The following is a 144,179-nucleotide window of genomic DNA, read 5'->3' as shown; positions in this document are numbered from 1 at the left end:
GCAATGTATTGCCATGCGCATCTGTCTGTATGGGTTTGTCTTCGTTGGCTTGGAAGTAAAAGCCGGTTTGGACGTTGGGTTCGTCTCAAGATAAAATATCGAGGCAGAGATGAGGTGGAATGGGTGGAAGATGGAGTTTATCGGATTGATATTAGAGTGAATGTTGGTCCTTGCTAAATGAAATCGCGCTTGGGCGCACATCTCCTAGCTCAGCAACAATCTGCACGTGAATGTCTCCACGTATCAAACTAGTCGAGGATGCGTGTCTCGGTGGATCAGACTCGTGGGGGAAAAGGATAACCCAATTATAAGGACAGTCTGGATCCCGACAGATGTGGTGTGCTAGGTGGATGGCTAAAAAAAACGGGTGGTGGAGGGGTTAAAGTAGGGGTCGGGGGAACCTTTTTTAGTATAAGCAATTCTTATTTTCTAATGTTATTTTCGAAAGAGTCATTCTCAAGATTTAAAAGTAAAAATTTATGAAAATGAATTTTTTTTGGGGTCATTTCACCACTTTTTAATCACAATAAGTCTCTGATTTCTTATTATGCTGTTGCTAATCAATTTCTATTAATAAGATGAGTCATGATAAACTACATTTTGATTAAAGTGGTGTTCTCTTACTATTGATTTCCATATTTTACCTCACAGGTTAGTGGAGAGCCATATAGATGCATGGAAAGAGCCATATATGGCTCTTGAGCCGTATATTCCCTACCCTCATGGGTTAAAGTCATTTCTAATGGGACGATAAAGCGAGCAGGTGAATGCCAGATGAATGTAATGCACGTTTCGCAAAGGAAGGGCCATAAAGAGACGGTTTAAAATTGTGAAGAAATGTCAAATGTGTAAAAAATGATGGACTTTATTCTGATGGGAGGAATTTGAGTGCACACTTCAATTGGCGTTCCTTTTTTTTGTGGAAGGAAGAAGGGTGGAGTAAAGAGAGGGAAACATAGCCCTGAACCTGACACTTTGGAGGATGCGGTTGCATAGCAACTGCTGAGTGCCTAAAAAGCAAAAAAAAAAAAAAAAGACAGGCTATTTGGCTTGTTAAATATTCCCTGTCTGCCAAAACATCACTAAAATCCAAATGTGTTGCCATAGATGTTTAAAAAAACTGAATTGCTGTGCTAACAGGCAGCACCCATCTCGTTTATTTAAAAGTCTATCATTTTCAATATCAAAAAACAAAAATACATCTTGGGTAGATATTCTATTCTGCAGCATCTTCACCCCTTCTTGTCTACATCTTGTCATGTATTTCATTGTCCACGTGAAGGGCACATATTGCATTCGCACATGATCTAATAAACCCTGGTACAATGGGGAATTAGCATTTGAAATGCCAGTGGTGTTTTCACAAGCTCCGACACGGGCCCCGGATCAAAGTTGAGCCATTTTGTCATATTACAGATAAACACAAAGCAATTTCCCTTTGAATTGATTAGCATTTCAGACAGGAACCATCATTCCGTGGACATATGTATACGTCTCGCCGTGTGTTGTGTAGGATTGGCAATTTGAATAAAGCAATAAGCTGCACCAGGCAGTTGTTGCTTACTTGTAAAGTCAAGCAAGACGGCCCCTGGGGACAAAAGAGGATTCCCTTTTTATTCAACGTGCCTAAAAATCAACAAACACGCACTCATCGGCCACTAGATTAAGTATAGCGGCATTTCTTGGAGGCGGAGCCTCGTGCTAGGCATTGAATTAGTTTTCTGACACTATTCTGAAAGACAATAACTTTAAGTGTTTGGCATTTTTTTTACAGAAACGGGTAGAAATTAGCATAGGCAATGGACACTGAAATGCAAGAGTAACTGCTGTTGAAACATTGGCTGAATTTATGCTTCTTGTGCAGGCCGCATTCAATTATATTTGTTGTTATGGTGGGCCATAGTTGGGATATTCCTGGTCTTAGGTTAGGTTAGAACAGGGGCAGGAACCTATGGCTTCGGAGCTATATGTGGCTCTTTCTATGGGTGCATATGACTCTCCACTAACTTGTGAGGTAAAATATGGAAACTATGGCACTAATTCTACCACCTATCCAATCATAATTCGTTATTTTATTTCTATTCTGCATGTATCCCTAATATGGCTTTATTAGAAACAGCATAACAATGTTGTCAAAAGAAATCAGAGGTGTTTTTGTACTTTAAAAGTGGTGAAATGACCCAAAAAATCACACAATTCCTTGTAATTTTTACCTTTCAATTCTGAGAACAGCTCTCAAGAATTAATATTAGAAAATATGAATTGTTTGTGGCTCTCTCTGTCAAAAAGGTTCCCAATTCCTGGGTTAGAACTCTGTGTTGCAGTAGTAAGACACATACAAGACACAGAAGACATTGTAGACCTAGTTTAAAAAAACTGGAGCCAAAATACAATAAAAAAAAGACAGAAAAGCAGCAAAAACTTTTTTGCCAACATTTTTTTTAATATGAGAAGATCGCTGGAATCCCCATTTCTATTCTACCCGGAGACCCAAAGGCAGTTGTAATTTGCCAGTCAACAGATAAGTGGATTTAAAAATAGACTTGGTGGGAATTCATGCAGTTAGCAATAAAGGCCCGACTAATTAACTGGCTGGCTTTTCTATGGCTGCCATCAGTGGTGTGTGCTCAACGGATGCTAAAAAAACAAGGTTGGCTTCAGTGTCGGAAGCCGGCGACACATTAAATTTGGCACCAAATTAGCTACAAATAGGCCACCATCGGCGTCTATTGTTTACCAACATTGCCCGGAAACTCCCACCTAGTAAGAGTTTAGCTTTGAGTGTGCCTAATGTTTTGGACGTCGGGTGTCTCTAACTTGCCATTGAATAATACATCAAAAAAGTCCTTTCTCTGTTACTTTGCCATAATCCAGTTTGCATTTGATATAAGCCTTGAAAATCAAAGCTGGGAGCTTCTACTGGCTTTTGCCAACTTTGCAGCCTCCTTTTTTCAGGCGCCGTTGCTACTTATTAATCTTTATTTTGCACATGAATGGGATGCCGTCGCTGCGGGACATATTGTAAGTGACTGCTGTTGATCTCGCCGACATTCTTTCTACTATGAATAATAAATCGGAAAGCTGACCACAGATAATCTAGTCTTTCACTTTGGACGTATAGCAAGTGCTGTCTTGATAGAATGCTAACAAGCTGTGTGTTTTTTCCTTTTTTTTTCAAACTCCCTCCTGTTCTTGGTGTTATTTTGTGCAAAGCCGCGGAATGATCCTTTTTCTTTTTGCACTCATACATTTATTAATAGTTTCTTTCAAAACATCTCCTCTGGATAAGATGGATAACTCAGTCCTTTTATCGCTCTCTCGCTCTCTCACTCCGGCACCCCCACGCCCACACACACATATACACACACACACACACACGCACGCACACACACATTGACAGTGATGTGCTGTGAAATTGGATGGGAGGGCTGCAGTGTAGTTTTGTTGCCTTTCTACACGTAAATGTGGGTCACAGAATAGATTATATATCCCCCCCCTCCATCCACACACACACACACACACACATACATATACTGTGTCACTTTGACACGTTTGCCGTATCTACAAGAAATCCCACGGCACAACATTGCACACGTGAAAAGTTACACACTATTTGATAGTTAAGAAATAATTATGGATGATGGTAGTGTATTTTTTTTAATCCTCTAAAGCATAAATTGCCTGTAAGATGAATGGATATACAGTATTTCCTTTTTTTTCTATTAGTTCAGTGGAACCCAAATGATTTGGTATTAAATAATTTGACAGTTTTTTTTTTCATTAAATACTTGAAGGGCATTTTTTTTATCTTTTATAAAAGAACACAACATTTCAATATATTGAGCAGGGCTTTGTAGTGTGGCAGGTCTGGGATGTGGGGGCCATATCTAAAGCATCCTATAGAAAAATAAAGCCAGACGTTGGCAAAGGCGCTCCACTGTGAAGACGTTTGTTGCATATGTGTGTGTGTTTGTGTGTGTGTGTGTGTATCTGCGGGTGTATTTGAAGTCAATGACAGCTTTTAGGGATTTAGAGAAGGCTCTATTCACACTCCCACATGAAGATGAGTCTTGTGTGTGAAGGTGACAAAGACGAAGAGAGTTCAATTTGCTGCTAATGTTAGAAAAACTGTTTGTTTGCAAAAATGGACGGTGTGTGATGAACACACCAATTGGAGATGGTAAATGATTGTATTCATAAATGGTTGTGGTTGATTTTTATCCGATGCATATGTGATAGTCTTTCCTATGTGTCAGTTGGAAATGTGGTTTTAATTTAGTGTTTTTTGATGATTTGGACTCGGTGTGGAGGAATATAGTTGGGTTCATTGGACTGGCTAATGACAATGGCTGGAAAAGTGGAATAACAGCAAAATTGAGGTTATTGAAAATCCCATGAAGGCCTTTTCAACTTGGAGATTGTTTTTTCTTACCTGAAAATGATCTCCACAATCATTTGTTCTTAATTGTTGGACTTTTGCTTGTTCTTCAAGTCATCTGTCAGCCTGAAATTCAATATTAAAATGCTTTGTAATGGAGGTCGGCTCAAGGTAGCAGCATAAGCTCCGACTTCCCCTTCCCAAGCCACTTCATCCAGCTCCTAAATCCGAATGTTTTCCCAAGCCGGCTAGGAGACAGTCTCTCCAGGCTTCTTCCCAATGGGAAGTACCCGGGACACCTCGCCATTGAGGCGTCCTGGGGGCATCCTAATCAGATGCCCGAACCGCCTCGTCTGGCTCTGCTCCGGATGGCCTGTAAACTCATTCAAATCAATTGGATTCAACCTTTCGATTTAGATTTGAGCACTTGGATTTGCGGTCTTAATCCAAGACGATATGCCCATATTCCATACAACCCCTTTACCACAGATTACAGATGTACCTAAAGGTTTCTATTCTTCTTTCCTTCCACCAGACTGACAAGCATTTAAGGGCTTGTATAAGAACAGCTGCTTTAAATAGATGACAAAGCTCCTTTCTTCGCTTTGATATCATTTTTCCTTGTCTGCGTACACCATTCATAGCCATCCACCAATGGTTGTTGGGAGATCATTTCATGTCAAAGCCACTGAAATAATCTCTGGTTTATTGAAAATGAGCCTCAAATGGTGTTACTTGCAATACCGTCTGAATGGCTGCAATATTTTGACAGTGGCGTACGGCACGGAGGCCAGTAGAGGCTGCCAATCCGCTTAAAAATGTTCTACAATTCGTGTCAGCGAGGATGTTCGACAGCTCCCGTGTGCGATAGGGCTTTCTGGAGGAGTCGCGCTTCGTTCCGGCGTTCCGTTATTTCCGTGCTGGCGAGGAGGAGGAGGAGGCCGCTTTGTCTTACGCGGCGTTGACAGACAGGCCGTCCTCCCTTTCCCCATACATCACCTTGGCGAGCATCGGGGGGATTAGAGTCCGCTTTCACAGGTAGAAGGAGCAATATCAATGGGGTCCCGTGGAAGATTTGCAGCGCACTGGCGCATAAAGCCGGGCGGCTGAGGCGTTTACGGCCAGGCCCCTTTGCCAGTTAAACGCTTCAACATCAATCGATTGGCTGGGGAACACGAGGAGCCTTTTAAAAGATTCACCTTCGCCTCCCACCGAGAGGCGGGATGAATTCTCATCTTTGCAGGCTTTCTTCGTGGGGGTGGGGGGTTTGGCGGAAAGGTGAACAAGAGATAGGATAAGGGAGGGAATGGGAAGGGGGCGGAGTTGGGGGTAGGTGAAGAAATATCCAAAATACATATATATCTTTTTATCCACTTACCGTATTTTCACGACTATAATGCGCACTAAAAAGTCTTAAATTTTCTCCAGAATAGACAGTGCGCCTTATAATCCAGTGTGCCTTATATATGGAAAAACTGTCATTCATTGAGGGTGCGCCTTACAATGCAATGCGCCTTATAGTCGTGAAAATACGGTACTTTAGCGATACAAAAAAAATAAAGGTCAGTAAACGGCATCCATGTTTATTAGCGTCCGAGAAGTGCCGATGCCGAGAAAGCCTTATCGCTGTTTTGGTTTATTCCTGCTGATATCAGCCGCCCCCCTCCCTCAAAACTCCCCCATCCTACCTCCCAAACCTAGCACGCAAACACACCTACGGGCACAAACATTGTTATCTGGGCTATCTGGTGTTTAGCCAACTCACAGCTAATCCGGTGTGAACCCGGGCTCGGCCTTGTGCTCAGCACTTTGCAATCGCACGCGGGTGTCGACAGATACGGAAGGAGTCGCCTAGTTTTGGCCCCCCGAGCGGGGGGAACATCACGCTCCAGTAATGTGATGCTGGGACAACAACAATAACAGCGTGTTACACTTGTACGCCGTTAACGTGAGGGTGTGTCTTGGTGCCAATGCGGGGGGGACTTGTTGAAAAAGGGAGGAGCTTTACGTAAGGTGGCGAGTAGTGATGTCATAGGTAACGTCACCTGTATGGAAAAGATCGGCTTTTTAAAATGGATTGACCAATTAGATAAATAGAAATAATTTAATATAAATTAGAATTATCTTGCGGTATATTGCATATGCAGTATGTTACTATGTATTTGCACTAGTGAAAAAATATTCAGAAAAGTACAGAAAACTTCAATTTTGGATTGGATTGGATAACTTTATTTATCTTTATTTATTTGTTGTCACAGTAGCAAGAGGGTGAGAATACAGACACAGAAAAAGACATTTTCGACATAAATAGATAGTTAATAAGTAAGTTAGTAAATAAATACATGATAAATATATAAATAATATATCAGATTGTGTTATTTTATTGAGTAGATTGGTTAGAATCAAATATTTTGTGGTGTATATTTAATAATGGCTGTATCCTGCATTGCCTGATTTTAGTTTGGTTTTTCAATTTGTACTTTAGAATCAATAACTTTCTTTCTCACCTGCAATGACTCCACACAAAGTGACATAATACATAAAGTCATAACAAATAAGCCACTTTTATATCACGACTTAAGTTACCTGAGGTGATTGTTCGATTTCAATTAAGAGAATTGCTGAATTGTTACTTCTTCTTGAAGGTGGTTTTGCATCATTTACCACATGATTTGCATCGTTTTATCCCCCCCCCCTCCCCCACTCAAATAGGGTTCTTTCCTTACGGCGCTTTTACACAATTGTTGTCTCAAGTGCCGAAATGGTTGCATTTCAAAGGATGCGTGACTCATTAGTGTGCAGGGCATATCTGACCTGTTGATACGTTCCCCCCGCGTACGTTGTGCATTTTCCCCCCCTCTCCGTCTCGGCCTTTTCTCGGGAGAGCCGCTTGGCTAAGACTCCTTGGGCTCAAAAAAAAAAGCAACACGGCCTGGAGACGGCATTAAAAGAGAAGAAAAAGAAATTGTGAAGCGGCAGTTGAACACACAGACAGACTTTTTGGTATATGTGCGGGTGAGGAACACAAACAGCCCTTATTTCTGTCTTCCCTCTGATCCTCCCTCTTCCCCCGTCTCTTCTTCAAAATCCCCCCGAGGCTTTAGAAACATTATGAAATCTTTATTTTTTTTTTTGTATTTGCTTTTTATGTACGGTCAGCTCGCGCCAGCTTGGACCGCTTCAATGTTAATATGCGCTTATTTTAATGAGACGATTGTCCTTAAAATGGTTCACGTTGGGCTGCCGGCCAAGTCGGTGTTTTTTTTTGTGCGACATGCTACTGACTCAGTGTTGTATAACAAACAAATCGGGAGAATCTCTAGAGAAAGGCTCACGTAACTATTTGGATGGAACGGAAACCATGTTGTTTAAGACCGCTTGTATAAAGATATGGATGTCTTGGCACCGGCAGTTTATGGAATTTATCTTGGTTATATTGTGTGTAGTAAACATTATTTGTTTTATTTTTGTAAGGCCTATTTGCCCTGAATAATGAAACTTCAACACAGAGATGTTGCAAGCAAGCACTGAAGAAATATACTTTTCATTATTTATAAGTATGATGTAGTATCTGGTCAATTTTATCCACAGCAAGGCCTTTTTTGCTATCTTTTCATCGTCAGACTTGTCTGATTCCGTCATTTGCGTGTACCAAATTATATTCATGAAAGACAGTTTAATATCTAAGAAAGATAGTTTAATATCTAAGAGAGAGAGTTTAATTTCCAAGTACTGTTAAATATCTAAGTACTGTTTAATATCTAAGGACTGTTTAATATCTAAGAGAGAGAGTTTAATTTCCAAGTACTGTTTAATATCTAAGTACAGTTTAATATCTAAGGACTGTTTAATATCTAAGTACTATTGAATATCTAAGTGCTGTTTTATATCTAAGTACTGTTTAATATCCAAGTACTATTTAATATCTAATTACTGTTTAATATATAAATACTGTTTAATATCTAAGTAGTGTCTAATATCCAAGTAGTATTTAATATCTAAGTACTGTTTAATATCTAAGTACTGTTTAATATCTAAGTACTGTTTAATATCCAAGTACTGTTTAATATCTAAGTACTGTTTATTATCCAAGTACTATTTAATATCCAAGTACTGTTTATTATACAAGTACTGCTTAATATCTAAGTACATTTGACCGGCGACCAAACATCCGGTCACGCAACACATTTGATTTATTTTCCCTCTCATAGATGAGGAATCTCGTGACTAAAAAAAAAATACAGTAGTCATAGTGTTATGATACAATTTGAAATAAGCAAGAGACCTCTCTAAGAAAGACCCCCGCCACCCCCCTGGAGCCCTCCCCGTCCTTGTCAGGGCAGCGGCGCCGCTACATTGCAGCCTCAAGATGTGCCCGACACTCAGACGCTAATCAATGCAATGCACCCTGGGCAATGCTATGGAATGACCTGTGCGTGGCAGCGCTGTCACATCGGCATACACACCCGCGCACACACACACCTCCTTAGACAACTGAATGATTACGCATCATAACACTGCTGAAATGCCCCTTGGGTTGACACTAGCTGTCCACTCCAATCAGGTTCTCCTCCCCTTTGCCGGCCTAGTCGTGTGTGTTTGTCTGCTCCCAATTGTTTACATGTTCTGGGTTCATCTAGCTATTGCGCTTATCCCGTAACCCTCGTAGCGACGTCATTTGTCACTACTTGTAACATGTTAACTGGAGACAAAAAGCTGAAGGCAAAGGGAATGGACAAAAAAGTGTGCCATGTTGTTTTGGTATTTATTTTTTGTGTCTATACAAAAAGATCTCACGTAGGCAGAATCGGGATGAAAATATTTTTTATTGTCGGGAACACAGTGAAGCCATAACAATGGTAATAACAAGCATGTGATATTGAGATACACACGATTGGCGTGTTATGGTTGCGTGTAATAAGGACGTATTTCTAAATTCTCACAGGCGTACATTCTTTTCTTCTGTGAAGAAACATTGGTGCTACTTATTACGAAGCGGAGGTATGTGGATTGTAGTATCATGTCTCTATTGCGCTGCCCCCAGTGGCCAAGTCATGCATCCTCGAGGGAGCAGTACGATGACCCATTGAAACGAAGCAAATAATCTGTTTTTTTTTTGCAAAATCAATCGAAAAATCAGCAGTTTTTATCCATTTTGAACAAAAAGGATTCCATATTGACATACTGGAGTACAGTGCCCACCCCAGATGAATGTTTTTGATCTCCAGGCCTCCCAGTTTCGTTGCCCACACTCCAAACAAACCCCACCAAAGCACTACTTTGTATAAAACTCTAGAAGTGTCTAAACTCCATGATGCAGTGCGGTTCCAAAGGCAAATAAAGCCTCAGCTAACACCCTCAAATATCAAAACAAACTCTTATTCTGAAAATCCCACATAGAAGATCAAGCTGGTCCCCATCCAACAGTATCCCTGAAGGCCCCAGTCGGACTGAAAGGCTTCATCCGAGATCTGTGCAACAAACCACACTTTTTGTTTGGGATGGCAGACGCCCGGCATGAAAGAGTCTGGGGGTTTAAGGCAACTACTAGTTTGAGCGTCATTGGAGAAGGACTTCAAGACAAAAGACCTGGAACGTACCCTGTCGTTACAGCCCGGGCCATTTTCTATCGGGGAGGATAGCATGCGGATGCGTCTTAGTCTAAGACTTGCCAGATGGGAGTCCACAGACACGGTCAAAGTCCGCTACATTCTATTTTGGGAGATGGGGAAGGAAAATGGCCTGACTTGGCAACTATACATGCAAGTATGTATGTATATTGCAAGTAGTGAACATCTAGGGATGTAGAGGGTCTGGCAAGGGTTTAGTGCGGTGACCCACTTTTCTTTTGCATCTGGTCTCGATTACTCCCCTCCCAAGCCAACGTATACATTGTCGTCTCTATCTGTCTCTATCGGGGCCGGCTTTGAAATTTGGCTGCGCCACTTAAGGGTTTCCTTCATAATCAAGCAGCAGGAAACAAGTCTCCGTCATCTGTCTGTATACTTTAGTATCCGGACGACAGCTCTGAATGCCGAAGCCGTCTTTTGGAAAAGGCGGCTTGGGCTTCCTCTGGATGGTTTACGTTAAGCGCGCCGTCAAGCGAGAGCTTAGCGGATCCTGTCACAAAAGAGAATGCGCCATTGTTTGCTTTTGAGTCCATTTCACTTGGAGAATCAAAGTTGGACCCGTCTCCATCCCATAACATGTCCGTATTGAGAATAGGGCGACTTTCAGTGATCAAAAACGGCATTGAGTACGATGAAGTGTTATTTTAAAGTTGTCAAGAGGGGGGAAATGCGGGCGATTAGAGGATTACAAAGATAAATGTAAGCGTATTAATCTACATTTTGCTACACAATCGATTCTTTGGCATTTCTTTGGGCGGCCATGTTTTTCCAATTCCTAACAGGACTGTTGTATGTAGCCAGAAACGGGTTGAATACTCGCCAAAAACAAGCCAGACCATTCTTATTTTGGAATAACATACCTTAAGTAACTGATCAGTAAATCTGGAATAATCTCTTTTTAACCAGTACATTAGAATTAAGTACAGAACATTTTTTAGAGTGTCGCATTCTTTACAGACTGAGAAAACAGGAACAGCTTGCCACAAAGGTTTAGCAATTTACCTCAGGTTATTATGGCCAATTACATTTGGAAGGCAGTAGCAAATAAGCTTTTTACTCCATTAGAAGATGTCATCGGTGTGTGACAGATGCTTTTTGAAGGTCTTGCCATGTGACGGACTGCTAAAGGTATGGAGGATTTTGTTTTATCAGCAGTGATCTGTTCCATCTCAGCAAAACACTGACTCTAATATGTCTGCAGCCTCAACACGGGGGTCCGTCCTCTGCCAATGAACCGCAAGGTCTGGCAGCTCGTAATAAATCAAGAAGGCTTTGGAGGAGAAAACTAAATTAACCCTTTGAGGCCTTGGCCGTGGTCTATATCTTTTTTTCTCAATTCCTGTGTGAGTCTCTAACCCTACCGAGATAAAAACCGACCAGTAGATTTGACTGAAACCTTCTAATACGCTTTGTTTTCCCTCTTTTTTTTCTCCGTCTCCCACCCTGGGGCTGACTGACGATCACCTCTAGATAAAGAAGGTATTGTTAGTGTGACTGAGCTACGTTCCATTAGAGACTAACTTCCACCGCCACAAGGAATCCCAATGGGAACCCGCACTCCCGTTAGTCTGATCTATCTGCCACGCTATTGGAATTGATCCTCGTTTAGTGTGGTCGGGAAGTAATGATCACACGTAGAGGCTAGACACACTACCGGAATGTGAACGTGGCGATGCTAGACACGGAACCGTGTCCTCGTGGCGGACGCCGGGACAGACTGTTCTCTTTCTGCCGCGGTACCGACGGAAGGAAGCCCTCGGCTAACCTCGTTCCCCTCCATTTTTTCTAACGGAGACAGATAAGTAGGCATACTGCAGACGACTAATCCTCCGACGGCGAGAGACTATTCGGGTGATGGTGGGGAACTGTCAAGTGGGAGGGGGAGGGAAAGGAAGTCGAGTGAGGTGAGGATTGAGAGGGATGAAGTCGGCGAGGAAAAGTGGGATTTTTAAGAGTAGGATTTTTGGGAATGGTTGCTGTTGTCTTGCAGTTAATTTGATGACTCTACTGCAAATGTGTGCATCCTCTCTCTCTCTCTCTCTCTCTCTCTCTCTCCCTCTCTTTTTCTATCGCTCGCTCGCCACCATCCCTCACCCTCTTTCCACTCTCTGCTCGTCTGGCGGAGGCTGATGTAGGTCATTGCGTCTGGAGCCCGTCTGGAGCTGCAGAAGGATCTCCGAGCTCCACGGCTCAGCCTCATTCACCCCCGCTAGCGGCCGTGGAGGATGACTTTTTTGCTCCCTCCCTGGGCTACGTGAGGACAGAAGCGCCGTCCCACTGACCCGACTTGCCTGGAGGATGCTATGCTTGGGAAAAAAGGGGAGGAGAAAGGGCGAGTTGGGGGTGTCGCTTGATCTTGGGCTTGGCTGTATCTTCCATAAGTTGATGGCGTTTGTCTGTTAAATTGAAAAGTAAGGAAGGAAGGACGAGAGGGAGATGGCGGCGTGATAATCGATGCAGTCTGATATGCAGCGACAACATAATGTTGTTGTTTTTTTTTTTGGGGGGGGGGGGTTGTCATGCAGTCACCCCCTTCCCCACACCTCATTTCATTCCATCAGCATCTTTCACCTCTCAGTGCCTAACTTCTTCCCAATTCCGTCTTTTTCCCAGACTCCGATTCATCCGCGGAAATCAAACCCAAACCAGCAAATCCCGCATTTTCGTCCATCCTAAAACCTTAGAAAACCAAATGACAACCCGTCATTTTTCGATATATATCCGTTCTTGTGCCTCTTCCTTTTTTTCCCCAATCCGGAGCTTTGCTTTCCCAGGTTAATGTATCCGTCCTGCGTCCGTCGATGGTGCATGGTGATTTACCCCTTTGATGGAAATGAGCGTGGCGCCGTCAAAATCAGAAAGGAAAAATGAAAAAAGTGATGTTGACGGACGACTCGTGCACCCATCAAAATTGCCGTCTTGGTCCGTCCTCCCAGTCCAGGCACCATCCAGTCTTGTGGCTTTTTTTTATATACACAATCCAAGAAAGATTGTTGTTTGAGAGTATGGCAAAGTGCTGCGAGACCGCCGAAGTCGACGGTTGAGTGTCAGTTGGAGTGTGCGTGTGTGTGTGCCCTCCTCATTTGACTGTGCTGCATGTCTGAATTGTGGAGCGGTAGACTGGTACTTTTCTGGCTCTGTCTCGCCCAGCGAATTCCGATTTTTTTGGGCGGAAGTGCGTATTGGGCAAGTTTTGGGGTGTGACCATGACTTTTTGGGGCGACTTGGACTTTTTGGAGGGGCAAAAAAAGCATTTTAAAGAAGAACTAAGGCCACAGTTCTACATTTATTAAAAGACTGTAGTGTATATACTCCTAGAAATCATTGTGTTCGCTTGCCAGTTTGTGACAATTTCAATATGAATACTCCAGTGTAGTTCACATCTTTCCCTGTAGTACCCACAAATTCAGATCAGGTTGGTATAGATTAGAAAATGAACGTGTACATATAACCACTACAACTACCAATTAATAAAAGTCTAGAAGTCATCTTTTGTGGAGTTTGTATGTTCTCCCAATGTTTGTATTGGTTTTCGTGGTAAGCCCAAGGCGCCATATTTGGAGGTACATCAAGATCGGACGTTTGGTCACCGGTCTTTTGGTCGCTGGTCTTTTGGTCACTGGTCAAATGTACTTAGATATTAAACAGTGCTTAGATATTAAACAGTACTTAGATATTAAATTATCTCTCTTAGATATTAAACTCTCTCTCATGAATATAATTTTGAGAGCTGGTTTCAACAGTAAACTCCCTGTCACCATTTGACCGGCCACCAAAAGACCGGCGACCAAAAGACTGGCGACCAAACGTCCAAGCACCCCATTAAAACCATCACAAATAATAGTACAAAAGCAAAACCTGTTCTCAATGACCATGCTCTAACTACATTAGATTACATTCCACTGCCACCACACCGGGATGATAAGAATACAAAGTGCAGTAGAGAGTATCAGCTTTATGTACATTACAGCCTAATGTTTAAAAAAGGAGAATAAAATGTTGGCATTATGTAAGACATGACAGCATTAGGTGGGTGCAGTGGAGCCATCCATGGCCACCTGCAATGTCTGACACATCCACACAAAACACTCCGGGGACAAAATGACCCAAGGATGAGTCAGAAAATACAAAATGTACGCAAATGTCTGCTTGCTCCTCACTTTGGTCGTGTGCAGGGTGCCGGGGAAGAGGCACTGTTTTCGAAAACTTCCAATCCTTGGAAAAGCTCCAATTCAGTTGGAAGTGGACGCAGATGCGTACACACACACGCCAGCGTGCGTTTACACTCGGAGGCGTGCGTACAAAAGCCCCATTGTGTTTGACCCCAGATGACGAGCGGGAGGGTCAAACTGGCGCGTCATTCCGAGGCCGTTGAAAAGGCCGGCGAGACCGACGTAATGAATGCCTTCGTTTGACTTCGCCGGGAGAAAAGCGCACTTTAGCCTGGCTTTGCCTTGTCTTTTAGGGCCAATCTGCGACAGGCTTTGGCATCGTAAATCTGCCGAGTTACCACACAATTACGCTGTCGCATGCCTGCATATGGCTCAAGGTCCATATGCTAAAATATATATGGCGTCTACTTCCATTTTATCACTCAAGTTCTAAAGCTTGTAAGTTTCTACTATGCAGTAGCGTATATTTACATATCATTACATTTGACTTCATCAATAGTGTTGCATATAGCATGTAAATATCTAAACTTACCCGCTATTTTTGCCATAAAATCAGACTTAATGTGCAGAACTAATATACTGAAGGCAGTTCTATTCTTTCAAATGCATTAAGACTATAATTAACATCCATACAGACGCAATATCATAAAACAATTATAGTACATAGACCTTTAGTTCTAATGAACAAGCTCCTAAGAAGACTATTCAATATGACCAGACCAACATACATATGCAGTTATGTAATACATCTGTTGTTCTCATATGCCCTCAAAAATATTAGCCTTGGGCAACATTGTAAGGAAAAGTGTTGATTTTTATCATTGTATGTATTTGCTATTGTACTTGTAGTCAGTAGTGAGGTCAAAGGGCATCTTAGCATTCAAAATAAACAACTCTATATCATCCGGTTCAACATAACAGTTTTATCTAGTCAACTATTCCTAAAAACATATCTTTTTGCAAGTCTTTATCTTCTTTGCTTTGCCGGAAATGAAAAAGACTATACAGAAACCATAATGTATTATACCAGGGGAAGGGAACATATGGTTCATGAGCCATATATGGCTCTTTACATGGGTGCTCATTGATACTGATTGATTAGCAACAGCATAACAATATTGTCAAAATAAGACTTTTTATACTTTGAAAGTGGTGAAATTACAAAAAAATCACATATTTTTACTTTTCAATTCTTTTCAACTCTCAAGAAATAACCTTATAAAATGTGAATTGTTTATGACTCTTTTTGTCAAATATTTCCTGACCCCCTGTATTATACAAACATAAAATATTTCTAGCCCCCCATCATCAACTCCCCCCAAAATATATTTTACTAGAACCGCCCCTGGTGCGTCTCAAACCCTCCTAAAAAGTCCAATATCTTTTTTTTTAATAGACAGTCAAAATGACTTGCTGCTGATAAGTCACTGTTAAACATAACATTCCTCGCCAAGAAAGGAACAAAGCATTCATTCAACATTCTCATACCTTAAATGTCATCTTTAATACCGTTAAAACTACTTTTTTTTTGGAATGACAAGGCACAAGACTGTTTATTTGTATCCGCACTACAACACTTATTCCAAAGTCATTGTTGAATTCTCCTTCTCCCGCCGCACTCTCTCATCATGACACCATCCCCGCAGGCGTCAACAGAGCCCAGACAAAGTGCCGGCGTATTTGGGGTAAACACACGGATCCCGAGGCTCCAAAGATGGCGTACCGATAGCCGCATCCCGTCACCCAAACGGGACATCCGGCATTGGCGGAGGAGAAACCAACCGACGGCTGTGACTCACACACGGCAAGATAAGATGACAGGTAAAGTCACTCTACCTGTTGAACCACAATTGCGGCCTATTTTTCGGCCTTGAGTAGTACTGACAAATATGGTGGCAGGTGTGTGTTATGTTGTGTTTGGCTGGTTCAGGATAAACGTTGGAAAATGATGTCATTGTTATTCAAATCCACAAGCTTAGCATCAACGGTTGGGGAGGAGGTTAAAGGTCACAAGGAAATAAGAAGTAATGCTTGATTGGGATAATAAATATAAATGAAAATGATAGAAATACAGTTAAAGTACTAGATAATATTCACATAATGTTATTTGATTAAGATATTCTGTTTGTATTCTTACATTATTTGAAGTTTTATGTGCCAGCATAACTAAGACCCAAGTTGAATTGAGTTGAATGATGATATTGTTATTATATGGCTATTTTTGTCTTAAGGGAGCTCCTCAATTCACTTGAATTGTTGTCATAATGCCACGGATTGGCCTGATTTTAAAGTATGTGTTTTTTATTGATGAATTGAGGTGAAAAGAATACGTATGCTTAGATTTTCCTTGGGGATTGCATACGGTGTCTTAGTGGTTTTCAGGAATGCTTCGCAGTTGTGTGTTTCCAGGTTTGAATCCTTGCCCGGATTTTTTCTTATTCCATTTTACTCCAACATCCCAAAAAACTGTTGATTTGATGAGAATCCTCATTCTTCTCTTTATGTGACTCCCTCCCATCATCATTGTGGCGACCGCCCCCGTCTAACATATTCGTTAGTCAAGTAAAAGTCTTTTATTTTGACATAAATCATGGCTGTCTTGTGAGCTGTGTTCACAAGTGCATTGAAATCCCAAGTCCATGTCAAGAAAGCCTGCACATCCCATTTGTCAGTCAACAATCATGACATCATCTCTCTTTAATGACAGACAGTTTTGTGTGTGTATATATTTAGAACTACTGTACACATACACACTCCATCATCTCCTTTTGGCTCTAGCCTGACATCTAGCGACTGCAGTTGTAATGAGTTTTGAACAGAATGGAAGCGAGCAGCAGTGACCAATCATTTAGTATTTCATGATCTGCCAAGGCTTCTATTTCATTGCAAAAAAACATTTTTCCCATTTTAAATAACATACCAGAACTGATGATTTATTTACATTAAAAGATGAGGCTTTATATGTGAATTTGACCACTTCATCACCTTATTTAAACAGCCTAAAATGTCCAATAAATCCGCAAAGTTGCTCTCCCAACTAGACTCTGACAGGAATGAGGTCAGACACGCTGATCCTCATAGCACATTATTATTATTATTGCCCGTGTTTCTCTTTTTTTTCCATCTTTCGAGCCTATGAAAAAGCGAGGGGCGTGGCACGAGTGAATAATCGGGGATGGCTACAGACTACGATTGGCTGCCGATCTATGCCGAGAGGCTATAAAACCGAGTGGTTCTCGTTGTGGTGTTTACAGTAACGTGAACCGAACGCGCAGGCGATCAGGGGGGGACTATGAGAAAGTGCAGCCGCTCCATTCAGCCACATGGTTCCGCGTCCACAGCACCCCCGAGCTGCGCTGCTGACGTCCACCTGAAGGACTTGCACCGGTCCCGTCCACATCGACGCTTTCTGAGTCCTGTGGACCGAGTTTTCAGCCGTACAGGCAGTTGAAAAGTTGACGTTCTCACTCGGATTCTAGGCTTTTTCTTTTGCGTCTTTTTCTTCTAACTTGAGTGAGCGCAAAAGAGGTCTGAAAGACAAGAAGCGCTTGGGAACTTTTTTTTTTGTTTTTGTTTTGACGCTCCAAGTTGATGAGCGCGTCCGATAAGAAGAAGTAAGGAGGAGTATTTTGACTTTTTTTGACGTGCACTTGGAAGGATGGTTCAAGAGCAACAACAGCACATGAGCGCAAACGCTCTTTCTCCAGCCGGAGACTCGACTGACTCCGGGGAGATGGACTCGGAGATGGATGCGTCCCCTACCCCGCCTCCGGGACGCAACGACCTCGCCTGGTGCAAGACCCCCACGGGTCACATCAAGAGACCCATGAATGCCTTCATGGTGTGGTCTCAGATCGAGAGGAGGAAGATTATGGAGCAATCCCCTGACATGCACAATGCCGAGATCTCCAAACGTCTGGGCAAGCGGTGGAAGCTCCTCAAGGACGCCGACAAGATCCCCTTCATCCGGGAGGCTGAACGGCTGAGGCTCAAACACATGGCCGACTACCCCGACTACAAGTACCGACCTAGGAAGAAGGTCAAATCGGGTGGGGGTGGCGGCAACGGGTCGGGCAAACCGCCGGCGGAGCGCGGCGAGAAGAGCTCAGAGCGCAGCGGCAAGGCCAAGAGGAGCCCCGCGGCCAAAGCAGCGAGCCGGACGCATAGACCAACCGGCAAATCCACCAGCTCCCCGGGTCTGGAGGTGGCGTCTCCAAGTGGCGAACACCAGACCCTCTTCAAATCCAGGTCATTGTCTGGGGCCAGGCAGATCCCGGAGAAGCGTAGCGCCGAAGCCAGGCGCAGCTTCGCCTCGGCGGGGGCGGGGAGCTTAGAGAGCGGTCGTCCCTCAGTGGGAGTCCCGGCTAGTCCAACCCTGAGCAGCTCGGCCGAATCCAGCGACCCGCTGAGTCTGTACGAGGAGCCCAGTCCCGGAGCCGGCGAGTCACCCCCCACCGCGCGCCTCAGGTACTCGGGCGCCTCCTCCCCGACGCCGTCTGCCTCCCAGTCGTCCTCCGTCTCCTCCTCCTCTTCGTCCTCCTCCTCTTCTTCGTCGGATGAGGAGTTTGAAGACGAGCGCCTGGACTTGAACCCCAGCCCCGGCTACGAGAGCATGTCCCTTGGCGGGATGGGCTTCTCCGACGCCGAGTTGGACCGGGACTTGGACTGGAGCTTCGGGGAGTGCGGTGCCGGCTCCCACTTTGACTTCCCCGACTACTGCACTCGTGAGGTGAGCGAGATGATCTCAGGAGACTGGCTGGAGTCCACCATCTCCAACCTGGTGTTCACCTACTGAAACTGACCGCCCAAGAACCGCGACGAGCGCTCTCCCGGGTCCTGAACTCTTCGACCCCTTCTGAGAAAAAAAAGCTCTCTCTCCCCATGCCTGCCTCCCTCCCTTCCTCCTTCCGTCCCTCCCTCCCGGAGACATTTTCACGGAACAGAGCGGGAAGAGGAGACGGCGCCGCGCCTACTCGCTGAGGGGGGGTGGTTTTGGCTGGGGTGAAGGGGGGTCTCCATGCCTCCTTTTGCATTCGGACAACTAGAGGAGGAGTGAATGTAAGAAGAAAGAAGTGAAAGTGACTTCTAAAGTAATCCCTCACTAGGATGAAGACTGACATTAAACTGAACATTGGTGTTATTTAGGAAGGGGGTTTAAGGGTGGGGGGCTGACTTGAGGTGCCCCACCCCCTGCTCCCTTCTCCAATTAGTTTCAGTATCAACACGCATGCTCTCCTATAAACCAGGAGGATTTAGCTGTTGTCAAATGTTCATTGCTGCGTAATGACGCAACTTGCGAGCCCTTCAGACGGACACAATTCACGATCACCAGCTTCTCTTTGAACGGCAGGACTCCAGACTTCAGAAAACCTTGTTTTCCAGCTTTTTATTTCGTTTTTTTTAACACTCAGTGCACAATTCAGGACCAAGATCCTTTCCCCCCACCCTTCTTTAGCCAATCCCAGTCTGCACCTAGCAAAACCCAACTTTCTAGTTCCTCCATGTCCCGAAAACTTTTTTATATCGTTGTATTTATACCGGCCAAAATTTTTTGATACATAAAAAAAAAAAAAGTATTGTTCTCGTCCAGGTCTCGTTTGTGTGCGTGCGTTTGTGTGCACACTTTGTCTGTATCCAGCGCGGAAGGGCTAGAAAGTGTCTCTTATTTAAAAAGTGTCTCTGAACTCTCTCACTTTTTGAGTGCGTCATGATTTTTTTACCTGTATTTTTGTACAAAATCTATCAAAAGGTCGAAAGAGGGGGGTTTTAGGGGGAGGGGTTAAACACCCTGGATCGACATTTTTTTGGTGTTTAGGTGTGCGGAGGAGAAAAAAAGGGGGAGGGGCTCGGTTTGGCACAATCTGACCTCACACCGTGTTTACAGTATTTTACCCACATGCTTCTTAATGGCAAAGTGACTCCAGTTTCACCAGCCTAGTAAACAAAAAAAGCACCATTGAGGCTTCCAGTCTCTAGTGGTGAGATAAACGTCTTATTCCAGTACACGTAATGGTAGAGTCGCTCGTCAGATTGAAAGATCCCAGAGTGTCACTGTTTTTTAGATAGAGCTAATACCTCTGTGTGCTTTTTTTCTTCTCGTTCTTCTCGTTCTTCTGCTCTTACGTTCCGAGATAAGTTTTATTTGAACCACTGGATGGAATTTCACTCTTGTTCCACTTTGCCTAGACTTTGGAAAAAGGATGAGGAGGTTTTATAAAGTGCTTCATCTTATTTTTTTTTCTTTCTCTCGCGCAAGCAAAACGCATCCAAGATAGTATTTAACCATTCTGTACCTGTTGGTTGGCTACCGTATAGCAAAAGGCTAATTGTTTTTTCCTATATTATGGCATGGCAAATAGCATTTGTATTTCAGATTCAGGTATATGTAGCTATAGCTGTTGTGTTTAAGATTTTTAAAAGAATAATAATGCGAAGATATTTATGTAAACTGACTGTACTATAAACAAAGATTGTGTGTTTTTATGTATGATGATCAACGACAGGCACTAAGACAGCCATCTTGGAAAAAAGTTGAAGATGATTGTGGTCCAGGAGTTTCTCTTTTAAAAAATGTGTTGGGATTTTTCTTTTTTTTTATAATTTTGGGTTATTTTTCTCAGTTTTTTTGGTTTATTTTGCTACTTTTTTAGTTTTCATTTGTGCAATACGCTGTGTATGACCATGTTTTGTCTCATCATGCCAATATTGTTTTGTTGTTTAGGACGAAAAAATTGAAAAAACAGCCAATGTTTGGGGTCAATCACTGCCTCTCAGACCTCTGTACAGATTGTTGTTTTTTATTTGTATTTCTTTGCCTCCGCGAAGGAAATAAAATCAGCTGGAACTGAAAAAAAGGCCACTCACAACATCTTTCCTCCTACATTCTAGCTTAATTTCTCCACCGCCTTGACCGAAACCCCCTCTTATCAGACTCCGAATCAATAGCCTATCCCACCAATCGATGTGAGCGGTCTCATTCACCCTCTCCCGTCTCGTACTACAACGTGGCTGCCATGGCAACGCCGAGGCTGCAATCCTCTTGGGACCGGCACGCCACAGCCAGTGTGTGTGTGTAATAAGGGATGCAGACAAATCCGTCGTTTGGGGGGGTTGGGGGCAGACATTTTCTACCAGGCATGACTGGAATAAAGCAGGCGTATGAGGTGAGGCTGTTTGTCTGTCCTCAACCGCTCGTGCCGGAGTGTGCTTCCCAATCCAATTAATTCCTTCTGGATGCATTCATTTGTCTGCAAAGCAATGGTAGAATGAGAGAAAGAGACCCCCGAGGTGTACTATTTAGTGTGTATCAATTTACGCCCCGTTCCACAGGAGACAATGGTAATTATTTCCATATCTCTCGAGGTGTCGGGTAGGCGAGTCGGGACGTCTCGGGGTTGGGCTAATCAGGGAGATTAGAAGGCAATGGCACGGTCAATGTGGCTGAGATGGCGTCCCTCAGATGTCTTGGGTAAACTCTACATTGGGTGGGACGTCGCTGGTCAAGTGTGTTTGACGTGTAGCTTGAGATGATGAGAGTTGTGTCGAGGGCCCTCGTTGTAGGGGACGCATGAGTGGGTACCACCGGACTGCCTTTAAAGAGACGATGAGCCGCTGTGCTTGACTTTCGCTTGTGTGTTTGTATCTGTAAGGCGACCCACTGAATGTAAACAAACTGGTCACACTTATTTCTGAGCTTATTGGACAGCTTCAAGATAGAAAATGCAGTTTTTTAATGCGCAGTGGTGATCGGACGTTTGGTCGCCGGTCAAATGTACTTCGATATTAAACAGTATTTAGATATTAAACAGTACTTAGATATTACACACTACTTAGATAATAAACAGTGCTTAGATATTAAACAGTACTTAGATATTAAACAGTACTTAGATATTAAACTATCTCTCTTAGATATTAAACTCTCTCATAGATATTAAACTCTCTCTCATGAATATAATTTTGAGAGCTGGCTTCAACAGTAAACTCACCATTTGACCAGCGACCAAAAGACCGGCGACCAAACGTCCAGTCACGTACGCAGCCAGTTAAATTGAAATAAGTGCCAAAATTACATTTACAAAGAAAGCAAGTGCATGTTTACTATTGCAATTGTTTTCCCAAAAGGACACTTTGAGAGACTTCTTCAAAATAAAACAAAACATTAGACCAGAGTAAGTCAGGCATTCTTTTTTTTGCTTACAATAAGTGCATGCGTTTACATGGAAAAAAATGTCCGATGGCAAGTGAGTTCGATGTTGACGGTTGGATTTTAAGCATACTTCATGCCTACTGAGTTTAAGCTATTTTTTTTCTAAATTATGAGAGCAAGTCGTGTTCATAGACGATTCCTGCCTTCACAAAACTACTGTTTTTAAGTGTATTTTTACCAATCAGGGTTTTCTTCACAACGTTTTCCATTATAACATCTCTTTAAAAAAAACACTTTCTGAGAAAATATCAAGGTAAACTGCTTCTAAAACATTCCCTACTATTCAGAAAACTGACAATTGTACCTGCACTATAGTATTTTTTTTAACTAGACCAAGGTAAACTTTACATCAGGAAAAAATGTCATTTATTCTCTTCCCTTTCTATTTTGCAACGGAAGTCATATTCTTAACTGCTTACACATTTTTTACTCTCTCCTCTCTTGTCATATTTCAAGAGTTTTTATTCAGCTATTTCCGAGTAAAAGCTTTTCCCTTTTTTCGACCTATAAATGGAAAGTAAGTGGAAAAAAATCTGCAAGCAGAAGCTGGCCTGATAAAATCTTACAACATAATGTAGCTTCTTACAATGTAAGCACTATGTTTCTTACACTTAAATATATAACCTACATGCACCCTTCTATATAATATGAGATAAACATGAAGAGGGGGTCACTTTTCAACCCCGTAGCGATATTACAGGACCGAAATATTGGCGGGTTAGGATATAAAAATATCATAAAGTCAATATAAACAGCCTTTAAACACCTTAAAGGCGGTCAGAGTCACTATTAGAGCTTTATAGCTATTTTTCTCCTCATAAAAACGTGCAAGACATACACAAAATGTTGAGATGCTAAAGTTTGCGGGGCGTCGACTGGATTTACACAAAATGTCATTGTAGTAAATAGAAAAAGAGAAGATAAGAGCAGGAGTTAAAATAGAATAGGGATGCATAAATAGCACTTACAAAGACGCCGTTGTGCTTCTCCCGCCCGCCGTGTATTTCTATGTTTATGTCTGAAACGCTTTGGGCGCTGGGGGGGATAAAAACAGCATCGTAAACAGCTCATATTTTCAGATGCAAGAATTTTTTGGACTAGAACGCCATGATTCTTCAAATTCCGAAATGTCCTTGTAATCAACGCTGTCGCAAAGTGCTGATTAGACTCTGTTTACTTTGCGTGTCTGATAGGAAAAGGCCCAGGCGGGGGCGGGGCCAGATAAACAACATGGTACAATCCAATAGCGGACAGTTAGAGTGGGGTTAAATGGTGTCTGGGAGTTGGCGGGGGCCCGTGTTTGACCCCTTAGGGCTCTTGGATTGGTTTTACTAGGGCAGTGCCCCCATTAGATTCCACCTAAAGGCTTGCAATCATTCTTTGCGGCATCAAACTGAGTTACAACGTTATGCCTAAGAGAGGAAATTGTCTTACAAATCGCTATCTGCTCTGAAATCGTACTTTTTTTGCAAGTAGAATATTTTCCGTAGCCATTGCATTGTGGGAAATGTAGCTTTGGTTGGTTAATGTGAATTTGGGTTCAATGTGAGGACCAATGAATGAAAGTACTTGATATTTAGTCAGAAACCAGTATAATGCTAGAAAATACACATGCCGATATGATGATGATTTTGTTACCTTATTGAATACGGTTTGGACATGCGTTGATTGGTCAACCAAAAAGATACGTTGTGTTTTGATCCATACTAAAGTAAGCCAACTATGTACTTTTCCCTAAAGAATCAGCCCTTAGTCTCTAAATACCTTAAACTAACGTACTTAAGTATCAATGCAAAGATCATATTTTCAGTTTTTTATCGTTCAAAAAGGCCTTTCTTTTATTTAAATGACGCAAACATAAATTGGGAGTCACGCACGGCTGTAAATAGCACAGATGGAGGTCATTAAGCCCACGTAAAAGATCGGGACCGGGCCTCCTACATTCCGACATTGGTGTCATTTCGACATAGTACACTCCGTACGGGGCACGAGAATCACATTGGTGAGTCATAACGTTCGTTCGCTTTTGTGTCGTACGTCTGAAGAGCTCCAAACAAGTTGTGAGAACAGAGCGACTCGGATCCGAGGCTGTCGAGACAGTTTTTTTTTTTGCCGATCGGTTGTGTAAGCTCAAGAAAGAGTCTAAAAATAGCTCGCTTCCAACAATCCTAGCACAAATGATTCTTCAAGTTGAGAAGAGTTGAAAGAAAGAGCCGAGTGGGTCAGGCAGTCGTAGACGACGACCCACATCCATCCTGCAGTGCTAAAATTAAAATGTAGCAGCGTTGCTGTGACACAACCTAAATTACATCATCTCCACGGACAGTTGTCATCATCTAAACGCCGGTTTTCCACATGGCGGAATAAAATGTGATCCTCATTAGAAGTGTATGTGCTTTAAACCCAAGCAGGTGTAAATGCTACCATTTTTTTTGTTATGTCACATTGTCAGAGAAGCCAAACATTTGCATGTGGCTTGGAATCCATCATGTTTAAGTCTCCTGTAGCTTGGCATGTTCTCAGTCTGTTTCAAGTTCATCAACATCTGTTGTATAAATTGACACCGCATTTTTTAGCGCTCACCGTTCCCAGGTGAATAAGCGAGTAAATGGAGTGACAGCCTGACCGCCTTTAGCGCCCTTGCGTCGACGGTGGTTTGGACTCTGATGGATCCCATTTGGAGATAGTGAACCTCATGGAATTTTCATCAACTGAAGGATATTCATTAGCTAGTCATGGATGGAGAACTTGGTGGACCTTCAGGGGGATCTTAAACAACTTTATCCATCTTTTAATACTCAGTATCACTTTTCAGTTATAGAAATGATCCAATAATATGGCAGGATACACTAAAATAACTGGGATAGTACCACTTATCAGTTGAAGTTCAGAATCTATCTGATAAGGTGACTAAAAAAACAAGAAACTGAAAAAAAATACACAATCTAATCAACAATATGTTACTTGCTGTATTCTACGGACTATAAGTTACCATTTCTTTTCATAGTTTGCCTAATTATCATGTTTTTTCTTCTTCTGACCATCATTAGCCTATAGTGCCGTTTTTTAAGCATAAAATGTTCTTTAAAAAATAAAAAAAATAGAATATATATATTTATACACATGTATTTGTTGTCTGTTTACCTTCCATTTCTCCCTTTTATTTTGTTCTTTAATACATGTTTGTTCTTTAGTTTCTGATAAAATATACTCTTTAGTGGCCAGATTATTTTGGTCTGCTCCTCTGTCTGTTGGCTGGACTCCATTCAGGGAGTAAACAGCCCTTCCCCCTCTACTAAAATGCCAAAATGAAGCACACTTCTCCCCCACTCACACTCATTTGAGTGAAAACTTCTTCTTTTTTCTGAACTCCAACATAGCAACACAGGACAGTTCTTATGGAAACACATCACAAGAACATTCTGCTGTGTCCGCATTTCCATACTGTTAAACTCTAACATAGTACTATTAATTAGCATATACATGTACTTCAATTGTTCATTTCTGTTCATGTACAAAATACAAAAAGACAGTCTGACTCTATAGTAAACAAGTCCATTGTTTTGAAACATATTTTGTTGTAGATATCAAACCTTGTTGATTTAAGACTGGAATTTGTGCCATAAGGTGTGAAAGTAGAGTGTTAATAAAGTGTGTAAAAGAAGAAGTAGTAGATAGTATACAAGATGACAGACAGCTCTATAGGTGCAATAAGGTGGTGGTAGAAGGCCGTCAGTAGCAGATGGAGTCAGGCACGCTAACACCTGAATAAACCGCCTGTGATGTTTTACTCTCAGTGGATCAGCGCTGTCTCCTCACATGAAACATTTTCATAAAGCACAGCCATAGGAGGCTCGGTAGCCAAAACCCACCTCCCCCCTTCCTCCTCGCTCACCCCCCGCCGAGCAAGCTCACCCCGTGAGAGGTCAACCTCACTAGACGTGTTGTTCATTACCACGCATTGTGAGTTTGCTTTTGGAGCTCTTATAGCTTTAGCAGCAGATCGCAAATCTGGTGGACTTTTTTACGAGATGTTCCCATGATTTTTTTTCTTTTTTTTTTTTTTGGAAGGACGATGATGCTTTGTCAAAACATCAGTCTGGTGGGATTCTTCATCTGGAAGGATGACGTGCAAAATGCCTTGAATGAAGAGTCAGTTTGGCCATTTGCGTCATTGGCAAAGCAGGTCTTGGCCAAGGAAAATTCATTTGTGAAATTAATAGCGTTTATCCCAAGAGTTTGGGTAAAGTTCATATTGGAATATTCATCAGTTTACAAAAAAAAATTATCATGCCATAATGAGTAAAAAATGCAATTTTTACATGTTCTAAATCACCTTGGAATTCATATAAAGATCAGACTATCATATTAACACTATTATATGTAACAAATATTCTTCGTGTAAATCAACATTATCAACAAGAAGCAAAAGTTGACTTATAACTTTAACCATATGTAATCATATTTTGAAAAATGTGATATTTTTTCCTCTGATAAAAACTTGTATCATAGAAATATGATGACATTTTTGTCGTATTTTTTGTTCTGAAACACTATTATCGTTTAAGTTTAAAGAATTTGAATGGGCTGTCAATCATTTAGTAGTTTAGGCTTAATGATGACTTGAAATGTACCTTCTATTCTTTTATTAAATATGATTTTACAATGATGAATCAATAATAATAACATATTTTTAACCACTCCAGTGTTTGTGCAACCTTAATGTCATATCTGATGACACTTTATATGTTTTATAACCATTTTATGTACTCAATTCTTCTTCATTTCCGCTTTATCAAACAGACGCCTCCTGATATGAATCCATATTTCCCTCTTCCCCCGAAAAAGACGCAAGAAGACGCCATGACGGAGCCAAACGTGAGTAAAAATGAAGTCCGCTCGACTTTGTAATTATGAACATAAAACTGGTTCATAAAGTTGTGGCAAACTCCATTTTTTTTGGCCCCTTAACTTGTTACAACTATATGAATTATTATTTCCGAACGACCTTGCACGGGATTGGTCGTTTCAGTCAGTTTGTGAAGTTTTTAATTTGTATTTGAGCCCGGGGGCGATAAAGCTGCTGAAGTCGGGTCACTTTAGTTAAAACACTTGATAGGTCAGGGGCGGAGATGTGTTTGGATTTTGGAAAGCAAATGGAAATTCTGCTCTTTTGGCAGCTTTTAAGACAAAAAGAGTCTGTTTGGATTTCAAAATTGTTCTTTTTTTTTGGCATGCTGCTGCCTCAAGTTCAAATGTGGACTTTTGAAGCCTTTTTTTTCTGGCCCGTGGCTACGACTGAACGCTATAAGATGAAACCGCCCGTGACTCACATGCTCACATCCTCCTTTATGTTTTTTCATCCTTTTGTTTTTCCTAACGGTCTTATTAAGCCTTCTGTCACACACACACATTCACACACACACACACCTCGCTGACCTGGGCACGTAAAATCCACTTATGATGACTTTGCCAACCTTCAGACTCCCCGGAAGCTGTGAAGAATACTTCTAATTGGGTATATTTAGTGAAATGAACATAAAAAAATGTATTTGCCAGCTTTTGCAAGTTCAATTTGCACTGTTTTTGGAAGCCATTCATTGTGGCCTCTATCACAAACACTAATAATAATAATAATAATGTCAGTCTTTGAACCAACCATATGTTCTTTTAAATGCTTTCCCGTGAACACTTCCAAAAAAAAAACAGGCAAAAAGTGTGTATTATTTCTTGTAGTTGAAATTTCCTGTGATACAGACGAGATTTTGTTCAACAAAAGCAAATAACTTTTGTCATTGATTTATTTTCCATTGCACTTATCCTCACATGGGTATTTTACGGACTATAAGTCGCACTTTCTCAATCCTTAAATGCAACATATGTTGTTGTTTTTTTGTAGTTATTGTACTTTGACAACCTGATATGTTTTTGGGGTTATTGAATTGGATTGGATTGGATTTTTTTTAACCTGAAATACTATTGCATGTCTTCCAGTTGACGTCCTCCCATTGGTCAAAGCACACGGCATGATATTCCATTGAAAGCATGTGACTTTCAATACTGTATACATCACAAGCCTGGAAAAAAAGGTAAAATTTTTCCCTCATTTTTTCCCTCCCAAAAAACTATCCTCTTATCTAAAGCAAAGTTAGTTCATGAAAAGCTATTTGATCACCTTTTATCGTTTCCCCTGTATTTTTATCCCTTTTTCTCATGCGCGCCAGTAAGAACGATGAGAACTGTTGTTGTGACACGTCTTGTCTTCCCTTCTGTGAATAGACAAAAAAAAAAAAACAATGATGGTTGCTACTGTATCCAGACAGCATAACTAATGAGACGCAAGCACACACACAAACACACACAACATGGATGCATGGGGGAGCCAATGAGTAGGATATGATGTCACCTCCATAATCGTAATTACCCGTCATAAATCATGTGGTGTGACACTTTGTCACAGAGTGAATGTGTGTCCTATGTGCCAGCCAGGGATGGCTGCACTTTACTGCGGAGTGCTATCGTGCTCACCCTCATTGTGTATGTGTGTTGATGTGCTTTTTCACTCATCACGACCTTCTGGATGATGTAGGAGTGTTTATTTGTGCTCGTTTTGCTATTCCTTTGCAAGTTGGAACTGTCACAAAAGCTCTCACAACATCCAATAGTCTTTATCTGTTAGTAGGGTATTTTTATTTAGGGGACAACAACACTAGCATTTGTAGAAATTGGGGGTTTTGATTGGCGATTTTTCGTGTATGATGGATGCTAATGTATGGTGTTGAGATGATGTTGGTGCATTTATCTGGGAATGGATGTTTATTGTTGTTATAAAGATTGTTTGATGAACATTTTATACCTTTTGGTGTTTGTTTTCAGGTTATAACAGTGAAAGTACAGCACTTTTCATTCATTCATCTTCCATAAGGCCCATCCTTGAAAGGATGGCGCCTAACCCAGCTGTCTTTGGGCAGACTAGACCCTTGACTGGTCGCCAGTCAGTTGTAAGACACACCGACAGGCAAACGGCCATTCAAATTCCCAATCTTACTGCTAATGGCGGGAATTGAGCCCACGCCTGCCTGCAACAAAGTCAAGATATTGAACTTCTACACACGAGGAGGCGCATCTAAACGTGAGTACAAATATTTCATTTTAGGAAATGTTATATTTGAGTTAAAGTCTTAGGGAAGTCATATTTCTATATTGGTTCAAAAGGCATAGGTGTAATTGTTTATATCTCATATGTGGTGAACCGATAATTCGACTTAGTAAGGGTGTCTTTTTGTAACCTTCTGAACAAAGTTATTGACTTTTCCAGAGATTATAACCGATTAATCACTAGTGAGGGATATATTATAAAAAAAATCACATTTATTCATAAAATAGACAGTGAAAAGTGAACATTCTTTTATTCTATCCTTACTATGAACTCTAGGGTTGAACAGCTTTAGATGGCGTGTACAAAAAGTATCAAAAACAATCAGAAAATGCTCAGCAGGATAGTTTTGGTGTCCTAGAGCCCCCCACCCTTTTTCCTGACCAAGCTCTGTTTTCACTGTTGCAATACGATGCGCATCAGCGCTTACATATTGTAGTAAATCCCCCTGCCACAGCCAGGTGCACGACTTCAGAGATGGTTAACTCCTCTGGGAGAGCAAAGTCGACACATTTTCAAACCATCATACGTTTTTAAGTCACGGGAATAATCCTCTCCCAGTCATTTCCGAAACGAACTTTCTTTACGGAGTAGTTCATAGAGACGTTAATTTCCTGAGAGGCTACTAACCTAAACCAGAAGAGGGAAAAAAAAGTACAATTATTACTTGCTATGAGCCCACAGGCTACTTGTTTAATGACAGTGTCTCATTTTGGCTCTCATTTGCATGTTGTTAAATGGGTTGTATGTGCGAATGTGGGCTTGTTTCATAGAAGCAATGATTGAAACAATGACAGGCATACATATTCATACAAAATGGCCTTCATCTCATTGGAGGATTCACCCCATTTACACCAAGACCTCAAAATTAAAACTACTATTCCTCTTTCCAATAAAAGAAAATTGCATTGGTCTGTTAATGAAAGCCTTTGCATTCATAATAGCAGCAATTGGAAAGTCCTTTTAAATGTTTCTAATTTTCTATTTCATGATATCTATCTATCTATACTGAAAACACATGCTACAACTATAAAAATAAGCATGGCGTAAACCCCCTTTCATACCGAGGGATATAATCCAGACCTTGTTTAAAGGAGCATGTCCAATCATATTTGAATGCTTCTATCTTTCCCACGAACTTTAAACGCATATAAATCTATAAAAACATGCAATTTATGGATGGTATTTTATTGCACCTGTTTGCATACTCTTGCTCACGACTTCTTCAAACAAGCAAGTCTGTTTATTTGTCGTTTGTAGTTGACATTTATTGTACAACGAACACACCCACGCAAAAAGAATGAAATATTGTTTGAATATCAAAACGTTGATCCAAGCTATAAACTTTTATCAATCTGTCTGCCATATTTGAGCATAGTATATTGGAAGAATACTTTTGAAGTAGTTATTCAAATACAGTGGAATGTTTATTTTGGAAATTAATTGGTTCCAGAAGTAGTTTGTAAATAGATTTTTTTTTTGTAAGTAGAAGCACATTTTACATGTAAAAACATAAGTTTTTCTTGTAAGGTTTTGTGTTTCATATGTTTAATTTATTTTTTTATATTGAGGTATTTTTCCCATCCAAGCTTTTCTCAACCTGAATATTTTGTATGTAGAGTCGTTCTTTGTAAGTAGAGGCGCATTTTACATTAAAAAAACTAAGTGTTTTTTGTAAGGTTTTGAATTTCGTAAGTTAAATTTACTCTTATATTGAGGCATTTTTCTTAACCTGAATATTTTGTATGTAGAGTCGTTCTTTGTAAGTCGAGGCAAAGTAGTCATGTGATCAGAAGTATTGATACAGCTCGCTAATATGCTATCGGAGATTACTTTGGCCATTTTCTGAGAAAAAACACTGGCTACATATGTCAGTGGGTGTTCGTGTGAGTGTCCTTTTAGTCGTACGGCGTCCTTGCTTTATGCAACAACAACAGGGAGTTTTCTTTCCCTGTGGATAGACACGCACGCGCTCACAAGTAAAAAAAATGCTGACAGTGCAACTTGGTTGTCAGAAAAGCCCTTGAAGTGTGGAAGTAGCTCTTCCAGGCCTTCTGCTGTTTAAGTCAGAGTCACGCCGCCACCCCGGCGAACACATGACACCCAGCATCCCTCGACGGCGTTCTCTGTTCTCACGCTAATTTGCCGCATTACTTCCCGTTTACATCATTGACGACGATGCTGTAGAATATTTTTCAAAGTTGCTTTTCTTCTCTTGCTTCCTACTACAAGCGCCAATTGCTCTCTTCTTTAGAATCTTCCATCTCGTCTTCCTCTGCTCATCAAATATTCTGCAGTACATATGCTTTATCAAATGCAGGCGGGTGAAGATCGTATATATTATATATAGATGGTCCTTATGGTGTTTCTGCTTGTGTAATCGTTTCTTATGTAAGTGTAGCAGAGGCCATGGGGGGTCAACGGAGCCGATTCAGGGCGAGTCAAGGCGAGTTGTTTTGTTTGGTGTGTCTAGGCTCGTCTAGACATTTTCTATAGAGAATTGTTGGTGCTTTTTTTGAGTTTTGGCTCAAGTTCTGTTGAGGATGTCGATCACGAGAATATTATACATTTATACATATATATATATATATATATATATATATATATATATATATATATATATATATATATATATATATATATATATATATATATATATATATATATATATATATATATATATATATATATATATATATATATATATATATATATATATATATATATATATATATATATATATATATATATATATATATATATATATATATATATATATATATATATATATATATATATATATATATATATATATATATATATATATATATATATATATATATATATATATATATATATATATATATATATATATATATATATATATATATATATATATATATATATATATATATATATATATATATATATATATATATATATATATATATATATATATATATATATATATATATATATATATATATATATATATATATATTTATATATATATATATATATATATATATATATATATATATATATATATATATATATATATATATATATATATATATATATATATATATATATATATATATATATATATATATATATATATATATATATATATATATATATATATATATATATATATATATATATATATATATATATATATTTATATATATATATATTTATATATATACATATATATATATATATATATATATATATATATATATATATATATATATATATATATATATATATATATATATATATATATATATATATATATATATATATATATATATATATATATATATATATATATATATATATATATATATATATATATATATATATATATATATATATATATGGCCTTTGGAATGATATTACTGGTGGTGTACAGGGCATTTTTTCAGCAAATTAATTGTACCTTTCAATAGAGTTGCAATGTATATGGATCCAATATTTTTTATCTAGTCAGGTGCTCCTTATTCTTTATTTTTTAATGGATAAGTATCCCAGGATAGCGATATTTTGACAGACAATTGAGTAAAAGAACTCCACATTCCACAAAATAGATAAATAAATGAAACGAATTGGTCTTCTGACTCGCACTCAGCTGTCACAACTCTGGGAAATCAGAGAAGACAAGAGGTTTAAAGGGGCCAAGCCAAAATGAAAGTCCTCCCTTATTAAAGTTCTACAGGGCAGGCGGAACTCTTATGTTTTCCAGATGGCAGCCCGAGAAAACGTATTGCACGGGCGACACCCGACGCAAAAAAAAAAAAAACGTGTTTGCCAAAGCGCGCCAGGAAGAGTAGCGAGCACATGTGTAAAAGTCATTTCTCTCTGGAAGGTGCACGGGAGGAAGAAGGGGAATAAAGATAAATGTCCTGTGACATTGCGAAAGTGGGCCAAATCTGGGCGTGTTTAAAGCCATCCACATATGCGGCGGGGGAGGGACTCCATCATCTTATACTGCCATGGATTGCCATCTAATATTAATGAGTTGTTTTCTCCTATATGCGGCAAATATATTTGTCACCACTACTTTATGCAGTAACCTGATTTAAAAAAAACAACAGGGATAGGTACATGCATCATAAAAACCTGGAGAAACGGGGGTTCTTTTTGTTTGGGGTCTTTCGTCACAAGGTGACGAGGATTTATGGAAAACTTGGGTAAACTTTACTTGTTGATGTTGTGCAAAACACTGAATTTGGCCCTGGCTGATAACCGTATCCGATATATCAACATTTATTAGTAAAAAAATAGTTTTTTTGTCGTTAATGTGTATTTGTGACCTTCTTTGTACACTTTAAGAGGTTAAGACATACTAGATTACATTTTAATAATGCCATAAAATGTATTCTGAAGCCTGTAGACCCTGAATTAAACAAAATCCTAAAAAAAAACTCATTTAAAACCATTTTTTTCCAGATTTCTCAACCCATTCCTATTGATTTTTCCTCTCCGGGCTGCTACACGGCACCCCTGAAAAATTCCGCACACACACAAAACACACACTGAAATTGTGGAACACAATATCTTGTGGTCATTTGTCCATCATAGTTAAAAAAACAATGTATTTTATCCTCCTCCTGAATAACAAAGTACTTTATGTCTTCCAGTGGTTTTTTTTGGGTTCTCCTGGTTAAGTATTTGAAACGGGGTCATCTTCTAAAACTTCGAAATGGCCTTTATGCATAAATGGAACGCCATAAATGGAACGCCAACCTTCTGCTTCAAAATGGGCTTAACGGACACTGTTCCTTATACCTTATTACCGCCATACTTTTTTAGTTTTTGCTTTGTAACTGTTTATGCATCAATGAGACTCTTGTGGCATTTTTGGATGCTGGTGTAACGTTTAAGAACGCCCCCGCAAATGAAGGCGAGGTGGGCCCACGCTGGCACGACCATCCATGTGTGACACTTTAATGCAAAGCAGCTATACTTGCAGAAAAGCAGGGGAAATGTGATTTTTGGCAACCTAAGATGTGGTTTGCCGTCTTCCTCCCTTTTCCTCTCTAGCGTGCCAGCTGGGAGGGTCATTTGCAAAAAAAAAAAGTCTGTGCTTATTATTTTTAAATCCATACAGTACTTGATGATGTGATATTTCACATAATTAAATGAGCTGTTTGCAAGCCAGATGCATCCTGCTTTATGGCCAAAACAAACACATCAAAGATGGCGCAAGTGGCGAGCCAATGGAATGGCTTATATAAGGAAAGTGTCATAAATGAGTATAGAAGGGGAACATTGAAAAAAATAGCATGGATTTTGTGTTTTTATACTTGATTCATGGCGCAAAAGTTGTGGATGCAACTTTGGGAAAAATTGCAGAAATGAATGCTTCTCGTAGTCTGTTTTTTTTTTATTACGTTATTGAATGACTGTCTTTGTGATCCATCTCAAGCAGTTTTACGCAGTCCCAGACCAAAACAAGCTCTAAATCTAGATTTATTTGCTCCGGGCGCTGCAGGGGGTCACGTAACCAAAGTACTCTGGTGTAAATACCGACAAATCGTATAATTCTGCGGGAATGTCCCTAAAAAAGTTCTTCTCGTCTTACTGTAAGCACCCTTGCAAAAGATTATAATTGACATTTTCAGCAAAAAAAAACACCCAACATTCATTGTTTTCACTAAATAGCAAAAATGTAAATTTAACCCAGCACTGTATCGCCTTTTTCGAGAACTTCTCAGGAAATGAACGCTAAATATTTAACTCCGGTTGCATGGGATCTTTGTTTTCTTCCGGATGAAGCTATTTCCCCAAAGTTTCCGCATGTTCCTTAAATGCGCAATCCTCATATTATGGTAGAATTAGAAAAAAAGTTCACATGAGTTCACTTACAATGCACAGGTGGGACCACCCGCCATGCTACGAAAGTATTTCACTAGTATTTACACACACCGGCACTAACGGGAGCACATAGACGTCCTTGTTCTCACGTCACTGCGAGGATTGCTTCTACTGAGATGGCAAAATTTAGAACGTCACCAAGAGCTTCTCCTCTTATTAAAACGCACATACGCCAGTGCGGATTTGAATGCTAGCAGCTGGCTTTTTTTTAAAGCAGACCACACACACCTCGCCACTGAATCACAATCATGACTACTGATCCCTATCGCACGTACACACAAGCGCATTTGAGAGGCCATATGGAACGGCGTTGGTGGCCGTGTGGGAGATCAATTGGAACAACGCGTTGGGCTACCAGCCCTGGAGACATGCCATTAACCTTGACTGACAGACAAAAAGACAGACAGACAAACTGGAAAAAAGACAGAAAGACAGACAGACAGACAGACAGATAGACAGGCAATTTGTAGGAATGATTAAGGGAAAGTGCTCCAAAATGGCGTGCTACAAAATGTACGGCCCCTTTCGCCCAGTGCTTTTATTGCAGGGGTCATTTCCACTGTGGGAAAGAGAAATAAGGCCATACTCAAGATAGGCTTTGCGTTTTCCCCTCTTTTTCTGTTTGTTCCTGTCCTCTGTCTGCTTCCTTTCTCCCTTCATTTTTTTTGGGAGAGGGAGATCCTGGGGAAAGTCCCGCGATCTTTCTCGTTGCGTCTCTCGAGCTGGCTCGCTGCGAAAGGAAAACAAAATGTGGGAATTCTCCACTGCGCTTGGGTAGATGCATGTTTCCAATCACTATTAACTTAAAAAAGCTGTGTCACTACTTGTACTTTGCAAAGAGTCGCCGGATAGATGTTTTAAATTGAATTTTTTGGTGGGAGATTTACAGTTTTTAGATTGGTCCGTTGTTTATTTTGACCTTGGTGGTCTTGTGTGGTGGAGTTTGTTATCTCTCGCTCTGCTTGTGTAGGTTTTTTTTCTAAGAACGCCTTTTTTAGCTCTGTTAATGACTTAAAATTATACAAAGATATGTGAGAGTCAATAGGCGTTACATGGCTGGACTGTGTAGAGAAGGAGATTTGATTAATATAAGAATTCAGATTGTTTTCAACGTATAGTTTGCTGATTTTAACCAGTCTATTTTGCTTTATTTCCACAACTCAAATAAGATAATCGATCCAGGAATCGCTACAAATGGCGTACTGCCATTTGAAATTTACTATTTGGAATTCTCAGTTCGTTAACCCACTCATTCTTGTGGTCTGCATGTACAAATCTCAACAGGCCACTGTCAAGATTCATGCATTTCATGTTTTTTCTCCGAGATCTTCCTGACTTTTGCTCACTCTTGCCGATGCTCCAGTGATTGATATTAAATCTGTTGTGTTTAATCAATAATTAAAGATGCAGAGCCTCGCCTTCCCCAGACTAGACTGAGCGTTATGAATTATAGATTGTTATTCCTGCCGGTCTGATCAAAGAATAATAACAACAGGCCCGCGTTGCCGGATTGGCGTACGGCCAACTCTGATGCACTTAGCTGACGGCCCTAGCGCCACGTTATTATTTCATCTCTCTAATATTGCGAGAATCTGCGCCCCCCGTTCTTAAGCCAGGACAGGACACCAGATGAAATAAAAGCAAAATTCTTTGCCCAGATGGATTCCGATTCTGACATCTCGTTGCCAACGTATGCAAAAGAGGCGCGATTCCTTTTTAATTGCCCTTGGCCACGACAAACTGTTTATTGTCACGCTCGGGTGAGAAGCGAGCTTCTGTGCACCGTCGCTGATCAAAGTCGCGACGACGCACGGGAAGACAAATGAACACGCGCGTGAGCATGTGCACTTGACTGAGTGCCTTGATTGAACTCCACCGTGCAACTGGAATACTTAACATTCACCGTTGAGACTGGTGCCATCAGATTGGAGCCCCGCGATTACCGCTTGGTCGCTTCACTTCCCGAGGAGCCGCGCTGCTCACATAACCAGCAAATTAAATCACAAACGAAGCATCTTGTACATGCAACTTTTGCATGTATTCTTGTCAAGGCTTTTCAATATTTCGATTTCAATAGATTGGACTCGTCTGGGCCAAAGATTGGAGTCATTTTCTTTGTAAAATAAACTCATCAACATTGCTCTAGTTCAGGGGTGGGCGGACTTTTAAGACCGGGGGCCACATTGACTTTAAATATGTGACAGACGGGCCCGGGTCAGCACAAGATATGATACATATAAAAAAGTGCATCCGTTAACAGTATATATGAAACATAAACAGAAAAAAGGGACTCAAGTATTAACATACTCATCACTCATCATTAAAGTTAAAAGTATAAAGTACAAAGTCAAGTCAAAAGGAATGTATTAAGAAATATTAAAATGTTATTTAAAAAAGATAGAAGGGCTGTAAAACACAAAAAAACAAATAAGAGTGGACAGAGCTACAGCAACTGGTTTCTGCTTAACGGCGCCATCTTGGGAAGAAAAAAAAACATTATTTGGACAACATTGGCGGGCCGGATTAAAAAGCCTAACGGGCCCGTATGTGGCCCGCAGGCCCTAGTTTGCCCATGTCTGCTCTAGTTAGACAGCAAATCCTGATTGAGTCAAAGTTATGGAACTGCAATAGTATAGCGAAATGTCTTAACTAATTCAAAACGCCATTGGCTTCATGTTAACCCATGACATTTTTTTTCCACTCAAGTAACTCAAATTTGTGAGGAAAGTGAAGAAAAGAAACGCTTTGTCCAAGTCTTTGTAAGTATTATGTGCGCTAAATCACTTATCGCCCAGACCCAAAGAGTCAAAACAGGAAAACGCCAACAATAAACCTCGTCTGTCACCTTTGCCCTTTTCTGCTAAGCCTCTGGTTGAGTTGCTTGAACGTATAGCTTGGCCACTTATATACTATGTGTAAAGAGTGTGTGTTTGTGTGTGTGTGTGTGTGTGTGTGTGTGTGTGTGTGTGTGTGTGTTCCATTAACACCTGGTCGTGTCTATCAATTTAGGAATGGGGGTGAAGCTGGTAGTTTGTGGTGGGTCTATAAGAGGCCTCCATATTGTCGAAAACTGAATTATCTTCACTTGTTTTCATCTTTCCTGCAGAAAAAAATGTAAAGTAAAGAATGTAAAGAATACATGCTGGTGTTATGATCCTTTAGGCAACGTATATTTGAATAGAATTCAGTCAGCAATGCGTAAAGACGCACAATAAAGCCATGCTCGTAGGCATGGGTTCTTAGCATTTCATGAATAATTAATAGTATGACTATGTATTCCTGTTTTTTTTTGTATATAATTTCATTATTTACTGCCACCTGTTGGTAAAAACCGAAGTATCACAGGGAGTAGTACAATCTTCATTGAATTGCTACAGTTTTATACTCTAATTTATTCTGTTTTTCCTCACAAAAAGTCCTCGCATTGATTTTAATTGGAGATTATATCTTATCACAAAACCTGGCCAACACAAATGCTTTCCCCCCCCCCCCAAAACTGGCCTATTTTTTCCGTGTTACATTTAAATGTTAATTTAAATGGAAGCCTTCAAAGACCTTGCTCTTTTTTAACCCCAGTTTTCAGTTCGCTACGCCCACACACCCCCACACGCGCACACTCAAACGCACGCACGGTAATTAGATCTTAACTGCGAAACATCAGCTCGAATCTCATTGGCTGATTCTCCTCCGATATTACCAACCCTTCCGATTGGCCGCCACCTCCTCTGTTGCTCCGTCTCCGACCGGGTAAACTCTCACATGAACCAAATCCCTGCGCTCCTATTGGCTGTCTCCCAGACACATGAATGGCGCTCTGCAAGGCTGCTTGGTCCCATGGGAGGATGCAGTCATCCTCCTTTGAGGGGGGGAAAAAGGAGGCGTTGGGGAGCTTTGGGGGGCGCCCAGACCATTCATCACCTCCCTCTCGATTCCTCTTCCTGTGTTTTGGCTGTTGGGTTTGTGCCTTTGTCCCTGAGAAGGTTTGAAAGCAGTCCAAATCCTGTGAACGTGCTCGGGTCAGCCTGATTTACCTCCTCTCACACTGTAGTGAAAGTTCACTCCATCAGATCCAGGCCGGAGCGATGTAATCCCAAAGGATGTAATCCATCCACGCTGGTCCCTTTTTTTTTAGGGCAGTCTTTTTTAATGTTTTTTGGACTGGGAACACTAATTCTTCTTGCTTCCCTAGTCCACACACACACATATATTGGATGCTATGACATGTGTCTGCGACTTGTTCAGATAGCCCAGATAAGTAGAGCAGTGAGGGGGCCCACATGTTAGTCTAACTCACTCATCAGGGTCCGCACAGTGTGGTCAGACAGTTCATATTGTCACTTCCTGTGGCAGCTGCCGTCTGCTGGCTACTTAAGCGGAGCCAGGCTTCTTTTTCCTCATTCGCATTGTGTGCAAAACAATCCCAACGTTTATCGTTTCCAGGGCAGACAGCAAAAAGTGGTACACTAGAGATTGTGTTGTGTTGTTTTAAAGACAAATTTCATTTTGTCTGGGCTCTTTTGTGCGTGTGTGTGTAAATATATTTGTCCTGTTCAGCTGTTTGGACAGGCAGAATGGCTTGGCTAGGTCAGTTTTAATGTGCCACTTGGGAGTTTAGATGATTAAAATGTGACTACAATAGGCAAGTCAATCAATCGGTGAGGGTAGGACAATGACATTTTACCGTTTAGGATGACCTTAGCACTATTAAAGATGAAAATCATCAAGTTCGTGATGATACAATACGATATTTTCGATATACAATAAGATAGTACTATAAATAGTTAAGTCTGCTTCTATTCCATCCACAATTTTGAATATTTTCACCCTTTAACTAGCGCAATGGGAGGGTAGGACAATGACCTTTTTTACCATTTAGGATGACCTGAGCACTATTAAAGATGAAAATCATCAAGTTCGTGATGATACAATACGATATTTTCGATATACAATAAGATAGTACTATAAATAGTTAAGTCTGTTTCTATTTCATCCACATTTTTGAATATTTTCACCCTTTAACTAGCGCAGTGGAAATAAAAAAAACACACTAGGCTGACTTTACACTTTAAAAAATGATGCAACTAAACAGCAATCCATTGAACCTTTTGACCACACATTCCAAACTGTTTACATGCATAAATACAGTACATATTTTAGTATACTTACATGTCTGACCTGTTTTTTTGTATAGTATGACATAGGCAACATCAGTATTGGATGATGAATGACACTTTTTCCATTTGAAGTTGCCTTCATTTTATTAAATAAAATCTTCAAAGTACACGTCAAAAATAGCAATGTACTTTACGCTCACTGCAAAAAGTTGCAAGCAGAAAAGTTGGTGTATGTTTCGGTTGTAAAGTGTGATGAATGCGGAGGTCAACGGGCTCGGCGTCATGCACACATCACAGCCGCTGATAAAAGCACATTTGATCAGCGAGTCCCATTAACGGCAACAAAGCTCAAAGCCATGCTTTCTCATATACGCCGAGCATCACACACACTTGCTCGCACACAGAAAGCGACAAGGCAAATCCGCCTGGCGTTGCTATGTTTGATCAGCTTTTACATTGCCTCATATGAAGTGTCACTGAACTCAGGTCTATGTAAACACAGTCAATTATCTCCTCTCGATAATGTTGCAAAACCAGCTGACCGCCGGCGCGTGAAATGTGGGCCGCTGCTCAATCAAGCTTGTCGTCGCCGTATTTGACGGCACGGTAAATTCAAACCATTGACGTGCTGTGATTTACATATTAACACTTGGAATTGTAGTGGATGGACGGCGTGGAATTAAATATGAGCAAGGAGTTGGGTTAAAAAATGAATTGATTTTCCTGGAATGGAAAAAAAGGCATGTTGTATATATTGTTTTCTATTAGTCATGTGGAAATGACCTTGTTTTAGTTAGTATATTTTTCAGATTGAGTAAAAAAAATGGATTATGAAAGGGGAAAAAATTGTTGCATTGGAGTATAGGTTACACTTAGTCGAATTGTATTTGCGAATTCAACACAAAGAATATAAATGGCATTAAGACATTTAAATAAAGAAATAGGAATAAGAATAGAGCCAAGAACAGGGTGAAAAAAATGGAAAAAAGTATCTATTTACCCCTAAATTTCCCGAATACTGTATTAAATAAAGTTCCAATCTAATCAATGTTGAAAATTATCAACACATGCCTTAAGCACCCTCTTGTCATTCAGTGTAAAAATAACATTTGAAATGATATAATACTTAGTAATTCCACACATACGTCGGTCAAACTATTAAAAAACTGCTACTTATAGTCCGTAAAATACGGTATTGTCCTTCCTATGCAGAATTTAATAGTTAAAAGTGTGTGAATGCAGATTATGTTGGAAATTATCGTCGATAGAAGTCACGCAAAGCTTATGGAGTGTGTTTTAAAGTTCAAGTCTGCTTTGGTTGAAGTTTTCCTGCGACTCATTAGTCCCGAGCGTGTTGAGGTCAGTACAGCAGGTCTGTGATTGTGGCTAAACCAAACATGTCAATCCCGATTAGTAACCTATATGATGTCATTCCCCTTTGGGCCAATCAGCAACAAACGTCACTTTGATTTGTCCCATAATGCTGGCGGATCCTTTTGGGGAAATTGCCTTGATGGGAGAACGTGAACGGATTCATAGCAAGCGAGAATCAGTCTGGCGTAACCATGTGATGGACAGACCAAATAAAGGGTCAATTAGGCGCACCGACTGCCGACATTGCATCTGAACCATACTTTTTTCCCCTCTTTTTAAGCTCAGAATGATATCAAACTGCTTTTAAAGTGACATTTGGCAATGTTTCCCTTCAAACTCAACTTTGTTTTTCAGTTGTATTTGTTGTCATGAACAAGGAAAGTCAGTCCTTACGATTTAAATTCTAGGAATGTCTGTTATTTTGCAGGGACATTGACTGGATATTGAGTAGACTTTATTATTTTTATTTATTTCAAAGCAGAGCAATGCTGACACCCTGGAGGGGGGTTAATCTCAATTGAGACTGCAGGAGGAGATTAGCCTATTAGAGATGAGCATCAGAAGTAATCTGAAGCTGAGTCAGGTCTTCTTTTTTTCCTGATTTAAAGAAGGAAATTGGATAATCTCTTCTTGGACACCCTAAAGTGTGTCTGTCAAACAGAGATTTACACCTAAAATACAGTCTTGTAAATGTATTTGTGCTCATTAAGTTCCTTTTTTTTGCACAAATGGAGGAATTAAGGCACATTTATTTACTGTGAATGATTAATGTCGTGTTCCTTCCTCCTTTTTCATCCTTTCACGACTTCTATCTTTATTTTTTAGGCTATAAAAGCCCATCAATGCATGCCTAAACCGCAGCCTCCCTCATTAACCTTATCAACAAGATCGTTTTTTTGCAAATGTGTGAACACCCTTTTAACCGGGGATGAGACTTTGTTCAAGAAATCTCATTCAAACTGGAGTCAGCACAAAACTGATTTATTTAAAGTGCTTTTTTTTACAAATTTGGGCTTTTTAGACTAGCTTTTTCCAGACATATCTTTTGCCTTTCAAGCAAAGGTCTGAAGGTTTTTGTGCTAATGTATTTCAAAGTGTTCATCATTCCTTCCATTTTGAATCGAGGTTCAAGGTGAATATTGAAAAAAAATGGGGCTAAAGCAATTGGTTAGCAGAGAATGTTCTTTTGGTAATTAATATTTTTATCGTATTGACCAAAAATAATAGTCTTCAGGCTGTGTTCTTTGCTATATTTAAGATTTATGGTTAAGCAGAGAACATTTTATATTGATTTGTACATAATTAATAGAGGGTATGTGCACTTATGCAACAAAATTATTATTTTTTTACATCCCCTATCAAATAGGTCTACATTTATAGTTCAATATAGCTCATTCGTAAACAATGTGTTCTTAACGCTATACGTTGTGGGCTTCAAACTTACCAAGTTGTCAATACAAGACGTTAAAGGTAATAAAGATGTCTGCCCACTAAATGTATAGCATAACAGCTGACACGTTGAAGGCAGAAATGTAATCCTAATGAGTGTTCCATTCAGGTTCTTTTGAACTTTTCCATGTCCTTGGCGTTCTCTTTGAAGTTTACGCGAACACTCCATGCCGGGGACTAAGCTTGTCTTTGTCTGAAGCAATATAACACAATATGAATAAAACCCCAGCAGACCAAAATGCGTCTAGACTGAATCGCTACTTACTTTCCTTACTGTCTGGCCATAGTGTATGAACAAGAGTATTATACGATACACCAGGAAATGCTTTTCATGAAGTAGAACATAGGTTGGCTGAGTCAGGTTTTCTCTCAGGTAACTTCTAGTTTTTTCTGAACAGTGATTCGCAATCCCGTAAAAAAAACATATACTTCACTTTCTGTAAGTATTAAGTGTCGAGATATTATGATACAAGTGTACTTAAGTAACCACATTGTGGACTTTCGTGTGGCTCCAGTTTTTTTAACTAGGTCTACAATGTCTTGTGTGTATTGTCTTGATATTTCTAATCTAATCCAACCTACCTTAATGTCCGCCTTACAGTTCTGAGATCAAGGGTTCAATTCCCAGTGTATTCTGAGCTTCCTCTACCGGGTTTGACTGTTCTCCCTGTGCTAGTGTGTTTTTTTTCCGGGTATTCTGGTTTCTTCCCGAAAATTGCATAGTTGATTGCTATGAGTTTGGCGAGTTATTTGTCTTGTTCTTCCCTGCGATTGGCTGGTCATTGATTCGGAATGTACGTTGCTTAATGTCCGTAGTTATCCGGAATAGACTCCATCGCCCCCGTGACATTAACCACCACCTAAAGTGCTGTTAAATGCGTTTCCGTTGACGAATCGGCAATTCAGATGAGTTGTGATACGCATAAGGTATTTCGCTTACATTATCAGATGTGTCTGAACACTAGGGGGCGTAATGTAAAACTGTTTATCGTTTATTGTGATTTAGAAATGGGAAATAAAAGCAAGTAGAGCCCCGGTATCAGACAGACGGCATCCTCTCTGAGCGTCGGCGCAAAAATATTATTGTTTTTCTCTCCCCCTCACATGACACGGTTATTTAAAGAGATGTTTTGTCATTATAATAGGCGAGTGGTCTCACTGTGCTTCACACATTGTCATGGTGATGAGGGGCAGAGCCAGTGAATAACACCAGCGCCTCGTCATCCGCCAAGCGAGAACTCATTGAGCTAAAACGCTCAATGGCGACGAGTACGATAGAAATCTACCCCCTTTCTGAATGACCATCTCTCCGACACTACTTGATTTCATTTATTTCTTTATCCCTGGAAGATTCTTAACGGTTTCCGCACACGTGGCAAATGCACGCTAATGTAGGTGAACATGCAAATGGGCCGTAATGTATTCAGATTGCTGCTTTGTCTTTGTGTTTGCTTCTCCTATAGGTGATTCTTGCTCCGGGCATAACAATCATTCAACATGTTAATGGGTCGCACATCGAGCTCGTTAGCTATGCGTGGCCTTCATTAGCATACAAATTCAATTAACTTTCACCGCGCCGAGAAAGGAAGTCGGGGAAAAAGGAAAACAACATCTTTTGTGTGACACTCTTCGAGCATTCTGTCTTCAAGTCGCAAGTTGACGGACATGACTTTGCTTCAGCGGATCGATAATGACATTTCGCAGCTGCGATTCGGACGAGAACCATTTCGGTAGTGCCGTTCTTGAAGGATTGTGTCGGGGAAATGCTCTGGTGCTATTAACTGGCCTGGCAGCTGCTTTAAACGTAGCTGTCGCGAGCTGACCGCGGTCGGATTAAACGCGGCCGCTCGCCGTTTTTGATTGAAAAGCCAATTTTCCATCGTGTGTAATCAGAAGGTTCAATGGAGGTGTGTTGGGTTACATACCCTTCATCTGCCAGCCGGAATTCTATGGGTAGCGCTCTTATCAAGGGAATTGGTAATTAGTGGCATGCATTGTGTCAGAGGACAGAACACTGAATACCAACGGCATTAAAAGGCTGATGAGATAAGAGGAGTTTGTGGGTGGGTGTGTGTGTGTATGTTTGCCGTGTGTGTGGTGGCGTGGGTGTGTGTGACGTGTGTGTGTGGTGTGTTCGTGGACGCTCCAGAGGACGGCCATGTGCAGGGTCAAGCTAAAGCATGACTTTAATTTACATCTTTTGCATATTTGACAATTAACCAAATTGATTTCCTGTGTGTGTGTGTATAGGCGAGTGTGTGTGTGTGTGTGAGGGGCCCGAGTCGCACGTCAAGCTCGCTCGAGGACGTTGAAAACCCGCGTTCATCTCAACCTGTATCATAATACTGCCGGCTCATTTACATAGCATTAATTAGAAATTCGTATTAGATGCCTCATTAGCATATATAGCATTGTGCGTTGTTATCAGGTTGAAAGCCGTAGCGGCGTCCTTTCGCCTGATCTATGAAGATAACACGTTATGATATTTTTTTTTTCGCTAAGTCTGACGGTGAGGTAGTCTAAAAATATACTTTGGGATGAGTATAAGTCTAATGAAAGGTTGTTTGGGATTGAAGATGACATTTTTCAAGGCAAGGGAGGGATGAGAAAGAAAGGAGGATGAGGTCAAGTTAATGGGAGAGTCCCATGCCGACTCACTAAATTTGTTTAACCTCTTTATTCCAAAGTGTAAGAAAGAACAAAATGTGGGAGAGCCGACCGAGGGTCGATGGTTAAGCAGATGCTTTGGGTTTTTTTTGTGTATGTCGCCAAAGGACAAGAGAGAAGCTGCTTTATTCAATAGGAAAGGTTACCTGTAAGTGTCCTACACGGAAGAGGAGGGTCTTGCAATTGAACTCAACCCTTGAGCCTTCCCTGCAGCCGTTGTTGCTTAGAGCTTATGCACCCCCCCTTTTCGGGTTTGCCGGTGTCCCGCAGAGTCGTGTGTTTATTCTGGGGGAAGGAGTCGGCTTGTCTGACCTTTGCAAAGACCCTCAAGATGTGCGTGCGTCCATATTTAAGAGCTCAGAGCTTCATTTTTAGAAAATATAGTTTGTTTCCTATTAGATGAGGACCCTTAAATGCTACTGTTGCTTATATATCTAAAATATGTTCACTTTGGCTTTTCCAATTGAATTTCCAATTAACATTGTCTGTCAGTCATAATGTCAGCTGTATTTTAAATGGAGTTTAAAAAGAATAACACGGTCAATAATGGCTGGTGTTTGGGAAGCGGCTAATCTTCTTGTTTGTTAATAGTCTCCTGTGAGGAAAAGCGTCTTTCTCTTTTCTGTCCCTAATGTAATAAATGGCTTTTAGCTGCTCCTTCAAATGCATCAGGACTGTGCTTTTCCCTTATTTCCTTTGAATCCCATTCATTTCCATATTTAATTAGCTCGGCTCATTAAACGCCATGTGCCCGGCAATGTATGCAAGAATAATTGGATGCAACGTTATAGGCGCAAATTAGCCGCAATGCTCGTGACAGAATAATATGTAGGCCTTGTTGATTAGTCAACTCTAATAGACATGACACTTGATTTGATTGTCCATCAGTGTGTGTATGTGTGTGTGTGTATATATGCCAGTACGTCGACTCTACCCTTGGGTGATCAAGAAAGTGTGTGTCTGGACATGTGTGTGCTGGACGTGTGTAGGGAGGGGGGTTTTGACAATTTTGCCATCAAGTCTTAACCATGTTAAAGAGTGAAATTAGCTTTCAGCTCCTGTAAAAGCATGGCTGACAACCTGTAATCACAGACATGAGAGAAAGCAAATCACAGTGTGACACACAAACACACACACGTGCACAACACTATATGACAAAAATTAGGACAAAAAGCCTCACGGAAACTCATTATTTGGTGTCCCACTCCATTTCTTTATCTTGATACTACTAACAATAATGTCGGACTTGACCGTAAAATTAAATTTTACTCTTAGGAGCAATATGTATAGGTAAGAGGAGCCATAAAATCATTTTTAATGACCAATGTTAACACCAGTGCAAATGTATCATGTTATATCAGTAGCATTTTTTTTTAAAGAAATATATTCCACTTTACACGTCTTTTATGGTGCAGTCTCCATTTATTTTCAGATCCACGGCGTATTTACGACTATAGGAGCCGTTCCTGGCATTCAAAAAGTTTTAATTGTGCGCCTTAGCGAGACACACATGACTAAGTGTGACATTTACAATTAGCTGTTGTCAGCAGTCAAAGGCGTTGCTTGCAATTTCCAAAGTGCACATTACTGTCCTGAGTGGAAAAGACAACAATTTGATATGTTGAGGGAAAATTGGCACGGTGATGAATTGCGTTTGACCTTGCTTAAGTGGGCTCGTCTCCATAGGTGAAAAACTGTCATTCAAAAACACATAATTGTTTCTTGGAAAAGGATGAAGGCTTTTACCCAGCAATGTTTGGAAACCTTTAAGACTGTTTTATCAGATTTGCTTTCAAATGAGGATTTTTGCAGCTTTTTACTGACTAGTGGCGGCAAATCTGATGCAGTTCATCACTTAGTCACTTCTGATCATTTATAGATGTTAAGATTTTTCCAAATATGTATTTTTTAGCTTCTTGGCGAGGTAATTTTGTTGAAGTTTGGATTTGATTTAGTTTGCGTTTTTTCCTCAATATTTCTGATAGTCCATAAATCATTTATAGATGTTAATATTTATCCAATTATATACATTTTTTTAGCTTCTTGGCTAGAGAATTTTGTTGAATTTTGGATTTGATTTAGTTATTTTTTAAATAAAAAAGGGTGAGTATTAAATATTTATAATATATTTTCTTAAATTAAACATATGGGTAAACCCTACATAGGGTTATTTACATTTTTTTCTAAAAGGCAAACATTAAAACATATTTTAATCATTTTTGTCAAGTAAAGACTAAATATATTTTAAAATATCATTTTTACATTCAAAACTAAAACCGAAAACCAGGAAATATTACATTTTATTATTTACATTGACTTATTTGCTTCACCCTTGTCCTTTTATAACCATAATAGAATATTATATCACTATACTTATAACTCCCACAACACATGCAATCCAAACAAATCTTTACAATGTCAATACCAACACCCTAAACCCTTAAAATATCTACTGACAAAACCAATACTGTACAAGGCGAAGACCCTAAAACCATTGACTGTACCAACCAAAACAACAATCAAACATGGTCATAATTTACGGCTCAAGAGGTGGAATAATGTCGGCGTTACGTAGTCATCTAGGGAGGTGGGCCCTGATCTTTTGCCGCACATTTGGCCGGCAGACAAAATATGTTGCGTGTGAGTCTCCTCAGATGTGGCCGGCTTAGTGATGATGAGTAAGCAGTCGTACGCTAGTGAGTCGTGTGGCCAAAAAAACTCACTCTCCCCTCCGACACATGGCCTTGAGGCAACCAGGGAGTGCAGGATAGAAGTTTACCAGCCAGACTTTTCCCCCCGAAGTCTAATTACAGGCTAAGTTGTGGTTCCTGCAAGTTACATAAGCCCCTCCAAAAAAGCTCCAGGTCGAGTGCAGCATGACACGCCGTCGTATAACGATAACCTCACATGTGCTTTGATAGGGTTTTAAAAGCCATATGTAAAAAAAAAAAAAAGAGTCACTTTAAACTTTCACAATGATTGTCACGATACCCTGGCTAGTCATAAAGAGGATATTATATTTGGACAGGCGGTATTCACTGTCATACAAGGGGTTAAATTAGATTTATTGCTGTAATATAATGTAAAATCAAAGTTTTACCATAACATTGAACGGCTGTTGGATGACGAGTTGGGGTTTTTACTCTTTTTAAATCTCTTATTGCCCATAAATAGTTTTCCCTGATTGAGACTTGGACAAAAAAAGGTTTGGAGCCAATCCTTTAATGTTTAGGAAGCAAGGTTAACCTTTAATTTTTTTAGATATTAAACAGTACTTAGGTATTAAACAGTACTTAGATATTAAGCAGTACTTAGATATTAAACAATACTTGGATATTAAACAGAACTTGGATCTTAAATAGTACTCAGATATTAAACAGTACTTAGATATTAAACAGTACTTAGATATTAAACAGTACTAAGATATTAAACAGTACTTAGATATTAAACTCTCTCTCTTAGATATTAAACTCTCTATCAGGAATATAATTTTGAGTGCTGGTTTCAACAGTAAACTCTCTGTCACCATTTGACCGGCGACCAAACGTCCGAGCACCGTACTAGCGAGGTCAAAAACTGACCCATTATCCCAATTAAAATCAATGGATTCATCCCTCCGATAAGACAGACGCTTCAAAACATTAACTCGACGCTTTAGTCACCCCGCCGCCTCATCCGAGGGGGTCTAATCCTCACCGCGGACTCCCAGTGACGCCCGGTATACGACCGCAGTTCTTGTGCGAGCCCTCTCTCAGTGGGAGGTTTCTTTCCCAGTGCGTGTGTAAGAAGTGGGATTTAATAGTTCCTCATCATTCTTACACCTCTCCGTCTCTCAGCTTCTCTCTCTTTTATTTTCCGTCTTCCTCTGCTTTTTCCTGCCCCGTCTTCAACTCCCACAGAACTCCCAAGCCGTTTGCACACTCAGAGGAAGTCCTTCCTGGGATTAAAACACACACAAACACACACACACACACATGGATTGGCTCAGACACAAACTTCCTCGTCATATTTATCCCCCCCTCATTTGTCCTCCCACAGACATCCTGTTTGTCTCCTTGGGTAACACGAGACGGAGAGGAAATGAATAAACATCAGTGAAAAGTACAGCAAGCGCGGAAGTAGAAGCGAAGAAAATATATATATATTTTTTTGAGGGTATTAACAAATGGTATCAGGCACATTTTCAAGGCCGGAATGAAGGAAAATCTTGTTTTTAATCCGTAATGGCTTTCCATTATCTGGCATTGCGGCTGTGAGGATTGGGCTCCCCTCATCCGTAGAGCGCTCTGTCCAATCCATTTGACTCATCTGCCAATCTCCATCATTTCGATCTGGGTTTGTCTCTTTTTACCTCCGTGCTCCGTCTCCCTTCACTCCATCCGTGGCTAATCCATTACATCTCTTAATGACTCTTGTTGCGCTCCATAAGGGAAAGTTTGGACCGGGATTGGCAGTCAGTCCCCATGTCGTCTGTGTAGGGAACCTCACCTCCGTTGCCAATCTGAAGCCTTTTCGGTCACGCTCTGGAATCTGAGGGGAAAAAAATGAAGGATTATTGGAGGGTTAGAACAAGTGCTCTTAGTAGGGGGGAAAAAAGGCTTTTTATTCTTGGCTATCTGTCGGATTATGTTGGGTTTGAAGCCACTGGCTACTGGCCGTGATGTTTTCTTAATTGGGAATTGATGTCATCTGATTTAAGATATTTGCTTTTTGCTTGGTTAGTCACCATCTAGTAAAAGCGCCTTCCATTTTCAGGGCCTGGTTTTAATAAATGGCTTTTTAAAAGCTGCTCCTTGATACGTCTGGGGTGGGCTTGATTGGTTTAACTTTGGTGTTAGGACACAGTTTATAATCTTAAAGAAAATAATGGCCTCTGTCTGTTTTTTAAGAAATTTCCCATTTACAAGGAATTGCTAGAAAAATGTATGCCAGTTTCATTTGTTCTGTAATCAAGCTTTTTACCCAATGGCTTGCACAAATAGTACCCTCCACTAATCCCATCTGAATCTATATATACTGATTTTGTTGATATTTTTAGACTGAAACCTTTTATTCTATGAAGTCAGATAGATACTCTAAACATGACTCTAATACAGCATTAGTATCGGCTAGTGATAAACTCCACTTGATTTGTCTTGCCCCAAGAGGAACATCACAAAAAAAACTGATTACCCCATCTGGTCCTGCCCGAGAAGATCCCTAAACTGTGTTTGTCGTTAATTCTTTTATCTCTTTTCTTGCTATGGCTCTATGTTATTTCGACTTTGTATACTTCTCCGTCACAAACATGTTCATTGCAGCGTAAATGAAACCTATTCAACATCTGTGCTTTATGGCACTGTAAGGTAGTAGTTTTTATTTATTTTAGGGGGGGTGGTTTGCATTCCATTTCCATTTCTTACATTTTGAGTTTTCCCAGAAGTCCCAACATTTCTATGACATACACGTGGAAATGAGGCCATGACCAGAATGAAAGATTACAATAGAAATTATCGCCTTATTTGTCGTACGCCAGTTTCACCGCCCGACATTAAATTTACAACTGCGAGATTGCCGCGCATTTGAATTGCATGTGTTCCAGCAAATATATATGACTTCATATCACGTATTTATTTATCGCATGCACGGCATGGGAAAATAATACCGGCATGTCGTCATGTCAGTTTTCAAAGGGTCACTCCGAGGCAAACGAGTAGTTAAAGTCACTCTGCCGGAACCCCCCGCCGTGCCGGGCCCCTCTGATTTAGGATTATGAGCGCCTCGCCCGCGTGACAACTCTCTCCATTCATATGCTTTATGGAATCATCAGCGTCGCCACCCGGGCAAATGAGCGCGGTAATATTTCGGACGGATGGCCTTGTGAAACAATGCTTCTGAATATTTCATCAGCAAAGTCTTATAAAAAGCCAGGCTTTTAAAACAGACGGGTGTTGCCGCCGTGTGGCAGGGATTAGTAATCGGGGTGGGGGGTGCTGTGCCTGATGGCTTGTTGTTTATATTGCGGGTGTTGATGTTGCCAATGAGAGAGGTCGTGGAGCTGGCTAGTGGTTGGCTTGGTGCTCGGACGTTTGGTTGCCGGTCTTTTGGTCGCCGGTCAAATGTACTTAGATATTAAACAGTACTTAGACATTAAACAGTACTTAGAAATTATACAGTACTTAGATATTAAACAGTACTTAGAAATTAAACAGTACTTAGATATTAAACAGTACTTAGAAATTAAACAGTACTTAGATATTAAACAGTACTTAGATATTAAACAGTACTTAGAAATTAAACAGTACTTAGATATTAAACAGTACATACATATTAAACAGTACTTAGATGTTAAACAGTACTTAGATATTAAACTCTCTCTCTCTTAGATATTAAACAGTACTTAGATGTTAAACAGTACTTAGATATTAAACTCTCTCTCTCTTAGATATTAAACAGTACTTATATATTAAACTCTCTCTCTTAGATATTAAACTCTCTTCATGAATATAATTTTGAGAGCTGGTTTCAACAGTAAACTCTTTGTCACCATTTGACCTGTGACTAAAAGACCAGCGACCAAACGTCCTGCCACGGATTGGCTCTGGCCTCTGCTGACCGGCGTCTGCTAGGGCGCAGATAAGCGCCGGCTGGCCGACGTGTGACGGCGAGGCTACGCGTGTCAGATGATGGCGCTGGATTCATTTCCAAGAGCCAGGGGGCATCTGGGTGAGGGTCCAAACAGAATCCGTGAGGCCAAAAGTTCACCCCGAGACGGAGACGGGCAACGCGGTGGCAGCTCGTGCGCTTGAAAGGGAACAGACGTGACAGACGTGGGTTGATGGTAAAAATATCCTCAGCTGTAGCAGTGAACATCCTCACTGGCAGAATGCCGCACTTGGTTATGTTATATAAATATAACATGAAGGTTTTTCCCAGGCTCTGACACAGATAAAAAGTGCAGTGTGAGATTTCAGGAGATTAATTACTACTACTCCTGTATGCTGGAGTCAAAATTGGAGGTACAGTAGCTTATCTTGTAATAATACGTTCAGCTTTTTGCAGTAATAAAAACAATCCTTTTGAAATAATAGGCCTTTGGAGCTAGGAAGTATAAATAAACCAATCCCAAATGAGCTAGACATCATCACTAAGTGCATTGAAAAGCAGCTTTTTTGTGCGGAATATCATTTTGAGGCAGCATTTTGCCTTTGGCTGGGGGGTCCAAACTTTTCTCCCGAAGGGAGAAAAGTTTGGACTTAAAAAAAATATCTAAGGTTAACTTAAAAAAACTTAAAAAAAAAATATTACACTTAAAAAAAAATATTAAAAAAATATTACACTTAAAACACTTAAAAAAAATATCTAAGGATTCAGTTGGATTATTACTTCAGCAGAAAGTTTGTATTTTTCATTCATTTTTCCGTAAAGTTGATCCTCACAAGGGTGGCAGTAGGCAATGGTTATAGACAGCCAATCACAGGACACAAAGAGAAGAACCTAGGGATGATCTAATGCATGGGTTGGGAACCTATAGCTCAGGAGCCACATGTGGTTCTTTTGATAGTTGCATCTACTAACCTGTGAGCTAAAATATGGAAACTGCTTGTAACAGGGATGAGATACTACATCTAGAGGTTTTATTTTCCTTTATTTTCCTTTTTTTTGCCTAAGACTTCTGGAATGCATGATCATTGATTATCAACTGCATAAGAATATTGTCAAAAGTATTTTTAAGAGTATTTTTCCACTTTAAAAGTGGTGAAATGACAAAAAAGGGCACCTATTTACATGTATTTTGATTTTTAAGTATGGATCCCAAGGAATAACATTAGAAAATATGAATTATTTGTGGTTCTCTTCGTCAAAAAAAGGTCACCGACCCCTGGTCTAGAGTGTGGGAGGAAACCAAAATACCTGAAAAAAACCCACACAAGCATGGGTAGAATTCTGCAATCCACCGATTGGATTAATGAGTAATTCCAATTCCAATAATGCCCTGAAACAAGGCTCTTATGATGCCTGCAACTGGACTTGAGCCCAACTCTTGCAGGTGTCCAAGAAATTGCATTTCCGTAACCGCTATGTCCAATCTGAGGTCTGCTATCCTCCAAGGTAGGCGTGTCCAGGTAATGGCCTGTGTAACGAGCGATCCCCGCTTACTGCAGCTTATTTATGGAGCCGTTGTGGTCTTTCTCTTGGCCCCGACACCCATAAATACACGTGGAAACGTTACCCTGCTAAAGCAAACAATGATGTTCGCCCAGGAGGACGTCTCGAATATATAATTTGCAAATTCAGCAGCAAAAGTCCCGTATTCAAAACTCTAGCTATCTATCTTTAGATATAGAACACAGAGCTTTGTGATCTGCTGATGGCTTTAAGATGTAATTGGATGTTATTAGATGATACTTTATTGACCCTAACCACATTACTATATACCTGTTATTCCTTCAACCCATATGAGTGTGCACAAAGGCTACTGTGGCTTTTTTATTTCTATTTTTTTTCTGCTTTCCCTTCTCTTTTTTACATCCAACCAAGAGGCGGTTCTAATTTTCTGTCAGACTGACGCAATATGGCTTTTTTTTGCTTTCAAATGGCTTCAAAACTGGCAGATGTGCCTCTCATTTGTATGATTTACGCCCGATGTTGGATTGGAAATGGTTCTCTAGCTTCATGGCCCAGCACACATAATAATAGTCAGGCTGTTGTTGGACAACTGGAGGTGTCAGTGAAATAGGTGTTGACTGGTGAGTTCCATATGTAAAACTTGGACAGGTTTCAGGACACGCGGCAGGCGCACAGCTCGTGTATGCTGATGCTAGCAGCTCTGTACAATCTGCATAATGCTTTCTTACAAGGGAGGGGGCTCTTGTCAGTGTCTGCTTTTTAGCCGGGGCAGAGTTAAAGCAAACAGTAGACAGGCAAGACTGGAGACTAGCCCAGGCCTGGAGATGGGGAACGTGGTTAAACTGATAAAAGTGTTATTACCGCCTTGGAGGCGGCCGGCTGGCAAATCGCGGGGCCAACTGAGAATGAAATGGAGGAAAATAATAGGAGAGAAAAAAGAAAATGTGGAGTCACATTGCTTGGCTTGTTCTTAGTTGAGTCAATGTTGCAAAGGCCTTGTGGATAATGGCCATTTTTTTATTGCAGTTATGATAAAACGTTTATTTCCAGGCGCCAAAAAAAACAAGATGGTATTCTCGCCCATTCAATTAAGAAAAGTTATGAGTGACGTAAACCTACTGTCCTTTCGTTTATCGTATTTTCCAGACTGTAAATCGTACTTTTTTTTTAGTCAAGTGTGACTGATATATGATTTTTTTCTGGTGTATTGTATTTTTAACCTATAAAAATTCTTTTAAATTAACATAAACCTATGTAGCTTCCATTTTATTATTGTTACTTAAACATATTTGGTTTTGGTTTCTAATCATGTAGGAAATACACTCAAGTGTGACTTATTTATACATATTTAATTTAGTTCCCTCTATTTTTTTGTGTATTCATCCACTGGTGTAACATATAGTCCGAAAAATACGTTACTGGTGTCAAGTTAAGGTTGTTTTTTAGTAATTAAGTCTTTTTATATATGCATGTATAGTATTCATAACCTCTTTAGGTTTAATCAGACATGAGTAAACACTAGACTTGTTGTATTTATTCCACTCACCAATGATATAAGATTCTCATAGATGTCGTAAATCCTCATAATTGGGCCCTTAGCAGCCTTGCCTGAACTACTTGGCTTCCATAAAAGAGGGCAAATACAGTATTAAAATAGCGTTATTATTGGCACGTTTTTTAAACCGTGACGTTTGATGGAAAACGTAGGCCTGAAAACCATTAAGAGAGGCACAACTGTAGTCAAGGGGTTCAACAATTTGGAGCAAATCGGTGATGAAAATCCCAAAATACCAGTGTTGGCCTTGAGAAGCTATAAAGGTCAAACTCTAACGGCGTTCACTCCTGTAAAATCAAACATGCTGCGAGAGGGAAAAGGGAGTAGTGTGAGTGAGTGAGGAGGAAGAGGAGGAGGAGGAGGAAGGTGCGATGTTGCAGCGTGGTGCCAGGGGAACTGCGAGGATTGGCACCGATGTGTGTGAATGTGTGTGTGTGAATGTGTGTGTGTGTGTGTGTGTGTGTGTGTGTGTGTGTGTGTGTGTGCACATCCCTACTTTTCCAGACGGTAAAAGAGGGCGGGGAAGCGAGGGGAGATGAATGGGATGGCAGTCAGCGGGGAGGCCCACTCGCAACACTACGCCAGGGACAATTTACTTTTCTATCACTCTCTGCTGTTAATCAAAAACTAAACGTGCAACTTTGGCTCTATCGTGTTGGGAGATGAGAACATCTCCTGAATGACAAGTGGTCGTAAATAAAGCCCTTTGGAGCGGAAGTAGATATGGAGGGAAAAAAAGTTGACTGAGGAGTAAGTTGTTGTAGTTGATTGAGGGAGGATGGGTGGGTTAAAAGGTGTTGTGGGATAAGTGACTTTGGAATGAGAGTGGACTTAAAGCTGGATGTAAATGGGATGGATAGGGCTTCAAAATGAAATTAGATGATGATTTGTCTTATTTTTTCAGTGGTTTTAGCACCGCCTACTAAAAAATATGGCAGAAATAAAGTGCCAAATTTGCCAGTCATTTTTATTTTATACATGGTCACCATTTTGTGCCACAATGTACTATTTATTGGTAAAAGTGTTTAGATATTTTACTTTTTCGGTGTCTTTTTGTGTTCTCTGGTTTAATATGTGCAACTTGACTTCTTGGATTTGTGTTAATTGAGATTTGTTGTTACTTAATGAGAAAATTAATATCATTTTATTGTGCCATTCAAGGAGTGGCTTGGTTAAGATTATTCCTTAACCTATAACAGACTGAATTTTGGCTGGAATGTTGCGTGGTTTTTCCATGGGTATCCCCCACAAAAGTGTAAATATCTTTATGAATTCTTTTTTTGCGCACAGCAAAAATGGTTGTCAAAGCTACACAATGAAAATTTTTGAACTTATTTTTGACTCTACTGGTGTTAACAATCACTCTCGTTTAGGAAAAAGGAGTAAATAAAAACGGTTGGTAATGGCGAAGCTTGTTAGCGGAATTATTATTGCGGCTTACACAAACTCTAGCAAAATGCAAACTAGGCGACTTGTACAAAATCACAGTAGGAGCCCACACACACACCCGCACACACCAGCATAAACGTGTACACACCCGCACGCAAACGCTCTCATTGCTGCAGCGTAAAGTCAGTTGGGGTCATTATGATGATTTTATGAATACAAACCACATCAGATGAACTATTCATGAAAGCCAGCCGCAGTCGACACACTGATTAGTCGAACATCTCTTTGAGGCAGCGTTTAATTAGTCCCCCACCTAGTGTGTAAAGCTAATACTGCTTTTTAAACACAACGGGAGGGAGAAAAAAAAAGGCATTGATCGTAGCCAATCAATAAAACATGGCCCCCAGGTCCTTAAGGCTTGAACATTCATGAACATTGTTGCTGTAAAATGCTTTTCTTCTTAGATGGGCCTTTGGGACTCCCTGTTTGTCCATGTGTGTGTGTGTGTTTATGACATTTTTGGTAGTTTGGTAGTTTCCAGGTGGCAAAAACTAAAGGTTTCTTCAATGTAAGTCGAATAAAAGGTTTTAGTTGAGCAAAGACGTGATCCTTGGCAATGTTCGCTCTAATTTTTGGTTGGTTTGGGCAGAAAGACAACTGAGTACCAGTGTGAGTGACATCATCATTGCTCGCTATGGGCACACCAGTATCACACCTGCCATAAGCAGGTGCATGTCAATATTCCCTCTAATTTTTCATGTGAAATATGCTGTAAAACACTAAAAACATAAGAGTGGACAGAGCTACTGCCACGTAAACGGCGCCATAATGGGGAAAGGGGTAAAAATATGTTTTGAAAAAGTTTGGATTTTATTTACTGCGCACCATATGATTGCTGCTGCGCAGAGAAGACGAGAGTAGTTCGCAATTGCGTGCAGCTTAGAGAGAAAACATTGATCCTTGATTGTTCAAATTATTATTTTTTGTGGAACTGGACAGGGTACAGGAAGTGAGAAGTGGCTGGAAAAGAATGGCAGTTGAGGTGAAGAAAGCTGATGAAACTCCCTTGAAAGCAAAGGTGTTGAAGCGAGGAACTGCTGTTGATGTTATGCGTGAGGTGTCTGTCACTTTGACTCTTGTCAACTGCAACTTGTCGTCATCCCCCTCGGATAACCCCATTAGACCCCTCAGTCAGATTCTGCCTTCTCATTGTTGCATCCTCAACACAAAAAAAGTGACTTTGCAACTTGTGTCATCACATCATGGGATTTTTTTGCAAAAAAATGTATGCATTCGCCCTAGAAAACAGTCCATGGTTAGAAAGAATGTGAGTATGATCAGTAATTCTGCACATAAATGCTCAATTTTCCTCACTCAGGAACATTGATAGACTACAATTTGTGCAGAGTAGTATTTTGTCTAAATAATACAAAATAGCTGGCAAGGCCTCTAATTTAAATGCGGCACTCTAGATAGATAAGGGGCAGAACTGGCAGAATTCTGTGCAGTCCCGGCACTGAAATGTTCTCCAAAGCGGACTTGCCAAGTCTCGGCATTGACATCGGTGTAATTTGGCACGATTAGGAACCTAAACGCATCTATTTTGCCTGTCGCTTCAACGGTGGAATCTACGTTAAGAGAGATGAATGGGAAATGCGTGGAATGAGAAAGAGGCTTTTCCGCTGTTAATTATGAATGCCTTGGCAGCCGTACCTGTAATCATCAGGAAGAGATAAAAGCATCATAATTGCCCGTGCTACTAAAACGGAAAAGCAAAACACAGCTTCACAGCTTTATGGATTCATCTATTTATGTAACTTTGTTGGCCCTTTTCACAGTGTACGACTACACTTAGTTTTTAATAGTGTGACTCCTAGTGAAGCTAATCAATGAAAAATATTACACGGGAAAACTGTTGTATGCTCTGGGTTGGAAACTCCATTATATCCTGACCTCTAATTACACTCTAAACACTCATTGGTTAGAAAAATTGCAAGAAACTGAGGTTTCTATTTCAACATTTAACCCATTTTTTGCTTGTTATGACTCTTCCTAATACTGCTTTGTCAACAAAGTACTATTTGCTGGTCTTGCAAGCTATAAAATGTCTTGAAAGACTATTGGCTGCTAATATTTGGAACACGACATTTTTACTTTTAAATACTTTTATCATAAGGCGGTTTGTTATAGCAAATACAAATATTTGGAATAATATATTTCCTATTTTGCAGACCCGGTTAGAGAGAAAAAACCTGTTCATTGCACTTCAGATTATAAGTCAGTCATTGGGAAATGATTGCGGCACTTTAAACGTTTAGTTCTTTAACAACAATCCAGATTTGTTAGCACCACATAACCATTTACACCAGTCAGATTTGAAATCTAATACGAAACTAACAACATTTCAGCCATTCCCGGCTGAGAAATGCGGCTCGTCGGTTAATCCGACAAAAGTTTCAGATGCTGATCCGTTTTCTTGGCACGCCGTTCTACTCCTAATGATGATGTTTGACAATTAGCTGCGAAAACTGTGTGAATATTTCCCCCTCGTCTTGGCAGTCGCCCGGACTTGGCAGAGCGTGCCGCGTCTAGCGACTAAAGCTTCCTGGCCAAATCAACATTTATGATAGACTATCCCAGATGGGCTCTTGCAGATGGCCACGCGATCTGGCCTCAGTTGGGACGACTTTTTCAGGCCTCCCCGAGCAAAACGCATCGGTGAGCTATCGTCGACATTGCGTGGAAATGCGGCCATGTGAAATTCGCCATCTCCATGCAACGCGTATGAGGCCAAATCTTTCACAGGGACGTTTACTGCAGCTGTTATGTCTGCGGCGCCTTACTAACCGCAACGTTAATCATTTCTTCGTGGCGGAGAAACACGCCCGTCCCTCTCTCGCCCCCCCCCTTGGCAATTAATCCACATCCTCCACGCTTGGAAGGGTTAACATGGTGAGGAGACAAATTATTCCCAACTGTCCGGGGAAGCCATGTTAAAAAAAAGAAAAAAATGTAGGCTCAGATTGATCGATTGCTTTGTTTATCAGTCATAAAACGATTAACAATCAATCTTTCTTCCCGGGGAACTTTGCTATATGGATGATTATACATTCATTAATGCACGGCTTGTTGTTCCGTTAGTCAAATGATCCGTGTTTGTTGACTAGGATGCGAAGAGTGGAGATTACGGCGCCCATTGAGGAATCTTTTAATTAACAGTGTTTTCTGCGCATTAGGAATAGACGCAAGGCCGCGGCGACAGCGCACACCGACGAGAGTCCGACCAGATTGTCGGCAGAATGAGAATGCGGGCGTTTGTGTACGAAATTCCAAATGAGAAAACGCCGCCTTGAACTAACGGAGCCCCCGCAGACATCGGCGTTACCTCCGAGTTTTTTTAATATGGCGAAAACTTGTTTGGCTGTTTACTTTTCATAGCATCCAGGGGAGGGTCTGCCAGTTAGCGTGTCCGTCCTCCCCCTACCCGTAACTCCGGCGGCGTTGAATAATACATCTAGACACGCTGTCGGAGATCATGTGACCCTGAAACTATTGGATTTCACATTAAAAGCCCCAGCGCCGCAGATGAGAGGCGAGTTGTGCAGACAGTTTTGTTAATCTATGCTCAGACCTTGCCTGGGGCAATGCAGTACTGAGGTAAATGTGGCTTGAGTTATGGTGCGTATGTCCAGCCAATTACTGAACTTGAGTGTTTTGACCGTGCAAATGAAAGATGAGGGTACATAAACACGCACACATACACATTTGTAGGGCTCAGGGACAAACTTTTGTCCTTATTAGCTCACCGCAGAAGGTTGTGATCTCGCCAACGTGTTTTTTTTGGGTCTGCATCTTCCCAGACTACTGTTTTTGAAGAATAAGTTTGGAAGGTCTTTCAGGCATTTTTAGCATCGATTAGATGGTGGGGTTGTCAAATTAAAGCAAATTAGTGGGGAAATGTAAATGTCAAGATTGTATGCATAGGTAATGCAAAGGAAATTGTCTAAAAAAACGATCCAAATTTGGATTCCCATGAAAAATGGGCAGTTTGGACATTGTAAAATTACACGAATGGCATGTTTTTACAGCCTCTCTATCTTTTTTTCAATGACATTTTAATACTTCTTAATACATTCCATTTGACTTGTACTTTTGTACCTTGTACTTTATACTTTAACGATGAGTAATGAGTATGTTTATACTTTAGTCCTTTTTTTCTATTTATGTTTCATATGTACTGTTAACGGATGCACTTTTTTACATGTATCTTATCTTGTGCTGACCCGGCCCGTCTGTCAAATTTTTAAAGTCAATGTGGCCCCCGGGCCCAAAGGTTTGCCCACCCCTGGTCTAGCTAGTAGTTCAATTCAATACAAACAGACAGAATTGTTTCAATAAGTCCATTCGTATAGCGAAACAAAGGTCATAATAATTGACCCTGCATTTATTATTATTTACCGCACATTGAACTTAAAACCCGAAGTGATCCAGGTTCCGCAAACTCATGTTATGACCAATCACGTTAAATTTAGAGCTGCCCGTAACACCCCGCTTACCGGAATAGGTATTTTCTGCTACGTTATCAATTATTGATATCAATGTTGGCACCATAGCTCAGCTACGGGGTGTCATAATCACCGGGTGCAGATCGGAATAAAAGATTCATCGATGCGCCGAAGCTGAGGCTGGGAAAAAAAAAGAATGACATACCGACGCTCTATTTAGGTTGAGCGCGCAAAAGCAGAGAGCGAGTATTCCAGTCGGGATTAGATAACACGGGTTCATCAGGTTTACTGTAATGTTTCCTCCCCGCGGCGGCTTTGCTGACATTAAAGTGTGCGGCGTTCGTGTGAGTCTCTCACACACGGTCTAACCTCACTTAACCATGTGACCTGGCTTCCCCCATTGCTTAGACAGCAAAGAGACGAGGCGCAACGTGTAATGTCATTTGTACTCCCTTCCCCCGCTTTCCGTCTTGCCGTTTTTTGACATCCTAAACTGTCGCGTGGATGATCGATGACTCGCCGCCGCCGCCGTCGATGTTTCTCGTGCGAGCGACTGGCAATCGTTGGAAGGTCAGAGGCAGTTTGCGGAAAATGGGACGTTGGTGGAAAATGGCAGAGTAGCTGGAGAAGGGCAAAAGGGAAACAAGTTGCTAATTAAAAACTATCGGAAAGTTCTGAGAAGAGAATTAAGTTATATTATTGGATCGCATGGAATGTGTAGAGCGTACGCTGTGGTGGATCATTTCACCTTCTGTTGGGTTTTCACTGACTTTGTCTTTTTGCTCCCTTGTCGTACTGTTGTTTAACTTTTGTGGCAGAATAACAAGGTGCTTGGACGTTTGGTCCCCGGTCTTTTGGTCGTCAGTCAAATGGTGACAGAGTTTACTGTTGAAACCAGCAATCAAAATTATATTCATGAGAGAGTTTAATATCTAAGTACTGTTTGAAATCTAAGTAATGTTTAATATCTAAGTAATGTTTAATATCTAAGTACTGTTTAATATCTAAGTACTGTTTGATATCTAAGTACTGTTTAATATCTAAGTACTATTTAATATCTAAGCACTGTTTAATATCTAAGTACTGTTTAATATCTAAGTACTGTTTAATATCTAAGTACTGTTTAATATCTAAGTACATTTGACCGGCGACCAAAAGACCGGCGACCAAAAGACCGGCGACCAAACGTCCAGTCGCAGGAATGGAAAGTGAAAGCTCGGCGAGAACCAAAACTAGAATCATTTGCATTTGAATTCCACTTTTAGGGGGAAAAGAAAATTGCAATCAGGCATTTGCTGGCATATCAGAGCTTGGCACTTACCTCTACAATAAGCCTGCCTTTCCTGTCATTCGCCACCCCGACTCGTGACTCGCAAGAAGGTACGCGAGACCAAATAAGGGGGTGTTCGGCAATGAATAGAGGCGGCTAAAGAAGCGCGGGGCTTAGCCGATCAGTAAGACACAAACTCCTCACACCAGCGAGATTTCAGCGCCAGCTTAAAGGCTTCGGGGGAATGGATTTGGCCCTAACATCACATGAAATTGCTTCTTCAAAGTCTCCTTATCGAGACCGACGGAAAATCTCCAAGTGGTTTTACTGCTAAAAAACATGCAATCACATTTCACACTTTTAAATTACATACTTAGCCATTTTCTTTAGCAGGGCGTGGGGGGTCAAGCGCTTAAAGATTGGCCCCTTTTTAACCATCTTTTCCCAAAAGGTGCGCTCTTTCTCTTATCTTACTTTCACAGCCCAATGACCATCCGTTCCACACGTATTGCCTTCCAATGAATGATGTACAAATAGTCCCACCCGGGTATGTAAAAGTGCACGTTTGAGCCCGACAAGCAAACAAACCTTGAAAGAGTGATGGGATGGAAGGCCTTGAATTGGCTAATGTGATAAGCACAAAGCCGAAAGCAGCACCGTAAGCTGACTGTTGTTTGTTCACCTGAAATATGAGACTTCAGCAGTATTCCACTTAAAGCCACCTATTTCTGCCGCCTTGACAGTCCCGGATCCCCAAAAGGACAGAAAATGTGCGTACGTGAAGGAAAGCTAGGTGATTAAAAATGTGCATTGGGATTTCACTAGGGATTTCTTGACTCTGATCACAGCTGTGATAAAGAGTTGGTTGACTTAAACGATAGAAATTGCCTCAAAAGCATTGATTGAGAACTAGCATCTGTTTAAAAAGAAAAAAACCTGATAAAAACAAACAAAAACAGGCCAATCCGTTACAGTTAAATAATGAAAACATTTCAAAATCATCTTCACTCACAGAGCACACAGGTTTTTATTAGAGGGATCGGAGCTGATTACCTGAATATCAATATTTTTTCTTCTCCTTTTTTGGGTCAGTTTTTATTTTTCTATTGTTGTCACACACATTCTTACTCTTCAGACCGACTAATGCGTATCCCACCAGCGCCATCAGATAAACAAGATGAGGCAGGTTGAATTTATTCATGAAAAAGAATATCGAAAGCTTTATGAGCCCCGAGAAACCCCCCACCTACGGAGACTCAACATTGTAGCGGTAGAAGACACAATCAATGTTGCTTGGACCTCTGCCTGTGAGGCATTCAGGGCAAGAAAAAGGCCCAAGCACACTTCATTGATGTGGGTCACAAAAACATACGTTCGTATGCGGACGCCATTGTTGCTAGTCTTCGGGTATACAAAAGAAAATCACAGTGATAAGTGAAAGAATCCCCTGGTAGCCTTGAGATTTCATTGTACTACACCGATGCAAGGCGCCCCGTGCCGGATGTAGCGGCGCGACCCCTGAACACAACAAAGCCTCCTCCGTGTTTCACAGTGGGTGGAGTGTTCTTTTATTTGTGCCAGAAAGCTAGAGTTATGTCTGATCTGGCCAAAATACATTCTCAAAGAATCTTTGCATGTTTTTCCTGGACTGATGCGACTTATAGTCTGAAAATGACGCCGGTGAACTTTGGTCTAGGTCAAGGGTAGGGAACTTATGGCTCGGGAGCCATATGTGGCTCTTTTGATGGGTGTATATGGCTCTTTGCTAACTTGTGTGGTAAAATATGGAAAGCGATGGTGACCAAACTGAGATTTTACATCTAGATCTGCTTTAATCTTCATTATTTTTTGCTCTAGACTCTTTCTGGAATGCATTCTCCCATTTGATTGGCAACAGTATAAGAATCTTTTAAAAAATATTCTTTTTTTCCACTTTAAAAGTGAAGTTGATGTCAGGAATATCCAAAAAAAAGTTTCAAACAGCGTCAATTTAAAAAGAAATAAAAGTACCCAATAGCATCTAGATCTAGGTCATCTCCATGCTCAATAATAGCAGAATGTTCTGTCTCCCTCTTGAGTTTGTTATGTAGGAATGAATCAGCGATCCAGACAGAACATGACTCATCACTCTCCTGCTGTCCTTTCCTAGCTTGTTCCAACAATTCATTTCTGCCTTAACTTTTCTTTTTGTCCTTCGAGCACAAACAAATGCTTTTCCCGGTAGCCATCAACATTCGTACATGCAACAGACTTAACGTTGAATAACTTAGGCTGCGTAACTGAGGTCGCATACATAAATATAGTCGTCTTTCTGTATGTGGGTCACTGGGTACAGGAAGAAAAAATAAAAATGCTGAGTCATTTTAGATCATTTTGCTGGAATCAATAGGCCGTGTGTTTTCCCGGCATGAAAGCCACCATTTGCTTCGGCTATCCCATGAAAAGGCCTTATTGTAGGCCAGATTAACTAAGGAAAAGGATGGCGGTCATTTTGGTGTCTTTCTCACAGTGTTACCTCATGCATTGTTGAATAATATTGAGACTCAACTGGATGTCTAATGAAAATACTTCACTTTGGCGTGTTAGTGTTGTCAATGCTTTTGCACTCATCTTGTTCTATATACATAGTCAAGAGTATGAGAAGTGTTTTCATAGCTAATCGAGATTCCGCTTTCTACCATAGCATTTCTCTTTCTCGTATGAATTGCTCTCTCAGAATGCCAATTGTTTGTTAGATCTGCACTTAATGGCACTGATGGTGTTTCTTATATATTTTTGTTTGCTTTTGCAGTCAGTTTATCTCCATTGATGACATATACTGAATTTTTCGAGGTGGGAATCTGAGCAGTACGTTTCTTAAGGGGTTATCGAGTGTGCGTGGGAGGGTTCGTAGGGGGGGTTATTGTGACTTGGTCACCGAGAAATATCACCTGTGAAGGTTTGGTTGATCTAGGAAGAGAGAAGGCAAGGCATGTTCGATTCCTTCATTTTTGGTTGTGTTTACGTTTTATAGATGGCCCCTGCAACTGCTTATACTTCCTTAGTTTACATGGATTGCTTCAAGACTGAAGTGATGCCATACACATACATCTATGTGTATATATGTATGTATATGTATATGCTTATAGATATATGTATGTATATGTATGTGCTTATATATATGTATGTATATGGTGGATCAAGCAATCGCCTCTTTGTCACTTGAAAACTCAAATAATTGCGCCGGTAATAACAATGTAGTTCTTTCCCAATACCACGTATATTTCTGTTTCTTCAACGTGCAGCTGTACTATTGCAACTTTTCTGTCTTAAGGTCTTATTGCTTGTTTTTCTTGGTTTGGAGCTCATCATAGGATGGACAAACCATTCGTTAGTCATGTTATTTCAGATCATTTAGTCCTTGTCTTTAGTTAAGGATGCTTTCTCACATTTTCAAGCTGGAACGGCGCGTCTCCTCACACCCGTGTACTCACCTCTCATCTCCGCTTTTCTCTGGCTGCCGACACCCGCACACACACAAACATTGGCGCTTTGATACAAATCCCAACGGTGAACTTCTATCAACTCCGGCAATAACGAGCTGTCACGGCCCTCAGTGATCTATCTGTCTGGATGTGTCAGCGTAGCAGTCAGGCAGACTGAAAGTCGCTTCCCCACTTCCAAGGCCTGCCAGTCAGTACCGAGGGCACCTCAGACAGGCCCGCGTCGGCGTTGGGATCATATCTGAAGGCTGACGCTGGATCAGAGGCGGGGAAAAAAAACAGTAATTCGGCGTTTGACCCCGGCTTGGCGTATGGAAAAATAGAAGGCCGAGGTGCTAAAGCGATGACAGCTAAATGCCAAATGGGTTGTCTCGGGAGGTTTTCACATCTGAGCGCCTCCTATTTTCAAGATAAGAGACAGATGGGAGTTATTAAAGTTCGAGCCTGGATTTATAAACACGCATTTACATGCAGGAATGTGTTTAAAGAAAGTCGGCGGGCACCTGGAATATCGAAAAGTCGGCGTGCGACACCGATGATGATGATAAACCCAAATAAGCCGCTCAGATAAAACTTGGCTGCAGCCATCACGACACCCCCGTTTAATGTATTCCCTGCACATGGTGCGAGATATATTATCTAGCCCTCCTTATTGTGGCGGTGATAAATGCAGCGCACATTAACTCCAGCAAATGTGTTTCTCCTATTTCCACAATAAAGGCACCTTACTTTCTTCTGACCTTCAGCTGGGTTGCAAAGCCAGCACAAAATATGCATTTAGAAGAAGCCCTGGCGAGAAGGCAAGAGAATGTTGGAGTAGATTGCTTTCTTTTGTACGGCAGCGTGCAAGAACATGCATCACTGTCCGTTCCCAACATGCCGCTAATATGCAAAAATATTAGGTAGGATCAGCAAATAAATATATGGAGGAGGGCTGTTGCTATGACAGATGTTGGCCATTTGCATGGAACTCCTCTGTCACGCTATTAGTTGAGTCTATCAGCCAAGCCATGGAGCGCCATGTCAAAATATTCCCGATTAAATTGCTTGAGGAAGACTTGCGGTGGAAGTTTAACAATCCAAGAAAAAAAAAGCTTCCTGGCTTGTGCTATCTTATTTTTTGGAGGGACAGATCAAGTGAGTTTAGGAATAGGGGGAGGAAAGTTTTAAAAAAAATGAAAAAACTGAGACCTATAAGATGGTTAATGTCTAGAATCTAGAGTCTAGACAAATGCATTTAACCAGTGAGTATTGCACTACTTGCTTGTTTAATGCTTTGAAAATGCCATTTGTGATTAAATATGCATTGCTTAAAGGCTGTTGAATTTGGATTCTGGCTTGGATAATGTGCAGAGTTGTTTAGAATACATTTGTTTTGTTTTGTTTGGGGGTAAAGTTCAACTGGTTGAGGCTGCATTTTTTTGTTAACAGAAGGTTACGTATAAAAATTGGTGACCTACTGTGATGAAAGCTGGAATTAAGTTTAAAAAAAACATGCTACCATCCAGAAAAAGATGCAGTTTTAGTCGCTGGCAGTTGTTTTTTGCAGGCTAAATTATCTCCAACTTGAAAGTTAACTTACTAGATAAGTACATTTAACAACCTGGGTGTAAAAAAAACAAACGGCCTCTTAAAGAGGCAAAAATGTCTCAATTATTGTTGATTTTTCAATAGCCCAAAAATGTTTTGGCTACTAAGAATGAGCAGATTTTCCCTGTAAAACCAATAGTTAAATTGTCCAAAAATTCCCATCAGTCTCAGCAATGGCTATTGTACCCGCAATAATATTTAGTGCAAAGTCCTTACCTGAAGACTTAATACCGCTGGGGGGCAAGTCTAACGACATATTGTTCCAGTCGTCTTCCCCTGAGAATAGCAGCTGAGTCTGCTATTACATGTCCCCGTGTCGTCCACGTGCCTCACGTGTGTTCTTATGTTCCCCGATTGGCGAGTTGGTTAGAAAATTGATTCAGGCACATCCTGGGCTGGAGCCATCTCAGCTTGCAGCTCACCGCGTGACTTCAGGGATAACATCTACACACCAATCTAAGCATAAATGACTAAAAAAGAAAGTGCATCACAGGGACAATCCCCTTTATTAACCCCTACAGAAACATAGCGGATTTGAACAAGGCCTCCGCTGGTGCTCAGCGTATCGAGCTTGTCACCGCCATTCAGTCGTAATGGCGTTGGGTCATCAAGTGGCGCTCCGAATGGAAAACAAGAAAAAAACATGTATTGATTTGAAAATGTCTTGTTCTGTTGGACTCAAAGCGTTCATCTATAGGGTTTTTTTTTTGGGAGGCGCTTTATACAATAGCTCTGTGATCAGTGTTTCTTTTTTTCCTACGTGTGTGTTCATGCATGTATCAAATTTTGTCGGCCGCGGAATACGTACGAGCCGGCAAGAGAGTCGTATATCTGGCCAAGTGCAGCCAATAAAGTATAATTCATGACTGTTACAGTGCCCGCGGATAGTAGTCATTACTCTTGTGTTGGTGTGCGTGTAGTATATCAGGGCTCAAAACAACTGCTTTCATCGCTATATTGATTGCCTGACATCTTCTGAAACCTGATTTTTTTTCCTCCTTTTCTTGGGAAAGTGAAAAAGAGAAAAAGATGGATGATATAAGAACAGGGGGAAAGCAGCTCTATGTCTTAATCGTGCTCTACGTGAGACGTGTCTATATTGCCTGCTGGGGAAGAGCTGGACGGCGACCGTGCGCCGGTTCAGCCCCATTTCCCCCGTCAGACTAAATCCAATCTCCAAGCCAGCGTGATGTACAGTACGCTATGGTGTTTTGTACCTCCCAGCCGACAGTGCGCCGCATTCCTTTTCTGCTGGTCAGCAGAAAAATTCCTCACTTGGGTCATAGTTGCTTCTCTGTGGACACGTTGCTAACATGGTGAAGGCCAAAGGACATTTTCATGTGATCGCTAGACTCTTTTTCGGAGAAGCCCGTTGGCTTTCATGGCTCCTCCCCTTTCAATATTGTGTTTCTCCGTTGGTGTCGTGCGTGACCGGACGATTGGTCGCTGGTCTTTTTGTCGCCGGTCTAATGTACTTAGTTATTAAACAGTACTTAGATATTAAACAGTACTTGGATATTAAACAGCACTTGGATATTAAAGATTACTTGGATATTAATCAATACTTGGATATTAAACAGTACTTGGATATTAAACATTACTTGGATATTAAACAGTACATGGATTTTAAACTACTTAGATTTTAAACAGTACTTAGATGTTAAACTCACTTTCTTAGATATTAAACTCTCTCTCTTAGATATTGAAGAATACATAGATATTAAACTTTCTCCCTTAGATATTAAACTCTCTCTCATGAATATAATTTTGAGAGCTGGCTTCAACAGTAAATTCTCTGTCACCATTTGACCGGCGACCAAAAGAACAGCGACCAAACGTCCGAGCACCGGTGTCGTGGCATCTGACGTGCATGTCTGAAAATGTAAGGAACCCGAATAGTGAAAAGTTCAAGTGCCAGCACGGCATGGGACTCTTCACGGAAGGCTTGAAGGTCTGATCTCACGGAGATTTGAATTTGTTCTTCTGACTCAGGCTTTTGTCCCAAGTTTGACATTTACTTTACAGGTACAGTTAGTTCTTGCATGCCAAACCGTGCCATCACGGATATTATTTTCCAGTATTAAACGTTATTCCCCAAACAGTGGCCGTTTTTTTTGGCCTGTTTAGAGTTGAAAAGAGAAACCCGAAGGAAGCTGTTCCAGATAACTCAGCTCGATTTAATTTAAAGGGCCTTGATCGAAATCTCAGTAGTGCCGTGTTGTTGATCAAAATGTGCGGAGTCTCTCGTGATAGTTCCTTGCACGCTGCAATAGGCTTGACCTTCTGCAAGATTGCGAAAAGTTTTTACCTCTTGTCCATGCGATTCTCACATGTCCTAAAACCTTTGAGTTTGTGAATGCCAAAAGTGTGGCAGAGTGCAAGAGTCCAATGTTTCTGCATGACATATCCCAGATCGCTCTGAGGAGACTGTCTGCCAAAGTCAATAAAGTAGCCCTTTTGAAGATTCCACCATTTTTTTTTTTTTGGTCAGCTGTCCATTGCTTTTTTTTCCCTCCAACATTCGACGATGACCTTTTCTGGCGTAGGTTCAAGTGCGAATGTAACGGGACACCTCGTCACCGTGAGGGAAAGGAATTTGTCTATTCACTCCAAAGAACGGCAAAGGTCAGAATTTGCTGACACTGAACGGCAAAGCGCTCATTTCAAGCGTTCCGCTCGGATTGATTTACCAGACACGCAGCAGGTCTCTCCGACGTAGACGAGGTCAGGTGTCCCGGAACGGCGTTCATGACGTAAGTGTGGCAAAGTCAAGTCGTTGAATCTGTCCTTGCGTGACAACATTTCCCAAGCAGATCTGAGGCCATCCGAGTCTGCCAAAGCCACTAAACTATTCCTTTTGATGCCGTCACAAATTCGTCCAGCTGTCCATTTCTTTCAGGTCCTACAAAAAGACCTTTTTGGACTCTGTGCTCGACTATTTTCCCTGCCAAATGGCCTCAAATGGGGTCCTCGGGGTCTTCGAAGAGCGTCCCATGGCCAGATCATGCACCTTAAGACGGTTGCATTATTGCAACTGAGATTACAACAGCTCTTAACGCATGCCCGTAGATCAGGGGTAGAAAACCTATGGCTCGGGAGTCACATGTGGCTCTTTTGATGGCTAAACTGTGAGCTAAAATCTGGACACTACGTCTAGAGTTGCTTTAATCTTCCAGTTTTTAATTAAACCTTTCTGCATGCGTCCCATTGATTAGCGTCGGGGTAACAATTTTGTTAACATAATTCTGGGACTTTTTCTACTTTAAAGGCAGTGAAATGACTAAAAATCCACACGTTTTTATGTATTTTTACTTCTAGTAAATTCTGAGTATGGCTCTCAATGAATAACAATTGAAAATAGGAATTGTTTATGGTTTTGTCCTGATTAGAAGTCAAACGGTAGCCATAGGTCACCCTAAGCAATCTCATTGAATTAGTCATTGAAAAATGCTAATCCCTTTTATCCACATACATCATTCCTCCCGCTCGCTTTCAAAAGAGTAGCGAGTTCTACGCGTCTGAATGTCTGTTAGGTGTTGACTTTTCTGCCATCAGCACTTGTTCAATCTTTCTTTACTCCATCGAGTTCTTGGTGGGCTAGTCATGAACTCGATGGAATCTCCGATTTTTACACAGGCGCCTGATATACGGCCATAGTAAAGCGGGGTGCTTTCCGTTGGACCTGTGCAGTTTAACCTAAATCTAAAGATACGACTCTCAGGAGGCCTTCTCTGTAATCATGTCGGGCCTCGCCATTACTCCATCGCCATCTTATTTGATCATCTGCATCGCAATTATGGCGCAGATTCGAACGCCGTTGGGTTCTCGGGTCATTGACAAAACGTGGCGAGGTAGCGTCGGATGTCTGGCATCTTCTTACGGCGTAAAATGCAAAGAAATCTCACTGTGATTGAAGTGGGCGGGGACGTTGCTAGCCGCGGTGAAGACCATTAGTCTTACAGTAAATGAAATTTAATGCACAAGCCAATATTGTAAAGTCACTGTATATCACTTCATCAAGCAGTCATGCTAATCTTGTAATAGGTTTGTGTTTTTCCTTCTCTGTCGACTCTCATTTGCATATTTCCACCCCTCCTAATGAGGAAGGCTAGATTAAAACAGAGGAGCGTACCTACAAGGTACCTCCCTTGATATCTTTGATTTATTTATCCGCCTCAACTTCAATTGATCTTCATTTTTTTCCTGGTGATTGAAATAAGATTGCTTTGAATTTCATGAGTTTGGAGTAGTAAACAAATGTTTGACTTGAATGCTGTGGAAAAGTCCCATTTTTGTGGCTGTAATTTGTTGAGTGGGATAAAGAATTAAGGGAATGCTGGAGAATGAAGACATGTTTATAAGAAATTGAAGCCGCAAGGCCATTTCTTGAGTGGCCTCTCTGCGACCATGCAGAATAATGAAAATAAGTGTGTCCATTAGATGAGTTAATCTGATTTGGTTGATGTTTTCATCCCAGACTGAAGGTTTCTTGTTCTTTGGCTCTTTTTATAAGTGCTCCCGAGGGTCTGTCACACACACACACACACACACACACACATACACACGCAATCATGTTTTCATCGCGTTGAGGGTGACATTTCATTGATTCACTTCAATTTCCCCGGGACTTACCCCAAGCATAATCATGGAAAGAGTATTCATTGTTGTTTGTTTTTTTGAAACATGTATGCAACATCCACAAAGCGCTCAATTATGGTGACACCATTCCATTCACAGCATGTCACAATTTACTAGCAAAGGCGGATAATGATAATAATAGACAGAAGCCAGTAGAGTTGTGGACAGGCAACCTAAAAAGCCATCTCTTTCAAAGCCTTTTGTTACTCTCTAATTCCGTGATTTACTTCCAGATGAATACCAATTTTACATTTCGGATTCGCCATGATGACGTGCTTCGCTGCCAAATGGTGTGGTCGCACCACCTCATTTGTTCAGCTAGCACACTTTCCAAACCACGTTATCCCCAAAGGAAGAGAGTCTTCGTTCTTGTCTTAAGACCTTTTTTTAATGTTGCGTAACTCAGTAAAGCTGTGCCTTGAAATAGGGATATTTAAAACATATATTGCCCTTACTAGAAATGAATGGGAATGCCATTAATCAGTTCAGTCCAATCTTAAAAAAAAAAATGTTAAAAGTTGCCAAGAATTGAAATGAATCAATGATTTTTAGGTTCATTCATCATAGTTTAACCACTGAGGATCATTTAAAAAAAAGAAAACTTTCACAATTGCAGAGGATTAAAAAAATACAATGGATTGGATATAAATACACATACATATATATACATATACATACACATACATATACAGGCACATATATACATATACATACACATATATACATATACATACACATATATACATATACATACACATATACATACATATCCATATACATAGACACACATACACATACATACATATACATACTCATATACTCATACTCATACATACTCATATACATACTACACACACATACATACATATACATACTCATACATATATATACATATACATACACATACATATATAAGCACATATACATATACATGTACATACACATACATATAAAAGCACATATATACTTATACATACCCTTTACATATATATACATATCCATATACACATATATAAGCACATATATACATACACATAGATGTACATACCTGTTGCTTGTTTATTGCTTTGAAATACCATTTGTGGTTAAATACGCATTGCTTAAAGGCTGTTGTTGAATTTGGATTCTGGCTTGGATAATGTGCCAAGTTGTTTAGAATGCATTTGTTTTGCTTTGTTTTGTTCGACGGTAAAATTTAACTGGTGGAGGTTGCATTTTTTTGTGAACAGAAGGTTACGTATAAAAATCGGTGACCTACTATGATGCACGATGGAATTAAGTTATAAAACACACACCACCATCCAGAAAAAGATGCAGTTTTAGTCGCTGGCAGATGCGCTTGCCAGAGTTGCTTCCCTCCACTGTTCTCTGACTGGTTTCCCCCCGCCCTCTTTTCATGAAAACAACACAGGAATCCTCTTAGCTGCGAGCAGAAAGAGCAAAATTTACAAGAAGAGCAAAGTGGATGAGTAGTGCTGTTGTGCACTGCTCAACGGCACCCTTTGACTGCAAAAGCAAAGGTCAGGGCACGGCACCCCGAGCCCGCCAGCCCTCCTTCTTGCACCACTGCGTCCCAAAGTATTTGTACATGCGTGTGTTTATGTTTGAGGGGGGAGCAGAAAGCTCAGCCTGTTGAAATTGCGGTGAATCCGGTGCCATATTGTGTTTGATTTGGATTCTAGTGTTTATATGGCGCATGACAATCTCATGACAAAACAGCATGTGGCCAAGTCTTTTTATATATCCATTGCAAACCGTCACGTTTGGCTACGGAGGCTTTGGAGCTGGAACACTTGGCCTTTGTGTGGTGACTGACAAGGAGGGATTTTTCCATGGGGGGGGGGCACAGCGGCGAGGGGGCCGCTTGCTTTCCGCACCATCCCATGATCCTCTCTTGGCCAAATTGCGACTTTGATAAGATTGGAGCAGTCATTTCCAGCAGAGAATGATTTTTATTTCTACTCCCAGCCCAGCTTTACCTTCCCGTATGAAATCATAGACCATGGCAACCATGGCTGGAATACAAATGATCTTTCAATTCAAACGCTGGCATTGAGTCGTTGGAGAGTCTTTCACAGACCCTTAATCTAATAGATAGAGCACATTGTGCCGGTTTATATCCCGGGTTAAGACTCATTGGCATTTACAAATCATATTTAAATGGGCTCTACCTTGAAATTAAAAAAGAGTGGGATGGGGAGCAATGTAGTAGTCATTTGTCGTATTGCTAAGTGAACAACGGGGTGTCTAAACTTTTAGTCTGAAGAGGCGAAAGACAACTTGAAATTGTTTTGCTTTTGTTTATTAAAGACGGCACCGGAATTGGGTAAAAAGTTTAAAAGATCGTGTTTTTAAACTGAATTATTAGGTATTAACGCATTGGTTGTTATTAAGAGCAATAGACTATTCTAATTTTGAACATTTGTAGTGGATTCTTCACCTATGGTATTATATATGCCGTATTTTATGGACTATAAGGCGTACTTAAAAGTCTGAAATGTTCTCCAAAATAGACAGGGCGCCTTATAATTCAGTGTGCTTTATTTATGGACAAAAAAATTAAAATCGTCATTCGTTGAGGGTGCACCTTATAATGCAGTGAGCCTTATAGTTGTGAAAGTACAGTACATTAAAAATATGCTTGTGATTAAGTGCAATCATTTTCCAATATTCAAAGTAATTCCGTCTATTTCTATTAACACAAAAGTAACGTTTATAGTCATTCAATCTGTTTTGGTCAAGATTTTAGCAGTCAGTCAGCAAAAAGCCCAAATTTTGCTACATATTGGCAATTCCCAGCCTTATTTTTTAACATTCTTATTAGTCCAAAAGTCTTTACAATGCGATACTGTAGCAGAAAATGGGATTTTCACCGAAAAACTGTTTAGTGAGACGCCACCCAATTTTTTTGTAAATATCTCCGGAGGACAATGAACCGATAGATGACGGTTTGAGTAATATAAAGATACAAAACGGGACATAACATTTAGGATGCTACACTTGTGCTTCTATAAAAAGTCGATTGGCTGAAAAGGCATTAAGGAGCCTCAGATGGCTTTGGGGATGCAGAACGTGGCAATTGATGCTTTGCCGTGAAGTACCCGGCCAAGAAATCAACATCTAGGTCACGGGAGACTGTGAAAGCACCAAATCGCAGCCTTAACTACCAAATAAATCCAGGCACACTTTTGTGAGCGACAGCACACTTTAAGGCTCGGGGCGGAACATCAAACCGTCATTTGCGGGCCCGCTGAGGAGAAAGAAAGAGAGAGGGGAGCCGAGGTGGGGCGCGTAAGTGTTTCATCGTCAGGATCCAGAAGGTGTAAGTCGGTAATGGGGTGCTATCCGCCTTCAAACGTCTCCTTCATCACGATAGTCAGCACTCTCCTACTCGCCGGCGGGCACGGGGTAATAATGATCTCCCGACCGATCGACACCAGTCCGGCCAGCGCTAACGGGGGAAAAAAGCCGGGGAGGTCAAAGGTCAGCCTCCTAGGGGACACCAAATCACGTCAGGATGTAGTCATCCTCTCGTCCTGAACGGATGGGGGCGCTTTTCCACTTTTTTGTTATTATCGTTATTGTGCTCCGTGTCTTCTGGAATGTGGGGTTGGGGAATGGCTGGGTCATATCGTGACCGGACGTTTGGTCGCCGGTCTTTTGGTCGTCGGTCTTTTGGTCGCCGGTCAAATGTACTTAGATATTAAACAGTACTTAGATATTAAACTCTCTCTCTTAGATATTAACCTCGCTATCATGAATATAATTTTGACTGGTTTCAACAGTACTTAGATATTAAATATACTTAGATATTAAACAGTACTTAGATATTAAACAGTACTTAGATACCAAACAGTACTTCGAGATTAAACAGTACTTAGATATTAAACTGTACTTAGATATTAAACAGTACTTAGATATGAAACAGTACTTAGATATGAAACAGTACTTAGATATTAAACAGTACTTAGATATTAAACAGTACTTAGATATTAAACAGTACTTAGATATGAAACAGTACTTAGATATTAAACAGTACTTAGATATTAAACAGTACTTAGATATTAAACAGTACTTAGATATGAAACAGTACTTAGATATTAAACAGTACTTAGATATTAAACAGTACTTAGATATTAAACAGTACTTAGATATTAAACAGTACTTAGATATTAAACAGTACTTAGATATTAAACAGTACTTAGATATTAAACTCTCTCTCTCTTAGATATTAAACCCTCTCTCTTAGATATTAAACTCTCTCTCCATAATATAATTTTGAAAGCTGGTTTCAACTGTAAATTCTCTTTCACAATTTGACCGGCGACCAAACGTCCGAGCACCGGTGATATACGAACCCCGTGGCAAGGTGAGAGTCCGAGTCCCTTCTTAATTCAGTCCTCGTGGCTGAGTGCACTGGCACCGTGGCGCTGATGGATGACGCAAGCCTCATTAGGAAAAGACAACAAAATCAATAGAGCAGGCGCAGAGGTGTCAGCACTTCACAAACGCCAGTAAAAAAATAAATAAATAAATTTGAAAAACAAAAACACACACTCACAACAACACACCGATAGTCTTTTAAATGACTGGCGCATGTGTGTGAAATTTGGCCGTCCAGGCGTGCCGTGAGTGATTGATGCTGATGGACACTTCATGGATAATGGATGAAATGTAATATACGAGGCGGCGCCCCCTTGTTTTTGTGTGACACACAGAAAGGAGAAGCGAAAAAAAAAAGACAGAGGCTCCTAGACTGTGACCGCTTTCTAAAAAAGCGTGATATTGGAGAGAAAAAAACATGGAGTGGCCGAGCGGTTAGCACAGGGGTAGGGAACCTATGGCTCGTAAGCCACATAAGGCTCTTTCAATAGGTGCATCTGGCTTTTCGTTAACATGTGAGCTGAAATATGGAAAATACTACGTCTATAGCTGCTTTAATCTTAATTCTGTTTGCATTAAACTCTTCTGGAATGCCTATTCATTGATTAGCAAGTGTATAGCAAAAGTATTCCGTTTTTTTCTCCATTAACATGTTTTTATACTTTAAATTATGTCTCTCAAGGAATAACATTAGAAAATATGAATTGTTGATGGTTCTGCTCATGAAAAGGGTTCTTGACCCCTGGGTTTGCACGTTGGAGATCGAGGGTTCAATCCCTGGTGGATTTCTTGTGTTTTTGCATTTCCTCCCTGTGCTCGTGTGGGTTTTCTCCGTGTACTTTCCACTCTAAATTGAAAAATAGGGTTTCTTTGATGACTCTTTGAGAAGACATTGAGGTCAACCATCATGCCTTCTTGGCAAAATGTACTTTAAAACCAGCATTTTGTAACTATTTCATCTTCTGGCAAATTCAAAGACATTTTCAACAGTGTTACTTAACTCCTCGAGTGTGGCCATTTTTTTTTTTCCGGTGGCTTGGAGGTGATAACGTACACGTTCTTATCTGCGGGAGGGAAGTAGCAATTTTATGATAGGGCACGCGGTTGAGCTTCTGGCCGTGGTTGAAGATATTGCTTCACAGTTTGCCGTTTGTGGCCTCAGACGACGACACGCGTATCTTCCTGTGCGAGCCTCTACACTTGCCTGTTGATTTCCCAGTTTGACTACAAGCGCCTCAGCGGTTTACGCTTCTCTGCTCGATTCCCCAGCAAAAAAATGTTCCGATCTTCCCGCCTCTGCTAGCGTGTTCTCATCCTTGATGTAGACGGGCGGTCCAGGAATTCCAGAGTAAAGTTCATTGAGGAGATCTCCACTCCGCTCCACTAACAGTGCAGTAATTGAATTGAAATCAAACATAATTGGATTGCCGAAGGAATGCCAGTGAACGGCGTACGGCTTCCCGGGGAAGGAGATGTACGGTACAGGTCACGGTGCGGGTGTGTGTGGGTGGGTGTGTATATATGTGTGTGTGTCTTTGTGAGCTACGCGGGAAATGAAGATGAGGTGACGCTCGATGGCGAGGAATTAGATTATCCTAATCATTTTCACCAGGAGGGCTGCCGCATGCGGGCGTGGCGTGGAGGAGGAGGGCATCCCACCCCCGGCCAGACGGGAACATGCTGACAGTCAGCAACTTTACTTCTTCTGCAAGCCTTTTTTGTTGTTGTTGTTGTACAGTAGATATTTGGCAGAAACTGAGATACTAGTGTGGTAATGTTAACTATTTAGTTCATTCTAATTAACTCTAATGTGAGAAGAAATGTTTTTTTTTTACCTATATATTACTGATATCTATGTACTACTGAAAAAATAAGCAGATTTTTTTGCTATAATGGCAATATTTAACTCTAATTAACACTAATGTGAGAAGAAATGGGTTTTTTAACTATATATTACTGAAAAAATAAGCAGATTTTTTTGCTATAATGGCAATATTTAACTCTAATTAACACTAATGTGAGAAGAAATTGGGTTTTTAACTGTACATTACTGAAAAAACAAGCTGTTTTTTTGCTATAATGGCAATATTTGATTTGGAGAGAGGAATTTGGTCTCAAAAATTGGGACTTTGGGAGCAGTACAATGGGAGGGAATGTTGTCATAGTGCATAAGTTTAAGTTTTTTCATTGTAGTACAGTGAAGACTCAATAAAACATTACTTTTTGTGCTCAAATTTGGAATTCTGCCCAGAATTATGTTGAAGTAAATCCAGCAAATGTATTGTGTGTTGGTCCATGGCCCTCTTTAAATAGGAACAAATCATTTGGTTTTATTCTTGGCAAAAAATAGGGCAACTCATCATATTTTTGTTTGATTCACTTAGCCACGCATAGCACACACATGGTGATGGTGGTCATGCATTTTTCTAGCAGTATGCAAAAGCCACTACTTCTTTCTAATAAGCGTATATGGATTGCTCCGCTTCATGGGTTTTTCCAATCAGAAAGTTTGACTTCCAATCTCATTATTTCGACTGGCCAATTTTCATCTCGCCGAAGGAGTTGGGGGCATCCCATGGGCCCACGCTGCACATGTATTCTTGATTTTGTGCAAGATGAGTAACCTCTTTTCTCCCTTAAGCCTTCTTTTTTTTCATATATACTTCATCAGAAGTTGTTTCGGACTTGATTTTCGCTGTAGGCTCCGACAGGACTCCAATTAGATGGACGATGGAATTAATGAAATCTGTCTATCTTCTCCTCCTTCTCCTGCTCTATTTATCCCAGTGCTCAGGGGGACACTCGGTCTGGATTCAGTCAGCACAGTGGCTTATCTTCTCTTACTAAATTAAATATGTGTAATTGATGGTTTCATAAACAGAGCTAACCTTGCCAGCAGCAATCGGGAACTGCCACCGAGGACTTCCCGGTGAATATGTATTGTGTCGGAGAAGAGTTTGCACTCACCGTATAGTTTCTGACTCACTTTGAATTAGGCGAGATGGGGGGGGGGGGGGGGGGTGAGGTCAATTGGAGTTGTGTTCTCTTTTTTTTAAATGTTTTATTCTTTGTGGCTGTCATATCTTCTGTCAGTGTCGGCATGTTTATTTAAGGCAACACGCTTTTCCACTTTATTGTTATTCCGGTTTTCTATAAAGATTGATCAGGGACAGAAATGTCTTTGTGGAAGTACAGGAAAAATATTCTGATAACTATGAATTGTGGAAAAAAGAAAATAGAAATCCAGAGTGGAAATAATTCATCAGTTTTTAATGTCTGTAATGACAAAAACTGAATCCCTTATTTTTTGTTAAATACATCTTTTAGACCAGGGCTGTCAATCATACTGGTCTAGCTGCTCTGAATGTGTTCTGCAACCCAAACTGACTTTGACCACGATATCCGGTGCTCGGACGTTTGGTCGCCGTTCTTTTGGTCGCCCGTCAAATGTACTTAGATATTAAACAGTACTTAGATATTAAAGTCAAATGATGACAGAGTTTACTGATGAAACCAGCTCTCAAAATGATATTCATGAGAGAGAGTTTAATATCTAAGTACTGTTTAATATCTAAGTACTGTTTAATATCTAAGTACTGTTTAATATCTAAGTACTGTTTAATATCCAAGTACTGTTTAATATCTAAGTACTGTTTAATATCTAAGTACTGTTTAATATCCAAGTACTGTTTAACATCTAAGTACTGTTTAATATCTAAGTACTGTTTAATATCTAAGTACTGTTTAATATCTAAGTACTGTTTAATATCTAAGTACTGTTTAATATCTAAGTACATTTGACTGGCGACCAATGGTCCGGTCACGCAATATCCTACTTTTCGAAAGTCATATGCCACCCCAAAATGGCAACTCATCGTAAACCATATAAGACAAGTGACCCACCTCAAAGGTCCTCAAATGCTGGCAACAGCATAACGAATACATAAAAAAAGCTTATCCGCATTTTTTTCCTGCGGTCATGCTATCAATAACCAAGACATATCCATTAATGTGAAACAGCCTAGTGTGGGCCAAACCAGCATTTAAACAAACCTCCATTGGGACTCATTTCCACCCCAGACTCTCCCGGGACACAGTCCTGGTTCATATACGGCCCTGCTGGGACCACAACGCTTTGAAACCATAGAAAGTAGAAAAGCACGCTTACTAGTCGGTCGGTGGGGATATTTAAATGAACCAATGAGATTGAAAGATGAAAAATGGGTCGGCAAAGACTCTGACTTTGACTAATGCTTGTAATTGGGAGGAAACAGGAATGCACTGTCCGTGTATTAACTAATTAATATTCCTCAAACACACACACTTCTTATTGCGTATCTCATTACTTACAGTGTCATCATCCGATTAAAGTTGCAATGCAAACCCTAAATTTTCAGTCCAAGTCGTGATGCTTTGAATTTTTGGGGAGGTTGTTTACATGGCTGTTTTTTGCTGTATTGTCAATTTCTCAAGCTACAGTGGATCCGATATCTCATGTTGGTGTGCGCACAGCTTATCCTGATTTATCGGCTGTCTGGCCGCAGCACTCTCTTGTGTGTTTAGGTGCTAATTAGAGAACAACACACATGTATGTAAGCACATACACACGTGTGGTGTGACCACCAGCTCACATGTGATAGAGGTGGTGCTTTATCACCAGAGAAAAGTGGGTGTTGTACTAGAAGAGGCTCTTAAATTAGTGGTGACACCTCAAAAAAAGCCTCAACCACAAAATTAGTGTACAAGCTAGGGATGTTGTTGTTTTTTTGAATGACGATATTGAATCCTTTCGTATTTTTGAGATTTTTAGTACTTTGTGGTCAATTAAAACTAATGGAAAATTATAACAACATCATTTTTTAGTGGATATTTTAGTTTATATTTGGTAAGCAGGCAGATTTTATCCAAGAGAAAAATCTCTAGTTTCTAGTTGAATGTTTTTATCAACAAGACTCTTTCTAAAAAAGACATTGAGAAAAGACTTTGTTCTCTCTTCAGGGTGGAAAAAAAAACTATACTACAAAGGTATTACTTGACTAGCTTGCAGTGCCTTGATTTGAGGCTACACAAGATCTGTTACTTTGAATTTAATTAACTTGTGTATTCCAAGTTTGGAGAGCCTGTTCTTATATGTTAATACGCTTGACAAAAAGCTACAAATACACGTCGACTATATTCTTTGAAAAATCGCTTTGAACATCATGCTAGTAATTTAAAGTCATTAAAAGTTCGTCCACATTTTGTAAAACCACTGTAGAATTTCAACAAAACAAGATCTTCACCCCTCCCACAAATCAACTTTAATAAAAAGTACTTTGTGTACAGATTAAGTGTAGAAAACATGACTTTTTACCCCCCAAACAACCCCTCAAATTTTTAATTCCGGACTTTTAACGGTCCATGTTTTTCCCTATTTGATTGAGCAACTTTCTAATACACGGACCCCCAAACCCACCCCTGTAATCTGCGAAGCCCTAAGAGGGAGAAGTGCAGCGCATCACTCCATAAATGTATGAGTGTCCAAAATGAAGAGGCGCTGAGAAATGTGTGGGCAGCCGACTGGGAAGCATAGCCAAGCTTACTAACAGGATTGGAGGGGGTCCGAGGGGTGGGGAGTTATGGAGGTTGTGGGTGGGTGGGGGGTCGACTTCACTAGATAGATTGTATAAAGGTGCAGGCGGGTTCATGTGGAATGTCAAAGTAAATGGGGAGAGATGTGCTTTAAATGCTTTTAAGTGGTTTATACTTGTAAATGGTGAGTTGGGTGATTGACTAACGTAACATGAATGCATTTAAAAAAATGGCCTGAGGCATTTCCATTTTTATCACTTTACTCTAGTAGTCAATTGAAGGATGACATTTTATATTCACTTGATTGTAAATGATGTATGTTGATATTTAGGCTACAATTGGGAATTAAGGCCACGCTTAGATGAATCAATACGAGTGTAGAATTGTGTTATAGAGAGTTTGTGGTGGCTTGAGAAGACGACTTGTTAAGTTCCTGAAGGTCAAAGTAAGCCATGAGGAATATTTAATGAAAGGTTATTCTTTCTCTTTATTCTCCATCCTTCATTTCACTCATCTTTCCTGGCCTGATGTCCATTTTTTTTCTTCTCCCCCTCCTGCCTCCTTCAATGGCTTGAAATGACTACGGGGAAAGTTACGGCGAGTTCAGGTGGAGTTCACGCTCAGACTTACTTGGCCCTTTTTCTTCTTCTCTGTTAACCGACATGTGAAAATCTTCCTTGGCTTGTTCTTTGACACGAGATCAACGTCACTTTAACCCGGTTCAAAGGATCTACGTCATTCTTTTTTGTCTACGATAGGACACCCTTTCAAGTTATCTGGAATACAAGATTCAGGTCAAATGAGTCCTTTCAAGAAGTAAAAAATAAGACTTTCCCTTTTTTTTCCTCTAAAAATCTTCCCACAATAACCAAAAACAACCTTAACAGTTCCCAACATCCCAATCATTAAAGCTACAGTAGCCCTATTTCTTCCATTGCAGAACTCGTACCGACGACTTGATGTTTTTTCACGAGGCCTCCATCCATACAGCCCACCCTTGCCCCCTTGTGGACAAGCAGCTTACTGTACGGCGGCATGTAGACGCGGGTCAACGTGGGCGTGACGCTGCCAACAAACTGTCTGTCTCTTCTGTGAACATCCTGTAATCTTGCTGACATATCCGAGACCCCCCACGCCCGTGCCCATCACACGGCGCCACAGTAACGATCCTTATTAGGCAGCTCGGAATGAGGGACTTTTCATTAGGTCGCATTTGCATTTGCATTTGCACTGTGTGATCGCTGTGTAATCTGTGTGACACCAGCCAGTAGAGAGGCAGTCACATAAGGGCTGATATTTACTAGGCAAACGCAGCAAAACCATTGGATGACAGCCACGTGCCATTCATCATTTCTACAATCTACATGATATTGCATGTCAGTAGTAAAAAAATCTAAATAAAGTAGGCCTACATGTTCAAATACTTTGTTACTCCACTTGGAGTTTTCATTTCTGCCATTTATTGGCATATCTATGCTTTCTTCTGATGACCTTTGACCTTTACTGCCCCTACTTTGAACACCAATCTTTTTGATTCATAGCATTTTAATACAACTATTTTAATTTCACGTTACCATGACGACAGTTTTTTGTGTGGAAATGTACTTGTACCCAACAAAAGTGACATATATTGAAATAACGGCCATATTTTTATCATGTGTTGCCTCAACTGGCCCACGAGCCACAGTTTGGGCACCGCTCTTTTCAGTAGAGAATCTTGCTGCTCAAATATGTTCGTTATTTTTCATCATTTCAACCATGCACGGTTGCCAACCATCTTTTTCCCCCTTCAGGAATGTCACATTTATCACATGTCAATGTTCTATTCAATCCTCTATAAAGTTCCACCTCGCAACTTTAGACGTTATATTTCAAGTCAAACCTTTTATTTAATGACATTCTCTCCCTCTCTTTTTCTCATCCATATCTTCCTATTCCGTACTCATTTGTTGGACGCTCTATCATATCACGCAGCATTTCAGCCAACCAATAAACGGGGGCACTCTAGTGGAGAAATGTATTTATCTTGCACATAAACTCCACAGTGGCCTGTCTCCAGTAGTTCTCCCTGGCACTTAATTTCTATTAATGGTTCTGCAACTGGCGCTCAATTCCAATAGAGCGCACATGGGGGAAATGTGCGTAGGCAATTATCCCCAGTAATGTGCACGGTCCAAAACCATGCATCTGCTCGTTGTGTGTTACAGGAAAGACCGTGCGCCATGCATGCCAACTGGTTAACATGATAGTGTTAGACATTACTTTAAGAAATCATATTGGTATACATTTCATTTTTCTAGAAGAGGAAAAACATGTGCTAAGTCATAAGCTACAGTTTTTTTATTTAATCTCAAATAATTTGGTATGGTTATTTTGATAAGACTTGGCAATAATACCACTTGTTGCTAGGCAGGTTTGATGCAGCTTCATCTCAGGGACCCCATTGGCCTATAAAACAGTTGGCAAATGACTGAATGTCAAACAGCAAGCTGGATTAGAACACACTTTGAAATTGTTCCCAAAATAGAAATATAATGTTATGACTTTTTTTTTTTAAACACAGTTGAAAAATAAAATCTGTATTCAATATAAAGTCATAACATCCCAATCAAAAGTCATGACACTCTTGGCCAGATTTCTTTGTGAATTGTATGAATAGCTAAAGATGGAAAGTGCACCAAGTGGAGTTAGTTAGAATAAATATATTGAAAATCCACTATTTTATTGATTTTTTGTTGCATGTTTTTAAGGACTATCTTGGGGAATTTATAAACTTGTGAAGAATTTTCCACCAAAATAATTTGTCTCTCCTAGCAACCATTTAATAACTGTCATAAAGCTTTAGTATTTATCAAGATACAATATCCACTTTGAACACTCCCAAATACTTTTAAATACCTTCTCCTTCATACCAACTACTATTAAATAGTGACCTAAAAAATCCAATCCTCCAATCGCAACCATAGCAACGTATACCCAAGTTAAGGACCCCAAATATTTGACCCCCTTCAAGCCCTCCTGCACTCCCGTTAACGCCCAAATCGCTATACCGATCATCTCCAGCATCGTCCCCTCAATAGCCTCATAAAATCCTCAACTGGGTCATAGTGACACTTCCCCTTTAGCGCCGCCATTGTTTTTGGAGAGGCCTCCAATATCTGGCCAGCTGTCAACGGCTCCAAGATTTAACACAGCCCAGTAGGACAATGACAGGAGGCCAATAACGGGTTCCTGGTCTTGTAAAGCCTCCATCTGCAGAGGAAACAGAAGAAATAAACCCAGAGGAGCGCCCACTCACTAGCCTATTAGGGCTGGCGTAATGATACGGTGGAGTGTTTTCACACACACTGAGGTGCGTTAAACTTTTATTGGGAGAGGTCAGTGATGAGGTGGGCTTAGATATGATGGGATAAGGCCTAATACGCTATTTTATCGATGCTTTGTGTCTGCGCGCCACGGCCTGATGTTTCTTTTATGCACGTCCCGCGTGTTGCAGTGTAGGTTTTTTACATTTCTTGTCTGCTCTTGCTTATCACATCTCTGCACTTTCTTTAAAATGTTCAGCGTTACGGACGGAGAGATGTCGGAATTTGTGACCCTGTTCCTTCTTTCTCGCCGTCTATACGCTTTGCATCCAATCATTGTGGCTTTTATGACCCTTCCATGGAGTCTTGTAAAATGAATAAAGGGGGAATGTCATGGATTGTTTTGCAACCTTTGCAGTGGAAGATAGACTACATTTACGTGCAAGTTGGCAGTTACTTATTTCTGCAAGGTCATCTAAATAGGTGTATATGCTTGTATATATTTTTTCATTTCTTTTAAATGGGCTGGCGTATTTTCCGGACTATAGCGCACACTTTATTCATCATTTGACTGGGCGTGCAACTAACAAACAAGTTCGACTTGTGTTTTTTCCTTTTTCTAATAACTAAAAACACACATAATTGGATTGGAAAAATTTATTCATCCCCTATTCGGGAAATTTTGTTGTCACAGTAGCAAGAGGGTGAGAATACAGACACAGCAAAAGACATTTTAGACATAAAAAGATAGGTAATAAGTTTATACATAAATTCATGAATAAATATATAAATAAATAAGCGTGTTGCTGAAATATATATACACACATATACATACACATACATATATAAGCACATATATACATACACATATATGTAATTGCATGCATATGGTAGGTCTTAACACACAGCCATTTAATAATATAGTATTTAGTTACTATATATAAAGATATATTGGGTTTTTAGCAGCTGTGGAGATAACTATTCCACTGGAAAGCTTGTGACAGTCTGCATAAAAGCCAAATGGATTTGTCTAGTGATGATCACCCCAAAAAAATGCACTTGACTTGTTCTTTGTTGACTGTACGCTTGCAAATAACCATGCAGCGTTTGAGAAGTGCAAAGTATAAAATGTAAAGAAATGCCCCTTAAGAGATTTGAGGAAGGCCGGCGAGGATAAGTCCAATCCAGAGCATGAATTATTTGCAATCTGTTTGTTTGGAGTTTTCTCATGGAACGCTTGTGTGCGTGCAAGTGAGTGTTCAAAGCAGGCCTGAGGGGACCAAAACTCCAAACCGGCGAGCTCCATCCCACAGCTAAATTACACAAGCCAACCATGATTTCATGCTCGACTTGGTTACTTCTGCCTTTTTTTTCCTTGGCCGGCTCTCCTCCCTTTCTGTCTCATTTACCTCCGCGTTAACCCCGTGTGGATCTTATCTGGCTAAAGAGCAAAAAAATAATAAAAAAATAGAGGTGAAGCAAGCGGCCGTGTGGCATGAATATTTCATTGCTGTTTGCATTACCATTTTCTCCAAAGATTCGTCCTTTTATGTTTAATTCATGCGGCATCCGACCCCCGCCACCCCCCGGTCGTGGCCCTTGCGCTCCCCGATCGTGGGTCAAGCGGGCCTTTTTGCCCGTGCTAGGTTGCGTAGGTGGATGTGGGTGGAGGTATGATATGTTGATAGAATAGACCCGCGTTTTAGGGGGGGAGCAAGGGGTGAGTGCGAGGCTAACGCCGGCTCATCCTCACTCTCTCTCATTCGCACTCCTCTGCCCTCGGGCTGGATTAGAAGACGAGGTGGGAGACGGAGTCAGATTGGAAAGGAGAGAGGAAAAAAATGTGTTGGTAGGAAAGAAGAGATTAAGAACGAATCTATATGGAAGTCCTTTTCTTTTTGGGCGGCCGCCGGCTGGGATCCCGTCGCGATTGGCCTTCGTATGCCTCCGAATATGGCCGCCCCGTGCCGTCGGGGTGACTGACGGCTCTCTTTCGCCTTCCTATTTTATCACCTAAATGAGCGTTGAATGAAAAAAAGGCAGGGCAGGCTGACGGCACTTTGAATGGGCAGCTCAGCAGGAGAATGATGGCGCTTGAGGTATTGGGAACCCAAAGCTTCGGTATCTTCGCCTAGACACCGAAAATGGGCTCCTTTAAATGTATAGTTTCTTCAAAATTACCATAAGAGTAATTTAAACCAGTGAGGCTCAGGCGGGGAGATCAAGTATGAAGAGCGCTTGACCAGAGTGTGTGTGAAAGTGAATATTTAGCCTTAGAAATTTGTGTTTGTGGGTAGGGGTGTGTGTGTGTGTGTGTTTGTGTGCGTGTGTGTGTTTGTGTGCATGTGCGTGTGTGTGTGCCTTCATATAAGGGACCCCTATAACGGGGGGTCACTCTTGGCCAATAGATCATTTGGTATATGTCTGAATTTATATACACATGGAGTATATATTACGTGTATGTGTGCTAATGTATGTGTGCAAGTATGTGTGTATATTAAATATCCAATTGGTGCTAGTTTTATATATTTTCTGATCTGCTTTTGCATAAGGACTGGAATTTTTTAAATATTTCTTCCTATATCATCTTTTCTAATATTTCGAAAGTCCACCCTGTTAATTGAGGAACCAAAAAATAATCAATAGAGGAAACAATAATCATGAAATCTCATATTAAGTGGTATCTATTTTTTTGGATTAGAAGTTATGGTTGACTTGTGTCAGATTGCGGGCTATCATGAAGACATTGAAATATGAATATGAAATATGCGCTGCACCTGATTACACATTCATTTGCACACAGATTGAAATATGTCGTCTCTCCGCCTTCGGTAACATTTTTAAATTAGCAAGATAACAAAGACCGATTAGAGCTGTCACGTCCATGTTAAACAAACAGCAATTTCCAATCCAGGCTTTTCTATTTGACCAATTTCTTTGCTTGAAAAGTGATTTTTTTTGTACATTTGACTGCTCTGGTAACCAAGGCAGGTACTCTGCCATCAGACAGCAATCTACAAAAGTGAAACTTGGTGTCTTGTGTGTCTTTGAATTAGAGTCCGTCTTTGAATGTGGAAAAAGAAAAAAAAACATTTGTAATGGAACCTCTAGGGAGCATCTGTCTTGGTCTGGCTCTTCAAATTGCCTCTGTGCATCTCATTGTGTTTTTTTTCTCTTTGAGTACATCATGAAGAATCTTTGACTGGAGATACCTTTCAAATTTAGGAGAATACTCATTAAAATTTCAGTGTCAAATCTTGTTATTGGCAAAAATTTCAACATTTTCTTTCTTTCTACAAGATATCAAAAGTCCTTCTTTCATCAAAACCAACATTACTAATATCACCACTTTAAAAAGACATCTCCTGCATGGATAAGGCAATTTTTCACTCAACTTGTTGATATATTATCACTACCTACATTATTTCCACCATATTTTTCACCTTATTTGATAGACTGAACAGCGTTTTGATCCCTTACATTAATCATAGCATACCTCATAAAGAGATTTCCTCTGGAGTAATGTTCCTAATTCATGTTTGTCTGTAATTATACTCGCACAAACCTAGCGATGCCCATCCATCAATGTATGGCAACAGCTGTGGATCTTTCTCATCCCTTTTATTTCACCATGGCTTAAAACCACTGCTGTAATATTTGGCGGAAATATTAAACGCATGATGGATTCTGGCATACATGGCGGTTAAATAGCATTTGACTTGAGTTGCGGGAAGATTGAAAGTTTAGCGAATACATGAGGTAGGAAGAAAAGTCAATTAATTGCTGTTCTGAGTCAAATCCGTTTTTTTCTGATATACAAATACTCTGTTTTGATGCAAAACCAAGACAATTAACAACTTTGAAAGTCACTCACCCGGATAGACCTGCTTAGTTATTCGGCGATAATGAGAAGGATTTATGCGCAAAATGGAGGATGTCTATTTATTTTTAACATATGCACGGCTAAGGCTCCTGAGAAGAAAAAAAATAACTTTTTAATATTTGTCTACCATAATAATATCATGTGCTACCATCTCAACTTTATAAAAGACTCACAAGCTAATTAGCCTGTATTTACAGTATGCATTTAATGAATCCATGTCAATTATATTAGTTAGTGGTCCATTTGTCGTATTTTGGGAAGAAAAACAGATATTACAGGATATCCGATAACACTAACCCAGTAAAAAAAATGGATAACATTTAACAAACGTCTTCTGTTAGCTTCAAACTAAAGTCTGTCTTAGAAATAAAACTGACTGTCTTTATTACAGCGATCCGTCATCCTATAAAAACAAGTGTCTCTCCAAAAAACTCCTTCCAGAAGCAACGAAACAAGTTTAACTTCCCGCTCGTGAACTTCCATCGACCTCTCTGAGGGTCCGTCTTTAGATCTCTCATCTTAACCCAGGCGATTCTCCACTAACACGTGTTTAGGGGAATAACTTGACCGCTGACACACATAAAACCTTCAACCGCACAACTTATTTTTTCTTCCTCAGAACTTCCTACTCCTAATCGAAGCCACAATAACAACAACAAAATGAAATGTCCTTGTTATGACAGCACCACGTACGCCTCTTGCATCCCTCCGTGTGTGAGGATTAAACACACCTAAGCAGAGTCAGTATGACTGATGCTGGGGCTGTTGCTAATAAATGTTAATGACACCCCCAGGGCAACAAGGCGGCGTTTCCTACCATCAACTTATAGCACTGCGGTCGTGCTTTGGTGCCCCTGTCTTTGCACGCAAGGACTTGCCGGTGCTCGGACGTTTGATCGCCGGTCTTTTGGTTGCCGGTCTTTTGATCGCCGGTCTTTTGGTCGTCTGACTTTTGGTCGGTGGTCTTTTGGTCGGTGGTCTTTTGGTCCCTTCTGGAGGCCGGTCAAATGGTGACAACTCTCAAAATTATATTCATGAGGGAGTTTAATGTCTAAGACAGAGAGTTTAATATCTAAGTACTGTTTAAATCTAAGTACTGTTAAATATTGAAGTACTGTTTAATATCTAAATACTGTTTAATATCTAAGTACTATTTAATATCTAAGTACTGTTTAAATCTAAGTACTGTTTTATATCTAAGTACTGTTTAATATCTAAGTACTGTTTAATATCTAAGTACGGTTTATTATCTAAGTACTGTTTAATATCTAAGTACTGTTTAATATATAAGTACTGTTTAATATCTAAGTACTGTTTAATATCTAAGTACTGTTTAATATCTAAGTACTGTTTAATATCTAAGTATATCTGAGCGGCGACCAAAAGACGGGCGACCAAAAGACCAGTAACGACGAATAGGGACAATTAGCCAGATTGCGGGAGGTCGTCGGCGGCCGTTACCCGGGATCGGACGGCCCCGCGTGGCCTAGTTCTGGTCCCCTCGCCACGACGGCGTGGACGCTTTATTGCCGCTAATTCACAAGGCCCTCTGTGTCCCGCGCTGCTCTCTTTACAGCCTAAGCAGGCCAAATCCATTTAAATAAACACCGGCGCGGCACAATGATGACCGAGGTGTTTAAAGGCACTGATGCGGGAATTGTGCGCACGCCGCCTTACGCCGTTAAGGTATTTTTAGGGCCAATATAGCGTACGAGTCGTGGCTGAAACAATGGTCGGCCTCTTTGGGTTCATACAAATGTGCTGCACTTTTTGTACTGTAATGTGACTGCAGGCGATGCACGTATAGAATGGAGGTGTCGTATGTATGGGCCAGCTGTGACAAGAGACGGTAGATTTGGAGCGTTGGGAAAGTTTTGATAAACAGGCAAAGAACAGCAGGGCTCCTGTGTCTCCAAACGACTCAGACATGAACTCATTTCATTATGTGAAAACATTAGGTGGTCGAAAATGGGAGGAAATGCCCAGTCAGTTCATTCTTTGTTATGCTTGGTATGAGACGGCCATGCAATGGGTTCAGAATTGAGATGGATATATGTACAGGGTAGGCTGTACTGACTATATCGCATTTTGTGTTGAATTTGTATTTGTATTTGCATTTGAGAGGCAAAAATGCTGATAGTTAAGGCGTCATGTAGTTAGAAATGGTGTACAATGAAGTAGTTTCACTGTGACATAAGGTATTTTGCGGACTATAAGTCGCCCTGGCCAAAGAATAGACAATGTAGAGGCAAAAACTATACGTGTTGTATATCTTGGAGGGTATTTTTCATTTTTGTAGAAACCAAGAACATATGTCAAAGCAAAAATAAAATGTAGAACAAGAGGCTAAATATGTTTAGGTCAGGCTGTTAATGGTCAGAGAGAAAAAATTATAGCTAAAAATATTAGTTGAAGGCACAGCCTAATTATGAAACCAAGTGCAAATTATAGTCCAGAAAATACATGGCAGAAGACACTCAGTTAGTGCTGAATTTTACTTTGAAAATCAGATTATTTTCTATTAATCAAGTATTTTTCATTCACATTTAGATTACTTTACCTACTACTCCCCTGGATTAAATTCCCAATAAAGAAACAATAAATAAAGTCACTAAATCCGACCAAGTCATGCGCAATATAGCTTTTGACCTCCATTCCGCCGTATAATAAGAGCCTTCTTTTAGTCTGCACGTTAAGTTAAGCTTTACTAGGTCATGTCGACATTCCGTAGTAGCAATTTTTCAGTTTCTTGCCCAGTAGTATATGAGTTTGTGTATGTTTTTGTCTTAACATGGGCTCCTCTTTTGCATAAACCCACCACCACCGACAATGTCTCTGTGGTACACAGCCTGACAGTGACACAAAGCCTCGCACTAGTGAGCATGCATGATAAAGTAAACAGGGGATTATTAAGCAAAAACATCAGTCAATAGTGCTGCAAGCTGTCGAAAACTTTGCCTGGGGTGCCTTTAGGCTATAATGGTTTATTATTTATATGCCTTTATATTAAAAAAAAACATACAAGATCTCATGGAGACGAACTGTACTTAAGTTTTCAAAGTTTTCCGAGTCTACTGTGTAAATCTTAACCAAAACCTGATGGAAAATAAATGGGATAACCTTTGTTTCGCTCGATAAAAATACGTCTGAATCCGTCGACAATATTGAAGTATTTCATCCACTGAGTACTTCTTCTAAAGTAATTATTTGGCTGACTGGCTTTTTCTCGAACCGTATCGTTTTAAAGCAAGCATACGCTCACTTAGATACAATTTTTTTAGCCACTCTATGCAGCTTTGACCACCAGCCGGCCTCCATTCCTAGAAAAAATATTTAGCTCAAATCTAAACACCCCTGTTATTTATGAAGTTGTGGTCATCCCTCAACTCATTCCGTGGAAACGTCGTGTTTTAAGAGCTGACAGAAATTCTCTCGTAAAGTCCAATTTACGTTCTCGGCTGGCCGCTGAGCGGCAACTCTCGCCCCTGCCGTAAATCCTCACCTCCGAATACGTGAATGGGCCTCTGTGCCGGAGGCGGGGAACCACCACCACCCCCCCGTCCCCCTCGGCTCTAAGCAACCGCAACCCCCGACTCGGCGAGCGGTCCAAGCAAGGAAACGAGCGTAAAGTTTAACGTGACATTCTCAGACCGGCGAGGCCACGGAGGAGTGCTTGAGCTTGAGATTTTTTATGTATTTATACCCATTTCATACACATACACACACATGGCGTGGCACGCCAGGTCTGAAAATGCAGGTTGGATGCATGTCACAGAGTGCATTCGATCCGTCCCTGCGGGATGCCGTGCAAGAGTGGAAAGTCCAGGTGGAATAGCTAATGCATCTTCTATACCACGCCGTATGTATGTATAGACATAGATGCCCGTACGGGCGCTAGAATATTTATTAAAAGGCTGGAGTATAGAGTGGAAGCATCATAGACGGCATACGACACGCATGGCACGGTTCTTATATGCAGGGCCTTATTGATTTGGAGTGGCAGAAAGAGAGCGAGACGGGGGCCAAGTGGAAGATTATTCCGAATAACAACGTACATCTCTCGGTGGGAGTCCGGCGCAAAGCGAGTGACAGCATCTGGGCTAAATTGTGATGAAATGATTGCTTGACTCGACGCTAAAGCCGCCTCTGTACTCGGCCCCATGTATGATTCATATATAGATGCGTGGAGGATTCCTTCAAAGCTCTCACATGTTTATGAGTCCATAACATCTGACGTGTTCATGTTTATGCTCCCAAGCCGCATTTGACATTTTCTAGATACGATAAATCATTAATGATGACCTCAATAGGCGCTCACATCTTTGGCCCGCAGATCAATAAAGTGGTTAAGAGAGTAGGTCAGAGGGTCCCCGGTGGTAGCTGTCACCACACTAACATACACACCCACCCATCCACATACATGTGAGTGGATGGGTGGGTGTGTATGTTAGTGTGAGTATCTTTCTCTCCGGCCTCCAAACGGTCCCGAGCAGCACGCCACGATCAGACGGCGACGCTAATTGGCGGTCAAACGCGACACCGGCAGGATTGCAGCTGCTTTCCCCAGGTTTTTTTTCCTGTTTTTTTTTTCCTCCCACAGCATGCCATCCCCCGGCAGTAAGCGGTGGGACTTCCATTTATTATTGATTGAATCCAAAAATGAAAGCAGAAACGCTCAGTGGGGACCGAGCATTTTTTTTGCCCCATAGATATAAAAGAGCTTGACCAACAACTTTATGTGAAAACAGACCTTTATACTGTATTAAGTCGACTCTATGTACACCTCGGTCCATGTCCAAAATCTATAAGCGAATGGCAAATCCATTTTTCTTAAATGCAATGAATTACAAGCTGATCAATGGAGATAGTGACTAAAATGTGGTTTTGGTTTGCCTACTTATTTCTAAATTTTACTGGAAAAAAACCATATTTGTAAGTGGAAGTTGGTGCTTAAAGTGAGAGAGTAGCCGTGAAATATACTTAATTTTTTGTCTATTCTTCTGTAGCACGTTAATTATGTGGTGGTTAATCTTTCCAAACAATTAGTGATTATTGTTCTGTGCGCCCTCCGACATCAGCCAATTACATGATTTATTTCGTAAACTAAGTTTAACAATCTCAAGCCCCGATAAGCAACAAAACCATCTTGAATCCAATTTAAAATCAGATAAATTCATAATCAAAACCACCAAGCTACCCTCATCCAATGACAATAACCAACCAAAATGCCACCACTTCTCCATAGACAACTTTTGACTATTATACCTCTCAGCACTTATGTAAACACTTCATTAAAATCCACCCCACAATAAATGAACACCTTCCTCAAAGCCATATCACTCCTCCACCTCATATAGAACGCCAATAAATCTTATACAGCCAGTTTACATATCCAATCCCCCAAACTGTAGTCCGCTAAGTCAATTATTCACAATACTGCAACCCTGCGATTTTAGTCCAATCCGTCCATCCTCCTTTGAGAATTGGCATCCTACCCAGTCCCCTGATGATGACACGGCGCCGTGTAGTCCCTCGCCAAACTGGGCACCATTTCTCGTCAGCGGCGCTCAATGATTCAGCTGTGCAACGTTGACCTCCACCTCACCTTGGCAGAAACTCCCCAACCAAATGGACACTTGGCAGCCATAGCCCACTCTGGATATCGAAGCCCGTGTGCCCGCCAGTGATAACACACACACACACACTTTTGCCATGCACGCACACACGCCCACGCGCTCTCTGGCAGCGGTTGCGATGCTGTGCGAAACAAAGGGGCAGATGGTTGTCAAGCTTAAGCGCCAGCACTTGCAAGGTGGTTAAAATATGCATTTGTGTTTGTGTGCAAGCAAGGCAAATGTATTTGTACAGCGCATTTGGAAAACAAGGCGATTAAAAGTACTTCCCGTGCAACCTAAATGAGCCAACGTGCCGCCAAGCGCCTCTCCGAGGTGGTTTTAACCAGGTTAATGCACACCCGCAGCTCGTCGCTATTTGTTTTAGTCCGTCGGTGTGGGCCGACATGCCGTGCTTTGCCAGGAGTGAGGATAATAAGAGACAGAACCCCTTTTTAACACTGCTCTTTATATACTCCCCGGACGCTTTATTAGGTAGCGCTGCACATTCTAATGAGTCCCGATACAAGAGCTGTATGGAATAGGACGCTATTACTGTGATGTGCTCAATTGCAGACATTTTTTTTTTTAAAGTACTTGTCGGGGAAACTTAGCCCGGCCTGATGACCGTGCAAGAGTAGATTCGTGTGGGGTTGTTTTATTAGGTGTTTGGATTGTGTACTGTTGTTAACAAGAGGAGATGGGAGGGGTTTCAATGTTTGGATGATGTAGTTGTCAATGAAAACTAAGTGTATTTACTTTTTTTTAACCCAATCTGGGAGGGTGATTGGATCTTATTGGACTTGGCAAGTTTGCCTACTCTAATTCTGAAGGGTTGTGATTTTTTAATGTGTTTTTGTTAGTGTTGTGAAATACAATCGGAAGTGATTTCAGTATGTTAACAGAGTATATATTGGAGGTATAGTTTCTATAGGTTTGCTGTTATTTAGTTGTCGTATTAATGTTTTAACATTCTGTCAACAGTTCTGGTTGTGATGTCACAACCAGAATTACTTAGAAAAAAGTAAGTGTTCCTTGTTACAATGTTTTGGGTGGAAGAGTTTTTAAATTTAAAAAAAGCAGACAAGAGTGCCAGATTATTTTTCTAAATTTGCTATAATTTCCATTTCATAGCACTTACATGTCAAAGGTGAATTGACTGAAAGGGGGCGCTAATGTAATCATACATGATTCCTATCATACCGAAACAGTGTTGAGCCAATAACTGTCAGCACGCAAGTCATTGGGAAACTTTTTGGAAAGAACAAGTGTGCTAGTTTTCTATCCAAAACCATTTCATTCGCAATGTCCGCACCATATTTTGTGAAACCACAAAACGTGGAGTCCAATGCTAACACATTTGCCTCGTGAATATGAATAGTGTTGAAATACTGGCTGAAGTGGTGGAAGATTATGTTTTTAGCGCCTCTGAACAAATAAATAATGCAATAGTTGAACATACTATTGTCCTTGGCCGCTATTTCAAGTTAACTACCCTGCAGGAGCGCTTGAGGGTAAAAACAAAAAAAAATGGGAAGGATTTAAATAGCAATATACTTTAATATAATCAATAGCATGCGAAACTAGTTGTTAGGCTAGAAATAACTGGAGGGATGAGAAAAATACTGGGTATGGTATAATGACATCTATTCTACGTAGGATGATGTTATTTTATTGTGGGTTAGCAACTCTTGCAATGTTTATCACTGCATATCGCTTTGTGTCGGCTTGTAATATCTCTTTTATTTGCCTCTTGATAATTTATGAGCTGCTTGCCAAGATGCTTTTTTAATTGCTTTAGATCCTTGCTTTTCTTTACAAGCCACTGAGTTGTCACATAACTGACTTGCGAATGGAATCAACGGGACTTGACCCGCCAGGGAAAGAAAAAGTGCTACAGAAAATGATTTCCTGCGAATATTTAACGGGAGGAGCCAAATTTTCAAGTAGCCTGGGGATACAAATTTAAGGGCCAAATGTCATGTGGAAACTCAACCGTACGAGAGTCACATTTCCCAAGTCAATTTACAAGTCATATTTAATTGGCTGACTCGAACCTCGTCCTTTAGCCAATGAGAGCGTCCAGTCCGCATGACCGGACGTTTGGTCGCCGGACCTTTGGTCGCTGGTCTTTTGATCGCCCGTACTTGGATATTAAACAGTACTTGGATATTAAACAGTACTTAGATATTAAACAGTACTTGGATATTGAACAGTACTTAGATATTACACAGTACTTGGATATTACACAGTACTTGGATATTAAACAGTACTTAGATATTAAACAGTACTTGGATATTGAACAGTACTTAGATATTACACAGTACTTGGATATTACACAGTACTTGGATATTAAACAGTACTTAGATATTATACAATACTTGGATATTGAACAGTACTTAGATATTACACAGTACTTGGATATTACACAGTACTTGGATATTAAACAGTACTTAGATATTAAAGTCTCTCTCTTAGATATTAAACCCTCTCTCTTAGATATTAAGCTCGCTCTTTTAGATATTAAACTCTCTCTTTTAGATATTAAACTCTCTCTCCTGAATATAATTTTGAGAGCTGGTGTCAACAGTAAACTCTCTGTCACCATTTGACCAGCGACCAAAAGACCGGCGACCAAACGTCCGAGCACCCCAGTCCGTATCATGGAGCCATTGGAAGGCCATCCACTCCAATCCATCCCAAGTCGTTAGGCTTGTCCACGAGGCTAATCATCATCTCGTCTGGCTCCGCTTAGCCAAAGAGCGAGAATGAGACAGTTAAATATTCATGTCTCGCCGCAGTGTAATATCCTCCTCAATAATGTTTGAACCTTTTGGACCCGAGCTAATCGGCCGTAATGGCGGTCGAGCCGAGCCGAGGCGTAGCGGGCCTACGATCTCCATAACAGTCCAAAGGCAAGTGGAGATCCTGGATCTCCATCTCGAACATACCGCCAACGTGGTTCCTTTTCCCTCGGGGCGCGCCGCTGTGACATCACTCGATTAATAGTGGAACAATTAATTATGACCTATTAGGCGGGGGAATTAGATTAGGTGGAGGGAAAGAATATATCCATGTGATAATATTACACCAGGATACATTAATGTCTTTTTGGATGAGACGCAGTCCGCTATCTAATTATAACCATGATAAATGGCATTTCTCATATGATAACGCGTCCGTAGCTCAACAAGGACATTCTTTACATTGGTATAATTTGATTTTATTGAATGCCTGTGAGAATCCCATATAAGGCGAGGTGACAACGTTAGATGAAAGTTTCATATAGATGACACACTTATGCCAATGCAATATTTGATAGCACATCATGTTGGATATTTAATGCCTAAATGTGCTATATGTTGTTATTGTTGTTTAAATATAGATGTGTTTTTTTTTCTTCTTTCAAAGTAGAGATGCTTGCAATGATAAACGTGACGTTTGAATTTTAATATCAGAACGTATCAAAGTGTATAGCGCTGAGGGCACTTCACTTTTCAGAAGAACCGTGCGTTTAATATGAAGTGACAAATATGTTTTTATGGAATGTACAGTCGCATGCATATTTATGGGATGCCGTTTTGATTCTCTTCTTACATTGGAGTCTCATGGAATTATTCACTTTCCTGAAAATCGACAACAACAAAAAAATACTCCCACTTTATACTAGAATGAAGGTTTCTGGAATTAAAAAAGACAACAGAAGTACACTTGTACTCAAAGTCACTGTCAAGTAAAAAAAACAGACTTAAAATACAATATACATACATATATCTATGTATAAATGCATATGGATGCTAATGTTGGCACAAACAAAGGAGCTTAGGTTGCTGGATTCAGACTCCTTGCAACATTTTACTGACATCTAGTGTTACAAAATGTAGATGGCAATACAGTAGCTGTGTGTGACCCTAGGCAGGTAAACAGATACACACATTTACACAGTACACACAAGCTCCCCACTTGCCAATACATCAGTGTATCGATCTAGATGCCTCACTGTGACCTTGAACCATCAGACAAGTGGAAGCGCCTGGTCGGGCCTAAAGCCATCCATCGCCTCCCTCGCCCACACTCTTTCTCTCTCTCTCTAAACCCCCCTGCTCGATTTGCAATGACTTGAGGGTAGACGGTGAGGATAAAGAAAGCCGCCGAAGCGGACCTCTGAACCGGTGGGCCTTATGTTGCGGCCAGCCTTGGCCTCTAGGCGACAGTCTGTTCCGGGTAAAGGAGCAAAAGTGGGTCATCTTGTCTGTGATGCAAGCAGAGAAAGGAGAAAATGGAAAGATCTACGGGATCTAGACAAATGGAGCACTACGTTTAGCAAGATTACGTAAGGGATGATATGGATGTTATTCCCAGGGTGGGCATAGAAAGTACATCTGAAGAGGGAATACATTCAGTTAATATGCTAATCAGGAAGTACATGATGAAATGTCTTCTCTTGGGAGGGAAAGATGGCGTCAAGTCATGCCTGGGGCTCTTTATGAAAGCACATTTTTAACGGGTGTCCGACGCAACCGACGGGATGTTTAAGTCATGTTTCCCTGAAGCAGAAAGCTTACTTAAACACTATATAATCATGATGGGATGGCGAGAGGTCATTAACAGGTGAGGAGTGCAACCAAGGAAATGGTAACTCATTACATCAGTGTTGGCTCTACATTGTCAGTTGCTTAGACATCACTTTTCGTCAGTTTTGACAATCAATGGGCGCCGTCAAAGTTCTTTAAATAGTCAGAGGACAGCTTCATATTTGATTTCCACTGTCTAAAAACCTCATCCAGTCGCCATTACGCATCCTGACAATGAAAATCCCCAAAATGGCTACAGAGAGAATACTTAAAAATGTTTTCCGTCTTCCCTTTTCATGTCATCACGCGCCATAACGAGCTCGCCAGCGCCTCCGTACACTTCCATGTGGGCGCTCTCTTCATAAGATGTGACACCTGACGGCCCATTAGCTCCCAAAGTGCTATTTTATTCCAGGAAAATTCTCTCCTTATAGAATATTTAGGCTTTGTGTTTCCCCGGGCTTGTCAACATGCATGCATTATTCATGTTAATGCGCCATTATCTGACGCTCGGCGTGACGCCACGCGCCCGTTGACGGGTCCCGCGACCTCCTGAACCCAACGCCGCCGCCGGCGCGCCTTCAGCGCTGCATTAAAAGCGGGCCTTTGATTGCGCTATTAAAATGCAGTCCGTAACGTGAGCGAACACCTGCCTTGAAGAATTACCTATACCGCTCGCCTTTAATTATGCACTTAAAAGGCTGTTTGTGAGCCATTAAAGATAAACTGAGAACATTATGGGGGTTTTTCTTACAGTATATAGTCACACGTCAGGTTAAAAGAATGCAAAATGGCCACTGTGCAAGTCCTGAATTAGGAATTTATGTCGCAGTATAAAAAGCGCGTTAATGTTTTTATTGTAAACAACCGTCATTGTGCCGCCTTGTCAAAAGTGCATGCTGGGATACCCGCGGGTGTTTCTCTGAACCAGCCGACAAAACCTTTAAATTTCGCAGCCATCAAACCTATCGTAGACGTAGAAGACGTTTGACGAGCCAATAAACGGAAGGCTTTTCGCAGCTAATTAAATTGACGCTCGGAGGTTATTGACAAGCTTTATATGAGCGACCGTGGTTTGATACGCAGGTTATTTTTAAGATGGCAGATGAGCACAATGCATAATTTATTACAGCATGCAATAAGTCTCCCAAGCTGTTGAATAAAGGAAGTAATGGGCGGCTGAAATGATTGGGTTTCTAAATGGGCAAGATTAAGGTGAGGGGGGCGTAGGGTGGTCCTATTTGGAGGTTCTTTTAAAGGTAAGAGCAATTATTTGACAACCAATCAACTGCCGACACTCCCTTCCTCGATCTGACCTTCTGAGACTTGTAACCATGGAAATGTTACTCAAGTACAGTTGTTCATTTAAAAAGCTGTTATGTCCACACCCCCTCGCAGTCTGATCTTACCTTTAGCACACTGTATTAGCGTCACAGTGACAAACTGGTAGTAAAAAATATCCGAGCCGCACTCTGATAATAATATTGTAATTCTGCCTGTCAGTGTTTCTATTTACATGATGTGTTTTCTTTTCATTTGGCATCTATGACAGTCTGCATATTTAATGTGTTTGCAGTAAACGGTCAAATATTTACGAGGGCTTTGTTGACAGAATGCGAATATCAACTGTGTATTTAGCGGCATGAGAGATGCAAAGTAGTACAAATGATTCAGCACAGTGCTTCGACAAATTTAAATAATAATAACGTGGCAATATAAAAACACTTTGCTGTTAAACATCGGCAGAACTTGGAACCTATTAACCGCGGTAAATGAGGTATTACTGTATTCTGGTTATTTCGTTATCTGGAATAAGATGGATTATTGATTACTAATACATGCAACATGCTTATTTATGTATTTATTCATTTATTTATCAACTTGTTACCTATTTATTTATGTCTAGAATGTCTTTTGCTGTGTCTGTATTCTCACCCTTTTGCTAATGTGACAATTACATTTCCTGAATACATCTAATATAATCTAATCTAATTTTTAATGAGTACATCTCAGGTACCTTCATGTATTGCATTAGTTAAATGTTACGACAACACGTTTTTGGGTGATTTTCCTAGAAATTTATTGTGAAATAGTTACCTTGAAAGGAAAGTTATTGACCATCAATTGGATTTGAAAACTCTCTTTTGTGAGATCATTCCTGATTCTTTCTAAAACATCCACTTGTATCATTATACATTATAAAACACTCTCTTTTTGTGTATAGCCCAGGTTCACAGTAAATCCGTCAATACAATAGCCCATCACGAGCCCATCCGAACAGCAATCACATGCATGCACAAATAGCTTCTCTGTTGGATGGGCTTCCGATGGATCGTAGTCTGATAACTTGGCAAAAAAAAAAATGTAGGACGGTGCATATTGCAGCGAGGTAGAAAATGAAAGAAATCAATCTCACCATGGTGCCAAAATAACAAAGGAAAATAACATCCCCAAACACGTGTGCGTATGTATATGAGTGTGACTCATCTTGGGCTGCTTATATGGAGGGGGGGGGGTGCTCAAGGCCACGGAGACTGCCAATGATTTTGCATGCGAACACCAATATAAGCGGGCCATCCGGTAGACACGCTCACCAGATTTACGAGGGCTCCCCCGATGGGACGATTTTTTTATTGAGGCAAATACAAATTCAGCAGATAGACAATGTTAGTGTTAGCCCTGCTGACGTGCACACATATCAATCTAAATTTACGTATTTTCTACAGGCACGTTTGGGTTTTGAATGCGGATGCAAGGTGGATGCTGGAGTTCAGATTCTGGATCAGAATGGGAGTGTGGAGTCGCGGATTCAATACTACAATAAGGTGGGTCATTTTCCTTCAAAAACAGATAATGAACACGCTATTATTATTTTAGGCACGTTACTGTACTGGAACTTTCTCTGTAAAATAACCCAAAAAGTGCAAAATGTGCTTTTGAGAGAGGAAACTAGACACTTACCGGAATGATGGTTAATATGTGTCGTGTAGGAAATTGCTACTACAACAACAACCACTTTAAAAATCCCTCCTAGAGACTGTGCACAAACAAACAATTTGTATTGAAGGGTCCCCCAACTTCTCACTTCCCAGCACCAATGTGTGATATTTCCAAGATAGTTTAATGTCGTCTGCCTTTGAAGGGTTAGAAAATCAGTTTGTTCTTTGGCCAAGTGCAGATCTATTCCGATCTGTACGCCCAAGTACAAAGCAGTGATGGCCCAAGACTACAGACAATCTGGCCTAATCCACTTTAAAATTGATTCCGCCATTACCGTGACAGTCGCCATCCCATCAGGAGACACACTATGTAGCATTCTATAAGCGCTGTGCATCTGCAGGTGGCGGCCAAGAAGGCATTTTTTATAAAAGCCAATGTCTGGCCAATGCAAACAATCAAAGTCAATATGTGAGAAAAATGAGCTCATCCCGTCAAGGTTCCACTTGTCCTTACCACTGCCAATACTTGTCTAAGATTGAAATATTGCAGTCCTTCAGCCAACAATAGCCATGTATACTATATCTATATTTGAAACTAGTATATTGGCACACGTAGTACTTTTTAAATTGTTGCCTTTGCATGACCAAATGTGGTGTTGTGATATTAGAATATGAGGCCAATGAATAATTTTAAGAAGAACAAGATTTCTGAAGCAAGTGGTGAATACAGAAAAGCAAAGATAACGTTTGATATGTTACATTTTGGGGTTTTTTGTTACTCTGCTGAGATTTTGAAAGCAGATTAAGTTGTCACATCGTCAAGGTTTGTCACATAAGAGGAATAAAGTACTGCATTTTTCAGATGATAGGTCGTATTTTTTGGGAGAACAATTTTTAATTGATCGTAAACCAAGAACAAATATGTTGTAGTAACAATAGCAGTGAGTTTGGAAGGCCTAGGTGTAAAATCCACGGCCCGCCACTGATCAATAGTAACATGGAGAACAACGGTATCTGTTAACATAAGCGTTTTTTAGACTATATTATATACTACTTCAACTATAGTCAAATTAAAAAACTGAACAGGCTGTTTCAGTTCTAATGGCATGCAATTGTAGACCAGTTTTTACTATAAGTGCTCGAAAACTGGAAGTGGCAGAAGGCGTTCCTGTGAGGACGGAAATGACACGCTCCATTGACTAAAAAGCATCAGGAGACCTGAGCTAGTTTTGGGAGTGGAAGACCAGAAGACCAAGATTGGCTTTCTTGCTTGATTGGCAGAAATTTCCGTCCCGGTGGATGTCCAGCAAGTGTTTGGGATTTGGCGAGGATAAAAACAAAACAATTCTGCTTCATTTTCCAACCTTTTAACTCCATGCATGAGCAATCCAATCAGTAGAGCTCATTAGGAAAGCAAATATCTGGTTTCAGGGACTATATAGATGAATTAACATTTGCAGTACAACACCTTTGGGTTTGGTTTTTATTGTTAAATGTAGAGAGGTGGTCTGTTGTGGTGTTCTGAGTAGATGAGATGTTAAGAGAGGGAATATGTTCTTTATAGGGAGTTCTATATTGGAGTTTTTAACTTAGTGGAACTGAGTGTATATGTTTTATTCGTATATCACGTGCTGACGTATGAAGTATAATTCCGAAGGTGTAGGAGGATTTTTTTTTGTTATATCCGAGTGAGCTTTATTTGCATTTTGCCTCATTAGCATGCCGTAGGAAGCTGACAAGAGTCCACGGGGCAACTTGTTGTTCCCGATAAGAATGATGAGTGTAAAAGCAGTTCAACGCTTTGACAGTTTTTTTTCCCCCAACCATCAAAGGATTAGTATCTCATTTTGCCAATTCCGCGTCAAATCATAAACCGCAGCGTTCACCGCATCCAAAGTTTGTTTTCAGCACCCCCCCAAAAGAATAAATAAACTTCTTCTCCTTTGTCTACAGTCAAACACCTCCGCACATTTGAGTCGGCCGTCTCTTTGTAGAGCGTGAAAATGCTAATTGGACTTTTTTTTTTAAAAGGAGAGGAAAATACAGCATTACCGCCATCCCACCTCCTGGAGTCACATACTGTCAAAATGCAATATTCCAAATTAGATTGTATTTGGATAATCTTTTGAACTGTAATGGGTTTCCAGCCAGCAGGCATATTACTATTGGCACATCATTATTAAACAAAAGTGACACAGAACCATCACTTTGCAGGCGGCGCCAGATAAACGTTCGACACCGTGCAAATAATATTAGTTCTGCTTCCCGAGTCAGAGGCTTATCTCGCTATGCTATATTGGGTTCGGATCCTCGTCTACTGGCGAAGGGTCTTCTGACAGAAGTGTCTAAATTTATGAGTCGCCCGTATGTGCTCTTTTGAAAAAGGCTGCCGGGTGTGCGTGCCGTGTAACTCCTGTGTCAGACATTAATTCCGGCTTTTATGTGGGAATGGCGTGTTTGTGCGTACACGTGGGCGGTAGACGGGCACGCGCCGGCATGGGCGCCAAAAAAAAAGTCTACATTCATATGGAAATGAGGGTGTGTGTGTGTTTGGCGGCCATATCATGGCGTAATGAGATCCGCCACTGTTGGTTACTCTCAGGCGGAGGTAATTACGGCGGCGTGGACGCTGGCGAGTTCGTATAGGACTCAATCCAAGTGTCCGTTTTGGAGCAGAGTCCGATTTATAATCGCCATCGAAGAACCGGTTGTGTGGTTTAGTATGGCGGCGTTTTTTGGCAAATGGTGATGATGGATGTTGAGCAAAAAGTAGCTACTTCAACCAAATGGGACACAAAATAAACACCTGAGTTGGTTGAATTAGGAATTTGGAATTACGGTAATGAGCCTGTCTACTGAAACATTATTTATTACCTCAAAGTAGGTTTGAAATCCGTCTACTACAAGTCGTATGTTTAGATGTCACTTTAGAATAAAGTTGCTGCTCAAAGTTTGTGTCAATAAAGTTTCGAGAAATGAAAATGAAGAGAGGATAGTGTCCCAGATAAATGACAACATCCAGCATTTTCTCCAAGGTCCCATCCATACATTGACCATTTTTCATTAACGCCATCTTCCTTGTGATAGTCTCTGGCCAACAGAAAAGTCATCATCAAAATTCCAGCCCTCAACACCCCCCATCTAAAAGATCCCGCTCCCCTTGACAAGCTCTCCATCGTGTTTGCACGCTCGTAATCCAAGTTAAGTTGTGATTTATTCCCTTGCTACTCGCCTTGAACCTTCCAACCACAATCTCAACCCCGCTAACGTCACTCCATCTCTTCGCAATGGCGTCTTCCGCCTGGCCCGCTGGTTTCCGAGCCGTAATGGACTCACGCCCCAACAATGGCACTTTAATACGGCGAGGTCTTTGACAAAGAGCGGGAGTTTCCTCCACGCGGGAAGGAAACGTGCGGCGGTTGAGCGTAAAAACATGAATCATCCTGACGTGACAATCTTCTATTGGTTTACACCATCCACCAGAGGGTATGGGGGCACTTGGCCCTTTCTTCCCCATTATTTTTCTTTACTCATCCATTGCACTTTTTGAAGTGTGGACATGCTATAAAGTCATGCAGGAAAGAATCGTGACCGGTCTTTTGGTCCCCGGTCTTTTGGTCGCCGGTCAAATGGTGACAGAGAAAGTTTAATATCTAAGTATTGTTTAATATTTAAGTACTGTTTAATATCTAAGTACTGTTTAATATCTAAGTACTGTTTAATATCTAAGTACTGTTTAATATCTAAGTACTGTTTAATATCTAAGTACTGTTTAATATCTAAGTACTGTTTAATATCTAAGTACTGTTTAATATCTAAGTACTTTTTAATATCTAAGTACTGTTTAATATCTAAGTACTGTTTAATATCTAAGTACTTTTTAATATCTAAGTACTGTTTAATATCTAAGTACTGTTTAATATCTAAGTACTGTTTAATATCTAAGTACTGTTTAATATCTAAGTACTGTTTAATATCTAAGTACTGTTTAATATCTAAGTACTGTTTAATATATAAGTACTGATTAATATCTAAGTACTGTTTAATATCTAAGTACTGTTTAATATCTAAGTACTGTTTAATATCTAAGTACTGTTTAATATCTAAGTACTGTTTAATATCTAAGTACTGTTTAATATCTAAGTACTGTTTAATATCTAAGTACTGTTTAATATATAAGTACTGTTTAATATCTAAGTACTGTTTAATATCTAAGTACTGTTTAATATCTAAGTACTGTTTAATATCTATGTACTATTGAAACCAGCTCTCAGAATTATATTCACAAGAGACTTTAATATCTAAATATCTCCTTGATTTTCTTGGCTTTTCTTTCAGCTATATTTGTTTTGAAACATTTTACTTAGGTGCTGCTTGCACCATGGAAATATGGAAAGTGACTCAGTAGACGAGGCATCTATTTCTTGTAACTCTTGTCTTCCGACACCTACTCTACTCTGTTTTTGGGCTGTGGCAGCTTACAAAACCCTGCAAGGATAAATAAATAGCAATGTTGTCTGTGGTGTAAGGCCAAAAAGTCAAAAGTAGAATGCAAAAGCTCCACAGGCAGCTCAGCTCGCATAACCGGAACTGGGATGATAAGCGCTCAGAGTAGCAAGAAAGACGAGTGGAAGTGCAAGTTGACTTTTGACTTTGGCTGAAGGCGCAAATACTGAGCTGTTGTTCCAGTTGTCCCAAAACGCCTTCAAGCTTTTACGACTTACGATTGGCGTGCAGCTTAACCGGACGCTGCCTCACTAGCAAGGCAATCCACCAGAACCTCCAGGGCAGTTGCAAGTTGAACACCAAGTGGTTTAATTTGTTCTCTAACTCAAAATAATCATTTACCACTAAAATGAATATAAATGTCGCCTCCCTTTTCCCCCAAAAAATAAGAATACACAACATGACATTTCTGCCATGTTGTAAATAGCAGCAATGTCATTAAATCCCAAATATTTGTGAGGCTTTTGAACATGCCTGGCCACAACAACCACAAGTAAAAATCTTGTTGCCATGGCAGCCACATCACACAACTGTAATGATACTCTCACAAGTACCTTTCTGATGACCAAATACACCATCAGTCCCTTTTCATCCATCCCAAGACCCCTTACTCTCCCACAAATTCCTGAAAACCACCTAACCAGCTCGACGTGTGTCCGACCTCTGACCTTTCAATGAGCTTCCTCATCAACCCATATACGCCTGCTCCCCCAAAATACGCAATCCAGCCTTCCGTTTTGAGGCAAGAGTATCTGAGGAAGACTCCAGAGAGACGCGCCTCACTGAGCAATTTATACGTTCTCATCAAAGCGTCTTCTCGGGACCCTGGAGGCAGGTCTTAATTGTTGGACGTGATATCTGCACCCCACCCGGTAGAGCCCTTCCTTTCCCACTCACTCCCTTGCCTTACTTTGACTGTTTTCGGTCTCCCTCCCTGCAGCTATTAGGAATTGGATTTGGAGCAGAACGATCCATTTAGTCTCTCTCTCTCACTTTCTTTCTCTCTTTCTCTCTCTCTCCAGCTTCCTCACCTCCTCTGTAGGCTTCTGTCATCAAAGCCCAAGCTTAATCTGTCTATTTTTACCTGGAGGAATGAAGGGGAAGGGGATGAGGTAATGTTTTTCCTGTCCATCAGGTGGGCAGTCGTGCGTCTCAGTGTGGCTTATGATTTAGATAACTAGCGCCGCCATGTGGACGCGTAGGAAAAGGAGAGAGTAAGCGTACTTGGTGAAAGGTAGGCAAACTGGACTGTAAAAAGAAAAACAATGTTTTGTTTTAATGGTGAAAACTAGGATAAGTTGTTGTGAGGATGAATGCCTTGGAGGCTTGAGATTGAGGGTTCAAACCCGGAATTTTGCGAGTTTGTATCTTGTACTTTGTGGTTTTTCCCTGGGTAATCCAGTGACATCTCAAAATCATGCAGGGGTGTCAAAAAATAAGTCAGTTTGTCTGTTTTTAAGATATCTTTGAATATGACCTTTAGTCAACTGGGAAATGAATGACAAATCAAAATGAGTTTTTTTTATTTTGAAAGAAATAGCATTATTTTTTTGATCCAATAAAAAAAACCAAGAAAAGCTTGCAGTGCAGTCTTTGTATGAACAGAGGAGAACATTATCAAAGCATATCAAAATTGTCAAACCACCAATAAGACACCAAATAAATACAAGAGTGGTAAAAACACATTTTACAACTTAGTGACTAGACCCTCTTTTAACACCCCCGCCCCCTCCTTACAGCCGTAGATATATGAAGGCGATTTGTTTCCATTTAACAAACTATCGAAACACGTTAAGTAAAAAAAAAAACATTGCGTCCAAAGACAATGTATTAATCTTCAGCAGGAACTGCAGAAAGAAGAGCATGAATAAATAACGCTTTGTAGACTTATAAAACAAATCCCACTTGTTTGCTTCACTTCCATTGGGCGTTGATTGTCCGTCCCCATAAATCCACTTCAAGTGGAGACCAAGTAAGGTAAAACCAATGCTTATCTTCCATTATTATGCTCAGTTGTCTTTAAAATGGTTCTGTCCATTGGAGCTGATAGGTCGATGAAAACAAAATTTGCGAGGATGGTCTTTAAAGTCCAAGTAGTCCTGGACAAAGCGTGGATGTTGCTCGATGAAGTGATAAAGTTCATCTGGACAAAAAAGGGGAGGAGCCATGTAAAGCCAAAGGTAACTTTTACGTCCGTTAAAAATGTATCCGCCGTCATACCGTATGTTATTTTTCCAGTTCCCGTTCCATCGAGTTCCATGAAAAACATGGATAAGTCCATTTCTTTCACCCCCAACATTATTTCCAACATAGAGGACAGTTCGTTTTCGTGGACTTCGCCGCTGTCCTCGTTCTCGTACATCTGTATATCAGTGAGTGCTTTTTAGTGGATAGAATTCCATACATAAAAGCATATTGTATTGATTTGAAGTTAAATGTGCTTTTACCTGGAAGGCAAGCTTAAGGGTCTCCATTGACCTCGATGGTCGGTAAATGGTAGACAAGGCGATGATAAAGTGGCGGATGTCGATGCGTACTTCTTCATTCTGCTAAAAAAATATATATCTCCAATAAAAAAAGTATAGAGGAAACAAAAAGGATGCTAATGTGCAAATACTAACATATTTTTTCAGTGTTTTTTTAAGTTAGTTAAAGTTTATTGCAAGGTTAAATTAAACTTGTTTTTGTGTCGCTGCATTATAATCCAAGCTCATTTAAATTTGTTTGTTATGTTACGAGCACGTTGCTGGGCAAAAAAAGTGCCTTCTGACAATGGTAGTGCTTTTTTTACAGCATTGCAAACTAGAAAATGATAAAATATCAGTGTTGCTACATATTTTCATTGAGCTTTCAGTATTGAATAATGTACAAAAGTTCTTTTTTTTTAAGACTGCTCATTTACGTTCTTGCAAAGATTACTGATGATGAATAACTTACCTTTGCAAAGAGGTTGAAAACCTGTTGAAGTGCATCTGTGACAGGCAGATGAAGAAAGCATGCAAAGTCTTCTAAATTGAGCTGATGTCTCGCCAATTTCCTGGCTCTACTCGCTTGATCCTTCAGCAGAATGTCTGTGTTTTTCAGCCTGTTATGACACATGAAGCAGTGGCCATTTATTAACTAGTATTGGTAGACCAGAGAAACTAAAGACTTGTTATTGTGGGTGTGTTTCTGTTAGTAAACCAGTAGATGTCAGTGTCATCACTGAAGTTGTCCTAGTCCAGTACAAACTCACTTCAAGCGGCGAACCAGCTGATTGAACTCCAGTAGGCTACTGGGATTGTGAATTCGTAGGGGTCCCTGAGAAAAACTGATCTCCCGATCCTCAAATGACAGATCCGTGATGGGCAGCTCCAGCGCCCTGTCGAGGAAGGCCGGCGTGAGGTCATTAAAAAACTTTCAAAAACAGACGGCATGCCCTTACTCACTTGGCCATGAGTTTTCGGACATTGTTGGCAAAAAGTGTTGGGTTTTTCTTCTCTTCGTCGGACGGGGTGTAAACTGGCAGAAACTGGGATGGGAGAATGTCTTGCTGAGTAAACGTTTATGGGGTGGTAGTCCAAAAAAAAAATCTTACCTCGATTTCAATGGTGTTGTGAGGTTGACACAATGTGAGCCAAAGTAGCTTGAACCTGGCAACAACAAAAACTAAAGATTATGAGTGACAGAAAAGAGCGAAAACGATGTTAATAGAGTCGGATTTGAACCGTGGGAAATGGAAGTTGTGTGTATTGTGGTTTGTGGCGTTGTTTGTGTGTTTCACTTACGCTCCGGGGCCTCGCCACGTCCATGAAATGGTATCCTACGGAAAGGAAGTGGAGAGAGGAAATGACAAATGTGGACACACTTTTTAAACAGGCTGAGGCAGAACATGGGGCTGTTTTTGTGCGCAAGTGTAGTTTTTTTTATGGTTTGCGAGTCGGTTAGGCCAGAAGGTTCACATTGGTTTCCGGTTACAGAGGGGCCCACATGAGAGTTAACTTTGCTCAAAGTGAATTTGCTTTTCTTGAGGGAAACTACAAGTTGAAATCATAGAAGTAATCATTGGATTGGATAACTTTATGCATCCCGTATTTGGGAAATTTTGTTGTCACAGTAGCAAGAGGGTGAGAATACAGACACAGAAAAAGACATTGTAGACATAGTTAGTAAGTTAATAAATAAATACATTAATAAATATATAAATAAATAACCATGTTGCTGATATATGTGTATATATATATATATAATAATATAATTTAATTGAACTGGATGTTTTTTATGGTCATTAAATGAGATTCCAGGACATGCATAAACATGCTGCTGCGATTGCTACAAGAGAAATAGTCATAAATCAGACATGTGATTCTTTATCTGCACTTGCTTTTTTACAGTATTTGGCTTTGCAATGACGTTCGACTGGTCCTGCCATGAAACAGGATGCCACTTTTTAAAGCATTGTTTACTTTGAACTATACAGCTTCTTGTATAGAGTTGAGTTCACTATCAGTATAGTAGTTGTACAAAAAAAATGCCTTTATAGTCAAGAAGTCAAACCAGATCTGTATTAAATAGATGAAGTCAATACCTATCAATTGGGATTGATATTATAAAAGGATAGAGATCTCCAATGAATCTGATGGGTGGTTAAGTACTGTATAAATGATGAGAAAGAGGTACATTGAGATATATGACACCTGTGAGTGGGTTTGTTAGGTGAAAGAAGAAAGGGTTGGATGTAATATCAGCCTAGTAGAACATGAAGTCATTCAGTAAAATAGAAGCGTGTTCATGTAATGTGAGGGAAACCATGTGTTGAGGTTTTGTAGGGGAAAAAAGAAGGTAGTGGTCTGAAAAGGGACTGAAATGAGGGTGTTTACCAGTTTGTTTTGATATCGAAGGACCACAGGTTGCACTGGGAAGCCTGGGATGAAAGCACCTGCGGAAACAGAGGATAAGAAGGAGTGAATCAGCTTTGGCGAGAATATGTGGCCTTTTGACCATGTGAACGGCGCCGTGAGAACAATATGTACAATAGAATGGACCGGTGGGATGACAGACTGGAATAAATGGGGATTAGAAAGAGCGGGAGGGTAAAGTGACACAAACAGTTGGGGCGCAGGAAATGAAGAGATTACAATCAGTTCATAAATAAACTTGGAGATAAAAGGTTTTTCCAAAGAGATCAAACCATAACAACAACAATAATACTGTCTTATCAAAGTCAGCCCGGCGGAACATTGGAGTTAGCAAACATTCTTCCGACATCGTTTCAAAAGTGTACATACCGGCCTTGAATAAAATAAGGCTCGATCGGTTGGTGCACGTCCCCTCTGGAAATATCATGATCTGGAGCAAAAATGTCACTTTTTGAAATTGGAATGAAAATGGCTAAAAATTCACGTTTTTGCATCTTACCTGAGGCCACTCCCCTCCAGAATTTGCTCTTCTCTTGATCTCTTCAACTGTTTGCTTCCTGGAATCTTGGTCCGAGCGGAAGACAAATACAGGTCGGATGTATCTGATCAAGGCTGAGGAGTGGAAAATTAAAATTAAATTAAATAAGACACGCCAAAGTTGGGGGAAGTATGTTAGATACTTACTTCCCCAAACGGGAATACTGCCACTCTCTAGTTTGGCTACAATGGAGCACATGGTGTAGGTGACTGGGATGGCGTCGAAATAAGAAGAATGCGGGGCGATGGTGAGGATGGGGGCTTCGGTGGGCGTGGCACGTTCGCCTTTCACCTTTATCCAATGGAAACCTCCACAAAACCACATCACTCGCATGATGATGCGTATTGAAAAGTGTATCAAACTGCAAAAAAGACAACAAACCAGGCGCCAATTTGTAAGTGAGCCTTCGTTACTGTACTTAATACTATTTATACTATATTTGTATTTATTTGTAATATGACAGTTGCTTATATGGTGGTACCTGTACTTTTATAAGTAGTTGTGTAACTTGGATTTTCTGTATATAGAGTCATTTTACATAGATTTAGAATAATTCATTCCACTATTTTCAATGGAGTGGTATTGCGAGTGGCAGCTGAGTAAACATAAGTGTTTACGTTTTGGGTTTTTTTGATTTAGTTTCACGTTTCTTTACTTGGAAAGGCTTTTGATAACCTAAATATTTTGTATGTAGAATCATTTGTTTATAATTTAGAAGCAGAGGCGTTACTGTATTTTTTTTTGTCTATGTTTCAGTGACAAGTGAATAAATGACAATTTTAGAGGTGTATCCTTATCCAATCACGCACCTTCTCCACCATGATTGCGGCTCCACGACATATTGTGAACGCCCCAGTGAGGCAGCAAAGGCAAAGGGCCATGCCAGCAGCATGAGAAAGGACACCAAGAGTAGTCGCACTGGAAAAACCGTTACAGACATCAGTCCGATCTAGAGTAGGGAAAAGACATTATTACATAAGTATAAATGCAGCAAATTCTACTTGGCCTGTCACATGCTATATCCTTTGTAGCATGAAAACACTTTGCCATTCTTCTGTATTCCAAGAAGGATACACACATCCTATTAGTTGCTTTAAAAGACAAACCGTCGACTCCCAATTGAATCTACAATGACAGTCACGCTTCGTTTCGTACTAATAAGCGCTAAAAAACGCTGCAACATGACATTGGACATCTGAAATGTTCTTTTTGAATCGCCATCTGCAATTGTATTGCGATTACTGCAATTCTTATCACGCTGTAACTTGAATCCTCTTGTTTGTTATTAGTGTTCCTCAAAGGATGAACTGTTTTTGGCCCCAACCTCTTTTTTAAAGTGCATGTTGCACACTTTACCACGAGTGCATGCTACTACATGTAGCGCCCAATAATACTACATTGTTCAATATGCAGAAATTGACACTTTTCATTGCAGAAATGCCTTAAAAAAAGACAACTTTTTAAAACTTTTTGCTACAATTCAATAGACATTGCGCTACTCAAATTCCAGCATTTAACCGTGCCTTTAAAAATGAATCATTTTGCTGAATATAACAAAAAAATAGATTAAAAATAAACAATTAAAGGAAAGCCAAAGGCCTTTTTTCTGCTATTTTCGGAGAAGAACGAATGTCATCTGATTAGCCAACGAGGATGACAATCAGCTGACTGAATGACTTTTCTCTGGTCACGTGACACTCGCAGGGTGGCCATCACATCCATTTGCAGCCCAGCTGCGCCTTGCTTCATTACGCCATTCGCACCATGACCGACTTCCTCCTACTTTGGATTCATGTACATTTTGTCGCCTCTCAGGGGAATTATCTGCCGCCTATAGCTCTCTCTGGAGGAGCCCAGGTGCACGCCGCGGGGCCGTATTAATAAATAAACAGCGATGAGACCCGATTTATGACACTATAACTCTTTCTGCTACCTCCCCGCCCCCGTTTGGGCCTTTTGGCGCATCAGAGCTTAACAAATCCATCTGGGAGGATCCTGACATTTTTTTCCGGAGGGAATTGACAATGAAAGCGGAGGGGAATTCTTTCTAGTGTTTTTACTCAAGATCTCAAAGCAAATATATCAAAGTTATACCTATTTTTCTCAATGATAGTTAATAGCTATTGTGTAATATTTGGAAACAAAGCATTTCTTGAGTTTCAAACAAAAAGTAATTTTCTAGGGGCATTGTTTTGAATGGTTTAAGAATATATGTATTGGTTTGGCATGGAATCGGTTAAGAATTTACACAAGATTAGCTGTTACCATCAAATTTGATATTTCAAAATGGATATCTAGGAAATTCCTACATTTAATGTCATTCAGGGAACATTATGGGACATTAATTTAGTCTATTAAAGCTTAAATGTACATGTTTTTGAAAATAACACACTATCAATAGGAACTCAATGCCTTTACAGCATAGCAGATGTCAGTTAAATATGATAAATAGCTATTTCGATTTTAAAAAAAGAAGAAATATGCATACTTTGTTTGGCCTTGCAATGTGGCTGCGGGGAAATATTTCAGCCAACCCGACAGGTTAACATTCCTGCTCTCTTTGACGTTTAAAAACATGTCAGCCAGCTGCTTTTTTTCACTTTTTTCTGACAGTAAAGCTAAAGATATATTCTAGAATGAGTTACCAAACACTTTGTGGTTTACCTATCCATTTTTTTTTAGCTCGCCTATCCTCATCGGTCAAACAGTAACCTGATAGTTCACCGGGAATGTCTTTGAGATTTTTGTGAGGACAGGTTAAGACGTGTACTAAGTAAAGTGAGACTGCTGAGTTATAGACAGTCTGCTTAAGAATGTGGGGAAGGGGGGTTTGGTATTTTGACACATATTTGATTATTTTTTAAAGAAAAGTAACTTCCTGACTGTCTAAACTGGAATTGGCAATCATGATGGGATGGTCAGTGCAAAGAAATGTGTGACTCAGCTGAAATAAGCTCCACTGTCTGTCCACTGTCTGCTTCCTGACCTCATTTATATTTCAGTTTGTAGTGGAAAAAGTGTGATGTGCATTACAAATGTTGAGAATCAAGGGAAAATATGAATGTGTGTCATGGAGGTGGCACATGACAAGTATATTTGTTTAGTAAGGTTCTATTTTGCAGTATTTTTTTCAAGAAAACATAAAATACCATCATTTTGTTAGGAATTGTTTCAATTTGAAAGTTAAAAATCCCATTTAGGAGTAATATAATTGCAAAAAAACATACTATAAGGACAGTTATTATGTTTTTAGGACTAAACTTTTGTATGTGGGTAAACACATTAGCCTACTAAGCTATTGTATTGTACTTTTTATTTAATGATGGTAGTAGTAAGCCAAAAGTAGTTGGCTTTTGTGTACTTTGTGTAAAAAGTCCAACAGCTTGACTGACATCGAGCAAGTATTAAAGTCAGGTTTGTTTATGTAAAACACTTACAGGTTTGAAGTGGAAAGTTGTACTTATTCATTTTTGGTTTATATTTACAGGCCTGCTGCTGTGCAACTGTTTACAAGCTCCAACAACCATCGGTGGAGTGAATGGAATTTATAAGCAGCAAATAAAAGACATTCCAAGAGAATCGTGCCAAAAACAAATGTAAATTTGACATGTAAAAAAAGCAAGGCAAAGCTCCGATTTCTCGGAAACTGTTTACAATTAAAACACTGGCAATATGTTTTTTGTTGTTGTTTTTTTTTTTACCCTGAGTCTTTTAGTTTTGGTATGTTTTGGGTGTTATCAAAACAAGCAGCTACCTTCATACCCTGAGGCTATACAAAAAAATACACACTGACAAAATAAATGCAGGACAAAATGAGTTTCTATATAAAGTAGTAGTAGTGAGTAATGTAGTGCAATTTGCATCAACTTGCTCATTATAAACATTGACGTTTTCACATGAAATGTTTTTTGCATATTTTTTATGTGTACACCCCCGATTAAATATAAAAATAGTATTTTTGATAAAGATCCAAATCTCTTCAAGCCACCAGTATGATTTAAGATAAAAAATGTGGAAGTTAAATAAGAGAAGCGGAAGGTAATATATGCAATATGTGGTTATACAACTGTGCGATGTTATAAGTGAACATTTGGCTGTGTTATTATTTATTATTAATCGTATGCAAAGCTTTCAAGCTTCTCAACTCACTTTGACATATACAATTCTTGGCTGTACGTATGCTGTGGTTTAATGGAAAGGGGCGTAAGTAGTAGTAGTATACGTCCATCATCCGTGAGTTGAGAAGCACATATTTCATATAGTGGAAAAATACATAACACTTGGTAAAGTCCACATCATGTCAAATGAATACAAACACTTGAATGTGCTAATATTATTAATTTCTTGCATTAATAGACCGGTTTGGCTCATGTGATTATGTTTGGCTGTAGGGGATAAAAAAAAAGTAGTAAAGTATACATGTCGTGAAGGGAAAAACACGCAACGTTACACACATTTTCTTTATAAATATGTGTCTTACCTTTATTTTGTCTGCCGTGCTGAATTTTAATGTATGAACGAAGGGGTTCCTACCCCATCGAGAGGGGTGAGTGCCGGACGAGTTCATTGCAGCCCGCAGAAGTCAAAAGTAAACAAATAGCTGGATCTTTTTTCTTCTTCTTCTTCTGCAAATGGTTCTTTAGAGCTGGAAGTGTTGCGTGTCAGTGAGTCCGTGCGTTTGCGCGTCTACGCTTCTGCGCGTTTGCGCGTGTGCGCGTGTGCAATCGTGCGATACTTGGCCAGGAAACAGGTCCTGTTACAACAAGCTTGCAGAATTGCGCACGTCCATTTCCGCTTATAAAGTAAATTGCCACTACGAACGTCGACAACGTCAACTTTGATATTTTTGCTGAACATTCTACGTTGATTCTTGATGATCTTATTACGATTGGAACACATTTAAAGTATATCTAGACGTAGTATGCACGTTTCCATATAAGGACATCTATTAAGTCATGGTTAAGTGATTTCTGGTTCCCCCGTGTGGAGAAAAAATGAATAGCTTTTAGCCTTACTGTTGTCATATTTACAACTCCATACACTTATCAAACATCGATCGTTTTATAAGCATCAAGACCACACAACTCACGACTATTCTTTGTCATATTCTAAACATAGACGGGTTGGGAGGACAAAGCACCTCTTAGGAGCGCGATAAGGTAATCACCATCTTTTCCACTTTCAATGTGACGGGACAATATGGGCGTGGTGACGCCCATATTGGCGACGTGAAGGACTTAATTGAGGTCATGCGCAGTAACTCTTCCTTTTGGAACGCTGATGGTGGACGCCAACAAGGTAAATCGAGCAATTCCCTGGCCTAAATGCGTTTTTATCACGGGATCGGGAGATTTTTCAGCAATTAATTGAGCACAAAACGCCAACAAGTCTCTTAGTTTAATGCCAGGTTTAACACACCGTTGACAATTTAAGTATGGGCTTCTTTTCTCAACCGGCTTTGTGCCACATCATCTTACTAGTCAGCATTAGTGTTAGTGTCACGATTTGACTTTAAAAAGCATGTTCACTGTTTTCTCTCCATTATTGAGTCGTGTTGCAAGACTTTAAATTTAATCAAACAATGCAAGACATCAACTGACAGTTTCCTGGGTAAGTGTTCACTTTAGATTAGAATGACATCCAGGGGCACAACTTATTTTTTGTTGTTTTGTATGTAATCGTTTTCATTCTGAGTGCTAAACACCCGTTCCCTATTTGTAATTGTTCTGTTTTTGCAAAAAAAAATCCCATACAAAATTCAAGCCAACTTTCCTAACTCACTGGTGTCAAAGTAGCGGCCCGGGGGCCAAATCTGGCCCACCATGTCATTTTGTGCGGCCCGAGAAATTAAATCATGAGTGCTGACTTTCTGTTAGGATCAAATTTAAATGAAGATTGTATTATTACCTCATCTTCCCCTTTTTTTAAATCAATAATTGTATTTTTTTTAATCATTTTTTTTACTTTTTGTGTTTTTAAGTTTAAAAAAGCATATTGTAAAATCTAAAAATAAATGTATTTAAAAAAATTGGTTTCCACGCTAATATTGAACATTTTCCCCCAAATATTTTGTTTCCTTTTGAAATGAAAAAAAAGCTCAAACATTTGTTTTAGATCTATAAAAAAACAGAATATTTAGGGATTTTGATGCATTTTTTAATCCAATTTAAATAGAAAAAATATCTAAATATTTCAAAAATAGTATATTTAATCGCCTTGTCTGAAAAAGGGGAAATAGCACTCGCTAAATTATTTTCATCTTTATTTATTTATTAAAATTCTTGGAAGATTTCTCTATGCTGTAATTGGTTGGCAACCCCCAAATGCCTTGGTTAAATCAAGTTTACACCGTTTAGCATCAAGATAAAACTACTTCCCATTTAAAAAAAAAAAAAATCTAAGCCTACCTGTTGAATCTCCACGCTGTATATATATAATAACGTATGCTTTTTTGTGTGCAATTTTTCTCTGTTTAGCACCAAGATGCAGCTTTCTGTGTGCCTAGATCACTCTTGAGGTTACAGATGGGGAGACTGGGACTGATCAAGGTAAAACTTACTCCCACAAAAAAAGTTGAATCTCCAGTCTCTATATATTCTAACTTTTGCTATTTTTCTTGCAGGCAACAGGCCTTGGTTGCTCACTTGAAGATGTCTCTCTTGCATCATATAGTGTCTCTGTATTTCTGAAAATCCAAATTCAATAAAAGCCTTAATCATGACATTTCACTGGTCATTCATTTCCACAGCTTTTTGACTAGATTTTTAAGGTAAGATGGTTGTCATTTAATGTTGGAGTGAGAATTCTAAGTGTTTATCCCCCCAATTTTTTCAAAGATTTATCTTCTAAATTTTTATCCCCATTTATTTTCTAAGTATTTATCCCTGCTTTTTTCAAATTTTATTTTCTAAAAGTTCATCCCCCCTGCTTTTTTTCAAGATTTATTTTTTAAATGTTTATCTCCCTCTGCTTTTTTCAGGATTTATTTTCTAAATGTTTATATCCCCCTGCTTTTTTCAAGATTTATTTTCTAAATGTTTATATCCCCCTGCTTTTTTCAAGATTTATTTTCTAAGTGTTTATATCCCCCTGCTTTTTTCAAGATTTATTTTCTAAGTGTTTATCCCCCCTGCTTTTTTCAAGATTTATTTTCTAAGTGTTTATCCCCCCTGCTTTTTTCAAGATTTATTTTCTAAGTGTTTATCCCCCCTGCTTTTTTCAAGATTTATTTTCTAAGTGTTTATCCCCCCTGCTTTTTTCAAGATTTATTTTCTAAGTGTTTATCCCCCCTGCTTTTTTTAAAATTTATTTTCTAAGTGTTTATCCCCCCTGCTTTTTTTAAAATTTATTTTTTAAGTGTTTTGCTGTTTTTATTAATCTCCAGGTGAAGAATGTTTACATCAACTACTAAGTATGCTTATGTTCACTTGTAAATAAAAAAATGTTTTACTCAAATTGTGACTTGCATTTTTTGTTAGATAAAGACAAACATGTATACATTTGAAAGCTTTTATTTTGAAAAACTTGAATAAAATGAAGTAATTCCTCTAGTCACCAGCAGGAAATCTGGAAAAACAGGATGTCAGCTTTTATTTTGAAAAAGTTTGTAGATTGGTTCCCGCTGGTGGTCCAGCATCGTAAAAAATCGAATCTTCTCCACCCCCTGGTGGAGAAGATTCGAAAACTGAAAAAGGGGTGGTTAGTACAGTTAGTTGAAAAAATAATGAGAAGGGCTCACCTTTTATTTTGAAAAACTGAAGTAGTTCCTCTTGTCACCAGCAGGAAATCTGGAAAATAAAAGCTCCAGCTTTTATTTTGAAAAAGTTTGTAGATTGGTTCCCGCTGGTGGTCCAGCATCGTAAAAAATCGAATCTTCTCCACCCCCTGGTGGAGAAGATTCGAAAACTGAAAAAGGGGTGGTTAGTACAGTTAGTTGAAAAAATAATGAGAAGGGCTCACCTTTTATTTTGAAAAACTGAAGTAGTTCCTCTTGTCACCAGCAGGAAATCTGGAAAATAAAAGCTCCAGCTTTTATTTTGAAAAAGTTTGTAGATTGGTTCCCGTTGGTGGTCCAGCATCGTAAAAAATCAAATCTTCTCCACCCCCTGGTGGAATTCTGGAAAACAAAAAAAGGGGGTTAGTACACAAAGTTAGTTGAAAAAACAATGGGAAAGGCTTACCTTTTATTTTGAAAAATTAAGGTGTCTGAGGCTATCTGTTCATAGGCAGAAACCAGGTCCCTCTGGTGGATTCTGAAAAACAAGAAAAAGGGGTGAATACACAGAGTTAAATAAAAAAAACATTGAGAAGGACTCACCTTTTATTTTGAAAAACTTCATAGATTGGGGGCTCCTGAGCCTCTGTTCATAGGCAGAAACCAGGTCTCTCTGGTGGATTCTGAAAAGCAAAAAGTCAGTACACAGAGTTAAATTAAAAACAACATTTACAAGGTCTTACCTTTTATTTTGAAAAATGGGGGCATGAAACCTGGTCCCCTTTGGGTGGAATTCTGAAAAATAAAAATAAACATTCACACAGTCTTACCTTTTATTTTGGAAAAACCTCAGATATGCTCAGGCAGAACAAATCTACGAGTTTTTCCAAAATAAAAGGTAAGACCTTGGAAATGTATTTCAAAATTCCAGCCAAGGGGAGCAGGTTTCCTGCCTATGTCGAGATAGCCTCAGGCAGAACCGGTCCCGCTTGGGTGGATTCTGGAAAACAAAAAAAAGGTTAATACACAAAGTTAATTGAAAAAAAACTCAGATTGGTTCTGCCATGTGCCTGAGCCAATCTATAGATAGGCAGGAAACCAAAAAAAGAGTGAACGGACAATAGATTTAAGTACAGACTAGCACCGGATTTGACAAAACTACCTCCTACATTTAGCTTTTTACTATAAAACTTCAAAAGGCAATATTAGACAGTCTGCTATAGAGAATAAAAAACGATCAGTTTGTTTTCCTCCACAAAAATATATCAGGATCATGGTGGGAAATTTGAGAACACTGGACAAGGGCCTACAAGGTTAAAATAAATCCTACTTCTGCCTCAAGTTTTCAGTCAATTATTTTAAATCCATTCATTCTTAAAAAATAAATATACGAAGAGCTTGTTTTCCCAATATGTTTAAATGAGTCAAAAATGACACCTGCACTATTGTTAAATACATCTGTTTTGTCAAAACTAATGAAAGGGTCCAAGCCCTGGGGTCTTCAAAAAAGTTAAGGGGATGAAAGTTTATAATTTATTTATGTTCAGTTCCACTACATGGCAGTTTTTTGTTTGGAAGCTACTCCTTAACTTGCCACTACATTATTTTTATTTACTTTACTTCAAAAGGGATGAGCCTACTATCAGTTTATCATTTAACACAGCCATGTCTGGTCTACATTAACCGCGATGAACGAGGGATTACTGTTTATTCCTTACACATGCACTAATGGCATTTGTGTGGGTGACTTTTCCACGTTTTTTCAGCGCCATGTTCACTTTTCAATTATTTATTCTTCCCAAACGAAAGCTGTAGCATGGCTTTGATGGTATTTAACATCTGTCAAATGTCCTCCGTCGCCGAGGCGACATATCCCCTTCACGCAAGAGACTATTTGGACTGAGTTGAGGTAAAACTCTTGGATAGATCGCCAACTAAAATGCCAGGGAGATCTTTTTAACGAAAACAATTCCTCACTCTGCGCAAAACATCCTCCTCATGGCTATAATTGCCCCATTAAAATATTTCTCCTTGAAGATGTCATTTTTGCCACTACATTATTTTTATTTAATTTACTTCAAAAGGGATGAGCCTACTATCAGTTTTATTTAACACAGCCGGTCTACATTAACCGCGATAAACGAGGGATTACCGTTTATTCCTTACACATCCACTAATGGCATTTGTGTGGGTGACTTTTCCATGTTTTTTTGTTAGTTAAATATTTTTTGAATGTATCACAGCAAAGCCCTGAACACTAAACGCTGGCGTTTAAATATTACACGGATAGAGAAAACCGGAACTATTTAAAAATGACTCACTTTGTTATGGCGTCAACAAGCTGCTCCTTTCTGGTCGTTTTGGCCACATTCTTGATGTTTCGCAGCAATCTGTGCTCGCTGAGTGACTGAAACACACAATGGAATGATTTCTTTTTAAACAAGGAGCGATCGGTAAAGCAATGTAGCCTATTTGTTTGCAAACATTTTGCTGTCTGCATACACATGGGGCTACATCGCCTCAAAAATCACTCTTAAGAAGAGAACTGGGGGGTTCGAAATCCCCAAATGACAACAAACCAAATGTGCAGCATCGTTCTGTGACAACTTTGGCAGGATTTCGTCGGCAAATCGGCACTTTTGAGCTGCTCTGCAGTGCACGCACGTCCATCCTGCCTCCAGGCAGTATCAGCCATTTTGGAGTTTGACATCGGCTTTTTGAACTCTCGCCTCGGCCACGCCTATTAAGAAAGGACACATAGAATATATATATATTTTTTCATAATAACGTGCATTAGTCAGCATATGTTTGTGTAGAGGGGCTGTAAATGCTTTTTGATTGGACTTTAATACTTAAAAGGAAAAATACATTGTTTTCAGAATAACACGTATTAGTCAATGGGTGGGGCGAGGACGGGGCTATAAATACTTGTTGATTGGGCTTTCATACTTAAAAAATACATTATATTCATCCTAACGTCTGTGGGGGAAGCTGTAAATATTTTTTGGTTGGGCTTTAATCCTTTAAAATACAGTAGTATTGCACATTATGAACATTGTGATGAAATGCACTTTGGTGTTTGTTTTTTACTTCTAGACAATTAAATGATACCATCCTGAAGTCTAAACTTCTTTAATATTTGTATATAATGTCAAATAAAAAGAACATAGTGATCAATGTCATCAGCAAGCCATTTTATTGTTGTACAAAAGTCAATCATAACTTTCAGCCTTGTCTTTGCTTGTGTCTAGGATTCGTCTTGCAAAACACAAACAATCGGCCCCTTCGGTGCACAAAAAAACAGTCTTTGCAACGTTTCTTCAGGGCTGACTTTGTTTTCATTGCATTAGAGGGCTGGATGCAGGGAAGACCCTGACATTTCCCAAGCAGGGATGGTCTGGATGCACCATGATGGAGGCAGGTTGCACTGGGCGATGTTGTCGGATAAAGAGGTGATGCGTTGAAACTGTACAAGCATCGACGGGATGAGACTGCTGGTAAGTAGTTCCAGGTTAAGCGATTCATCCTGGTCACCTGCCGAGTCAAGGAGGCGGCCAAGTGTGTTAGGATGTAAGATGCCATTCAGTTGAGATCTGAAATAATAGTGAGAACATTTTATTTAACATTTATATGGAAATAGGAACACTGCGCCAATGCAAGAACATTCGCAAATCGTTGACAGTTCACGACCTTGTACTGCGATTACGAATAGCACCCACTAGCTCAATTTCGATAGATCTAAAAACGATCACATCAATTTTACACAAGCAACTACCTCGAGAAATAACATGGAACACCTTCAATTCGCTCGTCAGCGATTCGATTGGGGATATCAGCTTAAAATGTGTGTTTTGTTCACCACAACAAGACGGCCATGCAAGTAGCTGCACTCCAATGTGAATGGCTTCCCCTGTGCTAAAGGTTTACTTTGCCCTCTACTGTATCTTGCAGGGCTGGCTGTTTAATGTCAAATTAGCGATCAAACTGGAATTTTGCTTTCTTTTTAGAAATAACACTCATTTTAAAATAACAAAATAACGCATGAATTATTGTAAAGTAAATTAGAATGTTATATATGTAGTATATTCGAATTATTGTCATATGTACGTATGCCTTTGAGGCATAATTCAGGACACACTAAATGACGAAGTTTCCCGCAAAGCATTGTGGGAATTATAACTTGTTGTTACCAAGATGTCGTCCGCGGTCGCACGAGCCATGTCCTTCAGTAAAAATATTAAGACATTAATAAATTCATCGAAAATTGCTGTAATACCTGCACGCCGTTACAGTCTTGAGCTTTCTACCACTAGGGAGGCCATTACACACACTGGACAGGTACTTTTATTATAGCTTAGATCGTTATCATTCTCTATTACCTGCGTATGTGTTTATCAAACGACATCTACATTGCACGCCTGCATAAATTGTGCGTTGATGTATAAAAATACGTTTTATCTAAACGAAATGGATGCCAATTAGTGCATTTAAAGTGTTTTCCTTGCAGGTATACGATGCAAAAGACCCCAGGAAAGCCAGATTTGTTGGGAGACAAAAGGAGGTATTAAAGCTTATTAAAAATCTACTAAGTATTCGGTTATAAACTGTAAACGTGTGTGTTGATAGATCAGATTATAAAGAGGATCTTCCTGGAGGTTAAACATTTAGATCGGGAGGTTAAACATTTAGATCTATGTATACGATGGTTTGTTTCAATTTTTAAAAGTGCAAAATGTTTGTACCAGGTGAACAAGAATTGGGCAATCAAGTTAGTGGCTGAGGAACAAGTGTCCGACGTCGAAGCACGTGTTGTGTCATGTGATGGCGGTGGAGGAGCACTTGGTCATCCCAAAGTCTACATAAATCTGGTAAGAAATCCATTCATTCATTTTCCATATCACTTTTCATTACATGGTTTTGCTAAATATAATTGTGGTCAAATGTTAAGGATTCATCATTGGTCTCTGGTGACCTCTTTTTACATTTGAATTGTGATTTATCATCAAGCAATACATTTCTTCCTTCCCAATGAATGTTTACAGATATGTAATCTTATATAGTCATTTAAATTTCTTCAGTCGTGATGAGCCCCCCAAATGAATCTAGGTTCATTAGATATTCTGCTAAATCTACACAACTTGACTGCTGAGAAGACATTTTATTTTGAAAGTAGCCACCGAGGATAAATGTGAGTATTCAGATATTCTGGTTTTGTAGTTTTTTTCTTCTAAGGGTCTTAAGTGGGATGTATAAACTTGATTTAATGTATACAGTAATTTTAATTCATCTGTTTATCTTAATACATTATTCTAGTTAATTACAATTGCATATGATATATACCATTAATATTCTATTGTAACTACAATTGTTACCCATTCCATATTTCATTGCAAATGCTAATATTGGAATGGTATACATATTAACCATTTGTATCCATCTATTTTCAGGACAAAGACACCAAAGTGGGAACTTGTGGTTATTGTGGATTACAGTTCAAGCAAAAGCATCATCACTGAATCTATTTTTTTGCCTCATTGTACAAGTTGCCATATTGGTTAATAAATTATAAACAATGTGGTTCTGAGTGTGTTTGTTCACTCAAAACTTGATTCGTAGTTTAAGAAAAAAAATATTTTACCAGTCAAATTTATTGCAGTACTTTGTCCTTTTTTTTGCATACTTCCCTGCACATTTTACATTATGTTTCGTAGAGTACGTATGTGTCATGTAACTTATAGTTAGGTGTAGTCATGGTATCCAGCATAACGGTAAGAACATTTAATAAGATATTGTTGGCCAAAAGTGTTACTACTTGTATGTGAAAATAGCTTAGTGTACCTTTGGTATACTCCTATATACAAAGATATTCCTGAAACCGCATAATTTAAAAGGAAAATCTAGTTTCAACATTTTACCACAGGGTGTCAGCATTGACCGAGATGTTTGAATAGCACATTTGGCCAACATATTCTTTGACCTTTGAGCCTAACTGCTACTGATTTTAATAGAAAACACTTGATTATACTAACAAAATCCATGAAATGCAAAACTATGTATATGCATGTATGTATATATTTTACTGATGGTGTGAAATTTGACTTGATTTAACTAAGCAAAATATCCTAGCAGGAAGCCATGCATTTTTGGCAACAGGTGGGTACACAGGTTTACAGTTTTGAAAAAGTATTGTAATATTCTGCTTGTCACCATTCACCAATGGCATCTATATCTTAAATATTTAACTAAGTATTTCAAATCATTCAGGCCTATTGTACAGTATATTAGATCAGTTAATTGGGGTGTTCTCTTTGTCTTGCCAAATTCTACCAATTCTCTTTTTTATTGCATAACTTGGTGTGCTGGAAAGGATTGAAATTGTCATTATTCTAACTCCAAGACCATTTCAGTTTCTTAACTAATCTTCTTGGCAATGATGTGCATTTCTGCGTTCAAACTGCAGGACATCAGGGGCGGAAGATGAGACACGGCAGTGCGGAACAATGCATGTTTGAAGAATATCATATATATTTTTTATCAGACTTATTCTCCATAGACCTCTGCATGCCAAATTGGCGCGCACTAGCACTCCAGACAGCACTAGTCTGCTCTGTCCCCAGTGATGCAGCTGGTGGTACTGCATTTTCCACACCATAGAGCTCAGGTTGAAAGGAGGGGTGGGTTCAAAAAAAAGTAGTAGTAGTAGAGTAGCCAGGCTGATATAATTGGCCCCGAAGACTTGTGCAAGCCAAGCTTCTGCTTGTAGTTAACCTCATCTATAGTCAGGCGTCCGTGGATGAGTGACGGTGTAGGGAGGGGTGCATTGTTAAAAAATGAGGTGGGGAAGGTGGGGATGGTGGGAAATCCGGGTCCGTGTCGGTCTTGACTGCTTTCTGTAGTCAGAGGTTGGCGCCTGGTTGACTTGTGTGCAACGCCAGAGGCAACATTTTCAGATGAAACTGAGCATGTGAATTGCGCGCAATGAATAGCACTTACTTTTTCAGCGCCATGTTCACTTTTCAATTATTTAATCTTCCCAAACGAAAGCCGTAGCATGGCTTTGATGGTATTTAACATCTGTCAAATATCCTCTCACAATAATGTTGAAAATGTCCTTCGTCGCCGATGCGACGTATCCCACTTCACGCAAGAGACTATTTGAACTGACTTGAGGTAAAACTCTTGGATAGATCGCCAACTAAAATGCCAGGGAGATCTTTTTAACAAAAACAATTTCTCACTGCGCAAAACATCCTCCTCATGGCTATAATTGCCCCATTAAAATATTTCTCCTTGAAGATGTCATTTTTACAAAGCCCCGAGCTCATTACGGAGAGGCCTGCAGCCAATTATCTGAACCTGCCTGTCTGGTGACCGAGAAAAGAAGGGGGAAAAAATGGGGGTCTTTAGGCAGATCTAGGTGCAACCCCCTGCCCCTCTTCATATCCATGCTGATTGTACAAGGACACTAAACAAAAAATTGACCTTTGGTCATTGTCTTGAGGCCATGCCGCCAAGCTCTACTTTTGGAGTCAGGTGACAGAGCGGATGACCTTTTTAGCGTGGAAATAATGACTTGTTCTAGTGCCAGGAGCTCCGATTGCTGTCGGCGAGGCGCGAGTTGTGTGACAGATTTTGCAGAAAGCAGTTTGCATTGGGTGCTTTGAAAGTCCTGGAAAAACCAACCTGTGTGTTATTAGACACGAGAGATTGAGAGTTGTGGAAGTTTGTCAACCTGTACACACTTGGGAAGGGAAACGGGTATCTGACAGCTGTGGAAAAAAGTCATTTGTCAATATTTTACAGTGTGGTTAGAAAAGTGGGTCACCCCAGATATGTAAAGACATGAGTTTATTAGTACATCAACGTGGTTTAATAACTAGAATTAAGAATTGATGATAGTCTTGACTTATGTGTTTTTTTTTAAGTAGTAATCTTCCAAGCGCCTGTCCAAAATTGATTTTTTTTTAAATTACTACAACCCAAGATGTTAACCTGCACTATGAATCCAAAGACATATGGCAGGTATTGGTGCAGTGTGTAGGTTTCTACAGACGCTACAAACACTCCTCTATCTCCTCTCACACAACCATGCCCACTTTCCCCTTTAAACCGGGGGCCGGGACCGTCCCACCCCTCTAAGTTCCGCCCCTGAGCTCAGTATCTCACTCTCTAGGGACGCCATGTCATTCAAAGGCACAACATACACACACACATTTTACTGTACTTGTTTGCATGACTTCTCAAGTGAGATTTTTGGCTTGATTGCACTTCCCATAGAGAGTACATTCCCTTTTATTATTTTCCCTTTTTTTTTTTAAATGTAATAGTCTATCGCCATGTGAACACACAAAAGAAAATGTTTTTGGTCGGCGAGTTCACTTTGAGCAAAACGAAAACACACCAAAAAAAAGCAATTATCATTTGCCACTGTGTGATTCCCATCTTAATACACAAGAGGAGAGATGGTGTGAGACAGACAAGTAAACAGTGACTCGAACATTGCTCCACCTGTACAGCAACTTGCTATGTCTTAATCACATTTTATGGCCCAGGGAACTCGCTTTTTATGCCGGGGACGACTACTGATGGATTGTTTGTTTCCACAGCGGATCCAGGCAAGATGATGGACAACAAGAGGAGGCGGAGCTTACAAAAAAGTAGTAGAGAAGAAAAGGAAAAGATGCATAAGATGCATAAGCCAATCCTGGAGGAGGGGTGAAAGGTCAGTCAATAAACACATCACATTGTAATAGCCACAAATGTAATGAAAACTAGCAAATAGTTCAATTCTTTCCAATTTTATGGCAATTTTTTGTCCCAAATGCAAGTAGATGTTAAAGTAAGGTAAGTGCATGAGGAAAACTGTTTATTTTTTGATTGAAAATGATTTAATATTTGGACTGGAATCTTCTTTTTTTAACCTGGTGTGTTTTCAGATAGATTTTTAAGCCCCTTAAGTAATAAGTAAAAACACTTAGAGTATATTCTCAAGAGAAAACATCTGCCTTTGAATGTAGATGGTGAAAGCAAGTGCGCGCTCTCTTAGCTCTTAACCCCACTCACCAGAAGGTCAACTTCTCATCCCGATGCCATCCCATAGTCTTTAAGACTCTTCCATTCCTTTAAATTGTACAATTGCGAAAAGAAGGCGAAATAAAAAGCACACGTTATGGTTAAGATCTGTCCACGAGTTGGGGAAAAGAAAACTTCCCAAAATAAGAAGTCAGATGTCATTATTTATCATCTTACGTCTCATTTATTTATGAAGCAGAAAGAGAATGAAATTCTCGGATGAATTCCTCCTGAATTATTTAATGTGAAATGGTTAATTCCATACAAAGCCTGGGAAGATCCCTCCTCTGTTCTGATAAATACTTTATCACTGCTCCTAAATCGAAAACAGGAGAACAATGGTGGCGAGAAGACGTTATTTCGTGTCATTCTGCCTTTTTAAAAAACAATATTTTATCCGCTTATAGCACTAAATCTGACAGTCCTTTTACATCATACGTAAAGTAGACAGAACTTTGATAAGTTCCACGCGTTTCTTTGCATCGTGGCTAATTGTTTGTAGCGACAATCCACCGAAAGTGGGCACGTGCGGCCTTGGTGACGGTGGATTTAAGTTTTTTTTAGTTTAGCGGAAGGTTGCGTGGAATTCCCGGGATGCCAAAGTCAAAAGATGCCTAATGAAAGGGGACGCATGGCTGATTGCAGCTATATCTGGAGCTCGGTTGGAAGTGGCATCGATTTAACAATTTAGCAGCACCCTCCTCTGTGTGTTTCTATTAGTCACGGCTGAATACAATCCACTTCCCCCTTTCGCTCCCTTAAAGCACACTCTTGCTTAAAGTCGCCAGCACACACACATATGGCAGCCACCGAGGAATTGAGCACGATCGTATTGTTTTAGAGGATTTGAGAGACATAAGATGGTAACCTTGTATAAGGGCAGGTGACACACTACATCCTCATCGTTTATTCTAGTGATTGACTTTTTGTGGGGAAGATGAGCAAGACAGACTTTGCTAAAGTTAGTATGTGTGAAATAAATGTATGGCCGTCAGCATATAAATGGGATATGTTAGGATTTCTGTTTGTTGGAAATTCATAGAAAGGTCACACTGGTCATTTTGGTACAGTGGACAGGTGTCTCTTTTATGTTATTGATGGGTGAAACTGTGCTTGTTTTGAGTCAAAATATTTTTTTGTTTAACTTTGGTGGATTTTTGGTGTAAAAAGATTGTTTTATGATATATTGCACGTTTTTTTTTGGCTCTTGGATGAGCGTGTAGATAAATAAGCAAGACCATTTCAGAATTTATATTTTACAGTGAATCTTTGGAAAATATTGAGTTATAGGAAGTATTTTTTTAATGATCTCATTGCATTTTGATTATTGTGATAGGAATATGTGCGAAAACGTTCAGATTTCAATGTAAAAGTGTCTTCTTGAATCTTTTGGGTCATTGAGATAAGACATTTTTTGTCTGTGGATTCATTGTGCATTTTATGTTAGTGGTGATACACGACAACGAGGTGGATTTTGTGAGGATTTGTTTGGTCACAACATCTAAAAAATACAAAGTGGACAAGTCCAAGTAGCCTTCCAAAGTGATGATGCCGGGCTACTACAAGGATGTGGTCGATCTCACCAGTTCAAAAGCTTGCCCAGTTGTTCTGTTACTGGCCGACGTGTCGCTTAAACCTTTCCAGACGTCGGAGGTCTTAGACTGTTGGAACGGCGGGCCATGGAAAACTCCGTCCACCCACTCCCGTAGAGTGTCCACTGGTGATTCCTGCCTACGCTCCACTTTGGGTAGCGCCATGTTGGACGGAAAGCCGGGGGAGGAGGCCCCGGTCAAAAGCATGCATGGTGGGTATTGGGGCTCCGAGGCGGGATCCAGAGATGCGGCGGTGTGAGCGATGGACCAGATTTTGGGTTTGGCGTCCGCATCGTGCGCTTCTGGCATCGAATAGAAGGTCTGGTCTTGAAGCGCCGTGACTTTAGGGAAGTCCGATGGCGACAATCTGTCGGAGTTGTACGCGAGGTGACCGTGTGGATCGTTTGAATTGACTTTATTGTCCTCGGGTATGAATGGCGGCTTGGGTTCGCAGTCGGATGTGTCAGACTCTAGAAGGTCAAAGTCTTCCAGATCACTCTGCAGGTCTCCAGACTGTCCATCTGAGGAGGGAGGAGGGCGTCCATTTGTACCAAAGGACTGAAATTGAATTGATTTTTTGGGGCACTCACCTCGATGGTCTTTGTCCTCTTTAAGCGACTTCTCCGCGTCGTTACTGTCTTCATCGCGACCTCTGTCCTCTGAGCTTTTGCAAGCTCGTGGCGACCAGGTGACCTTGTTCTCCTTCTTCAGCCTCCGGCGAGCGTTGGCGAACCATGTGGACACCTGGGGAAATCATAGAATAGGCGTCAAGGAATGATGATTTGGATTTGGGTTTATGAAGCATTGCTGATGTTGTGTGTTAATATTTAAGGTTACGCTCACTTGGGTGAGGGTCATCCTGGTGATGATGGCCAGCATGATTTTTTCTCCTTTAGTGGGATAAGGGTTCTTTTGGTGCTCTTGCAGCCAGGCCTTCAGCGTACCCGTTGTTTCCCGGGTGGCATTTTTACGCCGTGAAGCTCCTTCCGAGGAGGAATAACTAAATCGTAGTCGAGAGAATTTTCATTTTTGTGAATAACAGAAAAATGTGGATATTGCCTACCAAATTTCTTTGGGTGTGCGCTTTAACAAACATTTTATATGTTCATCCATAGCGGTCAGTAGTGCTGTCAAACCTGGTTTCGAATAGTTTTTAAACACTTCTCAATTACTACAAGTTTAAATTGACTTAGACACTTAAAATAACCAACAGACAGACACAGTACTTTAGAGGGAAACTATTTTGCTGCACCTTTTAAATTGAGATTCTTTTCACTTCATAAAATAAGTAACCTTTTTAAAGTCAAATGCCTACTTACCCATATCTGTCATAAGAATAATGTCCAAATGTATATTCATAAGGATAATAACCCGGCGTGTGAGATGTCCCCGTATGTACAGAAGATTTAGTTTGCAACGTCCCCTGCAATTATAGTTAAGACACTTTTTTCAGTACTTGGCATCAACTGCAAAGCCGCATAACTTTTACTGAAACTCACCCTGGAGTAAAGCGAGGTGGGATCGCTCGCACAAGTATTGTAGTACCCTTGACGCTTTGGGTAAGGGCTGCACACCCCGATTCCTCCGCCAGGGGTGAGCTGGTGACCCGGGGAGCGTAGTGCCGGGTGGGACTGCGGGGATCCCGGCTCCAAGCAGCCGGCGAGATGGCTCGGGCTCATCAGAAACTTCCCAAGAACAAAACAATAGCAATCTTGATCATTTAGATTTTAGACCCACCCTCAAAACCATTAAATAGTCCCACTTCAAGTCCTTGTGACTTACCTGAGGCGGAGTGGAGTAGGAATATCCCAACTGGGAGTAAGCCATGGCAGCGAGATCAGATCAGATCATAGGGATGCCTTCAAAAAGCATCTGATGCCCTCCTCCGGAACCCCCTGAAAGAACTGTCACACGTCCAAAACTATTCGAACATGCTTTCAATTGAAAGTTTTAATATCACTTAGGCGCTTATAATCCAAAAGAGGTCGCTAACAGGCATTTACGCACCGCTTTCATTTTGCTAAAAGCGACTGCGAGAGTTTGGGAAAAGTCATTTCCTCTCTTTCCCGTCACCGAGTGACACACAAGAAGAAAACGGCGAGGAAGATCAAAAAAGCCAAAGCCAAGAAGCCCTGCGCGGAGCGCTCCTCCAATTTAAGCCGCGCCTGTGTGACGTCACTCGCTGCGTAGTGCGCGTCTCACGTGAAGATCGACGCGCTTCATTAATTCTCCTCATTCCAGCCTTTATTTATCAATTAAGGAGCATTGCCGACTCGCTCCGGGCGTCTTTTGAATGTCATCTATTCCCTTTTTTCCTGAAACGACTTAGGCTGGAGAGGGTGGAGGGGGGTGTGGTGGTCTACTTTGACAGCACTTTGACGCGAGATGATTGATGACTACAACCTGGTATTAACATAATCGCTTTGGCCCTGTAGTTGAGATAACTTGTCACCACGGAGAAATCTCCCTGTCATCAACTCATTCACCATTAGGGAGGGTGTTCAAGTCTCCCCCTATGTAAGCAAATTAATCAAAGAGTAAACAGCCGGCATTCCCTCGAGTAAGCACATTTGCCAAGTGAATGGCTTGTCATGTTTTAATGATAAAGCCTTAAACGTTTTTTTTAAAATCTCTTTTCAAATCAAATTCACACCCGACCGCGTTTTATTCACCACCACACGGGTCATCGTTTAGGAGATTGTTTACCCCTGGAGGTAAAACAAATTGCCCTGGTATTGGAGTTAGTTACTGTCTTATGATTTTACACTAGAAAAAGCTTTGAGGGAAACTTCATAAGAATTGGACGGATATTGAAGAGTCGAATGAAGCGAAAGGGAAAAGGGGGTGAAAGGACTAAATATTCCCAGTGCAACCAGAGTAAGGCAGGAACAACAAAGCCGCATCAGAAAACATCCTCGCCAGGGGAGAAGGGGGGGTGCCGGGTATGCATCTGTGTACCTTTTCTTGATTGACATTCCATTTGTCCCGCCAAAGGTGCTCATATAGCGAACACGTACTATCTGTCGACGCGCTCATCTGCGCTCAAAGACGGGAAATGAAGTTATCTCCACGCACAAAACATATGCCAGTCAAAGACAATAGCAATTTGTTTCGCCGTTGACAATGAACACGGCAAGAGTTGCGGGAGTACGGAGAGGGACAGCAATAGGCTGAATAAGATGATCAGGAGGGCCAGCTCTGTTCTGGGATTTCCTTTGGACTATGTGGAGGATGCTGACCAGGTTTCTGTCCATCATGGACAGCACCTCCCACACCCCGCATGAGTCTGTGGAGTCCCTCCAAAGCTCTTTCAGCAGTAGACTGCTGCACCCTCATTGCAGGAAGGAGCACTATGTGTATGTCTATATGTGCTTATATATATGTATGTGTATGTATATATATGTGCTTATATATATGTATGTGTATGTACATGTATATATATGTGCTTATATATGCATGTGTATGTATATGTAAATATATGTACTTATATATATGTATGTATATGTATATATGTGCTTATATGTGTGTATGTATATATGTGCTTATATATGTATATGTGTATATGTATGTGTATGTATATCTATATTTCAGCAACACGCTTATTTATTGATATATTTATGCATGTATTTACTTATAAACTTACTTATTAACTATCTATTTATGTCTAAACTGTCCATTCGTTTATCTTGCTTATATTTTATTTCCTCTCTTTTTTTGATTATTTAAAGAGTTACTTCTATATTCATATACGGCGTCTTTATAAATTCATGGACGTCCCCCCCCCCCCCAAGTAAGTATATGTATCTATATTTCGTAGGGGGGCCCTGCGTTCGTTAGACCGTGATTGGATCTTTTTGATCGCGCTCCCCTCGCATCAATCATTCATTTGAAAATGCTCCGTGAAAGAGGAGGACGGGGGGGAAAGTGCATTCTTTTTCTAGCCTTCACGCATTCGGCGCCAGCTATTATGCAGGAGGTGGGACAATGGGGTTAATGATAGAAGCGTGTTAATGTGAGAGGAGGGCAGTGTGCAGGTTGTTTATGGGAAAGGCCCAAACAACTCCAATCACAAGTTCCTTCCATCACAAAAGCGCCGCATTTGAATATTTTCCAGCCTAAAGACGGAAAGCTATGCAATTTTAATCTGGGTTTAACACGTAGATGCTTTTGCTCTCATCTTGGAAATACGTTCGAGCCGGACGAGATTGTTTTTTGGGGGAGGATTCTGGAAATAGATTCAATTTTAAATAAGGTTAACTCATAGGAAAAGATCCAATTTAGTGTGATCAGATGGAGTTTTCATCTCCAAAATTAACATTTGCGTCTGCTGACTTTTTCTAACTGAGCATTATTTTTCTTTTCAAACTTTTCTTTGCAACACAAACTGCTAGAATAACGTTTTAAAAGGGAGAATTGCTTCACTTTTTGACCAAAATGTTAGCAACAAACAGTACTGGTATTTTAATTATTGTTGCTTTGTATTTAACATTTCATTCCGATCAAAAGAACTCATAGAAAATGCATTTTAGTATTTTTCAGAGTCCCTTTGACCTTCCGCTCAAGATTTTTTTGTAGTCACACATTTTTCCCTTTGTTCCTCACATAAGTTGTTGCTTGAAGGTTTTGTCACTTGACCATCCACATGATGTTTTTGTGTTATTTTATTTTTTGGGGGGTAGGGGTTGTTGTCATAGAAGCTTTGCTCCACTCATACTCACTTATTATTCTTGTTTTGTTTTTTTCTCTCAGTTGATTGTCGTCACCCTTATTTGATGACCTGGCTTAACATCTGACTCATCTTTGCTGTTCTAACAAAGTGAGAGTTGTTCATTGACTGCAAGTGACCAAGTAGCACACGAATGGTAATTCATCTCTTGCTTCTAAGATAAATCATATGATTGTAAACAATCATCACTTGTTTTTGACCAATTAGTGTATTCAAAGTTGTTTATGGATTTGGTTTGGAGGTGTGGTTTGGTTTTTAGGACCGTGTAGGGTTTAAGTGGAATGAAAACGCTATTATTCTATATATATGTACATTATAAATATCCTCAGCAGACAAGTGGAATGTGACAGAAACAAAGGACAATTTATAATGCATTATTTTCTATTTGTTGCAAAAAGACAAACTTGCATCAAAAAATGTATTAAGTTTTTTCTTACATTCCATTGACCATTGCTGACAAGTCAATAGAATCCCATTTTTTTGGTCCGCCCTCATTCCCGGTGCAGTTTATTTGACATTTTGCCTATCTTATACTCATATTTTTAGACCAGTAAAATAATGAGTACAAAGAAAAAATGTTCAGCAATAATGTGCCAGAAAATCACAAACAAGCCAGCTAAAATGTATCAAATACCTCAATTTTCTATATAAGTTTATTGATATCAATCCATTGAAATAGATTTTATATTCATAACTGTTAATAGTAGTTGCTGCGGACCAATAGAAACCATAGTTTAGATCCAATCCGATCCTAAAACCAAATGGGATACTGTCCAATAGTCCCAAAATATATATAAGTATGGCATTGTAACATGACTATTCTGGTTAGACTCAACGGAATCCACACAAAAAAATAAGACTGCGACACTATCTGACCACTGAGACCTTCCTATAGTTCTTTTTTTTTTAATATTTTTTTTAGCCCTGGTCCTCATGGAAGCAGTTGAGATGCTGAACGGTCTAAATGCCATGGCTTTTCCTCATCAATGATGTAGCATAGGGGAAGAGAGACAAGCTAACCCTCTTAGCCACTGCGCCCCGCGTTAGTGTGTGTATGTGTGAGAAAGACGAAAAGTGAGACAGACACAGGCAGAGAGGGAGGTTTAGGCTACAGGCAGCTCTTAAGTGTGCACGCCGTTTGCGTTGAACCCTGGGAGGACAGTCATATTCCTCCCCATCACTTCCACTTCATTACTTGTGCAGCCCACATCCATTATTTAGTCCAAGTCTACAGGGACCAATACAGCCATTAACAAACATTTAAGTCCACGTCGGCTTCCAATGATCCGCCATTGATCTATCACCTTTCATTTGTATTTTTTTTTGCTAATTGTTGTTCATTGAAATCTTACTTTCAGTGTCAGGTTTTATTATTTTTTCTGAATAGTTCTGTTATTGTTTGTTTCATGGTTAAATATCTAAATATAAAAAAAGTATTATTCAAACTAAATTGATGAAAACATATTTGCAATATTAACTATGGTGCACAATAACTTATTGGGCACCATACTTAAGAGTATAAATCTGTTTTTATCAATTTATTTTGAATAATATTGTTTTTATATTTAGATATTTTTCTGTGTATTCCTGGTTTTATTCATTTGAAGGTGATTTTCTAATTTTTTTTCAGGTCAATCATTTAATACATGGTATAACATTAAATGAATAAATGTTAATGGAAATAACATTTATTTATTTAATGTCATAGCATGTATTAAATGAATGACCTGAAAAAAATGTTAGAAAATCACATTCAAATGAATAAAACCAGAAATACACCACAGTTATGACCCCAACTAACCCTCTAAAATTGATTTATTAATTTTAATGTCATAGTACTTTAGTGAGCATCGACATTACTCCACATATTTAGTGTAATTTCTCATTGTATACAAACATCCCTCAGCTCTGGAAGAGTACTTGTAGTATTTAGAGCTCAAGCGCCACCAAGCGGTTGTTATAAATAATGCTACACACTTTGCGTGCATGTGGGGGGTGATTGCGTGCACGCGTGTTGGCCTCAGGCACAAGTAGGTTCAATTGCAGTTGTTATTGAGCTGAGGTCAAGAGATCACAGTTCTTTTTCTGACCGAGCGAGCGCAAAACACTGGCCCGCTTGTTTCTTTTGGCGTGGATGCGGTTGCGGATTTCACGTCAAGCGTCTTTGAGGCCTCGCTGGGCTCCAGGCCACCAACAGCGTTGACTTCTGAAAGAGACCAAAATCTCTCGACGCCTTTCCCACTGATCATCTGTTTGTCAAATGTCCCACTTTACAGCAGCATGCCGTGTCCTATCCCCCGATTGGCCATTTCCCACGAGCCCCGGTGGCGCACGCCAAACCCGATCACGTGGCATCAAACGTTACCTCCGTACGTATCAATCCCGAGCGAGCGCTCCAAAAAGCCGGGGCCGACCGACGGGGGTTGAACGCCATCGCAGTCGATTAAGTGCCTCAGACGGGCCCGGTGGGAACTGAACCGCCAGTTTTCTGTGTCCACTCCAATCACGTCAGTAATAGAGAGGCGGGTAAGCATCTGTGACAGCGGGAAACCAGATCTCCGCGGCCCCCCCCCCCCCCCCTCAGTCTGCGTGCAAGTGTGTGGCTTGCAGATAAACAGTTGGCAGGTGTGCCCATACCCCCCCTGCGCACCCCCAGTGCAAGTGTAGGCGCACACATCCAGAGTCATGCGAGTCCTCCTTCATCTGCCCCAGTCATTTAGGCTAATAGAGCTTAATGGGGTTTATTAACCCCTGTCTATCTTAGACACATACACACACAGATTTATGTGTGTGTGTGTTTGTATGGCTTGTAAACAGAGAGTTTGACGGTGTGTGCCTTTTTGTGTGTCATTCATCTTTTGTTCCGCTGTATGTGACCCTTGGAGTTATCGGAAGGGAAGACTAAAGATTTTTTGATGCACAGCGTATTTATATCTTGATATATACACGATACAGTCTGTCAACGTTGTAATCAGTTTGTACGCCCAACTAAGGTGGATTTGTAATCTTGTGTATTGCTACTAACTGGATTTGTTCTGTGCATTTTGGCTGGATTTTGCGGCAAAAATGTTTTTCATCATTTTTCATGTCTTCCATTCCAATCAGCGTTTTCACAACAATCCCTTAAAATAAATCATACGTACGAATTGTTAAAGCTGGGCCAGTAGAGGGCACGTGCACACTTTGTGACAACCTTTGGCCTGTTGTAGCACACTAGTTTGTTGTGATGAGTACTAGCCCCAAAGAAACATGCAAATGATAATTGAATTGAATTATATCTTCCCACTAATTCAACACTGTCAGGCGATTTTGAAAGAATTACCAAAATAATCTTCACTGTTCCCAACTTGCTGAAAGGAGCCATCGATCTGAAAAGTAAAGCACCCCCTGACCCCTTCCCATGTGTTTTTTTTTTGCCTCAGATTATGGCCTTGAATAGATAAGAAAAGACTTATCACTCTCTTTCTCTATCACAGTATTTGCTATGTGTATTTCTCGCAGCTGCAGGCTAACAAAAAAGCTCCGGCTAGGAAGCCGCAGCCTGTAAACTTGCGCATTGTGGCCCTTGTTGAATTACCCATGAGTTGTGATACTTTGCCTTTATGCTAAACGCTTAATTCCACTAATCCCCACGGAGGAACAGTGAATGGCACAAATTCCCTATGATATCGTGTCTAGGCTAAACATTTGCTCACTTATGTATACACATGAATACAATTGGATACAGAAATTATTCTTTTGTCAATAATACAACAGATTTAACCCGGCGCCCCGCTTATCCCGCAACGACATGGCAAATTTACGAGATGGCAAACCATAATCAAACACGTTTCTTTAAATGTGGGTCTTTTTCTATTGGAAAAATGATACTTGAAATGTCAATCAAATGCCCACTCTATTAACTACGATGTTTATTATCTCTTCAGCTGGACCTTTTGACACCGTGTCGGCCTTTTCTTCTGCCGGCCCCTGGAGGTCGACTTCTGTAAAAGCTTTTTTGCAATCAAACCGGGTCTCTCTCTCTCTAACAACCCCCCCATCTTTTTCCTTGTTTCTGCACCCTCGCACCGAGCGGTTCCTCATCCCGCCGCCATTCCCCGCCCCTGCCCGTGCCTTTCTGCCGAGCCGCCCCTCTCAGCGGGGCTACCTAGCCCCCAACTTGTCTACATTTACCCCCCGGGTCGGTTGACCAATGAGGCCATTGCCCGGCGAGTCCCTCCTTTTAGCCCCTCGCCATTCACCCCGAGTGGGCCGTGTGCTCTCTGTTTTCATGACCTTCGACCCCGGACCATGGTAACAGTGGCAGGAATGTCAGGAGTGATTGGCAGGATAAAGAATGCGGCTCTTCTCTCTCTCTCTCTCTCTCTCTCTTGCGCACAAGCGGATTTGAGACACTTTGAGGGGAGAACAATGGCGGATTTGGGCTTGATTGGATCACAGATGAGCTGACGACTGTCAAAAGAGCACCTCGTCATCGTATAAGCCCGATTATCTCCTCGCTAGCCAAGAGAGGAAAGGTTGGCGGTGCTTAACGGGCGCTGGGGCGTACCGGGGAACTCGCTCCCATGCGGAGAGACCCTAAAAGGGGGGATAGAGCCAACGTCACACGAGGTCTAGTCTACCGGGGTTCTTTAACAAATCCATTCAGTGGCCTATATGGGGGCCCTCTCATACATGTGGCTACTATATAGTCGACGCAGGGTGGGAGAGCGAGGAGGCCGGCATTGTTCCGTCCGTGACCATCCCATCAACGGCCAGAGAAAGGAAACGAGGGAAAGATACGGGCTGAGTAGGCCGTGCTGACAGAAAAGAGCAGTGGGACAGGAGAATCAAAGACAAATCCCTTCTATAATCTGCCTCTTTAATAGGGATTAGAATTCACCAAAGAGCCTATATACGAATACTAAAGCGCCAATGAAGACTTCATTCACACTGAGAGTTTCAGGGGCTCGCAACGCTCCCCCCCCACCCCCCAAAAAAAACTCCGTAGAGAATGCTCCCATTGCGAGAGAGAGTGTGTTGTTGGTGTTGTTTTTTTTTCTTCTCGTTCCTTCCCAGCATGCATCACTTCTGAAAAGTTTGGGCGCAGGTTGGATGAGAAACAAGTGCCATCTCGTGTGAACTTGAGGAAGTTTTTTCTCGCAGCGCCAGCCAAGAAATACGAATCAAAATATTGGATCTGCTCACTTTTTTTTGTTTGTTTATTGTGCCTCCTTTCATAGTGCATGTTGTTGTTTTTTTGGACATGCTGTGTAAATGATGAAAGACTGCTTTGATGGGATGTTCAGCACCATCACGCAAAGCACTCACTGATATCCAAGTTTGAAAGAATAACATATTGTTTGAGTTCCTGCAAGGACAGCCAGACATTCGCTCGATCTGGCCGGTCGGCCGGCCGGCAAGCGCAAAAAAAAAAACAGAGAAGAAGATAGTAAAAGGGAGCGGCTAATATTCTCCTCGGCCGTGCCGATGGCAGTCTGTCAGATTTGGCAGAGGAAGTGAAAATGGCCTCAAGTGCCTGGCCTCCTTCCATCTTGTTCCTACATCAATGACAGCTCTCAGCGTTGCTCTCCACAGAACGCCAGGGGTGGGCGGGGCTGCTTATTATCGCTTGTCTTTTCTGATCCAATCTCTCATTGTGCATTGATTTGATGGATCTATAAAGTGTGTGTGTGTGGGGGGGATAAAATAAATGTCAACTTCTTTACCCGTGACCAAAGTCGTGTTTGCTCTCATGAGAGGGCGTCAATGGCACCTCGATAAGACTTATTAAGTGAGTGTGTTATGTCTCCTCAAAGACACTAAATATCGTATGGTATTTACTTGCTACCCGTGAGATTTACTTGGCATTTTTTCAAGAAATTGCAGTAACTACTCGTTTCAATTCCTTATCGGAGATTTTTGCAACTACTTACATATTTCTTCATTCTTTCACAGACTGGAAAACGGTCAGCTGACTGATTCTGACCAAAAACTCAGACATTTGTCCAACTAGCATCTTAAAAAGATACCCAAGCCACTTCTTTTGGCTCCTATCAATTGGAAGAAAAAAACAGAATCCCAATTCTGCACTCTTCTCAGACCCAACCCTGCTAAAGGTAAGTCCTGGCGACCATTCGGGCTTGTGTACCTATCAAAAATCCCTGACAAAATGTTCCCCGATTCCTACTTTTCAAATATTTCCCTGCTATTACACATGACGTAAATTCATTTGGGCGCCACATCGTTTTGCACGCTTATACAAGAGGGTCTTTATGGGGCCCTCGAGGCACATCTAGCCCTCCCCCCAAATCACGAGGCATGCACGAATCCGAGTAGAAGCCCCGGCTTTTATGCTTGACAGCTCTAAGACCCCCTACCTCGCTCTATCTTTCTCTCTACCCCCGCTATTGGAGGGCCTTGAACGTCAAAAGATGAGGTGGAGTGACACACAAGCCACCGGGCCCGCGACACCCCCCTGAGCTGTTTTGCCCCCCCGCCGGCCGTTGGCCTTTGCCGTCTTCTGATCCATATTTCAGAGGTATAGCTGCGGTGCCACCGAGGGGGCGTAATCCAACATTAAAGTGGGGGGAAAAAAGGCATGAGTCCGTTAGGCCCTGGAAATCTTCCATTTAAATTTCCGTGGCGTTTGCCGGGACGTCCAAATGGCGGCTTTAAAGTCTTTCAATTTTGGCCGGAGGAGAGCTTTTTTTGGGGGGGACTTTTCTTGCGAGGAGGGGTCACCGCCAGATGGTTTTGGTTGGCGTCCGTGCGAAGCTAATACGTGATCAAAAATAAGCCGGTAAATATGTTAAAACATTTGTTTAGAATCCGTACAATTAAATTGAAGCTGTCGCGAGAATTACAATGACAAATATTTAACTTTTCATTAAATATAAGTATTTTTTGTATATTTGATTTGGGCCTATTTCCATCCACACACACACACATAGAAATTTGACTTGAACAGATAGAAGACCAAGACTTGTTTTTTCAATAATAAATGACTATAATGACATTTATTTAGTTTCTGAAAAATATATTCTTTAAAGAAAAATTCATATCTTGTATTTACAATTTTCCAAAGCAACAGTAAGAGAGAAAAAAAGGACATAAATGAGAGGCACAAGCAAATCAGTAACAAGGAAACATCTTTTTTTTCATGTATAGGCTGCTAAACAGTAACATTCTAACAGGTTGCCCTGTTAAAAAATCGTCTTTGTTAAATTGTTCCCAGTTACATATATATATACTTTGAATCCATCCATATTTTCATAACGACGATGTGAGCGCTCGCTGTGTTCCTGCGTTGTGGTGAGGTCTGTTGAAAAGAAAGTGGGGGAAGAATCAGCTTAAAATGTATAAATATTCAACCATTAAATCATTATTTCCATGAAAAGCATTGGACAAAAATTATATTGGGTTTATCTACCTTATTTAACCGAATCCGTCTAAATCAGAGATAGCAAAATTTGTTGTTCAAAGGCTTCATCCTCCATTACATTAACGCTATCAGTGATTTTTCTTTGACTGCATTGACTCTGGTTTAGGCACATATGATTGAAATGACCCGGGTGGGTAAAGATAACTCCATGGGAGGCCCCCCAAGGACCCTCGCTGCCTGACGAGGCGTTAAAGTGGCCTCTCAATCACATGATTTATGGCCTCGGAGCTCAAACCCGCGTGCCCATCGAGGTGGAACGCTGTTTACCTCCGCTGGAGGCTTCATTTAGCAGGCGACACGTGGCAAGAAATTGAACCTGAATGGCTTCATGGTGGTGGACTTGATTTGATTAATAAATAGGCTGTCTTTTATTTACCTGTCTGTGAGGAGTCGGAAAGGAGACTTGAGGGAATCCGGCCTGTGGTCGCTGTCTTCATCTAAACAAATGAAAACAATAAAGTTGTGATTGGAGTGTGGCGGGTGATCACATCCAGTCGTGGTATTGTCGTCGTCGTACCGTCTCTTTTAGGACTAAAGCTCCCGGATGAGTCCCCGTCCCCATCGCTGTCGTCCTCCGTCCCCGACGTCCCGTGTCCAGCTCGCGCGGACGGCAGAGGCAGATGTCCGGCCTGCGCGCCTCCGAGAAGCGAACGCACGCTCAAGAGCGAGTTGGCGTTGAGGAAAGCCGCGTTAGCCCAGTTGTGCAGTTTCCCAATCTGGCAGGTGTATATCCCATGAGACGGTAGCAGCGCCGGGTGTCCGCCCGGCGCCGAGGCCGACGACGCCGAGGCCGCCTGCTGCGCGTGTACGGCGCGCGGGGCTCGCTGCGTCTTGTCCGGCGCCGTGGCCGTCTCGGCCAAGGACCAGATTTTGGGT

The 144,179-nt window shown here is 40.4% G+C and overlaps 5 protein-coding genes and 3 long non-coding RNA genes across 13 annotated transcripts in view; 4 read left to right on the top strand and 4 right to left on the bottom strand.

Moving 5' to 3' along the window:
* Positions 1 to 17,422: 17,422 nt before the first annotated feature.
* Positions 17,423 to 20,431, top strand: sox4a (SRY-box transcription factor 4a). Its single transcript, XM_077743662.1, has one exon. The coding sequence runs from the start codon at positions 17,839 to 17,841 to the stop codon at positions 18,973 to 18,975; it is 1,137 nt and encodes a 378-aa protein (XP_077599788.1). The 5' UTR covers positions 17,423 to 17,838; the 3' UTR covers positions 18,976 to 20,431.
* A 7,951-nt stretch (positions 20,432 to 28,382) lies between these two features.
* LOC144214832 (uncharacterized) lies at positions 28,383 to 116,424 on the top strand. Of its 2 annotated transcripts, XR_013330291.1 has the most exons (4): positions 28,383 to 28,475; positions 29,263 to 29,518; positions 102,622 to 102,720; positions 116,264 to 116,424. It is a non-coding gene; the product is annotated as an uncharacterized LOC144214832 (long non-coding RNA). The 2 variants fall into 2 exon arrangements; XR_013330292.1 differs by lacking the exons at positions 28,383 to 28,475; positions 29,263 to 29,518 and adding an exon at positions 40,960 to 41,145.
* On the bottom strand, positions 108,847 to 117,480 carry lpcat1 (lysophosphatidylcholine acyltransferase 1). 2 transcript variants are annotated; one of them, XM_077743529.1, is made up of 14 exons: positions 117,257 to 117,480; positions 113,586 to 113,725; positions 112,923 to 113,137; positions 112,738 to 112,850; positions 112,608 to 112,668; positions 112,200 to 112,258; positions 111,108 to 111,142; positions 110,918 to 110,972; positions 110,769 to 110,851; positions 110,576 to 110,701; positions 110,278 to 110,425; positions 109,788 to 109,889; positions 109,561 to 109,702; positions 108,847 to 109,483 (listed from the first exon to the last, which is right to left on the bottom strand). In XM_077743529.1, exons 1-14 carry the CDS (start codon positions 117,341 to 117,343, stop codon positions 109,350 to 109,352), a joined length of 1,500 nt encoding a protein of 499 aa, XP_077599655.1. In that variant the 5' UTR covers positions 117,344 to 117,480; the 3' UTR covers positions 108,847 to 109,349. The 2 variants fall into 2 exon arrangements, with proteins under 2 accessions (XP_077599655.1, XP_077599656.1); XM_077743530.1 differs by having other exon boundaries at positions 109,788 to 109,886.
* Positions 117,481 to 117,676: 196 nt separating this feature from the next.
* LOC144215009 (uncharacterized) lies at positions 117,677 to 119,499 on the top strand. The gene is made up of 3 exons (XR_013330325.1): positions 117,677 to 118,074; positions 119,253 to 119,324; positions 119,399 to 119,499. It is a non-coding gene; the product is annotated as an uncharacterized LOC144215009 (long non-coding RNA).
* An 830-nt stretch (positions 119,500 to 120,329) lies between these two features.
* LOC144214954 (uncharacterized) lies at positions 120,330 to 123,192 on the bottom strand. Of its 3 annotated transcripts, XR_013330307.1 has the most exons (9): positions 123,070 to 123,192; positions 122,812 to 122,897; positions 121,396 to 121,490; positions 121,234 to 121,285; positions 121,094 to 121,173; positions 120,957 to 121,028; positions 120,736 to 120,892; positions 120,515 to 120,681; positions 120,330 to 120,460 (listed from the first exon to the last, which is right to left on the bottom strand). It is a non-coding gene; the product is annotated as an uncharacterized LOC144214954 (long non-coding RNA). The 3 variants fall into 3 exon arrangements; XR_013330306.1 differs by having other exon boundaries at positions 121,234 to 121,490; XR_013330308.1 differs by having other exon boundaries at positions 120,736 to 120,881; positions 121,234 to 121,490.
* A 1,455-nt stretch (positions 123,193 to 124,647) lies between these two features.
* Positions 124,648 to 136,016, top strand: ndufs6 (NADH:ubiquinone oxidoreductase subunit S6). Of its 2 annotated transcripts, XR_013330259.1 has the most exons (5): positions 124,648 to 124,828; positions 124,998 to 125,051; positions 125,236 to 125,358; positions 129,097 to 129,212; positions 135,904 to 136,016. XR_013330259.1 is itself a non-coding variant. In XM_077743159.1 (4 exons), the coding sequence occupies exons 1-4, from the start codon at positions 124,685 to 124,687 to the stop codon at positions 126,004 to 126,006; spliced, it is 390 nt and encodes a 129-aa protein (XP_077599285.1). In that variant the 5' UTR covers positions 124,648 to 124,684; the 3' UTR covers positions 126,007 to 126,067. The 2 variants fall into 2 exon arrangements, 1 of the variants encoding a protein (XP_077599285.1); XM_077743159.1 differs by lacking the exons at positions 129,097 to 129,212; positions 135,904 to 136,016 and adding an exon at positions 125,938 to 126,067.
* On the bottom strand, positions 129,486 to 133,295 carry irx4b (iroquois homeobox 4b). Its single transcript, XM_077743573.1, has 6 exons — positions 132,937 to 133,295; positions 132,654 to 132,839; positions 132,474 to 132,577; positions 131,998 to 132,154; positions 131,745 to 131,898; positions 129,486 to 131,675 (listed from the first exon to the last, which is right to left on the bottom strand). The coding sequence occupies exons 1-6, from the start codon at positions 132,979 to 132,981 to the stop codon at positions 131,122 to 131,124; spliced, it is 1,200 nt and encodes a 399-aa protein (XP_077599699.1). The 5' UTR covers positions 132,982 to 133,295; the 3' UTR covers positions 129,486 to 131,121.
* Positions 136,017 to 142,887: 6,871 nt separating the features above from the next.
* irx1b (iroquois homeobox 1b) overlaps positions 142,888 to 144,179 on the bottom strand; it is a 3,032-nt gene continuing 1,740 nt past the window's right edge. The window contains exons 3-5 of the mRNA XM_077743536.1: positions 143,821 to 144,179; positions 143,680 to 143,740; positions 142,888 to 143,180 (exon numbers count right to left, since the gene is read on the bottom strand). The exon at positions 143,821 to 144,179 is cut by the window's right edge and continues 416 nt beyond it. Of these exons, the coding sequence (XP_077599662.1) occupies positions 143,132 to 143,180; positions 143,680 to 143,740; positions 143,821 to 144,179 (469 nt within the window). The 3' untranslated portion in view covers positions 142,888 to 143,131. The remainder of the gene's footprint in view (positions 143,181 to 143,679; positions 143,741 to 143,820) is intronic.

Source organism: Stigmatopora nigra, chromosome 21 (genome assembly GCF_051989575.1).
Source record: "Stigmatopora nigra isolate UIUO_SnigA chromosome 21, RoL_Snig_1.1, whole genome shotgun sequence".
In the NCBI taxonomy this organism is placed as follows: Eukaryota; Metazoa; Chordata; class Actinopteri; order Syngnathiformes; family Syngnathidae; genus Stigmatopora; species Stigmatopora nigra.
Note: the sequence above shows the minus strand (reverse complement) of the source record. Positions and strands in the feature narration are given on the sequence as shown.

Bases quoted from the DNA above. Each gene is read 5' to 3' on its own strand.
- sox4a (XM_077743662.1), top strand. From the start codon at position 17,839: ATGGTTCAAGAGCAACAACAGCACATGAGCGCAAACGCTCTTTCTCCA.
- lpcat1 (XM_077743529.1), bottom strand. From the start codon at position 117,343: ATGAACTCGTCCGGCACTCACCCCTCTCGATGGGGTAGGAACCCCTTC. The intron at 113,138-113,585 runs GTGCGTGATTGG...TCTTTTTTGCAG, and splicing joins CCGCAATCATGGTGGAGAAG to TTTGATACACTTTTCAATAC. The intron at 109,890-110,277 runs GTAAGTTATTCA...ATATTTTTTTAG, and splicing joins TTTTCAACCTCTTTGCAAAG to CAGAATGAAGAAGTACGCAT.
- ndufs6 (XM_077743159.1), top strand. From the start codon at position 124,685: ATGTCGTCCGCGGTCGCACGAGCCATGTCCTTCAGTAAAAATATTAAG. The intron at 124,829-124,997 runs GTACTTTTATTA...TTTTCCTTGCAG, and splicing joins CCATTACACACACTGGACAG to GTATACGATGCAAAAGACCC. The intron at 125,052-125,235 runs GTATTAAAGCTT...TGTTTGTACCAG, and splicing joins TTGTTGGGAGACAAAAGGAG to GTGAACAAGAATTGGGCAAT.
- irx4b (XM_077743573.1), bottom strand. From the start codon at position 132,981: ATGGCTTACTCCCAGTTGGGATATTCCTACTCCACTCCGCCTCAG. The intron at 132,578-132,653 runs GTGAGTTTCAGT...CTATAATTGCAG, and splicing joins CCACCTCGCTTTACTCCAGG to GGGACGTTGCAAACTAAATC. The intron at 131,676-131,744 runs GTGAGTGCCCCA...CTCCCTCCTCAG, and splicing joins AGAGGACAAAGACCATCGAG to ATGGACAGTCTGGAGACCTG.